Below are 144,179 nucleotides of genomic sequence, written 5' to 3'. Positions count from 1 at the left end.
GTCATAAATATATAGAATGCACACTAACGACACACACAAAAGACAGAATCTTAGTTTTTTTTAATTCAAACTGCACATGAATACTTAGTTCTAGACAGGAAAATTGAAGCATCTGTCCCAATACGATTTTTGTAAATATGCATATCAACAGCCATAATATATCATTTCTTAACGAAATTGTGTGCATATGTCATCAAATAAACTAAGACATAAATTGGAAACAATACTTTTATGCGTGTTTCCTGCGACATTTCATGCATTTTTGATTTAATTGAATTTCTGTACATTGTATGAGTACCACATTTCTCATTGTTTTCGATATTCAAGGGAGCAATTTCCATACAAGGAATGTTGCTTCCCAAAACATGAATATAACAATAATAATATTTTTTCGATATTCATGTACAACTCCAAAATTTATAAAAGCATTTAAACTTTAATAATGACTTAAATTTGTATCTCTCGACTGAATACATACTAAAATTAGTTCATAGTCGAATACCTGCGTTTCGTTCTATAATCCAGGATCCTCTTGAATCATATGACGTCATGATACCTAAACCATGAACAGGTATTGGGAATGGGTCAGTCCATTTCAATACAATTTTACTGCTTTTCTCCACTTGGATAGTACCATTCAAGAACCATCTTACTGTGAACGGTCGATACTCTTTACAGCTCAGAATTTTTGGTGTAGACCATGTCTTAATGCTGTCATCACCAGACAGACGGGATGTTTTAACGCCATCTGCGCCAGATTTCAATGGTGTATATGTTCTGTCAACGCCACCTGTGCTAGATATCCGGTGGATATAGATTATTTTATTATCCGAACATCCAAAACCTATTTCGTAAAATAACTGGGATCTGAGATAAAAGTTTGCAGACAGTAATATAAAGGCGTCTTTGCAAGCCTTTACTTTGAATGATAAATGCCCGTTCGGTTCAGGAACAATTCCGTACCGTCCAAGCATTGTATAATCATAAATGATATTGTTTCTGTCTATAGAGTTCACATAACCACTGTCTGGTGTTCGTACAAGGAACCTAGCTGCACAGGATATGTAATGGACTGCAAAACAACAACGGTAACAATAGTAATAGTAATAATAACAATGATAAAAATAGATGAAATGAGCTTAAGGATCTTGTTGAGTATAACAGTTCATTGTCTTATATTCTTGAATTTTTTCTTACGATACAGGAAAAAAAATATTTAACTGAACTAGTATATATTTCTTTAGGGGCCAGCTGAAGGACGCCTCCGGGTGCGGGAGTTTCTCACTGTATTGCAGACCTATTGGTGACCTCCTGCTGTTGTCGGTTCTATGGTCGGATTGTTTTCTCTTTGACTCATTTCCTATTTCAATTTTCAATTTTATTTTTACCAACATAATTCACTTTTTTTCATAAAAAAACTTCAATAGCTGTTGAAAGAAATTTTAGCAGATTCTAAATTTTGGTTTTAACTTTCGATTTGAGACCCAAATACTAATGTTATTGCTAAATATAATGTAAAAGTCAACCTTTTCCCAACAATTTTTTTTCAATTGAAGTTCTCAAAAACGATTTCTATAACCGATAAATATTTTAGCAATAGCGATTGCTGGTATTAATTTTAAATTCCAGTTTTTTTTGTGTTTTTTTTTTCATTTCACCTGAGTTCATCCCCAAATAAAAGTGGCTTTTTCAAAACAAGACGAAACATTGAAGTTGAACTGTGTATGATAGAAATTGACCTTTGAACATTCAAATATGAAAAAAAGATGAATGTTTATCTCTTTTGTAAGGATCCTTATACTTTTACTCACGTGCTTTGTCTATATTCCGGGTTTTTTTTTATCACATATATGTTTGTTTTTATAGCGATTGCGATGATATCATAGTGTTGACTTTTTTTTCACTTTAGTGTTCTTATTGTTCGTTTGTTATTGCACCAAACAATAAGCTATAAAGGGCCTCAAAATTACTAGTGTAAAACCATTCAAACGGGAGAACCAACGGTCTAATGTGTTCTTATAAACCTATATGGAGTTATTTTCTTTCAGAACCATAGGTCATTCTTTTTCAGAATCAACCCGGATGATACCATATTTCAATGAAATGTGCTCTAAGGTATAACAGAAAGACCTATGTGAGGACATTATTTTCCGTGCTAAAAATACAATCTATAGTTTACTTCAAAATTATATTCGTCTTATATTCGTTTTTTGTTGCCGATATGGGAATCATTTTTACAGTTCAATCGATGATAGGTGTAAAAGAAATCGTCAGTGCCCGCATTTTAATTTTAGAAACAAATATCGTGGAGTTTTGTTAATTTATCGCTACAATACAGACACATTATCATATATGTGAAATAAATTCAATGTAGACTTTCATAAAAAGCCAGATTTAACATATTCGTGAGCACGATTTTGAAAATCTTATTGAGTCATACTGAATAGGTCGATTGGTTTTTGGTAATTTGCTGAACGTCCAGTGGCAAATGTTTCATGCATAAAGATACATACTGAATAAAAATAATACTGTGACGTACATGTAATAATATTCGTCTTCTTGTCAGTTCTTAACTTTTTTAAATTTATGTATACCCTTTACTCTATCAAATGATAACTAATAAGATATTCCTTTATTTTCTTGACTAACATTCACGTTATTCACAAAAGGTTTGGGTGTGGATGGTATATAATTATATCCTGATTATCTGTTAAAAAATGTATTGCTATTAAAAGAAAATCATTCTGAATATTTCTTCAATTCAATTAAAATTGTTGAAAAAATAACCCATTTTCCGACAGCCATTCCGCGATAGAAATGTCATTACAAATATAAAAAAAAAAGAATTCCCTCCCTCTTTTCTATAAACTAAGTTGGTACAATATATAACTTACAATGTGTCTTATATTTGTCAAACACTGTTATCGGATGGTAACAACTAATTTGTGTCTTTCTTCATACAGTAATAGTTTAATTGTGTATGGATAATAATTTTAAGGTTTATATATCTAGATTAATTAGTGGGTTTTATTTCACATTCTAAATGAGCCGTAAAACCTGAGAGCAAAAACAGTTACCCCTCTTAAGTGTGGTCGGTAAATATTAAATTAAATTTTGCAAATCTTTATAAAAAAAGTTTTGGACGTTCAGTAGTCAAATAACGCATATGTTAAGGTTTTTCTTGTCGTAAAACACATCTCGGGATTTCAGGATTGCTCAAACAAAGACCTCCATACGTGTTCTACGACAAGAAACCCTTAGAATATGCATCCCTAATGAGGTTCCCAGTAAACAAAATCATTCAGACTTACCAAAATATAATTGTTGTAAAATGGACTTGTGCATGGTAACTGATCCTGCTTGTCTCTTTTGTGTCTTTTTTGTGAAGTCCTATTGTATTTGATGAAGTTTGTTGTCCTATGCCTTTACCAATTTACTCCAGTTTTATGTATTTGGTTCTGTAAGTTTGTGAGGGCTAAGTATACCATAATTAATTATTGCAAACATTCGATAAAACTTAAAATCAAACATTGCTAAAACACAATTGTATTTGGCAATCATTTCTTTATTTGTTAAACACTTTTAAATTATAACATTATTTTTTATCAAATAATCGTTTTTTTTTTCTAACTTGGAGAGAAATATAACGAAAACAAAAATGCAATCATAGATATAATTAGTAATTAGTGAATTTAAATTATTTATATGATTATATGAATTTATGACACTTTGAAAATAATTATTGAAATAGATTAATAAGATCTTGTTAAATTTTCATAGTACATTTTCATTGTACAATTCTCATTAAAGTATAAGGAGGTGTTGTATAAGTGTTAACGAACCAACAATACAACAACGACTCAATAATGATGATGACGATAGATGGGCATTAAGGTGGTACCTAACACTACAGGGAGATAACTCTGTAAAGTCAGGTAAACGTTTTAATTATGTTGTGTTGTAAAAAGAACATTAAGCTTCTCAATGATCAAAATTTGTGTTTGTCAAACTGCTATATAACCAGTGTAATTTTTCTGACAAAACGGTTTGTTCAAAATTTTTGAAATTTTGATATTTTTGTTAAAGGGTCAAAGTAAGTACTTTGACAAAATTTTATGAAAATTAAACGAGCATAATTAATTTTAGTGCAAGTGTTGGGTACCACATTAAACGTCCAGTTGCAAATATTACATGAATATAAGAACGAAACATGAGTTTTGCTAAAGAGCAGACGAATGACTTACTATTTCAATTTATCTAAAGTACCCCATCCGGGTAGATATTTATCTAAAGTACCCGTACCGGGTAGATAATTATTGCAAAGTGCTTGACAGAGTGCAAATACCAATTTAAACTATTTAGGTTGAAATGAACGGTTTCCTTCAACACTTTTAACGGTGCTGTTATCAAGGATTAAAAAAACAAAAGTCAAATAAAGTTTAATTAGAAAAAGTCATTAAAAGATACAAGGTTTTCAGTTTAGAACGAGACAAGACTCGAACCCCCCCCCCCCCCCCCAAATCAAAATGGTTAAAAACAAGAAATAAGTACGATGCTCAAGTGCATTGGGATATAGCACATACATGTATTTACAACTTCTTGTCCAATCAAACTGCTTGATTTTGACTTCCAATTATTCATAGTACATAGTTTTCTCGTGTACTAAGTTACTACGCACGAATGGCCATATTGGTAAGTTTTCTTTGTGTCGTAAATTTATTATTACCACTGGCTATTTTAAGATGAAACGCTATGGTCCAAGTTAAATGAAATAGATAGTAAGGGACGACATCAACAGTTCAATGTAGGATAAACAAATCTTAATTCAAAGAGTTTTTTCACTGACCCCCTACACCCCTCTTAACTTAATTTAGGAAAAATTGATTGAACAATAAGGATATATATAGATTCTACCACTGCATCGAGTGTGATACGATATATATCCACTCGATACAGTTAAATTTTCAAATATAAAACGAGAGGGTCGCCGATCGTTTTAAAATTTAAAATTTAACTGTCGAGAGTGGATGAATATCGTATTACACGAGATTTGGTGGTGGAATATGTTTCTTTAATGATTTTAAAACAATACGCAGGCAAAGTTATTCCTTCTTTGCGACTGATCTGCAAAAAGATGTGTTCTTTCTATGTGACGTCATCAGACATGGTCGCCTTTTCTCATACCGTCACAATTGGAAATTCAGAGGAAAGCAAGACAATTCGACGTCATAATCGGATTTTAACCAATGAAGAACTGAGATCAAACAAACCACACGTTGATTAAATTTTTTTTATACAATGGGTGCAGATAGGGATAAATTGACGAATAATTAGAGAAATATATATATATTGTTACAGACTTATTATCGTGACGTTTCGTTACCGTTAGTTAGCATTTTGAAATTTAATTTTTTTACATATATATATATATATTAAAAATTAAATACACAAAAAGAGTTTTAAAAGCAGCATTGTCTAACGCTTTCATCCATCTTGGGACTTTTCAAGACTATGAACGTCGTTATGGGGAACACATTAGTATTATGACGTAACGTCATTGTTCGTAACATATTAGTAGTATGACGCGACGTTATTGTTCATGTAACTACTAAGCATTAAGCTTGGCGTCAAACACTTTTATGAAATTTCTCTCTAGTTCTTTACGGTATTCTTCTGTTGGTTCCGTACATTTGAAGAACGGGAAAATTTTGAATTTTCCTCCCGCACAAATGTCTAAATGTTCGCTCAACGGAATTTGTCTGTACTCGGGTTGCCGTATTTGCTGTTTATGGATCCTGACCCGTTCACACACACTATTTCCTGTTTGACCTATGTAATTTTCTTAACAGTTGACACATGTTATACAATAGAGTAAATTTTCTGATTTGCAAGTCATGTTTGCGTTTACTGTAAATTTCTTACCGTTTTTGAAATATTTCGTACTACCGATTTCTAAGTAATTATAATTGTCTCTGGAACATACTCCACAGCGTGAATCGCCACACATTTGTACGGATGATATGTTTTCAACTATATCAAATCGCGCTTTTGTAAGTTGGCGTTTCAAATTTTTCGGTTGTCTTCTACTATAAATGATCGATTCTTCTTTTACCAAATTTTTCATAATTTCACTTTGATGTAAAATCGGAAAATTCGATTTTATAAACTTGAAGGCATTTGGTAATGACGGATCATGAGTAGTCACAAACGGGAGGACATCATCATCGGTTGTCTGTTCCTTCGGTGTTCTAAGTTGACTTGTAGACATTTTATTTGTCCTCTCAATACTGTCATTTATAAGTTTTAATGGATATTTCTGTTGTAAGAGATACATCTTCAGTTCTTCTAATCTTCTTTTGCGAAGAGTTTTATCCAATACAATTGAGCATACTCGTCTTGCCATACAATATGGAATGTTTCTTTTTGTATGTGATGGGTGGCATGATTCAAAATTTAAATACTGGTGTGTATCTGTCTTCTTGTAATAAATATCCGTAATGATTTTATTGTTGGAGAGTTTAATCAAAATGTCTAGAAATGGGAGTTCCAAGTTACTACTTTCAATAGTGAATTTTATTGACGGATGCAATGAGTTAAGAATTTCATGGAATTTTTCTAAGTCGTCTGTTGATTTATTCCATAATATAAAACAATCGTCTAGAAATCTTTTCCACTGTTCATAAACATAAGTTTTGAATTCCTGTCCAAATATCTGGCCAACTTTTTCGTATAATATTTTTTCTAAGTAAGCCATAACTAAATTGGCATAGGTAGGCGCGACTTTTGTTCCCATTGCAGTTCCTTTAATTTGTTTGTAGTATTCACCATCGAAATAAAAAATATTTCCCTCAAGGATGACTTTCAAAGCTTTTACAATAAATTCCGTATCGAATCTGCCGTCGACAATTTCTCGGTTTATTTCAACCCAATATTTTATTGCCGTTGTTCCTAGATCGTGCGGTATATTTGTATACAAGCTGGTAACATCAAATGTAGTAAGGAGTGTATTTTTCGGAACTGTTTCAGGTATATACCTCAAAAAGTCTATATCATCTCTGACGTAACTTGGTATTAGCGGACATAATTTTCTTAATATTAGATCCAAAAAGTGACTCATTCTTTGAGTTGTTGATTCAGGGCCAGCAACGATTGGACTCAGTTTAAGATCGTTAGGGTTGGGAGATTCAATGTACTTTCTATTCTGATGCTTTACAGCTGTTTGAATTGTATTGCTTTTGTGTATTTTTGGTAATCCATAGAAGTTAGCTTCTTTCGGAGTAAAGTCACACAAATAAGCAATTTCATTATCCGTAAATGATTCTGAGTATTCTTCCACCATAGGTCAAACAGGAAATAGTGTGTGTGAACGGGTCAGGATCCATAAACAGCAAATACGGCAACCCGAGTACAGACAAATTCCGTTGAGCGAACATTTAGACATTTGTGCGGGAGGAAAATTCAAAATTTTCCCGTTCTTCAAATGTACGGAACCAACAGAAGAATACCGTAAAGAACTAGAGAGAAAATTCATAAAAGTGTTTGACGCCAAGCTTAATGCTTAGTAGTTACATGAACAATAACGTCGCGTCATACTACTAATATGTTACAAACAATGACGTTACGTCATAATACTAATGTGTTCCCCATAACGACGTTCATAGTCTTGAAAAGTCCCAAGATGGATGAAAGCGCTAGACAATGCTGCTTTTAAAACTCTTTTTGTGTATTTAATTTTTAATATATAATTCTGTACACTGCTTGAAAAGAAACCTTTTTTGTATATATATATATATATATATATATTACGGATTACAAATGTGTCGAGGTTTGTGATTAGATGACAACACAGAGATGTCAGAATATATTCAGGAAACTGCCGGGGTATATACGACGTTTTTATCATAACACCGTTACTATGTGACGTAGTCAAAATCTATCAGACTGTCAGAGGCTCACAGAGGAGAAATAATGACGTGCTTCAGTCAATAATACACTTTTGATACAAAATCACTCAATTTACACTTTTAATACTTAAATGTAATGTTAAAAGTGTTATTTTAAATTATTACATACACGATAAAATTATGTTCACAGAAAATTAGAAAATCCTTCACGTATGCCGAACATATGGGCTTTTCAACTTATATCTGCACTGGAAAATAACATTAAGTCAGGGGTTATCCTTTATATATGTGTAATTCAGGTCTCATAAAGGGTATATACTGTGACATTCCTGGCGTAGGGCTTTTTTTAAACTCTACGCCGGGAATGCCACAGTATATACCCTGTCTGGGACCTAAATAATATATAATGTACCCTTGCAATGAAAGACGTTCACACAAATCAGCAAAACATTATATACCCTTGCAGTGATGGACGTTCATTAAAATAATCTTAATTATAAAATTGTTTGACAACAATAAAAACATATTCATTCTGACGTTATGTTTTTTTATGTTCAAATATGTGTGTAGGTTGTTGTTGTTAATTCTGTTGCTATAGTGGGAATCGAATACAGGACATTATCTAATGGAAAAGTAGAATAATATGTAACCCAATATAAATACTACCGAGACCAGTGAATCTAAATTGAGACAAGTAACATTTTGACGATACACTTGACCACTGTAGTATTAGCAATGGGAGTGTTATCGTAAAGGATTAGGACATTGGAATTTGTCATTTCGGAATTCACAGGTTTTTACTCTATACATTTGGTATTTGAAACTAAAACGTTTCTGTTTTAACCATGAAAACAATCTACATGTATTTAAAAATATATATCGCATTTACTTATTGTTATTTTGAATATTGAATTTTTATAGTCTGAGGTCATCTATGCATAAGGAATTTACAACTTAGTCTCTATACAATACGCAAATAATTTGCTTCTTTAATAGTACGGGGTCTGTCACATTCTATCACTTGATACAGTTTTATCTTTCTCTGAAACAACCGAAAAAATTTAAAGCTTCATTTGAATGAGACACTATTACTTGTTCCAGTAGTGAACGTTTTTGTGGGAACATTAATATTCCTAGTTCCGATTTGGCAAAAAAAAAAACTTATGACAAAAATGATGACTGAACGACACGAACATTGAAATGAAACAAAACGGCTTGTTAGATGTATGGTTAACAAAAAAAAACATTGACCTTTCATTCAAATTTCAGAAAAATGTTCACATGGATTCTAATTTTCTTCCTTTTTTTCTTTTGACCTATAACACTTCCATTGGTTCAATTTGTGTTTTTGTTTTTGTTATTTTTGTTTTTGTTTTTACCAAAGCTTTAAATTTCACCAGACAGGATTCCTGGTACATAATGGAGATAATGTCATATTAACCCTATTGAACATCATAATTTCCTTTATCAGCACAGTAGAGTGATATAAAAGTTATCGCTAGAAATTAAGGGTGAACGGACCATTGTCAATGAAATTAACAACGTCGTCATAGGTAAAAAGGCGACAAACAAATTATGATTGGTCATCCCAACTCGATTGCTTTTCTCACTTTCGCCGTACCGGCTCAAACGAGACAACCAATCTCGTTGAGATGACCAACGGCCAAAACTGGTCTTTTCTTCAAAGTGTTATAGTCAAATGACTTTGACTACTAACAGAAAACACCATGCACTACATACGTTACATGATTAGTGCAAACTCGTCCTGTTTATATTAAAAGTTATTGATCACGCAAATCAGCAATAAATTATGAACCCTTAAGGTGAACGACGTTCACACAAATCAGCAATACATTATGCACCCTTGCAGTGAAAGACTTTCACACAAATCAGCAATACAGTATGTACCTTGCAATTAAAGACGTTCACGCAAATCAGCAATACATTACGTTCCCTTGCAATGAAAGACGTTCACACAAATCAGCAATACATTATATTACGGATTACAAAAGTTTGTGATTGGATAACAACACAGAGAGTATGTATTCAGGAAACTGCCGGAGTATATACGACGTTTTTATCCCCAATTGGAACCTCAAAAACGTCATCAAAACACCGGTTACTATGTGACGTAGTCAAAAGCTATACAGAACACTAAGGAATGTCAGAGGCTCACAGAGGCAAAATAATGACGTGCTTCAGTCAATAATACATTTTAAATACAAAATCACGCAATTTATACTAAAATCTTATGTTAAAAGTGTTAATATAAATTATTAAATACACGATAAAATTATGTTCACAGCAAATTAAAAAATCCTTCACGTAAGCCGAACATATCAGGTTGGGTTTTTCAATATATTGTGTTGTCAAAATACAGTGCCACACACACATTCAAACACAAAATATGATATCTAAAAACTTTATTGAAACTATTTTTTAACGAAAAAAAATTGTCAAGATAAAAAAGAATGCATTTAAATGGATTAGTAAAAATATTGAAAAAAAAAATAAACCTGTAATGAATATACATGCTGCATTGTGGATGTTCAACAAAAACTTGAACTGGAAAATAACATTAAGTCAGGGGTAATCCGTAATATATGTGTAATTCAAGGCTCATACAGGGTATATACTGTGACATTCCCGGCTTTGGGCTTATATCCCATTAGCCTTCAGCTCAGGGGATATAAACTCTTAGCCGGGAATGTCACAGTATATACCCTGTCTGAGACCTGAATAACATATAATATCGATGTCAATTAAACAAAACTTAAAAGCAAAATTTGAACTAAAATATGGTTTGAACAGTTGCAAGTCTGTTGCATTTTTTAATAAAGAGTAAGACATATGCTTCGTTATATCTTGATTAAAGTCATTAGAAATTATCTGTTGGTAAATTACCGTCAGCTTATCATTTATTTCATGAAATGCAAAATGAATGAAAGTAATTAGTCTCTTGTATATTTGACAATATATATCGATAGGGATGTCGAGTCTACCTGTAAATGAATTTCTTATAAATAAAGGGGCATTAGCTGTCAATATCCTGTTCACAGATTTGACTCAAAGGAGTAGATTCACTAACTATGGAACTCGGCCTCATATTTTCATAAAAAATAAACAGCCTTTTTAAAAAAAAGAAACTGAGTGGTATTTAATCAGGGCCCATCCCACCCTTTCGTTAAATGGTAGTCTTGAATAACTGTCTTGCGTGTGTTTTGTAGAAATCACCCCAATTCAAATCAACATATGATCAAAAACGGCAAATATTATCGATTTTTGCCTGTGTTCCTTCAAATTGCGATATGACCTCACAGTCTCAATAATATTTAATTTAACCCAGCTAATTACCGAGGTTGTCGAGGACTGCGCTCTATCTTTAAAATTAATTAATCTGGCAAGCGATTTTCAATGAATCCCGTAGTGTATGGCAAAATGGCGACGTCTTGAAAATCCTAACTCTTCCACGATTATAATAAATACGTGTTATTAAATTTAGGCCCTTTCAAATTGCTTTGGTGAAAATTCTAAACTATATAGGCGAATGAAAAGTCTAAGGCGTTTCATAATACCCATCTGATTAGTTTTTAATTACGAAATCCGAACTCATCATCACCAGATCAAGGCCGTCTTTTTGTTTGTTTGTTTACATTCGTCATGGAAACTTATGTTGTTGACTGCAGGAGCAGAAGAGTTTAATTATTTGTATCTTAACACAGCAATGTTATGTTATAATCGAGGATAGGAAAGTAAGTATCAATATTTATGTAAACAGATTATATGAACACAGCATAATTAACAATTACAAAAACAACAAGAAAAAAAGCTTCCAAGTCTAAGTCTTCAAGTGGCCATAGCAGACGACGTTTTGCAATTTGTATATTCTTTTCATTTCAGAGAAAATGGCACACATTTTTATAAATAATAAAGCCGCCTTTTCTCTTCGTTTGTCATGGTTAGTCAACACCAATATTGACTATCGTGAGCTTGGCTTTACTTGCTAGTGTATGAAGGACCTACAGGCTCATTGACAAACTAAGGCATCTCAACGCAGAACAACTTGTTATTCTATCAAAGCTATGCTAATGCATTATTTTGAAAACAAAATAAACAATTTAAATATGAATGGCTTATATTGAAACTTTACAGAACGAAAACAAGATATTAAAAGAGCATCGAAATACAAAGCAAACATGATTTTTTCAACCTTTTCCCCCTAAAATGAGGTTTTTTATAGTTCGTTCTTATGTTGTACTGTTATACCACTGTCGCAGGTTAGGGGGAGGGTTGGGATCCCGCTAACATGTTTAACCCCGCCACATTATTTATGTATGTGTCTGTCCCATGTCAGGAGCCTGTAATTCAGTGGTTGTCGTTTGTTTATGTGTTACACATTTGTTTTTCATTCATTTTTTACATAAATAAGGCCGTTCGTTTTCTCGTATGAATTGTTTTACATTGTCTTATCGGGGCCTTTTATAGCTGACTATGCGGTATGGGCTTTGCTCATTGTTGAAGGCCATACGGTGACCTATAGTTGTTAATGTTTGTTTCATTTTGGTCTTTTGTGGATAGTTGTCTCATTGGCAATCATACCCCATCTTATTTTTTTATATTAAATCCCGAAATAAGTCCAAAATTGAGTCTGAAAATTTTGAAATGTTAGTTTGATTTAATTTTAACTAACAACCAATTATCAAAATAAGATATTTAAATAATTAAAATAATTTTCTAGAAATCAGTGATTTTTGAATATTTTCTGTTTTTTCCCCAAAAAATGAAGTTGAATAACACAATATGTATGAAAATTGTGTCTCAATTTTTTGGCAGGTAATTATTTGATAATGTTCACCTGAAAGGAATTCATAGTAGTTAATGTTTAAAGAAAATAAGGATATTTTCCAGAAATCAGCTTTTTTAATGATTTTTTCATTTTTTTTACCCAAAATGAAAATGTATGGATGTATTTGTTAATTTCATGTGTTTTCATGCTTCATACATCACATACAACTATTTAGTCACAATAGAAACATTGTTTAGAATGAAACCATTTTCACTAGTTAGTGAACCGAACCTACTCCTTTACATATTTGATTTATAACACAAATAAGAAACGTCTAGAAGAAAATAAACTCAAGATACTGACATTTGTTATCGATTACATGCATTTTATTTAATTAAGACTTGTTATGATTTAAACAACTTTTTATTGTTATTAATTTTTCTCTTTCTTAGTTTTTACACTTCGGTTTCAAGCGTAGATTTTGAACCAAGACGAATTTGAAGTTTCTTTCTTTTCCCACGTGTTATACATAATACTTCACTTGCTTGAAGTTTTTGGATTTCGTAATAAATGGTTAATTGTTATATCGTATTTTTTTCTTAATTTCTTTTGCACATTTCGGTTTTTTAAACCAACAAGCAGGTTTTAAGAGTCACAAAAACTGCTTATTGCTCATTGTTGAAGGCTGTATGGTGATCCATAATTGTAAACTTTTATTTCGTACGGTCTCTGACGGAGGGTTGTTAAGTTGCCATACATACCATGTTATTTTGTTGATTTTGTATTTACATTGTATCATAGATCAATTTGATTTGTTCAGTGTATGTTTTCGTGTTAATAAGTCTTTTGATAAAGCAATTTCAATTGATATTTTATAGTGTGTTTTTCTATGTTGTTGTGTTACACTATTGTTCCAGATGAGGGTGAAGTGTTGGTACCATCTAAACGTTTAAACCCTCTGCAATTATTGGTATGTGCCATAAGTAACGAATATGTTGTTTAGTAGTTGTCGTTTGTTGATTTGGTTGAAAAGTGCTTTTCTTTCTCTTATCTTATATAGATAAGTGCGTTGTTGTTTCCTGTTTGAATGGTTTTACATCAGTAGTTTTGGAGCCCTACATAGCTTGCTGTTCGGTGTGAACCAAGGCTCCGTGTGGAAGACCGTATTTTGCCCTATAAAGTTTTACTTTTATAAATTTTGACTTAGATGAAGTGCTGTCTCATTGGCACTCATATCACATGTTCTTATATTCATATCAACTTTTATTAATTTCAGCAAACATAAATACACGTTCATTGCCAATATTTGACATCTGAATATAATCAATGATTTATTATATATTGAAACAAACAATGATTGATGTCATACGTATAACTGATGTTCAAATATCTTACTTTTATTTTCAAAAATAGCTGTTACATTGTTTGTGCTCTAGCTCGGATCAATGAAACTGTACCAACCAACGGAGACAAAACAAAAAGAAAAGAACTTTGACTTGTTACATGTGTGTATGGTTTTTTTTTAGTGGTTAGAATTATAGTACAATGTCAACTGCTGTATTATTAACATTTTTGCATGCTGTGTCTGTTTAATTTGTTCACTCATCATTGTCAATATACTCGAATTTGATGCGACTGCCATACAAGTAAGAGATTGAGCTAGCTTGTAAACCAAGTTCAACATAATAAAATGTCAGGAATATGACAGTTGTTACCCATTCGTTTGATGTGCTTGAGCTTTTGATTTTGGAATTTTTTAGGGACTTTCCGTTTTGAATTTTCCTCGGAGTTTATGTGATTTTACTTTTGCTATGTTCTAAACTAATTATTTTACTTTGATTTCTAACACATAAGGATAAGCTTAAGTGTTTTCATTAAAAACCAAATGACAGCGCATAACATTACCTTAGTCATCGTTCACGCTTGGTGCAAATTTGGTATTTACGTGATTCGTGTTGCTTTAATATACTTATATGTAGTGTTATGTAGACTTCGTTCTTTCGCCGATTACAACTTGCTCAATCTACTAGTTTTAAGGTGGTACCTAACACTACAGGGAGATAACTCTGTAAAGTCAGATCAACCTACTAGTTTTAAATGGTAAATTGACTTCATCCGCTTTCTTTTTTTATACAATTGATTTTATTCATTTTAACTTTGATAATAAATATTTCTAAATCATAAAATGAATTTTGAAAAAATGTTCAATACCTATTTCCCCGAGTTCAACTCCAACATGCCCTATTTCACACATCAACAACCGTAAAGGCAAAAAGACAAAGCCATTAAAAATTATTTTCCAACAATGAATACGTACATGTATATAATCTAGTAAATCTAACTAAGTAATAGTACAATTATATTGTTAGTTCATTTATTTTTGTTGGTTTCAAATTTTGTGGTTTTAGAATAGTCTGCATCCACCTTGATTGACCAAATGTGAATCGTTGAACATTTAGATTCGTGCTTCAATTTTACCCGCGAAAAACCACGAGCATCAGTATCCAACTAATTAGATGAATCCACAGTATGTGACGTCATGTCATAGGCGAGTTATGTTGAAACATAAAGGTCAACTGAGGTCATTTTTAAAACTACAAATCAATCTATACCAAATGTTTCAGTCGCATCACAAGTGTCAAAAGGTCGTCAAATATGATAATACATATTTCAACCACGATAACTCCTGCTCCAATAATACCTAAACGTTCTGCTGATGGTCTATAATCAGAGGCACAGGTGCGTTTACGTATCGAACTAGACAGACGTTCTTTGTCAAGCTTTATGTTGTCTTTGATCTGTTCCAGTTGAGATGCTAAGATTTCCCGCCACTCAGTATATGTATAGTTCTGTGTCTGAGTCTGATTGGTACAGATACAAGGATCGCATAACCAAGGATTTTCTAAAACAACAGCATTAAGCAGTGTTTGGTGATACACAAATTTAGATTCCGACATATTGGAGCAGTTGACGTTTCTGTTATATAGTATGACATTAAATATAATTAAAGATTTATCTTTTTAAATTAAAAATTATCAATTATGTTGGGAATTCTTTAGAGTAGATTACAGGTACTGATTTTTAAAGGACAAAAAGTCTGCAAAGTTTGTTTCTCTTTTTTTCATATTATAGTCCAAGCATGTTTTTAACAGATTTGTGCCTCTCTCTTTACCATAAAAAGCTAGTTAATATACATAAAAAAAAGGATGTGATATGATTGCAAATGAGACAACTCTTCACAAAGAGTAAATGAAACAGAAGTTAACAACGATTGTTCAACGTTTGGCCTTCAACAGTGAACAAAGCAAGTACAGCACATAGTCACACATAAAGGCATAGACAACACGACAAATGTAAAACCATTCAAACGAGAAAACTAACGTTCTATTTAGGTACAAAATAATGAATGAAAAACATGTATGTAACATTGCAACAAAGGAGAACTACTGAATAACAGGCACCTGACTTGAGACAGGCACATACATACATAATGTGGCGGGGATAAACAAGTCAGTTTTTGACAAGCTCTGCCGATAATTCCGGGAGAGTGGTGCAACAGAAAAATACAATTACTGTAGAAAACATTAAACAAAAAACGCATATGATATACAGCAACAAACAGCAATCTCTCAGTTACAGGCTCCTGACTTGGTACAGATACATATATAATTTGACGGTGGAAAATTCTCTGGGGCCGTATGGGGATAATAAGAATGACAAACAAAAAGGCAGCGGATTCATTTGTATTCCATATGAATAATGATACAAATAATATATGGGGTTAACATAAATCATATCCAACTGATATAAAAGGGAAATAACTCAACGAACGTAAATCAAAGTACGTAAAGTACTATAAAAGAATAAGTCTTAAGGTTCAAAGCCAATAATAACTTATAGAAAATATGAATCTTACACTGAAAAATCAATCAGTACACATCCAACCTAATGAATTTAGTGTGAAGACGTCATAGATAGTCAGAGAAGAACATTACTTCTGATATGCACATATACAGTATCGTCAGATTGTAGAGCTATTAAAGCAATATTAATACAAAGAAAAACACAATTCAAGGATATATACTGTATTGGATTGCTAACCATTAAGGTAGCACAATACAAAGATTTTATACCTCCTATTCCCTAGTTTTGAAATGCTGTTACTTTCTTTATAATGCTTGCAACTTTATAAAAGTGTTATTTATGGATAGATTTCAAATTATTACAATGTTAGTATCATAAAGCAAGTATGTAATCAATTATAATTTCAACTGTGTCTACAAAATTTTACAAATAATTTCCACTTGTATTTAAAATGAAATTGAAATTAGCTTTTTCATGGATACCCCGAGAGGGTTGATTTCATACTATGTTGGTCTTAGAGCCATTATCTACAAAAGTGTGTCTCAATTTTGGATAGAATGTATATATCAAAATTTACACCTACTCAAACAATCTCTTCTTTATAAGAGTATGGAATACGATAGCGATAATTTGAGACACCATTTTGTAGTTCATGCTGTGTTGGTAAAGATAACGTTAAAATTTTAAATGTAGTTATAAAGATGTGAGTGCTAAATTCATTCAAGTTAACTGACCATGATTTTGCCATTAATTGCCTAATAAGTGATAACATAATGATCTTATTAATTTATATGAAGTCATAAGAAAGTAACAGCATTTTAAGGGTTGGAGATTGAAAGTAAAAAATCTTTTATATTGTGTTACCTTAAGAATAAGTTTATTTTAAGGATCGATAAGTTTACCAGGATCTTTTCTAAATTTACAAACACAGTAAAAAACGTATTCGTACAAATGTGCATTTGTTATCCAGGTTGAAATACGTTTTAGGTACAACAAAATTTCAAAATCAAATCTTTGTTCTATTGCAGAATTCACCTTTAGGTTTTAAGTAGTTTGTGGTTACGTACGAAATCCCTGACTTGATATTTTACCAGTAATACATAGTTCATTAAAATCTTAAACGTCACAACAGACACAGGCATAGCAAACTAGTTTTGAAGTTTATATTGAATATAAAAATATAATCCTCGGTGGTGAAGAACTAACGAAACATTATTCTGCTTTGAAGTTTAAGAGTTTAAAATAGTTTACCTTGTATACCTTTGTTTCCATTCTCCATTTTATCTTTGTCAAGCATAAAACAATAAATACCTTTGATAGTGTTAAAGGTCCAATTTCCGGTAGAACCATGTGACGTCATAATACCTAGTACTAAAACTGATATCTTTGAATCTTCAACCCGGCGCATGAACACTGCTGAGCTATTCTGGACCTCAATTACACCATCAACAGTCCAACGTATTGTAATTTTTCTAAACTTCTGGCAATTGAGTATTTGTGGTGTCTCAACAGTTATTTGACCTATGCCTCGTTTTCGAATCTCACTCCGTCCATTGTTGAATCCACCTAATACAACATCGTAGTGGTCAGTGGAATTCAAGTCAGGTGCATCAGATAAAAGAACTGACACATCAGCGCATGCTCTGACTTTGAATTCCAACTGATCGTTTATACCAGGAGTTATTCCATAAGGAGCAAGGTTGGTATAGTATTTGTATGCATATTTTGTTGTCCAAGTATCTACATTTCCACTGCTTTTGGTGAAAATATCTAAACTGTGAGTCGGAACAACTGCAAGTTAAAATTAAAATTACTGTTACAGATATATTAATTTTCAGATCTGCGTCATGGCTGTATCATAAATATATACATTCGAGTACTGTGCTGATTAGCATAGCGGCTATATTGCCTTATCATCATGACAGCCATTCTTATACCATTTTCTACATAACATTACGAAAACTAATATATATATATTATTTTCTACATAAGCAAATGACTGTGCAAAGTCAGGAATATAACAGTTGTTATCCATTCGTTTGTTGTGTTTCAGCTTCTGAGTTTGTCATTGGATTACGGACTTTCCTTTTTGAAATTTTTTCGGAGTTCAGTATTTTTTGTGATTTAACTTTCTTAATTAAATGCCCTTATGATGAATAAGAAAGTATGCATCAATCATTATTTTGCAGCCAGTTAAAAAATAAAAGAAGTTGGTGCTACAGGAATTTAATCGCAAAAAAGCATATTTCGAATGTAAAACCAATTTTACAGAGAAAACCTCACCTAACCTTCTGTGATCATCGTTTGCTATTTTCAGTGGTAAATGGGACGTTTGTTTTATATGTCAATTTATTGTCAAAGTTATAATTCACCTGAACGTGTTCTTTTGAATTTGTAATAACTAGCATCTTTGATAAAACGGAATAAACATATTTTTTGTGACACATATAGTGTCAAAATATTGTTCAAAGGGCAGGTAATTCATGTATTTTTACACTTGATTTTTACACCTTTTTGAAAAAAGATTTCCAATTGTAACGCTTTATGTTTCAAACTGTTCATATGAAGTTGACAACTAAATTATCATTTAAGCGAAAAATACATTTGCAAGTTGTAAAAAAGGTAGTACTCACCTAAACAGCAACAAATTGAATATATATATACAAGTAACATGGCTTTGCCGGTTTTTCATCGAACAATGCCATAACAAAAATGTGCTACATTTCTATATAGTAAGTTTAAAATGATATAAGATATAAAACTTAGATTAATTTTTATAGATTAGTATGAAGTATTTTTTTTCGTGACAACTGTATTTACTTTTCATATTGATGTATTAATTTTTAATAAGACAATTACTTTAGAAGAACAAAATATTAAATCAACACTTCATTGTAAATATATCGAAAGGCTTTTATGAAACAAACCACAGATTCTTACAAACACCAAGCCAATTTTGTACAAAAATTTTGAATTATAGAAACAGCTTTTCTACCTCAGGAATAGACTACCTTAGCTGTATTTAAAACTTTTAAGAATTTCGGTCCTCAATACTCTTCAACGTCTTACTTTATTTGACTTTTTTTTAACGTTTTTGGATTTTAGCGTCACTGATGAGTCTTTTGTAGACGAAACTGGCGTCTGGCGTAAATACAAAATGTAATCCTGGTATTTATGATGAGTTTATTCTTGAAAGCGATAAACCGTCTCGATCGTGAAACTATTCATTCGATCATATTTGATTGCATTCACAAACATTTGACCAGTTTACGCGTTAGATAGTACCATCTTCCTTTCTATTTCATTAGAACTTTTTTCATGATAACCATTGAATATATTAGCTTTTCAATAAAACCTTTTTGTTGTCTTTTTTCTATCAAAATTATTTATTCATTTCTTTTTTAAATTCATGAAATAAATAGCTCTTTTAGATATATTCCTTTTTTGTATCATGTATTGGTCGTAGTTTTTTTCAGGATGTAGGGAGGGTAAGGGAAGGGGCAATGTTAATATTTTTGAACTGCAGAAGCCTGACGTCATCGCTTATTGACGTCAGGGTATTTCAGGCGACTTTTTTTAATTATTTTCATTGTACTTTTGAAATGTTTTTTTTTTTTTTTTTTTTTGTTGTTTTTTTATTCAATGTTATTGTCAGCCATGGCCTTTTTATAGCCTATATCATACGTATAGTACAGTAACATGTTATTGTCAGCCATGGCCTTTATATAGCCTATATCATACGTATAGTACAGTAACATGTTATTGTCAGCCATGGCCTTTATATAGCCTATATCATACGTATAGTACAGTAACATGTTATTGTCAGCCATGGCCTTTATATAGCCTATATCATACGTATAGTACAGTAACATGTTATTGTCAGCCATGGCCTTTTTATAGCCTATATCATACGTATAGTACAGTAACATGTTATTGTCAGCCATGGCCTTTTTATAGCTTATATCATACGTATAGTACAGTAACATGTTATTGTCAGCCATGGCCTTTATATAGCCTATATCATACGTATAGTACAGTAACATGTTATTGTCAGCCATGGCCTTTATATAGCCTATATCATACGTATAGTACAGTAACATGTTATTGTCAGCCATGGCCTTTTTATAGCTTATATCATACGTATAGTACAGTAACATGTTATTGTCAGCCATGGCCTTTTTATAGCTTATATCATACGTATAGTACAGTAACATGTTATTGTCAGCCATGGCCTTTTTATAGCTTATATCATACGTATAGTACAGTAACATGTTATTGTCAGCCATGGCCTTTATATAGCCTATATCATACGTATAGTACAGTAACATGTTATTGTCAGCCATGGCCTTTATATAGCCTATATCATACGTATAGTACAGTAACATGTTATTGTCAGCCATGGCCTTTTTATAGCTTATATCATACGTATAGTACAGTAACATGTTATTGTCAGCCATGGCCTTTTTATAGCCTATATCATACGTATAGTACAGTAACATGTTATTGTCAGCCATGGCCTTTTTATAGCCTATATCATACGTATAGTACAGTAACATGTTATTGTCAGCCATGGCCTTTTTATAGCTTATATCATACGTATAGTACAGTAACATGTTATTGTCAGCCATGGCCTTTTTATAGCCTATATCATACGTATAGTACAGTAACATGTTATTGTCAGCCATGGCCTTTTTATAGCCTATATCATACGTATAGTACAGTAACATGTTATTGTCAGCCATGGCCTTTTTATAGCTTATATCATACGTATAGTACAGTAACATGTTATTGTCAGCCATGGCCTTTTTATAGCCTATATCATACGTATAGTACAGTAACATGTTATTGTCAGCCATGGCCTTTTTATAGCCTATATCATACGTATAGTACAGTAACATGTTATTGTCAGCCATGGCCTTTTTATAGCCTATATCATACGTATAGTACAGTAACATGTTATTGTCAGCCATGGCCTTTTTATAGCCTATATCATACGTATAGTACAGTAACATGTTATTGTCAGCCATGGCCTTTTTTTAGCCTATATCATACGTATAGTACAGTAACATGTTATTGTCAGCCATGGCCTTTTTTTAGCCTATATCATACGTATAGTACAGTAACATGTTATTGTCAGCCATGGCCTTTTTATAGCCTATATCATACGTATAGTACAGTAACATGTTATTGTCAGCCCTGGCCTTTATATAGCCTATACCATACGTATAGTACAGTAACATGTTATTGTCAGCCATGGCCTTTTTTTAGCCTATATCATACGTATAGTACAGTAACATGTTATTGTCAGCCATGGCCTTTTTTTAGCCTATATCATACGTATAGTACAGTAACATGTTATTGTCAGCCATGGCCTTTTTATAGCCTATATCATACGTATAGTACAGTAACATGTTATTGTCAGCCCTGGCCTTTATATAGCCTATACCATACGTATAGTACAGTAACATGTTATTGTCAGCCATGGCCTTTTTTTAGCCTATATCATACGTATAGTACAGTAACATGTTATTGTCAGCCATGGCCTTTTTATAGCTTATATCATACGTATAGTACAGTAACATGTTATTGTCAGCCATGGCCTTTTTTTAGCCTATATCATACGTATAGTACAGTAACATGTTATTGTCAGCCATGGCCTTTTTATAGCCTATATCATACGTATAGTACAGTAACATGTTATTGTCACCCATGGCCTTTTTGTAGCTTATATCATACGTATAGTACAGTAACATGTTATTGTCAGCCATGGCCTTTTTATAGCCTATATCATACGTATAGTACAGTAACATGTTATTGTCAGCCATGGCCTTTTTATAGCCTATATCATACGTATAGTACAGTAACATGTTATTGTCAGCCATGGCCTTTTTATAGCCTATATCATACGTATAGTACAGTAACATGTTATAGTTACATCATTTCGAAGGATAGTTATATCATCGACAATCAAACCACAATGATATATGTATAAATTATAATATTCAAGTGTGTACGCTAAGGTACAGTCCATAAAAAACGTTGATGACTTCACGGTCACATAACAAAACTATGTGTATGAGCTGATAGACATTTACCGTCTTAAATGCACAATAATTTTGGCCAACTAAACTAGACCCAAGTCATAAATGACAAAAATGTGCGCTTAATTTTAAGACGGAATAAGCGCTAATTGAAAGGACTAAAGGGTTAATCATTCTTTACACTATATATAAATATTTCTCAAAAGTATTAAATTGAAAAAAATAACCGAGTTTTTGAAAATATTCTGACACTCAACTATTACTTATAACACAAATAACTTTATAAAAAAAATCGTTGAACGTTCAAAAAAAAAATAATTTGAAGGACAAAATAAAATGGCTTCGATATAATGATATTTAGTGTAACAATAATAAAATGGCATTTCATGACCAAACAATTTCTGTTTCTCAGTGAAAGTCCAAATATACCTGATTTAAAAAAAACATTATCTTTTAAACAGTTCCAAAATAAAGATGCACAATTTATACAAATTATCGCTATCACAATATGACAATCATAATTTATGAGAAAACAAACATGAGCAGCTAAATGGACTTTCATTATATTCTTTTTACAGAAATATGCACAAGAAATAAATAAAGGCAACAGTAGTAAATCGCTCTTCTGAAGTCTCAAAGTGGTTGAGAGAAACCAATCTGGTTTACAAGCTAAAACTGAGGATAAACAGAAAATAAGAAAAGAGTTCCTGACAGTTTTTGCTTATTTTTTTTAATCTAAATTTCCAGATGACTATTGATGAATACGGATATTTTTAATGATGTTTTATCTGAAAAGTTATTACGGACTCTTCTTCTCTACTAGATTCCTTTTATTTTGACTTCCAATGAACTCTGCTTGTTTTTAGAATTTTAAAAAATTTTAGCCAATATTCATTAACTACTTTCAAAATCACAAAAACACACATCGAAACAACCTTGATTTATTTTTTGTAATGTTTCTTTGTTTGTGAAGAGAGTCGAGCAGCCCAACAATTTTTCCATTGGACAATGCAATACCAGGATAATTACTAAGACTCAAGCAAGGTTGGTCTACTACGGTTTTTAGCTTTTTTTTTTGTATGTTCGTTTTGGTAATATACATAATATAGCTCTTGAATTGTTTCAATTCTTATAAATCCTTGAATTTCAAATATTTGGCTTTGAGCAGTCCTGAAAAAAGCATGAAATTTATATATGAAGTGTTATTTAGATTTTTTAGACATGTAGACTTGTAAAATATATGAATAATGTATAATAATAAAAGATAGCATTGAAAAAATGGACCTTCACAAAAAAAACAGGAATGGAGTAATGTATCAACTTCAGATTCCGTTTCTCTAGGATCTTACTAGCAGGAATGATGATAACACAAAAGGTCAATATTGACTGCTGGTGGACGTTTCGTCCCCGAGGGTATCATCAGCCCAGTAGTCAACACTTCGGTGTTGACATGAATATCAACAATGTCTTATGTAGACGAAACGCACGTCTGGCGTACTAAATTATAATCCTGGTACCTTTGATAACTTTTTACACCACTGGGTCGATGCCACTGCTGGTGGACGTTTCGTCCCCGAGGGTATCACCAGCCCAGTAGTCAACACGTCGGTGTTGACATGAATATCAATAATATGGTAATTTTTATTAATTGCCTGTTTACAAAACTTTAAATTTTCGAAAAACTAAGGATTTTCCTGTCCCAGGCATAGATTACCTTAGCCGTATTTGACACAACTTTTTTGGAATTTTGGATCCTCAATGCTCTTCAACTTTGTACTTGTTTGGCTTCATAGATATTTTGATATGATCGTCACTGATGAGTCTTATGTAGTCGAAACGCGCGTCTGATAACTTTTTGATATGTTTATTGTATCATTCTACGATGTTCACTGTCGACATTAATTTTTATTGTATATGGTAACCACAAGATGAATCAAAAGATTGTATGACTTTTTTTATAAAGCATTGCATATATCATCTTTTTTGTTAATATCATTTGTTTTCCATCTTAGTTTTCGTCTGTGTACTTTTGGAAGAATATAACTGTTCCTAGCCAGTTCAATTATCACTGCGTAAATTATTCGAGGTAAAGATGGTGTAAACATAACATGGACAAATGAAAGTTTGAATAGAGAACCTTTCAATAATCTATTCTTTAATTATTTTACAAGGTCATTATTCTATATTCTATATATATTACCACCCTATTATTCTATATTCTATATTTTTAGCACCTTGGTTGTTCTATTCTTCATACTGTTTGGTCTGTTTCAGTATTGCCTTATTACTCTCTACTAGAACACTACCGCGAAATCGTGGGCATATACAGCTTGTGAACTGTTGTAGAATGATTTTTTGTAAAAGATTTTATGTATGGAGAATTTCATAAAAGGTATCAAAAGCCCTCTCCCTTTTTCAAAAGTCCGATATTTGTTTCTTTTCTGTTAAATTCAATTATTTTCGTGTTTCTGGCCTCAGACTACAATTATTCTTCTCCTTTGCTACAATGCCTCTTTTGGTAAAAGTCAAATCAAATTAAAAATTTGCACCGCTTCAAACATGAAATAAATGTAACTACTTATGTATAGACCATTATTAGTCTAATAAAATATGCTTCTAGGACAATCCATAAGTGCATTTTCTTTTGAGAGCCTTATTAACATACCCATGGTATGATATGAATCATATATAAATGACTAAGACCGACTTAGGCTAATTTGAGGGGTGGTCGGAGGGGTCCTGATCCCGAAATCCCGGGCTTAAAATCATGAAATCCGGAGATGCAGAATTTAAAGAAATTCATATCTTTAAACCCCGAAATCGAAAATATATATTCCAGGATTCCGTAAGGATCGATCCCGAAATCCCGAGCTTAAAAACACCCGATCCCGACGCCCCGAAAAAAGTCCTGCCTCCCTCTGATCTCTACCTTACTTTCATTTTTGCCAAATCACTATTTTCCCTTTCAACCATAAATTTTTATGCCCTATTTATGGGCATTATGTTTTCTAGTCTGTGTATCCGTGCGTTCGTTCGTTCGTTCGGTCGTCCGTCCGTCCCGCTTCAGGTTAAAGTTTTTGGTCGAGGTAGTTTTAGATGAAGTTGAGCATGTTTTACTTATTAATATATATGCAAGTGGTATGACTCCTTAAATAGTAAACATTTTAAAGAAAACAGTAGACAGAATCAGGGACTTTCTATACTAACATAGAAAGTCCCTGATAGAATACAGAGAGTCTCTATATATTAAAGTAGTATAATCGTAGTTTACATGTAGGTAAAAGCCGAAAATAATTCTCCTCTCTAAGGAGGTATAATAATTGTGGTTCTTGCGATCTAAACACCATGATATGGAGAACGCTCTGAATGGCCTATTTATTTTTCATTTTTGTTGTCTATCATACGATTGGTTGTACTTGTGTCACAAGTTTTACTTATTTTAAAATATATGCCACTGGTATGACCCCTTAGATAGTAAACATTTCAAAGAAAACAGTAGACAGAATACAGAGAGTCTCTATATATTGAAGTAGTATAATCGTAGTTTGCATGTAGATAAACGCGAAAAATAATTATCCTCTATAAGGAGGTATAATAGTTGTGGTTCTTGCGATCTAAACACCATGATATTAAGAACGCTCTGATTGGCTTATTTATTTTTCATTTTTGTTATCAATCATACCATGGTTGTATTTGTGCATGTTCTCAAACCGGAAGTCTTATTTATGACTAAAATTCAGTCTGACGACGGAATTATATCCGGACTCCTTTTTGTCGTTTTTCTCCCAAAATAACTCAATCTGAATAATCATAAGAATGGATGACAAATACGACTATGTATGTTACCTATAGGACACAGAGGCATGATGATTGATTTATTGTGGAAGGAAGAGAAGCGACACACAAAATGAGGTCTTCTCGTTTAATAGTATAGATTCTGTAATAAATTCATCATAGATACCAGAATTATTTTTTTAATTACGCCAGACGAGCGTTTACTCTACAAAAGACTCACCAGTGACGCTCGAGTCCAAAAAAAAACATAAAGGCCAAACCAAGTACGAAGTTGGAGAGCATTGAGAACTAAAATTCCTAAACGTTTTGTCAAATACAGCTAAGTCTATCTATTCATTTGGTAGAAAAGCCTTAGTTTTCAAAATTTCAAAAGTTTTGTAAACAGTGATTTATAAATATGACTATATCAATGATAATTTATGTCGGCAACGAAGTGCTGACTACTGGGCAGGTGGTACCATCGCGAAATTCAAACATTCAAACATCCCTAGCAGTGGCATCGACCCCGTGGTCCATACCATCAAGAAAAGTATTATAATTGATGAATGACCTGATGAGTTAACCTTTCTCAACAGATTTGTGTAGTTTGCTCTTATTTTGTATGCTTTTGCGGCGTAAATCAACCAACAATCAATCAATCAATCTTATTTTGCACTGTTATATTAGTGTCAAAGAATAGACACATACATGTTTAACCCTGTTACATTCTTTATATGCTTCCCCTAACGCAGGAGCCTGCTATACAGTGCTTGTCGTTGGTTCATGTCGGTCTTATATTTTTTTTTTCGTAAATTGATTTGTTTTAAGTTATATCGGGGTCTTTAATAGCCGACCATACATGTTTTCTCATTGTCGAAGGTCGTTTGGAAGCTTATTTTGCTTACATTTATTCCATTTGATCTCCTTGGGGTCTGATATTACCATAGATAAACCCTAAGGATCCAGCATTACAACTGTTTTAACCCCCTGACACCCTACTGTTGTAAAAACTTCACGACAAGCTAAAAGCTATCAAAGGTACCAGGCTTATGGTTTGATACACCAGACGTGCTTTCCGTCTGCATAAGACTCATCCGTCACGCTCAGACCACAATAGTTGGAAAGCCAACAGGTATAAAATTGAAGAGTGTTGAGGACCGAAAATTCCAAAAAGTTGTGCCAAATACGTCTAAGGTAATCTATGCCTTGGATAAGAAAATCCTTAATATTCGAATAATTCATACCTCGGCAAACAGTTAATTTATTAAGATATCCTCCTTGTATTTGTGATCATATAGAATTGAGAATGGCAATGGGAAATATGTCAAAGAGACAACAACCCGATCAAATATGATTGATTGATCGATGATTAAGGGTTTGATGTCACGTACTGTAAGCACTTTATGGGGGGGGGTTCGTGACGCCAGTTGTTATTGGTGAAAGAACTCGATGTGCCCGGATAGAACAATCGAGCCGCGGCAGGAGCAGTTTTAGTAAAGAAACGTGCGGTTTCAAACTCTTAACTCAACACCTAACAAAATTTTGACACGGGATGATCTACTTAGACCATTTGGCAACTGATGATGTTATATTCACATTTGAGAACATTTGATTCAGAGTTAGCACTCCACAGTTAGGTGTGTAGTTTCGCATTTTGGCCCTGTGGATTTTTCAAATATGAGAGCTAGTGTGCAATAAAATTCATTTTTTGATAGCTGAGTACTTGAATAGCCTTCGCATTGGGTTTATATACTGTATCTAAACATATGCATATGTTTAGATACTGATTACATACATATGCATATGTTTAGATACTGATTACATACATATGCATATGTTTAGATACTGATTGCATACATAAGCATATGTTTCGATACTGATTACATATATATGCATATGTTTAGATACTGATTACATACATATGCATATGTTTAGATACTGATTACATGCATATACACATGTACAACACAAACAGTTAGGTTCATGTATTGGAAATCCAGTAATAGGAGATGATAAAAACCATTTTGTGGCTCATTTTTAATTTAATTTCTAACTGTGGAGTGCTACCTAATAAGCATTGCGGGTGATCAATGCTTAGTAGGAGACATTTACCCTTTGGTACATCTTTCTTTTAGTACATACGGTTAGTTTTTTGGTTCGGAACATGATTTGTGTCTTCGCAGTCGAGATGTAAACACCAGTAAACTATTGTCGCCTTCGTTTGTTTTTAGAACATTTTTTTCGATTTTTTTTTTTTTTTTTTTTTTTTTTTTTGTATTTCTTATTATTTATAGATGAATTATAGTAAGTTATACACATAATATCTTATTTTAATATTTTCTTGGAACAAAGATCAATGGATCATTACCTTGTTCATACATGTATGTTAGAGCTATGTTCAATAAATCAAATAACTGAACAATGACTAAAAACCTTAATATTACCTACTTATAACAGTATAAATAGATCGTTGTGTATACTATACGTTATAGAGATACTGCTGAAGTACAAAGGAAACTGTGTTATATACTCTTAAATAGAAAGTTACCACGAAGGGTAATGTATGAAAATCAGAATACGTGACAAAACAATCGCAAAAACTGCAACATATAAAAAAACATAGAAAACTAGAGGCTGAATAACATTAACCCCAATAAACACTGGGGTGATCCCAGGTTTCCGAAAGCGTAGGCATATGCTGATTCACGTGTTGCAACTTGCGGGTCGCTCATTATGTAGGTCATATTCGGGGTAACGTTATAAGATTTAACTAGATTTATGGTTTCACAACTACATTTGGCGCTTAAATTTACTGTGTTCATTAAATAAATGAAATATGTTGGGGTTTTTTTCAATATCAATCTTTTAGTTACATAATTTAGTTACATTGACTATTTCATTTATTTGATTAAAAGATGTCAGAATTTTAAATAGGCTAATTTTGTTCTAGAAAGGTCTATTAGTTCAAAATATGTGGCCTTGAATAATCGTTAAATTTATATATCTCACTCTTGGTCTTTATTGTCAGTATTATTTACACCACGCGTCTGGCGTACTAAATTATAATCCTGGTACCTTTGATAAGTAGCTTCGTCCCCGAGGGTATCACCAGCCCAGTAGTCAGTACTTCGGTGTTGACATGAATATCAATCATGTGATCATTTTTATAAATTTCCTGATACAAAACTTCGAACTAAGGATTTTCTTGTCCCAGGCATAGATTACCTTAGCCGTATTTGGCACAACCTTTTGGAAAAATGGATCCTCTATGCTCTTCAACTTTGTACTGTTTGGCTTTATAACTATTTTGATATGAGCGTCACTTATGAGTCTTATGTAGACGAAACGCGCGTCTGGCGTACTAAATTATAATCCTGGTACTTTTGATAACTAATTATGCCTATTAATTTTTTGATATTTTCTAGTAAATATATTGTGAAAACGTATCTCTCTACAATAAGAAAGGATTCTTACACTTGGTAAAAGGCATTTGCGGACTTTAAACTTACTTAAAAAAGAGAGGAGAAAATATGAAAGTAACATTAAAATTCTTAAGTCAAAAATAAACTGACAATGCAAAAAAAGGGTTTTTTGGAGGGGTTTGTTACGCGCAGTCATAATTTTACATGTGTTGTTTAAATAATTGTTGTTTTTCTTTTGGTTAGGTTTTCTCATTTTCAGTTTATTTTCGACTTATGAGTTTGACTGTCCTTTATCATATCTGGCATTCTCTCTTTTTTATAAGTTAAGAGTCCGTTATGACAATTCGTCAAGTATTTTTTAATAATAATTTTGATATAATATGTATAATATGTTTATAGTAGAGTGCGTTGAATGTCATCCATTGCTGAAAACTAGTCGATGCACTTTTTGCAGTTTTATGCATACATTATGAAAAGTTATAATATAATATTCTTCATTTAATCATAAACCATAAACCTCATTTTTGATGCACGTGATTAGCCGTACTTTCTTCAATGGGTTCACTGAAACCACGAGATTGTTGATCCTGGTACGTTTTGCATATTTTATTATGACATGTGGTGCTGTAAAAATATAAGAGGTATAAAATCTTCCAATTGCAAATTACTGGCATAGATGTTCTCATAAGGTTATCAAGACTAGAACACATCTGTACCTGCATTTGATGGATACCCAAAACGTTTTATGCTTCGACATTTGAAAGATAAGACATTCGGTAAGAATAAAGAACTGAAACAGTTGACTTAAATTTGTGGATTATAGATTGTGAAACACAGTTTACCATTCATTTGTGGAGTTATTTTACCATGATTCATACTTGGCAGTAGTATAATTTTCTATTCATGATTGTTAGTTTTTGACGCATACTTTGATATCGTTCAACTAATTGCACACCAATAATAGTTACGAAAGACTACTTTGGATCGATATCATGCAACATGTCTGTAAACAAACATTCAATTCCTGCAAAGATAAAATTATGAATGGAAATGGGGAATGAGACAACAACCCGACCAAAGAGCACACAACAGCCGAAGGCCACAAATGGGTCATCAATGCAATGAGAACCTCCCGCACCAGGAGTATATTTGAAATATTTTTTACTGGAATAAGTTGATACAGTCCAGATATATATGCTAGTGATATATCTGAATTGATATATTTGCATGTAATGCAGGATTCACTGTTTTTTAAAGAATAAGCCACAACTTTCGTAAAGCAATGTTACATAATATACGCATCAAAATATGGAAAAACGCGGGAATCGCATGCATATTGAACGGAGTGTTTTTTTACATTCATCAATCGTCATTGGAATTCAAACTCCTCAGGAAATTCTTTCATTTTAAACTAATGGAAGAAAAACGAGTAACAGGAGTTGGGCAAAAACCAGTTTATCAACCATATGGAACTAATAATAGGAAAACAATTCTCGTGAGAGTTGAGCTACAGAGGCGTGATCAGCCATTAAGATTTGAAATCAGGGAAACAAGTATCGTGAGAGTTGAGCTACAGAGGCGTGATCAGCCATTAAGATTTGAAATCAGGGAAACAAGTATCGTGAGAGTTGAGCTAGAGAGGCGTGATCAACCATTAAGATTTGAAATCAGGAAAACAATTATCGTGAGAGTTGAGCTACAGAGGCGTGATCAACCATTAAGATTTGAAATCAGGAAAACAAGTATCGTGAGAGTTGAGCTACAGAGGCGTGATCAACCATTAAGATTTGAAATCAGGAAAACAAGTATCGTGAGAGTTGAGCTACAGAGGCGTGATCAACCATTAAGATTTGAAATCAGGAAAACAAGTATCGTGAGAGTTGAGCTACAGAGGCGTGATCAACCATTAAGATTTGAAATCAGGAAAACAAGTTTGTTTCGCGCGAGTTGAACGACAGGCACGTGATCAACCATAATGATCTAAAAGGAGACATTCGGCAAGTTTTTGAGAACATTGATTTCCTTTAAACTTTTATGGATATTGGTGTCACTATTAATCATGCTACTTCTTTATTAATAAGGTTTGAATGTCGACATATGATGCGAGTAGTGAGTTATTTAAAATTGTGCATACCAATTTTTATGTTATTTCGAATAGACAGACAAAATCATTTAATTTTGAACTCCATTTTAAATCGTGAAAAAAACGTTGTTGACGCAACGGTCGCATAACAAAATTGTGTATCAAAACTGATAGACAAAAAACTGTCAGCCAATCAGAAGATGCATTACATCGAGATTTAATTAGATTCTCATCAGTAACGCTAAAATAAAAAGAAAATTAGCTAGGCAAAATATAGTTACTGGTTTTATAGTATTTGTGTTCGTAAGTTATAAAATCTAACAACGTGACAGCATGTGAAACAATTTAAAAAAATGAAGAAAAACATTGATTAAGTTGTTAAAACATGTAGAATATGATGCCTTGGTCGACATATGAAGCGCAAAATACAATTTCATTGAATTTATACCTTTTCATGTGGTCATTGATCGAGTTATGTTTTCTTGGCATGATCACAGTGAGCTATGAGACTATAAAAAAATAACGAAAACTAAGGTGTTTTTTGTGAAAAGAATGGTTTAGGAATTAGATTGATAATTTGAAATTAATACTCTACTGAAACATTCAACATCAAAACTGAGAAATGAAGTCGTTTAAATGGATATAATTTAAAGCAACATTGGTGTTAGGAATTGCAATTATGTTGACGACCCATGCGATATATTGTGATGTGCTTGTTATCTCAAACAAGTTTCCACCGTCCCTCTATTCGAACTAATTCCGCATCGTTGTAACAGCGGCGTTTTGTTCAATATATGTTGATTCAGTAGATTAATCTTGAAGTATCAATACAATATGACTAAATCAAAAATGTTTCCCCAACGTCATGAGGATGATTTGAAAGGGAAAAGATGTGGGGAAGAAAGAGTCGACATCGAAGGCTCAAAAGCAACGATTGACTGCCACAAGCCATGTATCCCTGTTGTAACTTTTCTGCCACCACTTAAAACACTACAAGTCAAAAGGATCGATAGGCCACGCTGTCACGGTCTGTTTTTGTAGTGGAAGTAAAAATGAAGTGAGTGTTTGCCCTTTTACTCTATATGTTCTCACTAAGATCACCTTATGACACCTGTGTTTCCTTTTGACAGATGAACCACCGAGTCAAACTACCCACCTGACACTGTCTTTAGAGCGGATTACCCCGACAGACTAAGCCCAGGAACGTTATTCCAGAATCGAGTTGATGATTTGAACCGTGTGTGCCGCAATCTCCGAACCAACTGTATCATTACACTGATAGACTAAGGCTTTGCTCAATGTTGAAGGCCGTACGGTGATCTATAGTTTTTAATTTCTGTGTCATTTGGTCTCTTTTATTTACACTGATGACTTCGTAACATGATAACTCTGTTGACACTTCGAGTTCTTATGCGAAATTAACACCTTAAAAGCGTGCTTTCGCTATAGTATGATTGTGGGTCAAATAATCTCTCACATGAGAGGTGTATTAAGACTATGGTCCAAGTCTCAGATAGGGATGTGAAATAATCAACTTCAAATATAGGCAACAGTAGTATACCGCTGTTCAAAACTCGTAAATCGATGGACAAAAACAAAATCGGGGTAACAAACTAAAACTGAGGGAAACGCGTTAAATAAAAGAGGAGAACAATGACACAACATTAAAATGTAACCTACATAGAAACGGACTTAGCATTAGACAAAATCCGATGAGATTAATAAATATAACATCAAAACTAAATACATGAATTTGGGATAGAAAAGTACCGTGACACGTCTTACAGTAATGTGAATTCACAGTCAAATATAATAGAAAACAAACGACACAACGTTAAAATGTAACACACACAGAAATGAACTATAATATAACAATGGCAATATTCATGACTTGGTACAGGACATTTTTTAAAAAGAAAAAAATGGTGGGTTGAACCTGGTTTTGGCAAAGGGGGATCAATGATTCAGTGTTTCTTAGTACGTATATTTATAGATTGTGGTTAGATCATTTTCAAATTGAAAGAGAGATATATTAAACCATTGCCCACGAGTAGGATGACACTGAACTGTTTAATATAAAAGTAATACCAGTTACGTCTATTGTTTCTTTACGAAAATATCTAATTAAAGAATTTAGAAGCGATCATTTTACATTGATAATGTAGAGTTTGAATACAAGAAAGAATTGGACCATGACCTGTCCACTAATGAAACATTTATATACAATTAGAATCAGACTCAAACCCTGAATCATAATTCAGATTGTATAATCCTATTACCTTTAATAAGACCATGGACCATCAGTCTGATTGTGATAACAATAATTAATTTTTATTGGAGAAAGATGTAAACCATGGTAAATCATCCATGTTGTTTTGATAATTTCAGTGTGTCGAATGGAAAATCTGTAATGAAGTAAGAATCATAAGAGTTATAAACCCAATTATTCATTATTCCATTGCTTTTAGGGTTACATGATGAAATTTCAATCATACCAGTCATTTTGTTTTAAGTTCAAATAAAGTAACAGTCATTTTGTTATAAGACTATACTTTATCCTGAATAGAAGCGAAAAAAACCTATAAGTATACTGGTTTTCGGAATTATTTATATATTATTCCAAAGTAATTTTCCAAAATGGTTCTGCATTGATCCCAGGTCTTTAACCTCTAATTTAGTCAATTTTTATTTTACAAAATTAATTTATTTACAAAGTCAATATTTCATACATTAATTTGCACAATTGAGACGTGTGGCTAGCTTTAAAACCAGGTTACTTTAACCATTTTCTACATCAGAAAATGCTTGTACCAAGTCAGAAATATGATAGTTGTTATCCACTTGTATGATATGTTTGAGCTTTTGGTTTTGCCATTTGATTAGGGACTTTCCTTTTCGAGTTTTCCGTATGGTTCAGTTTGGGTTTTTTATTTTACTTTTTATGTACTTTCTGGTTGAGACCATTTGAGTAGTTGGACACATGTAGATAGTTGATATTTTTTTAATCTTTATTGCATTTTACAATTTCTACCGGAAATATTATTTTAACAAAATGTAGCTAGTTTATTTAACAAAACACAAAATTAAGTCTAGTTTAATGACCATATACCTTAAACGTTTTAGACGAAAATTATATAAAATGCTAGTGTTCAAATTTGCATTTTTTTTTGACAGTACAAGGGTCACTTTCATATGCCATATATCTCACTTTCGTTTGTCAAATGCATCATTTTCCTTTTTTAAATATTAACCACAGGCACTTTGACGCCTTGTTATAAGTAATAGGAGGTTAATGACTACAATGTTTCATAATGATGTATTTCATTTGCATTTCTTTTCTTTTTTTTTTCTTTCGTAATTTATAAAATATAGGATTTATATATAGGATGGGATATGCAGAAAAGAGGAAAAATAGTCTAGACTACAGAAAAATTACCACAAAATAAACTAGAGACTCGTAAGAGCCTGTGACGCGCACTTTGGTTTATGTGCATATTAAACAAAGGACACAGATGGATTCATGACAAAATTGTGTTTTGGTGATGGTGATGTGTTTGTAGATCTTACTTTACTGAACATTCTTGCTTCTTATAATTATCTCAATTTATAATGAACTAGGCCCATTAGTTACAGAAGAAAATATTTTGTTGAAATTTACAAAAATTTACAAAATTTACAAAATTGTTAGAAATTGACTATAAAGGGCAATAACTCCTTAAGGGGTCAACTGACTTTTTTGGTCATGTTGACTTGTTTGTGGATCTTACTTTGCTGAACATTATTGTTGTTTACAGTTTATCTCTATCTATAATAATATTCAAGATAATAACCAAAAAAGCAAAATTTCCTTTAAAATTTCCAATTCAGGGGCAGCAACCCAACAACAAGTTGTCGGATTCATCTGAAAATTTCAGGGTAGATAGATCTTGACTTGCAAAACAATTTAACCCTATGTCTGAATTGCTCTTAATGCTTTGGTTTCAGAGTTATAAGCCAAAATCTACATTTTACCCCTATGTTCTATTTTTAGCCATGGTGGCCATCTTGGTTGGTTGGCAGGGTCACCGCACACATTTTTTAAACTAGATACCTCAATGATAATTATGGCCAAGTATGGTAAAATTTGGATCCGTAGTTTTAGAAGAGGGACGAAAGATACCAAAGGGACAGTCAAACTCATAAATCTAAAACAAACTGACAACGCCATGGCTAAAAATGAAAAAGACAAACAAACAACAGCACACACGACACAACATAGAAAACTAAAGAATAAACAACACGAACCCTACCAAAAAACTAGGGGTGATCTCAGGTGCTCCGGAAGGGTAAGCAGATCCTGCTCCACATGCGGCACCCGTCGTGCTGCTTATGTGATAACAAATCCGGTAAATAGTCTAATTCGGTAGGTCACATTCATGAAAGGGAAGGGGATGTAGTTACGACGTAATGAATATATCCGATATCATTTGTGAAACGGTTATTCCATAACGGTCAACCAACTCGTTATGGCGTCGAGGAGGAGACGATTTTTGTAAAAGATTAGAAAAAATTACGAAAAATTGGTAAAAAATGACTATAAAGGGCAATTACTCCTTAAGGGGTCAATTGACCATTTTAGTCATATTACCTTATTTGTAGATCTTACTTTGCTGAACATTATTGCTGTTAAAGTGTATCTCTATCTATAATGATATTCAATATAATAGCCAAAAAACGGTATAATTTCCTTAAAATTGCCAATTCAGGGGCAGCAACCCAACAACCAGTTGTCCGATTCGTCTGAAAATTTCAGGGCAGATAGATCTTTATCTGATAAACAATATTACCCATGTCAGATTTGCTCTAAATGCTTTGGTTTCAGAGTTATAAACCAAAATCTACATTTTACCCCTATGTTCTATTTTTAGCCATGGCGGCCATCTTGGTTGGTTGACCGGGTCACGCCACACATTTTTTAAACTAGATACCCCAATGATGGTTGTGGCCAAGTAGTTTCAGAGAAGAAGATTTTTGTAAAAGCTCACGACGGACGACGAAGACGACGACGGACGACGGACGACGGACGCAAAGTGATGAGAAAAGCTTACTTGGCCCTTTGGGCCAGGTGAGCTAAAAATAGAGCAAAATAAGGTTCTTATATATAAAACATGAAGAATCAGTTAAAGAAGATAAATAATACATTTTTTGTTTAAATAGGGCAAAATACTACAAGAAAGAAAAATGACAATCCAGACCCTCAGTTACCTGCAGAATCTTTTTTTTTTATTTTTTATTTGTTTTTCAATAGTCAGGATTTTACAATACCCCTACAAACACCCCCTGACTATGGTTTTTGGGGTAAATATCAAAAGTTATATACAAGACTATCCATTTTGTGTTTTTTAAATTTATCTTCGTAATACAAGAATATAGTTATTAAAGAAAAAAAGAATATAGCTGCTCACACTCACACTTTCTCTCACTACTTACACACAGTCGCTGCAATCTTACCATTAGTATGCATGCATGTCTATATATATAGTAAAAATTCAAAATACCACTGGTCACTATAGTATGATTTAAGGTATAAATGATAATAAATCATGCAAAAATTGTTTGTAGTGGGGACCAGAATCTTTCATAAGATGCTGCTCTTTTATTTTTGTTTGCAATATAAAATTCATTAGATTGGTATTGTTTTATTCTGAATTTTAGACCTATAAAACTAGGAAACATACCTGCAAAATCTTACAAAAACGTTAATGGTTGTGTTTAATTTGAAATTAATAAAAGTTTCTAAAATACACACGATAATGATAGTTGCTGAAGTTGCAAAATACATAAATTCTTCAATCTTTAAAAATTTTGGTACTTTTATTGATAAAAGAAAGTTTGATATATCGTGACATTTTACTGTAGAAATATTACTTATGGTGTCAAGTATAATATCATAATTACGATAGTATTGACCTATCGAATCGATAATGGCTATTTTACACCTACATTTTGATACTATAGAAAGATTGAAATATTAGAACTTATAATAATAATAGTAATAATAATAATGAAAATTACTCTAAGGCGCTGTAAATTCAGCATGTGGTAAATAAAACAAATCAAAGACAAAAAACATATAACATACACTGTGTCAGATTCAAATACTTAAATAAAATATAAAACAAAAATGCCTCGCATAAAACAAAAGGTCAATACGAAAATACAATGTAAAACAAAAAATACAAAGACCCAATAACAATCTTATGAGGCAACAACATGCTAAAATATCAAGCGTCTTTCTGACAGACGTTTGCTTTGTGTACATCTGACAAACTGGTGTTAGGTAAATATTTGATATAATTATGCTTTTAATTAGAATCACGTCTACAAAACATCCGGAATCGTAAAATGTCTACTAAATTGAATAGTTTATTTATGATCGTGATCATGCGATCGATTTTCAATCTAATCCCTCGACATAAAATAATTGTCTCGGAATTCAAAAAAACTTTCTCACTGTCAAACACTTAATATTCACAAAAATGTACTGTAAGAGTCTTTCAGTTTCGTTAACATAATTCTGAAAAGTTTGCTCATCATGAGTCTGAAATCGACAATCCAATATTTGTACAGTAACCATCGCGAATTGGTTTTTAGTTTAAAGGTATGTTATTATTCAACTGGATTAAAATTGCGGCTATTTCGCATCTTTTGTAACACGTGAATAAATCTGCATAGTCAATATATATAAGTAAAAATTAAACAAAATTTATATCCATAAATGACAAGCTTTAAGCATGGAAATATAAAGCATATCAGAAAATATTGAAATGAATCGATTTGATTTGTATGCAGTAATTACAACTAATCGATTGTCAGTATAAGACCTATCAACAAACACACTGCGTAATGTTTCGTTGATTAATAACGCGTTAGGTCATTTTTTATGGACTTCTCATTTTTTTAATTAGACTTGGAGTTGAGTATTGTTTTAATAAATTTTATATAATAAATTACGAGAGATGCGAATGTTTTCATGGTACTAGATCATCACAGTCGTTTTCGTCCTCTAACTATTTTGTTTAATTATAACATATATTCGCATGAATAGACACGTATATTTTCTGGCTTAATTTTCCATTCCCTCAATTTTTTCTTTTCTCCTTATATGTATACTATGATTCCAATTGAGAGACCAAAGATACCAAAGGGATATCAAAACTGATATTTTGATGACAAACTGTATGTCATATATTAAAAACGACTAAATACATTTGAATGGTTTTACACAAGTAATTTTGGGGCCCTTTATAACTTGTTGTTCGGTGTGAGCCAAGGCTCCGTGTACATTTACCTATAATGGTTTACTTTTTAAAATTGTTATTTGGATAGAGAGTTGTCTCATTGGCACTCACACCACATCTTTCTATATCTATAAAAGACAAACAACAGTCTTCAAAACATAACATAGAAAACTAAAAACTTGGCAAAACCAACCCATCGAGAACCGGTACAATCTCATCTGCATCGGTAGAGTGAGCAGACCAACCCAATGAAAAACCGGTGCAATCTCATCTGTATCGGTAGAGTGTGCAGATCTAGTTCCACAGGTAGATTTTCCAATCCGATTTTCATTTCATGTGACACAAGATAAATTAACATATTTCAAAAGACGGAAAAAAAGATTTGGCCAATCATCGAACGCTTAAAAAAAGCAATTCGCAAATAATAAAGTTTCGACATAAAATCCATGGACAGAAAATAATGCAGAAGAGTTTCCGAAAAATTCACACTGTATAAACACTGAAATTTAAATAGAATATGATAGTGTTATAGATTCGATTACATAATTTTGGCTGTCATTCAATTGAATCATGTTTAGCTAGCTATAATTTAACTTTGGATTTAATGCGTCTTCTGATAGGCTGACGTTATTTTGTTATGAGCCCAGAGACATAATTTAGTCATGTGACCGTAACGTCATCAACGTTTTTTTCATGGTTTTCTACGGTTTAAAATGGAATTTAGAAATAAATTATAAGAAATGAATGTAATATTTTTTCTGTCTATTCGAAATAAAATTAAAAATGTGGTGCACACTGTTAAATAACACGCTACGCGCGTTATTCGGTTTGCACCAAATTTTTTATGTTATTTCTTCATAGACAGAAAAACATATTACATTCCTTAAATAAAACTATGTTTATCTTAATTGGTTTAACCATGTCCTAGATATAAAATAAATGTCGGTACAAAGAATAGTGACAGTTGTTTTTCATTCGTTTGATTTTGACAGTTGATTAGCTACTTTCCGGGTTTTTTTTAATTTCATTTGGTTATTTTTGTCATTTTCATTTAATCGACATATCGGAATGGTTGTTGTGTTTCAAATAGTTAAGATATATGTTATTGCTCAAACGGATTTAAACTGCAACTTTTTAATGATCTATACAATACTTGAATAAATCTACACACACATTATATTAAATGAACATTACACATATCTGTCTTTAATTTCATCAAGGACATATAAAATACATGTATAACAAAATGATGAATCTAGTCAATTTGGATATTTAGGCAATCATTATAAAAAAAATCGATAGAAAGTATAAGATATATCAAGAAATAAACCTAGTTGTTTTTATCACTTGTTTTCGTTGATTTATGACGTTCTGTAATTTCCTTATGGACTACTTTTTTCAAATTACCTTAGAATTCAGTAATGTTGCTATAATTTTTATACATTAACTTACGAGAGATACATATGTTTTCGTGGTACTTTATCATCTCCGTTGTCTTTATTCTGTATTTATTTTCGTTAAATTATCACTTCTATATACAAATGAAAAGTCACGTACATATTCTAACTCAATTTGATTCATTCATATTTTAATTTTTTTGTTTTGCTTTAATTCTGTATACTTCCATACTATGTTTCCTTTGGATTTCTAATGAGAGACGGAAAATACAAAAGGGATATTTAAACTGATATTTCGATGACAAACTAAGTGTCACGTAAAATATTATTTGTATTATATGTGACTTGTTAGACTCATTAAACTGCAAGCGAATTATTGTTGTTAAAATTCATGTTTGCCTCTTTGTTAAATTCATTGTTTTTGTGGTGATTAAAATTATAACACTATTTTTACATTTTGACATACTGTTTCTGTTTGTTTTGTTCACGCATCGTTGTCAATATAATGGAAATTGATGCGATTGTCATAGAAGTGAGAGGTTAAGTTAGGTATAGAACCAGGTTCAATCCACCATTTGTTATATGAGAAAATGCCTGAACCAAGTTAGGAATATGACAGTTGTTATCAATTCGTCTGATTAGTTCAAGTTCTTGATTGTGACATTTCATTAGGGACTTTCCTTTATGAAATTTCATCTGTGTGTGGTATTTTTGTTAATTTACCTTTGAACAGTAGTGAATTTACAGTAGTGGAAAAAAGTACTTATCAATATATCAATCAGTCTTCAGAGACCTGTTTGGATCAAATTTCCGTTTCAGATTGACATGGGTTTGACCTTATTCAAATGTGAGAAACTGAACATTCTGACTTCATAGATACGCACTAAAATGTTAACACCAGTCGTTTTAAGGCTTTTTGTATGGTAATGAGTGAGACAAAATGAGACAAGAAGAAGATTTGAAGGTGAGTTAAATGATTTCCTGTTTTCTATTTGTAATGAAATACATGTAAGAATAGAAATCAAAATGGCTTGTTTCTTTTGTTACAGACAAGAAAACCGAAAGATATAATCAAAATTGTATTGTTTATTTGTATGTTTCTTAGTTCTATAGGTTCACTCAAGCGATTAAGTGTTGACATGAATATCAATAATGTGGTCATACATAAATTTCCTGTTTACAAAACTTTTTTCGTAAATTTTCTTATCCCAGGCATAGATTACCATAGCCGTATTTGGCACAACTTTTTTGGAATTTTGGATCCTCAATGCTCTTCAACTTTGTACTTGTTTGGCTTTATGAATATTTTGATATGGGTGTCACTAATGAGTCTTATGTAGACCAAACGCACGTCTGGCGTACTAAAATATAATTCTGGTACCTTTGATAACTATTCGTCAGCCTTTTCACCCAAAAACTGTGTTTTAAATGCTAAACATGGATATTCAAACTCATAAGTCGAAAAATAAACTGATATATTTGGTATAAATTAATTTGTTGTCAGTAAACTCGTTTTACACTTATACACTGATAAACACGATGAATAAACTGTCGGTACCTTCTGTATAGCTTAGCATTGCACGACGTAAAGTTTTCTTACACTGCTAATATCGTCTTTACACAATTTCAGTGGATATGGATGCTTACTGATTGATTGTTTAGTCTTAAATATATATTGTTTAGTATCTGTTAGCGGCTTTTAAGTAGCTGTCAGTTACTGCGAGTACTTTCAGATATGTACTTTGTGTCTTTTTGTTTTGTTTTCAGGGATGTAAAAATTCCCTGCCACGTCCGGTATGTCTTTTTGCTTTCTATCGATCTGTTACGCTAATCACTTTTCAACTGACTTTACAGTTTATTCTAATGTTTTACTGTAATGTCTGGCTAAAGTTGGCGCCTTCAAATTTGTAACACCGCAACATTCTTTATGTGCCGGTCCCAAGTCAGTAGTTCAGTGGTTGACGATGGTCCAAGTTGGTCCTTTTGCGTGAATGCTTTCTTCTGAATTTGACCGTTAGTTTTCTCTATTGAATTGTTATACATCGAGCCCTTTGACAACTAACTATTCAAACAATTGGTTCAAAAGAGCTATCTTCAAACGCAGTAAAAAAATTAACGGTACCAATTTTCTTGCACCAGATGCACATTTCGACAATACGTGTCTCTTCAGTGATGCTCGTGGCCAAAATATTTGAAATCCAAAGCAGTAAAACTTTTGATAGTATATGCTTTCCCATATTATATAATCAGCCCATTGCAAAACAATACCAAAGCACAAGAAAACTAAGTAAATAATGTAAAAAACGAACTATTACCCCTTCCTATGAGAATGTTGTTTAGTCTTGAATATTGTCGTGTGTGAGGTTAGGTTATTAAGTTTCAAGAACCCCAGCAATGGCGTTGTCAGTTTATTTTCAATTTATGAGTTTGACTGTCCCTCTGGTATCTTTTGTCCCTCTTTTATTTCACTCTTTTATGATCATTTACCAATTTTTTTTCGCTAAAAGAAAGGAGTATGTCCTGTAAGGGCCAATTTTGGCCTCAAATTTCAGGTGCATCTGATGAAAGATTTTTGACACTTTTATTAAAGTGTACAAATATGCAAGCTTAAATATGAAAAATCTATCAAATATGCCATAAAATGTCACTTTTCATATGTGTTTTGTCAAAAATGAATGTGACCGCATTCGTGTTCATTCTCATCTCATGTATATGTTGTGTTGTCAATGTATATTTGTTCCACCTAACAGAAGTTCTAATGGAAACTTTGTTATAACCAGTGTCATAATATCTGTTCCTGTTGGAACAAATGTTCTTTACCATTTATTCCGTTAGAAACATTTACTGTAATATCTATTCCAGTGGTAGTAATATTCTTTACCATTTATTCCGTTAGAAACATTTACTGTAATATCTATTCCAGTGGAAGTAGTATTCCAGAATATTGTTTCCATTTGGAACTCATATTATGAAGGAACTTCTATTCCTACACAGGCAAATGTCATTCACATCAATTTCACGTGAATCTAAATTCGAGTGAATCTCACGTGTAATTCACGTGAAATTCACCTCAAACGAGGTTATACGTGAAACTCACGTAAAATATGTTTATGTAAGTTCAATTACCATTTTTTTTTTTGTTGAGAAGTTCAAGTGAAATTCCTGTGAAAGTTTTCACATGAAAATCATGTGAATCTCAATTCACGTGAAATTCACATGAAAATTTTCACGTGAATTTCATGTATAACCTCGTTTCAGGTGAATCTCACGTGATTTTTTTCGTGTGAATTTCATGTGAGATTCATGTGAAATTAACGTGATCTACGTGTGTATCATCAAATACAACATACATAACGTTACATCCTCTGACTTTTGAATGTATGAGGGGAGCTCTAAATAACGGAACTTCACAAAAAAAATTGTACACATTTTTTACTAAAACGACAAGAAAACTGAAATAATGTTTTCTTGAATGATGTACTACTTTTCGACAATTTCCTTATAACTGCCGTAACGTTTATATATATATTGTGTTTGAAAAGTTCCAGTTGTATCGTTTTTTTTGCAGACAAAATGTGGTTCATTGTTTGCAGACGGTTTCAAGAGTTTTTGGTTTTTTTTTTTAAATAACCAATATCTTCATCCGTTTTTTGTTATGTTTTGTAACATTGCAAACATCAATTCAATTAAAACCTAATTATTCAACTGCTCCATCTACTAATTATACTGGTATCAAAATACTTTAGTTTGTTTTTCGTTTTATCTCAGCGGCATAACGTTAAAATTAATTCCTTTCCAATAGCACAAATCATGGTACGGAATTTTAAAGTTGCGAATATTATTTATAAATGGTGAACACTTTTTTTCTTGTTAATGAAAGGAAGTTGAACGTATAATAGGAAAACTAAAATTCTAAGCAGAGTTTTCAGTGGCGGAGCAGAGTTTTCAGTGGCGAATCCAGCGGGAGCGTATAGGGCGTACGCCCCCTTTTTTGCTTAGACTTTTTTTAATGATAAATTAGAATGGACTTCGTGAACTTTGCCATTTCCCCTGTATTTAATTTTTATGCAACAATTCTTTACTTATAAAGATATTTTTCGCTGGTATTTATTGATTATGTTGTCAAAGTGATGTGATTCGTTATGGTGGAGTTAACCAGTGCGTCAAAAAAAGCACCGCAGTCATTTTGAAATTCAAATTACAGTAACACATTGCTTAGGCTGAGGATGACAACCATCATACCTTCAAAGTGACACAGGATTGAGCAAGAACATAGTGACTTCTATTTCACAATGCAACCAAACAGAAGGAAATACTCTACTACACTCTCATGAAAAATCTACACAACAATATTATTTACCGAAGAAAAAATGTTTAAACCCAAAAGCCCCATTCTATTGTAAAATAACACGATAGCTGAATAATGATCCCCAGTCAGTTTAAGCTCTAGATAGATTTAAAGTCTAAAGTCCGAACCATGTGATTTGGGGAGACAGTCTAACGTTTTTGAGAGAAAAAAATATGCCTCTGATTTTTGCATTAAATACAAATTCTGACCGTATCTGGATTGTCCGCTTTTTTTGCTATGTGAAACGAAAATTGTCTACAGAATTATTTAGCATTTAATGAACATGATGAATAAAAAATTAGCGTAACTTATTAGGCCGGGGTTTGCATGTCTGACCGGAATGTCTGTTTCACCGAACTGATATATTGAATACTTTTTTCAAGACCAGACTGCAACCTGACTGCTGAGTATCGCCTTTATGTCTCCATTTGTCCACCGTCATTCATAAATTCGTTTCAGACTCATTCGTAGCCTTTGGTTGGTTTGGAACCCCTCACCTCCCTTAATTTTGTTGGGTGAAATATATCAACCAAACATTTGGATAAAAATTGCTTGTTTCACTATTTTAACTCGCGTCGGTCGTATTGTAAATTTCATCGAATAGCCCGGCGTATTTATTGTTTTCAACAAGAAATCTGTGAGGTCATGTTAACCTAACATACAACAAACGAGAATTTTGTTCATGTCTATGTTTTACTGACAAGTCCCACATCAAATATATATCAGTATAGCTTTGAATACATATTATCATTTTATCAATAGGGGAAACAGCATGTCCAACCCTTACACTTGACAGCAACTATAGAATATATATGTTCCACTCCAGGAACCGTTTGAAAAGTACGTTTTACATTTATTTTATGATTTTTATCCCCAAAAAGGTCTCAAATTATTTCGCCTCGCTCCGCTCGCCGATCTTTAAAAATTTCGCCCCCTCTTTTAAAATTCCTGGATCCGCCCCTGATTTTATTGCCATGAGAGGAAAAACTTTAATACAAGAACGAGACTGACGATTGAAACTGTTACGGTGATTGTTGATTGAAAGGCCGACAACCACTTTTTATCTTGTTTTACTAATCGTCACTTGATTTGTTATATTAAATGTTTATTTCACTCGATAGCATGACGAAAAGTTCAAAGAATGTTTGCCTGAAGGGCATACAATACAGTTTTGATCCCGTATTTACAGTTTGATGAAAATTTCCGTAAAGGCTATTTTTTTCTTGATTAAATCAAATTTGTAATAAAAAATATACCTTCATATGCTACTTTTTGAGTTGAATGAGGTCAAATTTTGTATGTTTGCTCAAAATTCGGATTTGAGGCCGTATTTTTCTTTTCTAAAGAAAGACATAACTTTTTTGTTTAAAAAGATAAACACAAATTGTTTCTTGTTGAATAATTTGTAATTTCTGTATTTTATACGTATCTTAAAAATTTAGTTATTTTTTATTCAGAAATAACTCATATTTATCAAATGGTCATGAATGGAGAAAAAAATGTCATTTTTTGCTGTATATTCATCAAAATTAAAAAAATTACACTATTTACAATTTTATAAAATTTGGTCTACATAATCTCCCATCAAAATGAAACAAATGCCTTTTTTTCTATATGCATGTACAATTGATAAATATGAAGAAAATGCATAAATTTTATAGGCCATTTAGATGAAACTGAAATTACAAATAATTTAACAAAAAAGTTCCGTATTTCTGACGAAAGGAAAAATACGTCCATAAATCCTAATTTTGAGTAAATATCTAAATTTCGACCTCAGTTGTTTTGATGAATGAATATGTCAATTCAATGATGCAACGTTCAGTACGACCTCTCGTGTTAATAAACGGCAAAATGCGACATGTGGTTTTCGTCAATCAGTAAAATTGATCAATTGTAAAAACACATATAAGAATATACGATATATATCATGCACTTTATCGTAAAAACAAAGCAATAAAATATGGCATTTGATCAAATACATGTCTTTTCTAATTAATAACAAATTTTGTTCTATCTTTTCTCTTTTTCCTTTTCTGTCGACGTAAATTCCTACATGTTGTGACGTCGTTGTGACATCACAAGTTGCCATACTTAACTAAAGTGTCTACATTATGTATATACCTGCTTATTCCTCGGTCAGATTCGAAATGTGAGAATAAAAGATAAACGAAGATATGGTATGAGTGCAAATGAGACAACTCTCCATCGACTTTAAGTTTACAATTTTTGCATATATTAATTATTCCAAATAATGGCCCTTTTCATACCATCTTTAAAAGAGGCGATCGTGATATCACGTGGTCAGGAGATCATCAGACCACCCAGCTTGTGACTCAATGGTGTGAATATGTTCTGGATTTGTCAGACAATATTTAATCCTATGGGCGTGTTTTATCAAAACTAGACAAAATGCATTAAGCAATACGACTACAGTCTTATTACATCAAAGAATTTCCATTATTTTTTCTTTAAATTGCTGTCATAATTAAATGAAATAGCACATCATTAAAACGTTAAATGTATTGACAAGAGTTTCAATGCCTATTTGACAAGGCGATATAATGTATTTTGTAGTATACCTCATAATTAAATGTGTTAGTTTAGTACTTATATCCCTGCGACAGCAACTACTTGTACCTTTTGCTGATTTTGCAGTCGAAAAATACATTGGCATAGTGCATGTCAGTCAATGCCGACATTATGATATATGGTGTTGTTTTGGGTTTTTTTTTTCTTCATTACATATCTACAAGGATTTGTATAGTACTCTACAAATCCTTGATATCTGTTATCAAGATTGTTTTGCAAATGTTAAATATTATATTGGTTAAATGTATGCATATGTTATATATTAAGACTGCGTTTTTTTTAAAATATTAGACCACTGGTTTAACCGTTTGAATGGTCTTACACTAGTTTTTTTGGGTCCTTTATGGCTTGATGTTTGGTTTGAGTCAAAGTTTTATGTGAAGACCGTACTTTGACTTATATTAGTTTAATTTTACAAATCGTAGCTTGGATGGAGAATTATCTCATTGGTACTCACACAACATCTTATATCTATATATACTCTTGTTTGGCTCTAGTTTGGCGAATTAAACAACACTTTTTTATCGTTTGGTTCATGTTTGGGCCCTCCCCCTTTCCCCTACTCCTCTTATGATTTAGAAAAATATCATGTTTTAGTATAGAATCGTAAGAATAAAATGTTTAAATTGCTCCGCCCGGCAATAAGAATACTATTTTCAGGAATATTGCTTTTAAATTCAAGAGACCCACCTCTGATTCTGTTCTGCAATTCTTCATTTTAACGGAAGCTCATGTACTTTAGAAGGCTGTACGAACATATGTTCGTTTCTTCCTTATTTACATAGTCCTGTTTTTTCATGAACTTTTGCCACTGGACATTGAATTAACAACACCCAATCAGTAGTTTACTTAACCAACAAACAAAAACAAGTTTGAGAAAATTAAAAGGAATTTAAATTCATCTTGTTAACCTAATAAAGAAAATCGTACACTGACGAAACATTGTGGTTTCACAGCAAAGTGTACTGGCTATAGATACTTTTTTCTTAACAGAGATTGTAAGACGAATGATGACAAAAAACATTCCTTGTTTTACCAATTAAATACGTTTTATGAGAAAACATTAACCTCACTCAAGACAGCGTTTCATTATATTATAATCCTAATGTGTAATACAATTGATCAAATTTTTTTAAAACCAAAGTTTTCATTTTAAAAGCCGATTTTTTTTCAATTACAAATATCACGTGATACTACTAATAATGATTTTCATGCTTAAAAACACTCTGGCAGACGACAGTATCATTACTGCCGCGAAATGGGTCGCACGTGGTTAGCTTTGTTTGTCGTTGCGACAACTTTTGCTTTGTCTTGTGCAGACTATAGTAATGTAGGCCAGTACAATTCTTACAAGAAAAAGGATTCTTACGGCAGCTACCCTTTTTATGGAGGACAAAGCCAAGGATACAACAATAACCAATACTACGGATCACAAAGTCAGAGTTATAACAACGACTATGATTATGGTAAAAACAGCTATAACAAAAAAGACTATGGCAAAAAAGATAATGACTATGGAAAAAAAGATTATGGAAAAAAAGACTACGGCAAAAAAGACTACGGGTATGATAAAAAAGACAGCAATCGCGGTGGTCGTAGAGGAGGTCGCACTGACTCGAGTCATTTTGGCCTTGCTCGAGATTTAGTTATCTTGAAAACTGCAATGGATTTATACGGAGATGGCCAAGGATACGGAGGTCGACGCGGATATAGAGGTGGCCGTGACGGATATGGGTCTGGCGGCTACGGCGGGTATGACAATAAAGGCAAGAAGGATTATGGGTACGATGATTATAAATACTATGGAAAAAAGAAAGATAACAAGTATGATGATTATAAAAAGAATGATTATAAATATGATGATGATTATAAAAAGAAAGATAATAAATATAGTGATGATGATTATAAAAAGAAAGATTATAAATATAGTGATGATGATTATAAAAAGAAAGATTATAAATATGATGATGATAAAAAGAAAGATTACAAACATGGAAACAGTCATGCCTTTGGATCTTCAAACATTTTTGGAGTGGATGATCGTTTTGGTGGAATTGGTATTGGACGACAGGGTGGATTTGGTGGATTTGGAGGTAGGCGTTTTGGTGGATTTGGAGGTAGACATACTGGTGGATACTATGGAGGTGGACCTCTTGGTGGAGGAGGAGGTTTTGGTGGTCGTCGGGCAGGAGGTTTTGGAGGTGGACCCCTTGGCGGAAGAGGAGGTTTTGGGGGTCGTGGACCAGGAGGAATTGGAGGTGGTTTTGCTGGTGGAAGACATGTTGGAGGTAAAAATTTATTATGTTTATTTAATGCAAGACAAACTATGTGATAGAAGTTTAGAAGGCAAAAACTGTCATAGACAAGGACACTATTACAAAGAAAATCAATAAATCATATATTTTTTTATATACAAAAATATAAGATATTTGGTTGGTTTTGGGGACAGTTCCTGTTTTTGTGTCACTTTCGTGATATATCAATAGGCCTGTGAACAATAACTAGGGTTAAAAAAATAAGATGTAAGTAAAAAAAAAATTGTATTGTCTGCAATTTCATGGACAAGAAAAAATGTTGGCTTCAAAAGTCTCATTGAAGGAAATGTGTTTGTTTGTTTGAGTAAATAATGATATCAAAAGCACTATTTTTTGTCAGAGGCTACTTTTATGTTCCTAATTACAGTGAGTGAATTGGTGGTGTAACATCTTGACAGTCAACACAGTTTTCTATTTCGAGTACTTGAGTCTATAACATAATTCAAAAACAAAAAACAACATTTAGAGTTTTTATGAATAATCTTGGTGATTTTAGGCAAGACATTTTGAATTTATTGTGTTAATTTAAATGCTATTCCGATATCTAAAAGTCGCATCCAGACAAAGCATACTTAGAAAATTGTGTTTGGTTTATTTTGTGCTGTTGTTTGGTGTTTTTGTGGTGTTCACAGGATGGATTGGACTATTTGTTTTAGTAGGTAAGTACAGGACAGATTTCATATTTATCTATTTCCAGGAAGAAAAGTAGAAGATGGATTTCATTATTTATTTGTTTGCAGGTTGAAAATATACGAAGATGAATTTCATTATATTTTTATTTGTAGGTCAATGGCTTTGTAACTGTAAACCATTTTGTGAATACAATGAAAAATTCGTCAATGTGTGTCCACACTTTAAATGGTGGAAAGTTTGCTGTAAATGGTTGCCTCATCACAAGAAAAAATATGACCACAAACCTAAAAACGAATACAAGCCATATGACGACCATAAACCAAAATATGACGATAAAAAGAAAAACGATTATAAAAAATATGACGACTACAAACCACAATATGGCCACACACAAAATTATGGCCACACACAAAATTATGGCTACACACAAAATTATGGCTACAAGAAAAAGTACGACAACTACAAGCCAAAGTATGACAACTCATATTAATCTAGTTAAGGTAAGTGTTCTCATATATTTAATGATAGTATGATACTAAACCCCTAACGGGAGGGATTGTGTCTGAGATTCATATGATGAAGACATAATCTTTCAATAAGTTTAATTGAGGTCTCGAGCTAGCATGTCAGTTAACTGCTAGTGGTTTGTTATTATTTATGTATTATTGTAATTTTATTTATTTTCTTTTGTTACATCTTCTGACAACGGACTCGGACATCTCTTGAACTGGATTTTAATGTGCGTATTGTTCTGCGTTTACTTTTCTATATTGGCTAGAGGTATAGTGGGAGGGTTGAGATCTCATAAACATGTTTTAACCCCACCGCAATTTTGCGCCTGTCCCGAGTTAGGAGCCTCTGGCCTTTGTTAGTCTTGTATGATTTATAATTTTAGTTCCTTGTGTATAATTCGGAGTTTAGTATGACGTTCATTATCACTGTACTAGTAAACATTTTTTAAGGAGTCAGCTCAAGGACGCCTCCGGGTGCGGAAGTTTCTCGGTACATTGAAGACCCATTGGTGGCCTTCGGCTGTTGTTTGCTTTATGGTCGGTTTGTTGTCGTTTTGACACATTCCCCTTTTACTTTCTCAATTTCATGTTCAAATTACGTTTCGAAACAAAATGTAATATTCATGTAATTAGCTTCCTTGAAATTACTTGCATATCATAAACATGGACGGCTTACGATGTGTCTGACTTTGAAGAGTACATATTTCTTGGATTAGAACAGATAATATGGCAGACGAAGTTCCTGACTTTGAACAGTAAAGTAAATATGGCTGATGTTCTTTCTGACTTTGAAATGCACGTACCTGATACTAGATTCTTGGCTCGGACAAACAAATGACTTTGCGGGTTTTCTTGGCTTAGAACAGCCCACGATTAAGGTAGCACGGGAGTAAAAAAAAACTTTCCAATAATGCAGTTTTTTTTTTCAAAAATAAAATTCAAAATGGTGCTTTCTGATACACGTGTATATAAATCTAAGCATATTGATCATAACCTATATTTTTGTATATTTGTTACATTAGATATAAGCAGTGCTCAGGACGTACTTTGGAATATACAGACAGAAGAATGGTTTTGGATAATTAGATTATTTTTACAATTAGTTAAAATAAAAAGTCCTGAAAAAATGGAATATATTTAGTGCATTATGCCAACTTATAGATTACTGCATTCAGATAGGTTGAAATTGTTTAAGGAAACAAATTTGAAACGTCATCTCTAGATTTACCACCATAAATGATTAGTGTTGAGATGACCTACAAGTTTTTTACTTTGATGAATACTACTACTGTGATATTTCTATTCTATAAACGTTTATTTAAATGATTACCCCCAGTCATAGTATACATTATGTCTGTCCCAAGTCACGAGCCTGTTATACACAAATCTCGAGTTGTTTTTAGTTAGTTAGTAACAAAAAATAAAAGGCATACCAATAGCAAGATGAAACCGTGAGACCTTGCAAATATATAACGAATAAACTAGAAATTTATAAACAAAATAATAAAAGAAAAACAAACATGATACACAGCAATAAACGACGTTCATTGAAATATATGCTCCTTACTTTGGACAGACACATACATAAATCAGGATTAGTAAAATACGGTTGCAGGTGGTGCACCAACCATTCACCTAACCTGGAACAGTCGTTGAACAGCACAACATTAAAACAAAGTATAAACGTCAGTTTTAAGAGGTCGCCACCAAGCACACACAACACAACTAACAATATGACCCCCGTAGTACTGATCTTAGAGTACCTGTTTTAATGAAAACTAATTCAAAATGTTCAAAGCTAGTAATTACTTATAAACAAATAATGTATCCTAGACATAATTATCAGTTAGTAAACATCAAATTGTTCGAAAATAACGCTGAAAAGTGCTGAAAACATGACATTGTTCAAAGCCCAACATATGTATCTCCAGAATGTAACAACAGTCCATTTAAAGGATTGAAAATTTTACACCGATTGTATCTATATTTAACAACATAACCTTAAAAACAAATATGTGGTTTCTCGTTTGTTATAAGATTCTACAGGCATACAGAAAAATTTTCTAAACCAACAGTGTATATCAATATATAATCATTTGACAAAGATTATAATAAGGTTGTATTGTTACACCACTGTTCCACTGACTCAAGTTAGTGGAGAATGTTTTGCCCGCAAACATTTTTATCCCTGCCATCTTCTGTATGTGTGTGCCTGTCCCAAGTTAGGAGCCTGTAATTCAGTGGTTGTCGTTTGTTGCTATGTTACATATTTGTTTTTCTTTCATTATTTTGCACATAAACTAGGCCGTAAGTTTTCATTGATTGAATTGTTTGGCATTTGTCATTTCGAGGACTATTATAGCTGATTACGCAATATGGGCTTTGCTCATATTTAAATGCCGTACTTTTACCTGTAATGGTTTACTTTTTATGCATTGTGACTTAGATGGAGAGTTGTTTCATTGACCTCATACTACATCTCATATCTATATAATCAATATCACCGTAAAAAGTAAGATGCGATTTCACGTTTTTTATACAATTTCATAGGTACAAACATATTTCCGATCACATTTGTGTATCAATATGGTAATTTAGTAACGATTTAAAGTCATTTTTGGTAAAAACAAATCTTTGGCTTAATAATACTTTCACCGGTGGCATACTGAATACACATGCTGAAATGTCTCGCCTTCTTTACTAATCATTGATATTATGTTGATAGTCCAAAATATAAAGCTATATTACAACTGTCACATAAGCTCAACATTAACCAAGAAAACGAAACATTGATCAATGAACCATGAAATGGAGGTCAAGGTAAGATAAACTATGCCAGGCAGACATGTACAGCTTACAACAAATATAGTTGACCTATTGCTTATAAATTAAGAAAAACAGACCAAAACACAAACACTTAACACTAAGCAATGACTCGTGAAAATGAGGTAAAGGTAGAAAAAACTGCTCGACTGACATATAGATCATAAAATATTTCCATACACCAAATATAGTTGACCTATTGCATATAGTATTAGAAAAATAGACCAATACTCAAAAACTTAACTTTTGACCACTGAACCATAAAAATGAGGTCAAGTTCAGATGACACCTGTCAGCTAGACATGTACACCTTACAATCATTCTATACACCAAATATAGTAGACCTATTGCATACAGTATTAGAAAAATAGACCAAAACTCAAAAACTTAACTATAACCACTGAACCATGAAAATGAGGTCATGGTTAGATGACACCTGTCAGTTGGACATGTACACCTTACAGTCCTTCCATACACCGAATATACTAGACCTATTGCTTATAATATCTGAGATATGGACTTGACCACCAAATCTTAACCTTGTTCACTGATCCATGAAATGAGGTCGAGGTCAAGTAAAAACTTACTGACGGGCATGAGGACCTTGCAAGGTACGCACATACCAAATGTAGTTATCCTATTACTTAATTATAAGAGAGAATTTAACATTACAAACAATCTTAACTTTTTTCAAGTAGTCACTGAACCATGAAAATGAGGTCAAGGACATTGGACATGTGACTGACGGAAAGTTCGTAACTTGAGGCATCTTTATACAAAGCATGAAGCATCCAGGTCTTCTACCTTCTAAAATATAAAGCTTTTAAGAAGTTAGCTAACGCCGTCGCCGCCGCCGGATCACTATCCCTATGTCGAGCTTTCTGCAACAAAAGTTGCAGGATCGACAATTATGATGTATAAACACCAAAAAGAACTGTACCGTCCTAAAAAAGGGACTCTCACAAGATTATACTGAAAGCAATTGCTTGTGTCGTAAATCTTTTCTATGGTAAAATAAAATATCTAAATCAGAGAAAGGCCAGTTACTGGTGTTTATGATTGATGTACTAAAATTAAGTTCTTAAAAACTCGGGCAGTTTTTTTTATAAAATTATTATTATATAACAAAATAATATCATTAAGATAACACTTTAAAGGTAATTTGAAAATTTGCACGTAGACAGGTGATACAACTCAAGATATACCTATGTAGTTTAATTTTGGATGTAACGCGTCTTCTGATTGGCTGACGTTATTTTGTTATGAGCCCATAGACATAATTTAGTCATGTGACCGTGACGTCATCAACGTTTTTTCACGATTTTCTACGGTTTAAAATGGAATTTAGAATTAAATTATAAGAAATGACTGTAATATTTTTTCTGTCTATTCGAAATAACATAAAAAATGTGGTGCACACTGTTAAATAACCCGCTATGCGCGTTATTCAGTGTGCACCAAATGTTTTATGTTATTTCTTCATAGACAGAAAAAATATTACAGTCATTCCTAAAGTAGTTTAACTTAAAGTAAAATATTCATAAAGTTGCAAAAATTTCAAAATTTGGTTGAACAGACAGTGATTTTCAATTTGTAGTCTGACACCTAGAACAAAACGCAAACTCGATATTTTTTTACTTTTCCCCTTTTTAAGTTAATTGGTTGTTCCCTAAAAGGGATGGATACCAATGAATAAACTCATCATCGTGATTGAAATTTCGTATGTGTGCCAAACGCTAGTCTAGAAAAGACTTACCAGTGACGAATCAAATAAAGTTAAAAAGACCTTGAATAAAGTCGAAGACCAAAAAAGACCAAATATTCCTTACATTTTTGACAAATACAGCTTAGGTATTGTAATTCCTTAGGTAGAAAACCCGTAGTATTTCACAAATTCAAAGTTTCATAAACAGTATAACTATAAAAATTAGTACAGTTCGTTGGATACGGTTGATGTTAGATGCATAAAGAAGGAGAAAACACTTGGTGTTTTCTACAAAAGAAGTTTTATGGTACTACATGTATATAACGTTTGGCATTTAAATAAACTCATCATACATACCAGGACTAAATTTTGTATATACCCCAGACGCGCGTTTCGTCTACAAAAGACTCATCAGTGATGCTCGAACCCCAAACAATTTAAAAAGCCAAATAAAGTACAAAGTTGAAGAGCATATATAGTATTATTAGTATCGAAGGTGTCCGCAGTTACGTTGAATCGACATTATGTATTACTGCGAGCAACACGAAGTCCCATTATTGTGATTGTCTTGTTTATAGCCAAATAATTACATTAGATGTATGTTTCATTATGATGCTTTATTCTGATTGGCTAACTGTACATCACGTGTTATTCCGTAAGCAATTGCAATGCTCAATAAAACTTTTCGTTCATGATAACATATGGTCCCACAATAAAGTGCACAGGTGAATTAAATAAAACAATAATAAAATTCGTGTTTTCATGATCATTGCTAAAAAAATGTCATTATAAGTATTGAATGCTTCTTTTTGTAACTTCATAGGGTTGTAAAAGCGTTGACCGTGAACACATTTTTAGTATGAAGCGCTTGCTTCCGCGCTTCATACAAAATGTACTTCGGTCAACGCTTTTACACCCCAATGAAGTTACAAAAAGAAGCATTCAATTCTTAAATGAATTTAGAGTAGAAATACTGGATGATCGGTCGATAACGGGCAACATTATGTTGAATGGTACTGAACAGGCATTCAACAATATGTAAAAACCAAACAGTATAATACGCTAAAGTATCATGGCTCCGTAATGACAAAATTCAGAACAATTCATTATAGAAAACCTACGGCCAATTTATGATGCTTTTGTGTAAAATGATGGATTACGAAATATTGATGGATAAAGTGGTCACGTACAAAGCTAACCGAAATGTTTACATTAATTACTTTAGTAAGAATGAAATTGATCACCTTAACATGTATTAATACCACTGTCTCATGTTAGCGTGCTAGTCGTGATCGGTTCAAACCAAACACTTAAACTTGACATTTGCTGTTCTACCGTCGCGTATGCTTAAAAAGGACTCAGATATTTAAGATCGCCAAAAATAACGCTAAAATAACACCTTATTTTTTTCACATTGTTTTGTATTTTGTGGATATTTGAATTTGCAATCGTCATTACTTATAGAATGTCTACATTTCAATTATTGAAAAGTTGACCATGATTCGATGTTCATCGATATCAGCGAATAATAATTGGAGTAAACCCTTGGAAATATTTTACGGTATTCAAATTCAAATTTCCTGGAATGAACACATCAACAGACTTTTCGAGAAATTGAAAACTGCTATCATAAGCGAAATGGAAGAGGGCATCTTTGACAAAGGTGAACCTACATGTCTTGCTACAGATTGGTCAAAAACTGGGATTGGCTTCTGGATGTTTTTGAAATAAAAGCAACAGAAAATACCGCAGCCCGAAAGTCATAGATCGATTGAGATAACAAAAATCCGGGTAACAAACTTAAACCGAGGAAAATGCATCAACAATAAGAGGAAAACAACGAAACAACAGAAACACAGAAGTGCAACAAATACAAACAACAATGCAACAGACAGAGAAACGAACTATGAGATAACTGCCATTTGCCTAACTTGGTAAAGGGCATATAAAGAAAAATGGTGGGTTGAACCAGGTTTTGTGGCTAGCCAAACCTCTCGCTTTTATGGCAATAAATATCAATATATAACACTTAAATGACAGCCTTACATGACAGTACAAATAAATGCAAGAACATTCAGGACAGAAAATACACAAATAGACAATGCAATAGTTTATTTCGACATGCTAACCGCAGAATAAAACGAATACATAAAACAACATAGGACAGTACATCAAAACAACACAACAGAACCACGAATTGTCTGTCACACGACAGGTTCAACGCCGCAAAAGTGACGTCACAGGTAAATTTCTAAATATTTGATATAATTCAAGATTAGAAACATTGTTCCTGCATAGGAAGTGACCCATTCAGTTGTAACACAGGATAGGAAATAACGCGTGTTAGAAGTAAATGTATATATCAAGCTGAATCCTGTTATGCGTCAGTAGAAGACGAAGCTCTAGCCACGCTTGGGACAAAGCAGAGTATTTTGTACTGGGGTGCAACGATCTTATTATATAGCTGTTGACAGTTAATCTCTACTGAAAATATTCAGTGACAGATCTTTAGAAGACATCTCAAATTCACGCCTTTGAAATTGAAAGAGAAAACACTCCAATATCGTTTCCAAATGATTAATGTACCAGGCGTCAAACATCATGCCGCTGACGGTTTGTCACGTCATCCAACTTGGGACCCTGAAAATCTTATTCTCTCAGTAAATATAGCAGCCATTAAGAAAAGCACAATGTCGTTTCCACTTGCCTCACCACTTTTATCAAACACTCATGATTCAGTTTATAATTAGATGATACTGAAATTAACCTTCTAATTCGACTGCTCCACCCAGACCTCTCATGTCATCGGACTACCCATTTTAATGCGTCTGTTCTGACTTCTTTCAATACAAGGGGATTTGTTACCTTGTCATAGTTGATCGATACTCAAACTGGCCAATTGTTGAAAGATCATCGAACGGAGCAGCCGGATTAATAACCTGCCTTCGAAGGACACTTGTCACTTTTGGACTTCACGATGAACTAGCATCTGACGGCGGTCCTGAATTTACCTATTTTGCTGCGAGAGAGTTTCTTCAATACTGGAGTTTGCACCATCGCCTATCGTTAGTATCATTCCCTGATAGCAATTGCACCCGGAAGGAAGTTGGAGTTAAAACCGTTAAAGCTTGGTTGCTGATAACACTCGTCTCAAAGGTGATATCGACAGAATGTTTCTGAGGAAGTATGTTCCATTACAAGGGCATCAACACAACATCGACTTTACAGGATGACCTTTGTTGTAAGAATGTACCTGCCCCATCAACATTTGACACCAAACAGGTACCAAAACCGATTTTTAATACATTAATGGAAACCCTAATACCTTCTACTCGGAAAAGCATTATCCACTTCGTCAGACAACTTCAGACTCCAAGAACAAGTCTACATAAGAAATAACCTATTCATCAGACTTGCCTAGCGAGCGCAAAATGCACATTCTAGCAACGCCTAAGACAGGTCTTTCATCATCCTGACTTCCTAGATTAGAAAACACACAAAGCGCCGTCGATTAGAATTCAGCAAAACACTGCTTGAGAAACAACAAAAAAAAACAGCTGACCACCAACACTCCTCCGTTGATTATTTATTCAACAGAACTTACAATACAACGTAAATCTAGTCGTGCTAATAGACTACATGCCTTGCATTCAGATTATAATATGGGTTAACAATCATGACATTGACACTTTGGATTTTTTTCTAGCATTTCGACTAACCGATTATTGTGAATATCATCTTAGTCAGAAGATTATAGTGAACAGCTGTTTTAGCTAGCTATAAAACCAGGTTCAATCCACCATTTTCTACATTTGAAAATGCCTGTACCAAGTCAGGAATATGACAGTTCTTGTCCATTCGTTTTTGATGCGTTTTGTTATTTGATTTTGCCATGTGATTATGGACTTTCCGAATTGATTTTCCTCTGAGTTCAGTATTTTTGTGATTTTACTTTTCACATTTTATTACAGGAGTCTTATAACTATGGACTCATTTGTGCTTACTAATGCTAACAATGTTTAATGTTGTATTACAGATGACCGTAGTCATTTTTCTACAATAAAGACTTGTATGAATAATTAACATAATTTAAGGATGACAACAAATGTGGGCAGCAAACCGATTATAAAAAGACCATAGATCATAACACTGCATATCTGCTTTATTACCCAAATTATTTTTTTTAAACGAAGCATTACGTTTTCTTTATCAAATGCATCATGCAATGAATAAGCGGACAGAAATACAAGCATACAAACTAAATCAAATTCAAGGACATATAATAACAATTAGGGTGTGGATGGGGTTTACTTATAAGAGTATAATGAACAAAAAGTGTAGAATAAAGGACAAACATTATTTGTTAAATAGAGACAAGATAATAATATGCTGCTAAACTATAAAGAATAGGGAATAACAGACAAAACAAATTAAATAAGAATAGAGGCAAATGGTCTTAAAAAGTAAAGAGAAATTAAAGAAAGAACCCCCATCCAGACCATGTATAGGTTCAATAGTATAACATCATTTGCAATATACTTGACTTTTTATGCAATCAATCAGAGAAATCATTTATCATAATTTTTAAAAAGAATATTCAAACTAAAAAACATCAAAAGAAGCAATGCAATGCATCATGGCAATACATAGAATTTTATAAGTAATCCCTTTAAAAGAGTTCTCATGGCGTAACACTTATTCCTGGCTTCACGTACGTAATGGGTTTAATTTGGTTCTCATTACTTCTTAGCGTGACAAATTTTTCTGTCATCTTATGTGACCTTGGTGATACTTATGACAGATATGATAGTACAAGATCGGACAACAGTCAACATGCTGACCATGGTAACAGTCCTTTTTTTGGACCACAGAATAATGGATACCAAGGATATCATGAAAACGCCAAATATAGACACGGAGATCAAATTTTAGACCCATATATAAAAAAGGATGATAACACCCAAAATTATAAAAAAGAAAGACCTAAGACGTATGATAGAAATAACTATGAACGAGCAGACAGTCATAACGATAGTCACTTCGGAACACAAAATACATTAACTTCGAGGGCTTTTGAATTAGTCAAACGATTCGCCGCCCTAAAAAGAGCTACATATTTATATGATTCAGTATTTGGACGAACAGTTCATTCGCATCATCATGATAGGAATCAACAATATAAACGACACTCGAAAGGATCTGATAGGTTTGAAGAACATCCGAAAGGATATGATAAACCAAGAGAACATTCAAAAGAAGCGAATGATAAGAGGAGACATAAAGGACCTGTACATGTTCATGGCGACATTAGCACGGGCGATGACGTAATTGATTATGGTAATGGCGGGAATGATTACAACAAGAACGGTAAGCAAACTCATAGACAAGATCATGATTACGAAGATAACCAGAAATTTGACAGACGTTTTGAAGAACTGAACGGTGAAAGTTATAACCATAGAGACAAGAAGGATAACAACGGACATATTAATGACCATCAAGTTACACATTATGGCGGACATAGTAACGAACATGAAGGTAATGATTATAGTGGACATATTAAAGGAAGTAAAGGTAAAGATAATGCCGGAGGTTAGATTTATTAGTATAAAAATGTTACATCATCAATTATAGAGACAGTCAAATTTACGAGGTCAAGCGAGCTTATTTGAAAGTTTATACTTGATAAATTTAATTTTTTTGGTATATGTAAGTTAACTTGTCTGCACAAAACGTATTCGCTGCTCTGTTTAAAAAAAAAGCAGGCATTTAAAAAGACTGTTTAAAATAGACAGCATTCATATAAGGAAACTAAAAAAGAGGGAAAAAATGAAGGATTCATATGCTTGTTTTCGAGATATAAGACATTGAAAATCTAACAGGAAATTATGATTATCTCTAGATATTTTTCATATATTAGACATTTGCACCATTTTCCTTTAAAAAGCTATAGAAAATAACAAGGATTTGATAAGATTTTTAAAAATGGCTTTTAATGAAATTGAGACTAACGACCCCTGACTACGATAACGGGTTTGTAAATTGTCCGCAAAAATATACGTTATTTGCCTTAATTTATCCTGTGCCGGTGGTTTTCTGAGGCGAGTGTGGACGAGTAAATAGATGATTCGTAAAAACAACTTGTGTAAATATCTATCATATATAGACAGATTATGTTAACCATATATTTCTTTCAGGAAAATTGTTATGCATGTGTAAACTCCACTGTGCATCTAATGAACTGTTTATAAATATATGCCCTCAATTCCATTGGTGGAAAGTCTGCTGCAAATGGTCACGTGGTAGTCATCACTAACCATGACCAACTGCATCAGAATGTGAGCAATGCAGCGTACTAAAAGAGAGTAAAATAGATACTTTGTTACGCCAATGAGTAAATTGGTTTCAAAAATATAGTGTTGCTATTTTTCGTGTGTTTTTCTCTTATCACCATATTCTTTATATGTTACAGTGAATTAGTTTAATCCCTGAAGATTAGAGGTTTACTATTCTAAAGTTTCGGGTTTTTTTACAGATTCAACTTCAAAAAAATCAATCTAGTTGTTTAAATATTTCTTCGGAAAAAATCTCAGATGTGTATCTTTAGTCATACTATCCATAAAGCACGTGAAAGAAAAGACATGAAGGAAATAGAAATGCAATACACTAACAAAAAGATAAGATAAGAACAGCAAAGACTAACAAAAGTCAAATTAACACAACATAAATGAGTGACGAAAGCTACCAAAGGGACAGTCAAACTCAGAAATTTAAAATAAACTGACAACGCCATGGCTAAAAATGAAAAAGACAAACAGACAAACAAAAGCTATATATAGTACACATGACACAACATAGAAAACTAAAGAATAAACAACACGAACCCCACCAAAAACAAGGGGTGGTCTCAGGTGCTCCGGAAGGATAAGCAGATGCTGCTCCACATGTGGCACCATAAATGAGGCATAGGTAGTATATCGCTGTTTGAAAGTAATAAATCGATTGAGGCAAAAACAAATCAGGGTTACCAACTATAACCGAGGGGAAGACGTCAACAATATGAGCATCAACTACTAGAGGAAAACAACGAAACAACAGAAATACTGAAGTGATTAAAAACAATTGACAATGCAATACACACATAACCGAACTATAAGATAACAATTGCCATCTTCCTTACTTGGTACAGGACATTTTATGACAATATAAAAGCGACACTATTCCAGACAAAACCGGAGTGAATGATTGCACTCTTTAAGTAGTGGTCAATCCTCGGATGAATCTGCTACTCTTCTTCGTTAGATGTAGATACGGCATCTGTCGAGTTGTGATTAACTATTCGAACTGCTTGTTGCTCATATCATTTAATTATTATATATTAGAAAGTCGCATTTTGCTATAATCATTAGAAAGGAAAGGGAGACTGGAATGTGGTTAGAGATTGGATAATTAGTTTCTAGCTGAAGGTGATTTTGAAAAATAGATATTCTGTCCTGGTAAGAGCTGTAAAGTACCGTTCTTATATTGCTTGCATTTTAATGTTATAAAATATCAGCAGCGAGTCACATTGAGGTTTTTGTGGAGTTAGCGAAATGAGTTCAGAAGACATAACAAGGACTCACACAATGAACTGTTCAAACAGTCGTGCAAAGAAATCAAATAGAACTAGTCAAATACCCAACTGATCTTATATATTGATAAGGAGAATCAAGATCAAAAATTGACTGCATTGCAGGTCATAACAACTCTGACCATTGTTCTGGCATAAAGCAACAGTAGGATATTGCTGTTCAAATGTCATAAATGGATTGACAGAAAACGAATTCGGTTTACAAACAAAAACCGAAAGAAACGCATCAACCATAAGCGAAAACCTGTGTCTTCCGCTCTTTGAAAGAACTAAGGACTAACCGCAGAAACACCTTATGATATTGATCAATGGACAATGCACTAAAAATATGTTATCTTGTAAAAAAACAAATTATAGCAGGAAGAAACATAATTTGGTCACCAAATTAGGTTAATGACGTCAGTAAATAAAAAAGGGCCCTCTATCTATGGAAAAATGTACCCCCTTTTAAGATATAATATATACAATATACATAGACTTGATTATAAACATATACTAGTAGTGAGATCAATACAAAGACAATAAAAGGGCTGACAAAATTTTAAAAAAAATCTTTTCTTTATATTTATAATAACATTAGATGTATGTTTCATTATGATACTTTATTCTGATTGGCTAACTGCACATCACGTGTTATTCCGTAGGCAATTGCATTGCTCAATAAAACTTTTCATTCATGATAACACATGGTCCCACAATAAAGTGCACAGGTGAATTAAATAAAACAATAATAAAATTCGTGTTTTCATGATCATTGCTAAAAAAATGTAATTATAAGTATTGAATGCTTCTTTTTGTAACTTCATAGGGTTGTAAAAGCGTTGACCGTGCGCACATTTTTAGTATAAAGTGCTTCCACGCTTCATACAAAATGTACTTGGGTCAACGCTTTTACACTCCAATGAAGTTACAAAAAGAAGCATTCAATTCTTAAATAAAAACTCAGTCACACTCAACAAATGGTGAACTAGGAAGCATCCCCCCTTAATTGTATGAATGATCTATTTAAGGAACCTTTAGTTGCTCAAGGTTTTGAAAAGACTGGGTTTATACATTGAATACCAAGATAGCATAATTCGGCGTTTCATAATCTAAGCATTCTGGTAAATATTTCAATAGGCGTACACCAAAGCGTTGTGATTGGTTTAAAATGTTAAAACAACTGAAATTGAACCAATGCTGTGATGTTATTTTCATTTTAATGTACAAACAATGAGATTACCCATAGTTCTTTAGATTCGGATAAGACGAATCATTACAATCATTTTTGACTCTTGGAAACTTATAAGATTCTTTACAAAGCTGGATTCTAGCGGTCAGGAGAATGAAAATAATTTAGAGAGAAATAGTTAATGATAATATCTGAATATTCTATGACACTTAAGCCTACAAATATATAAACTATATAACCCCTGCAATCCCAATCGAGGCAGTTATAGATTACATGATATGTTTCATTGGTTGATGTCCCAATCAGGGCATTAAATCATTCAACAGTTTAATGTAAATATTTTATTGAAAATGAAACAGTTTTGTCACATGAAAAGAAACAGATGTGACATAAATGAATAAATCTTATAAAAACAAGTAAACAAAGAATAACTTAAAACATCTAAAGCAGGACATACAATGTGTTTCTATACAGGGAGTACTTAAATCTTTTATATAAACTGTTAATTCAGAAATTATTGTGTACAATTATAATTGTTATTTATTAACAAAAAACAATACTTATTATTGGAATTTCATGAAAATCTGCATACAGATATATGCATCAGATACCAGATTGCACTTTCTTATTTTAGCAATAAAATAATCTGCCAAGATTTCTGAACTTACAATTTGAACTGTACAGGAACATTGAATTACAGGAATTACAGTGTATTTCTGGACAGGATTCATTTACATTTTTTATATATACTATTTAGACAACTACAATTCATTACAAAAATGTACAGAAGTGAGAAGAATTGAAATGGCAATAATTACATTACTGAATTCTCATTGGATAATCCTCTTACAAGGAAACCAGGATTCATCAACATCTTGCCTATTACAGGCAAGACAAGTATCATTAAATGTATTTGATGTGAACCCTATCCTATACATCAATATAAATATTCAAAAACAATCAACTGCTTTGTCATTTTTCATATAAGGAGAATAATACTTGTTCTGCCCATGTTAAGCATAATGAAATGCAGAAGAAAAACAAATACCACTAGTCTGACATTAACACTAAAATAACAAGTGGTGGGTCCAGGCTTTTGTTAAAAGAGTTCAATTTAAGAAAACAGAATATATGCAAGTTGGAAAATAATGTAGTGATTTGAAGCCAAAACATGTTATTTCTTCCTTTTTAAATGGGGGAGCCATACCCACTCTACACACTCCTAGAATCTTACAATGATATTCAAGGACTATATCTCAAATTTTTTGCTCAACCTTCTAGTACTGAAAATTATTAAGTTGAAGAATTATATTCTACTGTACTGTATATGTCTTTTAAGAGATGAATCCCATGATAATAACATACTCTTTTCCATGTATCATCCTTTGATCCATATGATCTCTCTAGTTTAAATGGGAGTCTCAGCATGATACAACAGCAGACATGAAAATGTAACAATCTATAATTACATGGCCTGACCACAGATGTATTTTCCATTTTCAATGGCACCCAACATGAGGAAAGGTTCTCATAACTAGAGGCTCTAAAGAGCCTGTGTCGCTCACCTTGGTCTATGTGAATATTAAACAATGGACACAGATGGATTCATGACAAAATTGTGTTTTGGTGATGGTGATGTGTTTGTAGATCTTACTTTACCAAACATTCTTGCTGCTTACAATTATCTCTATCTACAACAGTACTTTCTGTGGAAAATGTTATTGAAAATCTTCAAATTTTAAGAAAATTGTTAAAAATTGAATATGAAGGGCAATAACTCCTTAGGGGGTCAATTGACTATTTTGGTCATACTGACTTATTTTTAGTTCTTACTTTGCTGTACATTATTGCTGTTTACAGTTTATCTCTATCTATAATAATATTCAAGATAATAACAAAAAAACAGCAAAATTTCCTCAAAATTACCAATTCAGGGGCAGCAACCTAACAACCGATTATCTGATTCATCTGAAAATTCCAGGGCAGATAGATCGTGACCTGATCAACAATTTTACTTCCCGTCAGATTTGCTCTTAATGCTCTGGTTTTTGAGTTATAAGCCAAAATCTGCATTTTACCCCCATGTTCTATTTTTAGCCATAGCGGCCATCTTGGTTTGTTGGTCGAGAAACCGGACACATTTTTTTAACTAGATACCCCAATAATGATTATGGCTAAGTTTGGTTAAATTTGGCCCAGTAGTTTCAGAGGAGAAGATTTTTCTAAAAGATTACTAAGATTTACGAAAAATGGTTAAAAATTGACTATAAAGGGCAATAACTCCTAAAGTGGTCAACTGACCATTTTGGTCATGTTTTGGTCATGTTGACTTATTTGTAGATCTTACTTTGCTGAACATTATCGCTGTTTACAGTTTATTGCTATCTATAATAGTATTCAAGATAATAACCAAAAACGGCAAAATTTCTTTAAAAATTACCAATTGGAGGGCAGCAACCCAACAACCGGTTGTCCAATTCATTTGAATATTTCAGGGCAGATATATATTGACTTGATTAACAGTTTAACTTCTTGTCATATTTCCTCTAAATGTTTTGGTTTCAGAGTTATAAGCCAAAAACTGCATTTTACCCCTATGTTCTATTTTTAGCCGTGGTGGCCATCTTGGTTGATTGACCCGGTCACGCCACACATCTTTTTAACTAAATACCCCAGTGATGATTGTGGCCAAGTTTGGTTCAATTTGGCCCAGTAGTTTCAGAGGAGAAGATTTTTGTAAAAGATTACTTAGATTTATGAAAAATGGTTAAAAATTGACTATAAAGGGCAATAACTCCTAAAGGGGTCAACTGACCATTTCGGTCATGTTGACTTATTTGTAAATCTAACTTTGCTGAACATTATTGCTGTTTACAGTTTATCTCTATCTATAATAATATTCAAGATAATAACCAAAAACAGCAAAATTTCCTCAAAATTACCAATTCAGGGGCAGCAACCCAACAACGGGTTGACCGATTCATATGAAAATTTCAGGGCAGATAGATCTTGACCTGATAAACATTTTTACCCTGTCAGATTTCCTCTAAATGCTTTCGTTTTTGAGTTATAAGCCAAAAACTGCATTTTACCCCTATGTTCCATTTTTAGCCGTCGTGGCCATCTTGGTTGGTTGACCAGGTCACGCCACACAATTTTTAAACTAGATACCCCAATGATGATTGTGGCCAAGTTTGGTTCAATTTGGCCCAGTAGTTTCAGAGGAGAAGATTTTTGTTAAAGATTACTTAGATTTATGAAAAATGGTTAAAAATTGACTATAAAGGGCAATAACTCCTAAAGGGGTCAACTGACCATTTCGGTCATGTTGACTTATTTGTAAATCTAACTTTGCTGAACATTATTGCTGTTTACAGTTTATCTCTATCTATAATAATATTCAAGATAATAACCAAAAACAGCAAAATTTCCTCAAAATTACCAATTCAGGGGCAGCAACCCAACAACGGGTTGACCGATTCATCTGAAAATTTCAGGGCAGATAGATCTTGACCTGATAAACATTTTTACCACGTCAGATTTCTTCTAAATGCTTTGATTTTTGAGTTATAAGCCAAAAACTGCATTTTACCCCTATATTCTATTTTTAGCCGTGGCGGCCATCTTGGTTGGTTGACCAGGTCACACCACATATTTTTTAAACTAGATGTCCCAATGATGATTGTGGCCAAGTTTGGTTCAATTTGGCCCAGTAGTTTCAGAGGAGAAGATTTTTGTTAAAGATTACTTAGATTTATGAAAAATGGTTAAAAATTGACTATAAAGGGCAATAACTCCTAAAGGGGTCAACTGACCATTTCGGTCATGTTGACTTATTTGTAAATCTAACTTTGCTGAACATTATTGCTGTTTACAGTTTATCTCTATCTATAATAATATTCAAGATAATAACCAAAAACAGCAAAATTTCCTCAAAATTACCAATTCAGGGGCAGCAACCCAACAACGGGTTGACCGATTCATATGAAAATTTCAGGGCAGATAGATCTTGACCTGATAAACATTTTCACCCTGTCAGATTTCCTCTAAATGCTTTCGTTTTTGAGTTATAAGCCAAAAACTGCATTTTACCCCTATGTTCCATTTTTAGCCGTCGTGGCCATCTTGGTTGGTTGACCAGGTCACGCCACACATTTTTTAAACTAGATACCCCAATGATGATTGTGGCCAAGTTTGGTTCAATTTGGCCCAGTAGTTTCAGAGGAGAAGATTTTTGTTAAAGATTACTTAGATTTATGAAAAATGGTTAAAAATTGACTATAAAGGGCAATAACTCCTAAAGGGGTCAACTGACCATTTCGGTCATGTTGACTTATTTGTAAATCTAACTTTGCTGAACATTATTGCTGTTTACAGTTTATCTCTATCTATAATAATATTCAAGATAATAACCAAAAACAGCAAAATTTCCTCAAAATTACCAATTCAGGGGCAGCAACCCAACAACGGGTTGACCGATTCATCTGAAAATTTCAGGGCAGATAGATCTTGACCTGATAAACATTTTTACCCTGTCAGATTTCTTCTAAATGCTTTGGTTTTTGAGTTATAAGCCAAAAACTGCATTTTACCCCTATGTTTTATTTTTAGCCGTGGCGGCCATCTTGGTTGGTTGACCAGGTCACGCCACATATTTTTAAAACTAGATACCCCAATGATGATTGTAGCCAAGTTTGGTTCAATTTGGCCCAGTAGTTTCAGAGGAGAAGATTTTTGTTAAAGATTACTTAGATTTATGAAAAATGGTTAAAAATTGACTATAAAGGGCAATAACTCCTAAAGGGGTCAACTGACATTTCGGTCATGTTGACTTATTTGTAAATCTAACTTTGCTGAACATTATTGCTGTTTACAGTTTATCTCTATCTATAATAATATTCAAGATAATAACCAAAAACAGCAAAATTTCCTCAAAATTACCAATTCAGGGGCAGCAACCCAACAACGGGATGATTGATTCATCTGAAAATTTCAGGGCAGATAGATCTTGACCTGATAAACATTTTTACTACATGTCAGATTTCCTCTAAATGCTTTGGTTTTTGAGTTATAAGCCAAAAACTGCATTTTACCCCTATGTTCCATTTTTAGCCGTGGCGGCCATCTTGGTTGGTTGACCAGGTCACGCCACATATTTTTTAAACTAGATACCCAAATGATGATTGTGGCCAAGTTTGGTTCAATTTGGCCCAGTAGTTTCAGAGGAGAAGATTTTTGTTAAAGATTACTTAGATTTATGAAAAATGGTTAAAAATTGACTATAAAGGGCAATAACTCCTAAAGGTGTCAACTGACCATTTCCGTCAGGTTGACTTATTTTTAAATCTAACTTTGCTGAACATTATTGCTATTTACAGTTTATCTCTATCTATAATAATATTCAAGATAATAACCAAAAACAGCAAAATTTCCTCAAAATTACCAATTCAGGGGCAGCAACCCAACAACGGGTTGACCGATTCATCTGAAAATTTCAGGGCAGATAGATCTTGACCTAATAAACATTTTTACCACTGTCAGATTTCCTCTAAATGCTTTGGTTTTTGAGTTATAAGCCAAAAACTGCATTTTACCCCTATGTTCCATTTTTAGCCGTGGCGGCCATCTTGGTTGGTTGACCATGTCACGCCATACATTTTCTAAACTAGATACCCCAATGATGATTGTGGCCAAGTTTGGATCAATTTGGCCCAGTAGTTTCAGAGGAGAAGACTTTTGTTAAAGATTACTTAGATTTATGAAAAATGGTTAAAAATTGACTATAAAGGGCAATAACTCCTAAAGGGGTCAACTGACCATTTCCGTCATGTTGACTTATTTGTAAATCTAACTTTGCTGAACATTATTGCTATTTACAGTTTATCTCTATCTATAATAATATTCAAGATAATAACCAAAAACAGCAAAATTTCCTCAAAATTACCAATTCAGGGGCAGCAACCCAACAACGGGTTGACCGATTCATCTGAAAATTTCAGGGCAGATAGATCTTGACCTAATAAACATTTTTACCACTGTCAGATTTCCTCTAAATGCTTTGGTTTTTGAGTTATAAGCCAAAAACTGCATTTTACCCCTATGTTCCATTTTTAGCCGTGGCGGCCATCTTGGTTGGTTGACCATGTCACGCCATACATTTTCTAAACTAGATACCCCAATGATGATTGTGGCCAAGTTTGGATCAATTTGGCCCAGTAGTTTCAGAGGAGAAGACTTTTGTTAAAGATTACTTAGATTTATGAAAAATGGTTAAAAATTGACTATAAAGGGCAATAACTCCTAAAGGGGTCAACTGACCATTTCCGTCATGTTGACTTATTTGTAAATCTAACTTTGCTGAACATTATTGCTGTTTACAGTTTATCTCTATCTATAATAATATTCAAGATAATAACCAAAAATAGCAAAATTTCCTCAAAATTACCAATTCAGGGGCAGCAACCCAACAACAGGTTGACCGATTAATCTGAAAATTTCAGGGCAGATAGATCTTGACCTGATAAACATTTTTACTACATGTCAGATTTCCTCTAAATGCTTTGGTTTTTGAGTTATAAGCCAAAAACTGCATTTTACCCCTATGTTCTATTTTTAGCCGAGGCGGCCATCTTGGTTGGTTGACCAGGTCACGCCACATATTTTTTAAACTAGATACCCCAATGATGATTGTGGCCAAGTTTGGTTCAATTTGGCCCAGTAGTTTCAGAGGAGAAGATTTTTGTTAAAGATTACTTAGATTTATGAAAAATGGTTAAAAATTGACTATAAAGGGCAATAACTCCTAAAGGGGTCAACTGACCATTTCCGTCATGTTGACTTATTTGTAAATCTAACTTTGCTGAACATTATTGCTGTTTACAGTTTATCTCTATCTATAATAATATTCAAGATAATAACCAAAAACAGCAAAATTTCCTCAAAATTACCAATTCAGGGGCAGCAACCCAACAACGGGTTGACCGATTCATCTGAAAATTTCAGGGCAGATAGATCTTGACCTGATAAACATTATTTCCCCGTCAGATTTCCTTTAAATGCTTTGGTTTTTGAGTTATAAGCCAAAAACTGCATTTTACCCCTATGTTCTATTTTTAGCCGAGGCGGCCATCTTGGTTGGTTGACCAGGTCACGCCACATATTTTTTAAACTAGATACCCCAATGATGATTGTGGCCAAGTTTGGTTCAATTTGGCCCAGTAGTTTCAGAGGAGAAGATTTTTGTTAAAGATTACTTAGATTTATGAAAAATGGTTAAAAATTGACTATAAAGGGCAATAACTCCTAAAGGGGTCAACTGACCATTTCGGTCATGTTGACTTATTTGTAAATCTAACTTTGCTGAACATTATTGCTGTTTACAGTTTATCTCTATCTATAATAATATTCAAGATAATAACCAAAAACAGTAAAATTTCCTCAAAATTACCAATTCAGGGGCAGCAACCTAACAACGGGTTGACCGATTCATCTGAAAATTTCAGGGCAGATAGATCTTGACCTGATAAACATTTTTATCGCGTCAGATTTCCTCTAAATGCTTTGGTTTTTGAGTTATAAGCCAAAAACTGCATTTTACCCCTATGTTTTATTTTTAGCCGTGGCGGCCATCTTGGTTGGTTGACCTGGTCACGCCACACATTTTTTAAACTAAATACCCCAATGATGATTGTGGACAAGTTTGGTTTAATTTGGCCCAGCAGTTTCAGAGAAGAAGATTTTTGTAAAAGTTAACAACGACGACGGACGACGGGCCAGGTGAGCTAAAAATAAGAAGATGTGGTATGATTGCCAATGAGATAACTCTCCACAAGAGAGCAAATGACATAGAAATAATCAACTATTGGTCACCATACGTACATATATATAAATGATATCATAAACGTGTATCAATAATATCGTTCACAACACTAAAAGTAAATACATGTAAAAATTAAGTAAAAAATGTGACAAAAAAATAAAACATTATTAGTGTAAATGCTACAAATAAAAATAACTAAAAAAATATTAAATAAAAACCCTGCTTTCATCCACGTGGAATGTACAAAAAAGACTTAAATGCAGAATGTGTTATAACAATTAAAATAAAGTTTGTACAAAAGAAATAACTAATTAATCCAAGACAATAAGAAAGGATAAAAAAGTCAATACATGGTACAAATTCAAAAAACATTTCAGGCTGTTATCACTGTACATAATGCTACCAACAAAAATATAATAACAATAAAACCAATAAATACAAATCACTGTTTTCATCCTATGTGGAATGTACACAAAATCTCTTTAAAAATAACACAGAATTTGTGAAAACGTAAAACCAAGAAATTACAAATGCAGTGGTGGATCCAAAAGAGAGAACACCCCCTCTTCCTTTTTTTTAGGACGATCAATGCATTTGAATGGGGACATATGGTTGGAACCCTCCCTCCACTCCTTTATCTTGATTTGAGAGCCCTCGTTTGAAAATGGCTGGATCTGCCCTTGAAATGGATGAATCTACGATACTCATTCAAAAATTTGTTCAGGCTGTTCTAGATATATTAGTACATTAAGGTACATACAATACACAATTTAAATTGTAAATGATCATAGCTATCAATCATGAATGTAAACTCATTAAAGACAAAAACTAGACAAATGCCGTTCAAGGAAAAAAAAAAAATTTTAATAGGGAAATTAGTCAGTGTAAATCTCATTAACATGAAACAAGCAGAAAAGAAAGTAAAACTTGTTTTCTCTGTACAATGTTCATTCTAAGATCAAAGGACTGTTTTTGCTTGTTTAGATAATTAAAGTAAACAAATCGTTTCCTGAAATAGTTTAACCTTGTCAGGTACAGACAGACTTAATTTGACATAAAAATTGACGACTAATTCCTAGGTAAATAATGACATTGTAAGTGTGATCATCACTTTATCAAAGATAATAACATTAAAAATTAGATTGTCACTTCATCATGCCAGTTTTCACTACTTCGAAAAAAAATCGAAATTTAGTTGTAAAAACATTTGTCATCTTTTACATGTCATGCATCAATATTTAATGCTTTTTAAGTACAGATAAATTGTCAAATTTAAAAGTTGTTTGTAAACTTTTTTTTCAAATAAATTCAAATATAAGGAGATGATTGATTGTTGTTTGCTTTGCATTAGCACAAAAAGGTTATATCAAGGCGATATAAGGAGATGTGATGAATCAGTCTATGTCACTTTTCCGATGGTTTTTATCAAAAATGAAAGTGGTTGCATCCGTGTTCATCCTCAACCTTTATATATGTTATGTATTATCATAAAATTCAACTTGCCTTTCAATATTAAGGAAGAACACGAGTGCGGCCACTTTTGTTTTACACGAAAACCGTCTAAAATTCAACTAAAATGCTAGAATTGTGAAGATTTCAGTAATTTAGCATGACTTAATGGTGCTAAAACCCAATATATGTGCATTGTATTGTCAAAAACAGCCCATATTTATGTAGCAGAAGCATTCTACTGTCCAATAAATAACTAAAAATTTACATTTTAACAATTTTGTAAAACTGCTATATTTTGGGGCCAAAAAGGGGTCTTACTGGACCTACTCCTTTCTAAATAGTTGTAAAAACCTCGTACTGTATGAGAAAACTATAAAAAAAAAAACATTTATAGCGTAAAAAAATCTGTGTTTGCAGAAAAATGAAAAATATGACATCATTCCACAACACGAGTGTAAAAAGAATTAAATTACATTTGTGGTACGGTAATAAAATTAGCATTATATCAGTGACAAAGTTACCAACCAAAAAACTTCAAGTGCATGATACTTAAATATTATAACGAGTGTGGACATACTGGTACCATAATTGATCATAAATGAGGGTCAAGGTGGGGGTCCTTCGAATCTATATTCTTCAATTTTTTAAGTCAATTTTGTCTATTGTTTATAGATTGTGTCCCTTATTCTTTGTTTTTTGACCTGCATTTCTCTATTCTTTATTTTTTTTGGGCCCATTTTTATGTAATATCAGGCTGCTATATTCTATTCTGTATACCCCATTCAGACCCTCGGAAATAATTTATGGGAATTCTATAAAAACAGGGTCTTACTTACAGTATCAAAATGACATTATATTGGTTAATGTAAACATACAAAATAAGCTCAGGGTCAAATGTAACTAGTGAGATGTTTATGTAAACTAATAATGATTTATATCAACCAAATATTCCAGTAAAACTATCAAGAAAAAGGGAATTTCGATTAATTGAAAATAAGATATCCAGGTCATCTCCCACCTGTCAGATTGACCATACAATTCACATTGAAACCAACATAGCTGACCTATGACTAATAGTATTTATAGTAAATAATGATTAAATAAATAGGGAATGTGTCCATGGGACCAAGATGATGCCCCTGCTTACATATCATATAAAGTTATAAAGGGGCATAACTTAAAAGGTAAAAGTGACGCTTCCCAAGTTTGTACTTGATCTGAAGTTTGTGGTAATAAGTATTTTGTAAAGGGGCATAATTCTAAATCATAAAGAATGATTAAAGTAACGCCACCAGAATTCTAACTTGATCTGTGTTGTGTGGTAATAAGCATTATGTATATGTTCATAACATTTGGTTGAGGGAAACTAAAGTAAGAGAACAGAAACCAATGTTGGGATGTATGGACAGACAGACAATACTTAATACCACCATGGCTGGGCATAAAAATCTGCTGATTATCTATAAAGTCATTGAAACATGAAAATGAGATCAATTGCAAGAGACAATATGAAATAAATCCTAATACAAGGAGTTGGTGAAGTCTAATTATTTCAATATTATGCATAATTTGTATGTGAGACAGTAACTACCCTGAAGTAAATCTGAAAACAAAATAATACTGGAAATATCTACACTGTTTAGATCTCGTGTTATCACTTTATAAAATTAATCACAGATATATCATATATATAAAGAGAAAAAACATATAATAAATTAAAAATATCACATTCATAGCAAATACATAAAGAGAAAAACATATGATAGATTAAAAATATCACATTCATAGCAAATACATAAAGAAAAAAACATATAATAAATTAAAAATATATCACATGTTAATTAAGTTATTCTAAAAACAACTTAAAATACTTGAGACAACTATTCACCAGCCAACAAGTGTAAGCCATTATGGGTCACTTTATAACCTTCAATAATGAACAAAACACCTACAGAATAGTAAACAATAACAGACCTTCAATAATGAACAAAACACCTACAGAATAGTAAACAATAACAGACCCTGAAAGGACAAAATGTAAAACAGTATTCTAACAAAAAAAAGACCAATGTCCTGACTTTTGTGAGTGTGACAGAGAGCGACCTACAACACAATACTTTAAATAACAACTTATACATTTGATACAAATAAGGAGATGTGATATGATCACCAATACAGTCATCCCATACAACTATCCAATGGACATGGAAGAAAACAAATAGAGGTAAGTAAGTTACTGGTAAAAAAAATCAATGATTTCACCCAGAGGTCAAAGGTCAAGGTTATATGTCACACCCACATGCTAAATGTATTACACTCTGTCAAAAGATATCTAGGTTCTGACCTCAACAGATAAGCCAATTGGAAAAATTGGTTTCTTCCATATTGTATAAAAAAGGTTAAAGGTCAAATGTCAGGGTTATGAACTATCCTTTGCTTGAATAAAATTGCATAACTGGATGAAGCTTAATGTCATGTATCAAGAAGCTATGACTTGCAGCTTCTGAAAAATGCAACAGAAGAACACATGTTACAGGCACATGCAATCATGCAGTCTCAATAAACCGACTTTGGTAAACCAGAATACACCCTCATTTAGAGAAGGGGTATACAAAACATCACACATTCTTAAATACCAAATAAACAATATGTAAAAAAAACATGATCATTAAATTCATTGAAACTCAAAATAAAGAAAAAATTTCTAATGAAGAATAGATAATACATGATAACTTTCTATGAAAAGTATGGAAACACATCTGTCAGAGCCAAACAGATACAGGGAACCAGTCTACATCATCCTCTGTCTGCTTTACTTCCTACCTCAATCTGGACTAATTCATGCTTTCCTCTAACACTACTTCCTGTCAGGGATTAAACCTTTTAAGGATTTAATTGTATTTACAATTGTTGTAAAGCCTCTGTGAATGTCAGAATTTCTACCAAGTTCATTTTCAAGCTTCTTTCTAAACACTGGTAATAAAACTCTGGAGCCTGTAAGTATAAATAATAAAAGCACTATAAATAAAAACTTCTGACACAGAAATATGTCTGGCCTGTATGTTATTTTGAGATAATTAGGCTTTGATGGCAGATCTTTGATTGTTTCTATTAAACGTATTCATGACTTTGATACACACAGGACAATTTAACCCACACCTGTCCGTTGTTGAATAGAAATAAGAAGATGTGGTATTAGTGCAAATAAGACAACTCGCCATCCAGGTCACAATTTGTAAAAGTAAACCATGATAGGTCAAGGTACGGCCTTCAACACGGAGAATTGGCTCACCAAACATGCCTAACAGCAAGCTATAAAGGGCCAAAAAACTTATTAGTGTGAAACCATTTGTATGTTGCCCTAAAGATGTCTTTTAGTTCTTTTTGTTGATGGGTTGTTGAATGACCAATATATAACTTTGATTCGTATGGAAAAGTAAAAGAAATATAATAACCGCAATTTTTCTTATATACTACAAGCATATTAGCACTGCGCAAATCGTTCTCCTTTCGTGGTGGTCCGAAGTTTTGACCTCCAAATTTTGCAAAGAAATGACACAATTTTGACCTTTTGTAGTTGAAATAATACTGAATTAAGAATAGGAGTTACATTCAAGGACAACAAGTGAAAAACAGATTTTGAGAACTCTGACACATCATGCATATTAGCACTTGGTAAGGTTAATTACTTTAATTATTTGAACACAACAATATATTTAATCTTCATTAATTAGATAATGAAGAGTAAAACTGCTTTTGTGACTAATATATGACAGCATGTTTTCATCATTTAGAAGATTTTTTTCTTTCTTTAATGGTAAATAAGAAATAATGAGAAAAACAAGTGTGTTATGAATTTCAATTTCAAGAGAGATCATGAAGAGAAAAACTGCCCGTGTCACTAATGTATTGCAGGATGTTTTCACCATTTATTTTTTCTTTTTTAGAAATGATAAATAAGAAAAGCAAGTATGATATGAATATAAATTCCTTTTTAGGAGAAATAATGAAGGAAAAATTTGCATGCTGGCGTCACTAATATGGCTGCATGTTTTCACCATTTGGAATTTTTTTTTCTTTCTTTAATAATAAATATGAAACAATAAGAAAAACTAGTGTGATATGAATATCAATTGTGTTTCAAGGGCGATTCATATATTTCAAAACAACAATAAATTTAATCTTCATTAATTTGATAATGAAGGGAAAAAACTGCTAGTGTCACTAATATATAGAAGCATGTTTTTACCATTTAGAAGATTTTTCTTTCTTAGAAATGATGAATAAGAAAAGGAAGTGTGATATGAATTTAAATTGTGTTTCAGGGGAGATAATGATTTCTGTAAATACCTTTTCAAACTTTGATTAAAAAATAAATAAAAAATAAATGCATAATATTTAATTCTATATCAGGACAGATTTTTGACATTATGTATTTAAAGAAAATTAAAAACATATCTTGCATTTTTGCATCATACATTTTAATTTTATTTTAGGAAAGACTTTTGACATATTGTATATTTTGAAAAAAATCAAAAACATCTAAAACTATTTTGGGTCTGTACTATTTATCATAGTATTTTAATTCCACAAACAATGAAACAAATTGATATATCAATCTTGTGTTGAAGGCGGTACAGAGACCTACAGTTTTATTCATTCTCGTCCTTTAGTCTTATATGGAAAACTGTCTGATTGGCAATCTGGAAATGAAGAGGGGAGGGGAGGGGGCTTATGTTATGTTAACTAGCTCTATGGTCGGGATGTTGTCACTTTGACACATTCCCCATTTCCATTCTCAATTTTACCCCCTCACTTAAGGGGGAACACAACACTTTGAATCAAATATATTTGACTCATTAAATTGTCAGTGACAAGATGACAAAACTATAAAATTCAAGAAATTTGAACTACACATTTTACAAAAATAATTTCACTGGAATTATAGCAGTTTCACAACTTTGATCATAATTCAAAAGCTTGATTTCTTTTCGCTTATTGTATACAATTAAAGTGGTCAGCTTATTCTTAAAGAGTTAATTCCCTTTATTTGTGTTCTGTAACCCCTCGGTTATACTAATTTTCACTGAACTAGAACATATTTTTATTTAGGGGCCAGCTGAAGCACACCTGTATGTGCATGATTATCTCGCTGTATTGAAGACCCATTGGTGGCCTTTGGCTATTATCTGCTTTTTGGTCAGATTGTTGTCTTTTTGACGTGTTCCCCATTTCTATTCTCATTTTGAATAAATACAAATCAATTCACATCATTCCTCATTTTCCTCATTTTATTTTTAAAGAGTTAACCCCCTTTAATTGTGTTCTGTACCCTCTAAATAAAACAAAAAATATAAAAAAACCAATTAACCTCTTCCTTCATTTTCTTAAGCTGATCCAGTAACTTTCCATTGAACTGTGCAAAGTAGGGAACACAGCCGTCAAGCTTGACTGAGCACAGCCACTCGCTCACATCGTCGTTGTTCATCTTGAGTAATCTGGAGCTAGAGGGCGCTGCATATGTTGTCGTTGTTGATGATGTTGAAGCTATAAGAGCATCTGTTGAATCTGAAATACACGAAATATATATATTAAAAAGTTTATTCTTCACAATTCAATGAATTTAACCTTTTTCCATACACACACCTTATCGCTATTTGGAAATCTGTCCCGCTTGACACGAAAATCTGTCTTACTTGAACTCTTGAAGTTATACAACAATCACTTTTCCATTGTTGCGTCAGATATTTTCTATTATGACATCAAACTTTTGTGATGTTCAGTAAAGGTGGACATATAGCGATAAGGTTTATTGGTTAGTGAAATAGATTCTTTGCTACTCTGTTTTAAAATAGCTTTTTAATAGACAGATCTAAACTTATAGTAATTAAAAAAACTAAAAATTCATAGGGGTGTCTCCCCTACTTTTGCTGTGAATCGCAAGCTGAACAAAAATAAGGGGAAAAAATCAATAAAATATTCCTCTTGATACTATCTTTTGATTGTAAGAAGCTTCTGTCCAAGTTTGGTAGAAATCCAAAATATTTTATGAAAGTTATTAAAATTTCACAAACTTTTAACCACAGAGTGAATATTTGTGGACGCCGCCACCACCGACGACTACCACGAAGATGACTTGAAGGCTTGACAAAATAACCAGATAAAAATTCATAGTTGTTTTCAAGAAGTAAGCCATTGAAAATTTGATGTGAACTGATTCTCTCTAGATTCATGCTTTTAACATTAGCCACTTTTTTTGTTCAAACAATAACAAGGATTTTATAAGACTTTCAAATATAGCTTTTTAAACTGTATGTAATAAACTTATGAAAAGTTAAGAAGGGGTTAGTGGGCAATTTTGTTTACAGGAAAATCAATGATAAAACGAGAGGATTCTGAAAACCTGGTAAAAATTCAAAAAAATGAGGAGCAAACATCAGTGTAAACGGGGAATATAAATTAAAAGGATAAATTTCCAAAATGTAGTTTATATAATATAGTTGTTTTTTAATTAATGAAGGGTATGGGACACAGGTCATCTGTTTGGGTAGTGCAAAAATTGTCAGATTCTGTAAGATAATGCAAGGAACCTCAATTTTGTGTGATAATAAAAATAAAAGATAGAATTTTAAGATAAAATATGAGATTAAAAGCTTTCAGAAAATACATAGAAAAATTGGATTCACTGGACTTTTTTTCTTGCTACACAAAAATTAGGTGAATTCATAACTGTAACAATTTCCCTCATAAGAAGTAACATAATCTGAATTATCTCTTCTTATATGGCAAAGTTAAAATAAAATTGAATCAAACAAAAAATATTCTGTAATTTTCATGTACCCCTAACTTCCAACTCATTTTCAAAAGATTCCCCTAAGGCCAAAAAAAAATATATGTCGTTTAAAGTTACCCGACCAACCCTATTTTGAGCGCCGACCCTAAGCCATTTTGTTTCCGTTGCGAATTGAAAAATAAACTAAACTCGTGTCAAAAGTGAAGATAGTTTGCCTGATTCATCCCAATGTTCATTATCGTGAATATGACAGCTGTATGAAGGAAATTCGTGACTTGTGTGGTGAAATAAACATTTTGCTGCCATTTTTTCTTAACCAATAACAAAGGGAAATAATCTAATAAGTAAGTAAGTAAGTAATGACTTTATTTAAAGAGGGTGACTCAATTAGCGTTCGCTAATCTACCTTGAGGCCCTCACAAAGAACAAACAGTACAAATATTACAAAGCTTACAGTTTCTAACATATTATGTAAATGCACTATTCACACTAACTATAAACTTTCTTTAGAACAAGAGAAAAATAAATTCATATATATATATATATATATATATATATATATATATACATAACATACAAATCATTAGAATATTTAAGTAAGTTGTTATAAATCGAGACATTTTTGTTTAAAAGTGTCCAGGTTTTCACAAAGTTTTATTTCATTTGGGAATATGACATGAATATAATGAATTTAATCATTAAAATTACAGGTAAACTCAGCCCATGATCAACTCAGACCTTGACAAGACGAAACCGCACACTCAAAATCATGTCACAAAAATAAAATGGAAATACCGACCAACATTCCCTATTTTATAAAGCATGTAACCTTAAACAGACATATATTTTTTTTGGCCTAACTTACCGGCTCTTTTCTCCATAGATTCCCCTAATTTTCCCATTCCTTTAAGTTCCTTCATTAGTCCATTCCAAGGTTTCTCAAAAGGGTATTTGCCACTGAAGTCAAAGTATAATTTAGCACCTAAGATAGCTCCCAGCCAACCATCTGGACGATATTGTTTCTGTAACATTAATGGAATGTAATCCTTCCGACATTGGAATGTGTATTCTGCCTCTGCAAAATAAGAAACAAAAATTAAAACACTGTCATGCTAATCTTGCATTAATCATAATTCAATATACCAGATAATAGGAGGAAGTGTCTAACAGATACCAATTATCAGGCATTACAATATGCCACTGACAGTATAGCTGCATTTATACCTACCTAGACCGAGTTTATATTTTTCTGGCATATACAGTACCATTACACATGTGTATCTACCTGAACAACTTTTCAGACTTTATATTTCTCTGACAGAAACAGTAAGATTACAAATATAAAACTAACCAACAGTTTCTACTAAATTTATATTTCTCTAATTTATACAGTAACATTACACATGTGTACCTACCTAGACGACAGTTCGGACTTAGTTTATATTTCTCTGACATACAGATTAAGACCACAGAAGCGTTCTCCACTGCCTCTGCCATGGCTGATAACGTTGATCCTCCCATCCTCTCTACATCAATCCATACCTCCAAACCTTCTTGCTACAAAATAAAACAAACTATGTTGGTCATTAGGGTCAAAGAGGTTAGAAATTATAGTTATTATAACAAGAGTGCACACCCTGAAATGTCTTGTCTTCTTTACTAATCATTCATATTATGTTGATAGTCCTAATCTATAACCACTGAACCATGAAAATAAGGTCAGATGAAATCTGTCAGTTGGACATATATACCTTAGTCCTTCCATAAACCCAATATACTAGACCCATTGCTTCTAGTAACTGAGACATGGACTTGACCACTAAAACTTAACCTTGTTCACTGATCCATCAAACTAGGTCAAGGTCAAGTGGAAACTGTCTGACAGACATGAGGACCTTGCAAGGTACACACATACCAAATATAGTTATACTTTTACCCATAATAAGAGAGAAATTAACATTACAAAAAATCTTTACTTTTTTTAAGTAGTCACTGAACCATGACAATGAGGTCAAGGACGATGGACATGTGACAGACAGAAACTTCATATCATTAGACATCTATAGAAGAGAATGGAATAGAATATTTTTATTTTCCAAATTACAGGGCCCATAAAGGACATAAAATCAGACACTGTGGATTCATTTATTTTCGTTGGTACAAATTTTCGTGGGTTACGAAAAACTTGCTTGTTCGTGGATATCTAATTTCGTGGTTTTGTCGAAGTCTGCATATAAGCCTATAGAACATTTGTTATTCGTTGAACATTTAATTTCGTGGTTCACATGTACCCACGAAAGCCACGAAAATTGGTATCCAACGAATAATAAGGAGTCCACAGTACAAAGTATGAAGCATTCAGGTCTTCCACCTTCTAAAAAATAACGCTTTTAAGAAGTAAGCTAAAGCCTCATCTGATCACTATTCCTATTTCAAGCTTTCTAACACAAAGTCACATAGCTCGACAATTAGTGAATTTAACACATTATTTGCAATAAATTACTTTTAAATATCTTGTTCAAATAAAACTGAATTATCTAACATTTGAAAGTATGTCCATTAATAATGACTGCTTCCTTTTAAGAACAACTAAGTCATAACTGTCAGTACTTTGTTCCTATCATCATCCTCATAAAAATACAGTATTTATAACGGTTTGACTGTCATCCCTTTATCATCAACCTCATAAAAATACAGTATTTATAACGGTTTGACTGTCTACCCTTTATCATCAACCTCATAAAAATACAGTATTTATAACGGTTTGACTGTCATCCCTTTATCATCAACCTCATAAAAATACAGTATTTATAACGGTTTGACTGTCATCCCTTTATCATCAACCTCATAAAAATACAGTATTTATAACGGTTTGACTGTCATCCCTTTATCATCAACCTCATAAAAATACAGCATTTATAACAGTTAATGAGAATGAGAATTACCTTCCGTCTGTCTTTGACTAATGAGAATGAGAATTACCTTCCATCTGTCTTTGACTAATGAAAATGAGAATTACCTTCCGTCTGTCTTTGACTAATGAGAATGAGAATTACCTTATGTCTGTCTTTGACTAATGAGAATGAGAATTACCTTCCGTCTGTCTTTGACTAATGAGAATGAGAATTACCTTCAGTCTGTTTTGACTAATGAGAATGAGAATGACCTTCAGTCTGTCTTTGACTAATGAGAATGAGAATTACCTTGTCTGTCTTTGACTAATGAGAATGAGAATTACCTTATGTCTGTCTTTGACTAATGAGAATGAGAATTACCTTCAGTCTGTCCTTGACTAATGATATTGAGAATTACCTTGTCTGTCTTTGACTAATGAGAATGAGAATTACCTTCAGTCTGTCTTTGACTAATGAGAATGAGAATGACCTTCAGTCTGTCTTTGACTAATGAGATTGAGAATTACCTTCAGTCTGTCTTTGACTAATGAGAATGAGAATTACCTTCAGTCTGTCTTTGACTAATGAGAATGAGAATTACCTTGTCTGTCTTTGACTAATGAGAATGAAAATTACCTTATGTCTGTCTTTGACTAATGAGAATGAGAATTACCTTCAGTCTGTCCTTGACTAATGATATTGAGAATTACCTTCAGTCTGTCTTTGACTAATGAGAATGAGAATTACCTTCAGTCTGTCTTTGACTAATGAGAATGAGAATTACCTTCAGTCTGTCTTTGACTAATGAGATTGAGAATTACCTTCAGTCTGTCTTTGACTAATGAGAATGAGAATTACCTTCAGTCTGTCTTTACAGTATTTATAACAGTTTGACTAATGCGATGGAGAATTACCTTCAGTCTGTCTCTGACTTATAAGAATGAGAATTACCTTCAGTCTGTCTTTGACTAATGAGAAAGAGAATTACCTTCAGTCTGTCCTTCAGTTTATACACCATCTCCTTTTCATTCCAGGCATAACTTATAAATATATGTCTCTTCGATCTTTTTGATGAGGATTTTGGACCTAAAATATTTGAATATTCATCAGTAATTAATTTAAAACTGAGTAAACAGGTTTTTTTTATATATATTGCTGGCACTGTTAAAGGGGCACTAGCTGTCAAATTCATATTCACCGATTTTAATTTAATTCTAATATTTAATTTTTTACCATATAAAACATTTATCCAAACTATTAAAAGTCTATAATAAACAATAAACAGAGCACTGACATGAAAATACTTAGCTTTGTTTCACGTGTATTTTAGTCTAAACGTCATCTAATTAATTTTTGAGTTGACCTCTACAGTCATCCGATGACCATATAAGCGATGTAAACATAAATATAGTTATAAATAGATTAAGCAAACTCGTGCTGCTGGATTATTCTAGGTCTATCTAATTTCATATTATAGATTAAAAATAAGTGTTTATAGTCGTTTTTACCTGAATAAGAACGATTTTTTGTGGATCGAATCAGTCAATCAAATGATTTACCTTTGTTTCACTTTCAATGTTGACATTCTTTACCTTTACACAACTATACATATACAATTCACGTGTTATCCATCTCAAGTTGAGGGGTAAAATTGAAGTTCACATGAATACAGATTCAATGAGGTCGAATGATTATTCACTTGCAAGTGAATAATTCATATTCAATGTTATTTTGCTTATTTTGACAAAATTGATCAATATTGTCTGCTAAAAGCAAATTATTATTTCATTATTTACATTTCATTAATGATTGAGTAAAAAAAAAGAATATATTAGATTTTTTATATATCTCGTAGCTAGTACCTTTTTAATATCAATATACACATGTATGTCTAATGAAAGAAAATGTTGGACAATATTATTAAGTAGAAAAAAAAGAATATATTAGATTTTTTATATATCTCGTAGCTAGTACCTTTTTAATATCAATATACACATGTAAGCCTAATGAAAGAAAATGTTGGACAATATTATTAAGTAGAAAAAAAAGAATATATTAGATTTTTTATATATCTCGTAGCTAGTACCTTTTTAATATCAATATACACATGTAAGCCTAATGAAAGAAAATGTTGGACAATATTATTAAGTAGAAAAAAAAGAATATATTAGATTTTTTATATATCTCGTAGCTAGTACCTTTTTAATATCAATATACACATGTAAGCCTAATGAAAGAAAATGTTGGACAATATTATTAAGTAGAAAAAAAAGAATATATTAGATTTTTTATATATCTCGTAGCTAGTACCTTTTTAATATCAATATACACATGTAAGCCTAATGAAAGAAAATGTTGGACAATATTATTAAGTAGAAAAAAAAGAATATATTAGATTTTTTATATATCTCGTAGCTAGTACCTTTTTAATATCAATATACACATGTAAGCCTAATGAAAGAAAATGTTGGACAATATTATTAAGTAGAAAAAAAAGAATATATTAGATTTTTTATATATCTCGTAGCTAGTACCTTTTTAATATCAATATACACATGTAAGCCTAATGAAAGAAAATGTTGGACAATATTATTAAGTAGAAAAAAAAAGAATATATTAGATTTTTTATATATCTCGTAGCTAGTACCTTTTTAATATCAATATACACATGTAAGCCTAATGAAAGAAAATGTTGGACAATATTATTAAGTAGAAAAAAAAGAATATATTAGATTTTTTATATATCTTGTAGCTAGTACCTTTTTAATATCAATATACACATGTAAGCCTAATGAAAGAAAATGTTGGACAATATTATTAAGTAGAAAAAAAAGAATATATTAGATTTTTTATATATCTCGTAGCTAGTACCTTTTTAATATCAATATACACATGTAAGCCTAATGAAAGAAAATGTTAGACAAAATTATCAAGTAGAAAAAAATTCTGAAACATTTCTTACAATGTTTTTGATTTGATATGAAAAAGATCCTCATTTAAAATATTCTTGTTTGCAAAATTGTCCAGGGTACAGACTTTGTTGACAATAACTAAGACAGGCAGCTGATAATAGACTTTTTCATTATAAATTTTGTCTCTCTAATTTTTGTGCTAATTTCACATTTCATGATTAGTGTGAGAAAAATATTTCTTCTCATAAGGGAAATATGTGTTCTCTGCAGATGATTGGACGAAATTTAATTAACATGTAAAATTTTCTGATGTATCTTTTTTTTCCTATAAAAAAAGTCAACCATGCCCAATACTGTCACATATAAAGAACGCAACTTTCTGCAAATCTTTCATAAGAAAGGATACAAATCATTAGTGTAACAGATTCCATCACTATAATTCATGTATTAAGATATTTCATTCTAAAAATGTGCGCACGGTCAACGCTTTTACAACCCTATAAAGTTACAAAAAAAGGCATTCAATACTTTTAATTACATTTTGTAACTATGATCATGAAAACACGAATTTTATATATTTTTTTATTTAATTCACCTGTGCACTTTATTGTTGGACCACGTGTTATCATGAATGAAAAGTTGTATTGAGCAATGCAACTGCTTACGGAATAACACATGATGTGCAGTTAGCCAATCAAAATAAAGTATTATAATGAAACATACATCTAATGTAATTATATACTGATAAATTAAATGTTTGATTTCCTTATTTGATCTCTTTAGTCATATTTTTGGTTATAAACTCTTCATATTTTAAATAAGTTTTGGATTTTCAGATATTTTAGCCTCAACAATTACTGAAGAGAAATTTATTTTTAACACATTTGATACAGAAAATTGGTACTGTTAATGTTATTATTCATCACCTTTCATGGTTTGTAAAATCATTGCTGGTTCATGGGTTTTAACGTAGAAGTTCGATTATTAACATGTTCAGACAAAATGAAAAATAAAATTGTATTTATGTATGTTACTGTCCCAAGTCAGAAGCTTGTAATTCAGTGGTTGTCATTTATGTGTTACATATTTGTTTTTCGTTCATTTTATTATATAAATAAGGCCGTTAGTTTTCTCGTTTGAATTGTTTTACATTTTCTTATAGGGGCCTTTTATAGCTGACTATGCGGTATGGGCTTTGCTCATTGTTAAAGGCCTACGGTGACCTATAATCGTTAATGTCTGTGTTATTTTGGTTTCTTGTTGACAGTTGTCTCATTGGCAATCATACCACATCTTCTTTTTTAAACATTCAAAAAAATTGATACAACAATAATACCATCACAGTAAATACCTTTCATCACAATGAACTTACGATTTTTGACATCATTCTCTCCTTTAAGTACAAACAAAGCTCCTTTACAATTTTTCTCTACATTTTTATCTTGGCTGCCTGATAATTTTTCTAATGTCGGCATAAGATCTTCAAAGTCTCGTATTTTTTGTGCCACATCTTTATCAAAAGATAACGTCCAAAGAGCTTTGGAAGCGACTGCTTGTTCCTCTATATTGTCTTGTTTTAACATTCTTAGAAGTAAAGGGAGAGCACCTGCATCAACTATCTGTAAAATAAATGTAGATTTTGGATAATTCAAAACATGTTCACTGATAACCTTCAATTGTTATTTAAATTGTCTTCTTGAATCAATTTCTCTTGATAAAGTCATATGAAACTTCAAATAAAAAAAAATATGCTTATGTTTTTTATAACTAAATGGCTTGTTTTTATTATAAAACTTATGTATATAATACTTTTTTCTCAAGAAAATTCTATAATTTGTTCAAATTTAGAAGTTTACTTTTTTTTAATTGCTTGCTTCCAGCAAACAATTAGTTGACATTTAGTTAACATGCAGTTAACTCACCATGACCTTTCTTGTAAAAATCTGGTGATCACAATACGCAAGTGCGAATGGAAAACCAAACGTAAACATCGCTCCAACATCAAAATAAACTATATCTTACTGTACCTGTTATACACGTGCTTACCTGAATATCCATGATTCTTTATTGATTAAAACGGCTTCAAAATGTGACCATTAATTAGCTGCCCTATTTTCACAACAAAACTAGCCGATTGAAATATCTTTTGAAGATTAAATGGAATGTATGCGAAAAATATGATAAAATTGGGCACAGAAGACTAAGTTTATGATATATGAATGCATTGGTTCAACAATTGGATTAACATTATTTTTCACTGGTCACTCGTTTCATATGACTTGAAACATGTTAAACATAAAACCAATATCAGCTTTAACATTTGAATGGTCATTTTTCTGATCAACTCATGCTCCTGGTGAACTCAATATTTTGATGCTGATAAGGCAGTCATTTCAAACAGGAGATTACTAGTTTACCTTGCTTTTATTTTTATCGTTGACGGCCAGTTTACCAAGTCCATCCATGAGTTCAATAGGTGTGAACCCTTTATATCGTCCTCTCTCATTGTTTAACGCTAGCTTGATATAGCTAACTATTCCTTCAACAGCCCCTAAAAAATATAATAATAACTTCAATTCGCCGTTTCAGAATCTAATGCATTCTGGGTAATATTTTCAAAAGCGTACACCAAAATGTTGTGATTGGTTTAAAACGTTCTAAACAATGGAAATTGAGCCAATGACGTTACGTTATTTTAATTTTGGTGTACAAACAATGAGATTTACCATAGTCCTATAGATTCTGAAAAGGCAAATTGTCTTACACTAGCTTGATATAGCTGACTATTCCTTCAACAGCCCCTACAAAATATAACTTAACTCTCATTGTCTAACGCTAGCTTGATATAGCTAACTATTCCTTCAACGGCCCCTACAAAATATAACTTAACTCTCATTGTCTAACGCAAGCTTGATATAGCTGACTATTCCTTCAACAGCCCCTACAAAATATAACTTAACTCTCATTGTCTAACGCTAGCTTGATATAGCTAACTATTCCTTCAACGGCCCCTACAAAATATAACTTAACTCTCATTGTCTAACGCAAGCTTGATATAGCTGACTATTCCTTCAACAGCCCCTACAAAATATAACTTAACTCTCATTGTCTAACGCTAGCTTGATATAGCTAACTATTCCTTCAACAGCCCCTACAAAATATAACTTAACTCTCATTGTCTAACGCAAGCTTGATATAGCTGACTATTCCTTCAACGGCTCCTACAGAATATAATTATAACTTCAATTGTCTAACGCTAGCTTGATATAGCTAACTTTTCCTTCAACAGCCCCTAAAAAAGTATTAAAATAACTTCAATTGTAGGACTCTTTGTTTAACTGCGTTTGTATTGGTCAGTGTACTAGTGTGCACGTGTTGTTCAAACTTTGCATTTACCTGTGTTTGTATCGGTCAGAGTGTGCACCTCTGTTGTTTAAGCTTTGTGTTAATACCTATGTCTACTTAGATCTGTTTATGTTTAATTGCAGTGGTGTGGCTTTTGTCATTATCCTGTTTTTGTGAATGTGTCTGATTTGGTATGATATAAGGTAAAGTTTACATGGTCGTTATCCTGTGGATTGTTTTATCTGTATTATCAGCAGCTGTTTCTTTATTGCATACACCTTATCACTCGCTATTCCTGGCTGACCTGAGAATCTGTCAGGTTTGATCTATTAATGTCATACAACAATCACTTTTCCATTGTGGCGTCAGATATTTTGTATTATTTTATGGGAACCTGTGTGGTGTCCATTTATGTCGGACAAATAGCGATAAGGTGTTTTATACCTGTGTCATCAATTAATTTATCGTTCTCCTCTTCCTCCACGATATGAGCTAACGTCAACATGGCCATTATCTTTAACATCTCATGTTCTTCTTTTGATTGTAAAAACTGGATCATTACCTATAAATAAACCAGATCTATAAATAAACCAGACCTATAAATAAACCAGATCTATAAATAAACCAGACCTATAAATAAACCAGATCTATAAATAAACCAGATCTATAAATAAACCAGATCTATAAATAAACCAGACCTATAAACAAACCAGACCTATAAATAAACCAGACCTATAAATAAACCAGACCTATAAATAAACCTGATTTATAAATAAACCAGATCTATAAATAAACCAGATCTATAAATAAACCAGACCTATAAATAAACCAGACCTATAAATAAATCAGACCTATAAATAAATCAGACCTATAAATAAACCAGACTTTAATGGTACTGTTCAATAACTACATACTCGATATAGAGGTCAAAGGTGACAACATTACAGATATAGAATGGAGCTGCTCAATATTTTTTAAAGATTTGTTAATGTGGTCCATTTTTCTGATAGGGAGGTCAGATCTCAACAAAAAAGAATGTGTCTGAAGACACAAATTTTATTTCTAATATTTCTGTTTTCTTAGTAAATCTATAAAATTGTGATAAGAAATGTTGTTTATCTTCAATTTTCCCATTATTACATATAGGACAGTATCTTTCCTCTGAAGGAATGTTAAATGAACTTATATCTGAGGTAGCATTTTCTTCCCTACTATAACAGACAGGACAGTCTCTTATAATTACCTCTCTAGAAATATTAAATGTAAAAGTACTTACATCTGAGGTAGCATTTTCTTTGAAGTAATGCTGGACATTAGAGTTCCTGGCTATATTATGTAATATACTCATTGAAGACTTGACCACGTAAAATACATTCTGTAATGAAAAAAAGTTGTTTAAAACAATTGCAGATAGACAAAATGCAAAATTCAAAGGAATATTTTTATTTAACCCTTCTTAACAAAAAAAGCCAGATGTGACATACTATATGAACATGAAACAACACCAACCTTTTAATGAGATATTATCCAAATCAAGAGTTCACACATAATAGAATTAACTTCAGCTTGAAAGTTTTCATTCGTATATATGACGTCATGTTTTATCAAGACATTAATGCGCTAAGTAGATCATTTATGAAATTTCAAGGAGTTTTATTTTATTCTGATTTTTGTACATTTTTCATTCCTTTTGTTATGCATTATACTGGGAATAATGGTTCAGAAGTTTCTTTTTCAATTTTGATTTGAAAACAATGAAAGCCATATAGGTTTTACACATAAGTACGGATACAGTGGATTCATGATTATTCATTAGATACAAATTTTTGTGGATTTTGTGGGTACAGGGAAACCTTGAAATTAAATATTCAATGAAAAATTCATTTTCTATAGAATGGTATGCAAACTTGCAAAACCACAAAATTAAATATTCATAAACATGAAAGTTTTTCTTAATCCACTAAAATTGATATCCACGAAAATAAATGAATCCACAGTATTAACATGTGGATTGACCTGAGAGGTAAATAGTAACAGTCATTAATATGTTTTATTATTTATAAGCGTCCATCCTCATTTAAGCTTATACAGTTGTTGAGCACAGAAAATGTAAAAGACATATGTAACCTTTGTAAATTTCTTTTCCATGCATTTAAACGTAGAACAGACATGTTATAAGTTACCAATACTTAATATATGTCATTATTCTTCCCGAATGTATTCATTTATCAGTTATGTATGTTTTATATATTTATTTATGATATATTGTATTTGCATATATATTATATTTGTACTGATGAGCATCATTTGCTCAAAATAATAAAGAATTGAATTGAATTGTACAGATTGCATATCTGTTGTTTATCAAGCTTATGTTTATAATGCTGTTGTTTATAATATGATGTTAATTATAATATGATGTTGTTTATAATATGCTGTTGTTTATAATATGCTGTTGTTTATAATATGCTGTTGTTTATCAAGCTTATGATTATAATATGCTGTTGTTTATTGAGCTTATGTTTATAATATGATGTTGTTTATAATATGATGTTGTTTATAATATGCTGTTGTTTATAATATGCTGTTGTTTATAATATGCTGTTGTTTATAATATGCTGTTGTTTATCAAGCTTATGATTATAATATGCTGTTGTTTATTAAGCTTATGTTTATAATATGCTGTTGTTTATTAAGCTTATGTTTTTAATATGCTGTTGTTTATTAATCTTATGTTTATAATATGCTGTTGTTTATTAAGCTTATGTTTATAATATGCTGTTGTTTATTAAGCTTATGTCAATCAAGCTTCTTTAAATTAAGTTTTTGTTTATCACAATGTTGTCTATAATGCTGTTGTTTACAAAGCGAAATAAACACTTTATATTAGAATTCTAATTATATCAAGATTATGTATACTTATAAATTCAATAAATCTGAAAAAAAATATATATAATTTTATAATAAGCATGTATGAACATGTACCATAGTTTTACCTTTATAAAATAAAACTAGCAATTTGTACTGCTGCATAGAATATATAGTTAATCATGCTGCACCTTTACACACCAAATACTGAAATGTTTAGATCATATATATTGCTTTTAAATTGTTTTTGTAATTACTGTTAATAAGTCACTGTTTCATGGTTTTAAAGGTAAAAATATAATTTTCTATTGTATTCTTTTGTAACATGGCATGTGGCTCCATTCCTAATTGACTACCAAAAAAAATGATGCTCAGAAATATCTCAATAATGCTGAAAATGGATGCTAAACACCAAGCAATCAACCTATCCAAAGTTCTTCCACCTATCATCAGAGATTTCTTTTCTTTCATACAATCAATTAGTTAGAAAACCAATGTAGTGATCGATAGTGATTCAAAATATAACGACTGGATTAGTCAGGTTAGGAAACCAGTAGATTCAGTGATACAGCTAGATCGCTTTCACAGGTGGTCCGCCTGCCCTTTCTGCGAGCTGCCCTGTGCCCTTTTTCTGACACCCTGAGTCCTTCTAAATACTTTACCTTTGAGGACATATTGTCTATATAAGGCTTGTGTTTACAGTTGACGGTGAAATATTTTACTCCTCCATGTTGTGCTACTGACTGAAACAGAAATAAAAATAAGTTTTACAGGAAGCCAAGGGGCCTGTACATCCATACTTGTATGAAAATAGGAATATTGTTTAAAGAAGAATGTGTTCGTAGTACACAGATGACCCACCCTCACTATCATTTTCTATGTTCAGTGGACAGTGAAATTGAGTTCAAAACTCAAATTTAGCATTACAATTAGAAAGATCATAGCATAGGGAACATGTGTACCAAGTTTCAAGTTGTTTGGACTTCAACTTCATCAAAAACTACCTTGACCAAAAACTTTAACCTCAGGTAGGTCAGACAGATGGATGGATGAACAAATGAATGGACAAACCACCACACAGACCAAAAAAAACCTTATGCCTCTAATTTGGGCATAAAAAGGAAGTTTATGTCTGACAGATCTTATTAGGGTGCATCCAGAAAGTAAAAAGAACAGTATTAGAAAGGTTTTGTGCCAGCACTTTTATAGCTGACTAAACCATATTGGTTTTTTCTCGATGACCTTTAATTGCTTACATCATTTGAACTCTGGTGGATAGTCTTCTCATTGGCAATCTAACACGTCTCCTTATGTTTATATAGTATGGTTGTAACATTGGCTGTGTGTCTATTCATATCAATGATAATAAAAGAATGTCTGAGGATACTAAAGTCCTCGCTCAAGCTTTGCAATTCTAAAATGTTTAAAGGAGCATATCTGACTCACTGCCCAAATTCAAATTCTCTCTGCTAGCATTTATTCTTAATATTGTGTATGAGTTTCATATAATTTGGATAAGTAAAATTTAAGTAAGTAGGTGGAGATGAAAATTGATTGACAGAAAGACAGACAGATGAACTGGCAGGAGGCTGGTCAGGGGAAAGATGTATCGCTGTTACTGGCTACAATAGGGGACTAAAAAATCAAGACTCGTTCAAGATACTAGTACTATCTCAAGTCAGGAGCCTGTAATTCAGTGGTTGTCGTTTGTTTATGTTTTCCATATTTATTTTTCATTCAATTTTTGTACATAAGTTAGGTCGTTAGTTTTTTTGTTTGAATTGTATTACATTGTCATTTCAGGGCCTTTGAAAGCTGACTATGCGGTATCAGCTATATTCATTGTTGAAGAACGTACGGTGATCTTTAGTTATTAATTTCTGTGTCATTTGGTCTCTTGTGGAAAGTAACGTCTCATTGGCTATCATACCACATCTTCTTTTTTATAGTATAGTGTGCAGGAGTTTTTAAAAACAAGTTTGTTTGGACTGGTATCTTAAGTGTTCATGGGTAGGGTACCAGTGTACATAACTCTACTGTGGCTTCATTATTATTCGTTGGATACCAGTTTTCATGGTATTCACTGGTAAAGGTGATCCAAGAATTTAAGGTGGTACCTAACACTACAGGGAGATAACTCTGTAAAGTTAGCTAAACGTTTTAATCACGTTGTGTTGTAAAATGAATATAAAGCTTCTCCATGATCAAAATTGGTGTTTGTCAAACTGCTATATAACCAGACTGAGTGTAATTTTTCTGACAAAACAGTTGGTTCAACATTTTTAAAATTTTTATATTTTTGTTCAGGTCAAAGTAAATACTTTGACAAAATTTTATGAAAATTAAAGGAGCCAAATTAATTTTAGTGAAAGTGTTGGGTACCACCTTAAATATTCAACAAGTTACATATTTTCTATCAGGTTGTACTTATCCTTTGGTAAAAACACAAAACAAAATATACACGAAAATGTAAGTTTTCTGGAATCCATGAAAATTAGTACCCACGACAATAAATGACTTCACAGTATTTGATACTAACTTTGGCAAGTTCTAGACTGGCATCAGAATAGTTCCACAGCGTATTCAGTGTATAGTAAGTTGGAAACCAGATTCCATCATTTTTAAAAATTCCTTTCTTGTTTAATGATGTCAACATCTTCATGGCTATTTCTGTAAAAAAAACCAAAAAAATGCAGTTTTAAATCATGAATTAGAATGCTTGTGAGCACTGAGAGAAAAAGATTACATTCATTTTATAATGAGAACCAAGAGTTGAACTTTGTATCAAGCATGGGAAGGCATTACAATGAAATTAATGGCGCAACTACAAAAATGGATAAAGGAAGACAACTCAAATTTTACAAAAACAATGTCATGATATTTTTTAGAACAGATATAATTTTGATTAATGCACTGCATGCACACACTTACATTGCAAATATGATCAAAAATGGGGAAAAAAAAATCTGTTTATGTAGTCTATAGCAATTGTTTCCTATATAGCTATCTATAAATTGTTAGCTACGACTTATAAAGACCCAACAGTAAGTGGCAAAACATAAAGATCAGAATAAAGAATTCCCTTGCAGTAATCCAGGATGAGGTTGTCTTTTTATAGTTTTAATTTTCTACCGAGGTTTTAAGACAAATGCAGCAGACTTTTGTATCCACCCTGATTATTATTGTACTGTTAGAAGGTGTTGGTTTACTTGCGTAGATGTTTAATTTATTTATCAGAGATTATTTTTTTTAATGGTTGCTGTTGTAATACATATAATGATTTATACTACATCTAATTTTGTTATGGTATGCAGAATGGGTTGTTTAAGGCTGTAAGGTGACCTATATATTGTTAACTTTCATTTAATTTGGCCTCTGGTGGACGGCAATTATAATACATCTTCTTATTACCATACTTTTTTTTCAAATTGTTACACTGTAAAAGATATGTTGTTCTAATGTTCATCTAACACTTTTTTCTCATTGTCAACACTCCATTTCTATGTAAACAGTTATAAAGCTGACTGCTTTTTGACATTTCACCATTTTTAATGTGTTCTTTGAAGAATTTTTACACTTTTACTTATAAGTAAAATGGTTTTATTCAACATGCCTATAGAGATAATTACTTGAATGATTTCTGCAAAATTATAATTCATTTTGATCCTTATCATTTACCTGCAAAGTCCTGCTCCTTAAGAACATGGCCTATCTTATGTCTAACACCTTTATGACTCCAGTAGGTATCCCCAATACTTTTCACTAGTTTCATCCCTTCCCCTCGATCGTAATCCTCTAGTGCCTTTAATGCCATAACTATTTCTTTAATTCTTGGTAAAAGTTCTTCTTCTTTTAAGTTTTTAACATTACACAGCAGATCAAAGTTAACATCTCCGTTCGGTTGTCCATCAGCCAGTCTGTCATTTGATTGGTTAGACTGTGAGGACTTCATACCATCTGACCTTTGACCTGTATCTACATCCATTTTACAATTGTATGTTGTCTCTAGTAGGCTAATTGGTCCATCTGAAATCAAACAGAAAATAGAGATAGACATAATGCTTTACTTTTTACAAATTGTGACTTTGAAGGTCAAGAGTTGTCTCAACAGAACACATACCACATCTTCTTATATTTATGAGGGTCCTAAATAAGACTCCTAAAAGGGGTACCTTCATGACCAAAAATGGTAATAAATTTTGCGAGATGACGATAATGGTATATTTTGGTGCATGATGATAAATTTTAAATGTACAATTTCTTGGAGACAATTAAAACATTGATTGATTTGACAAATAACATTATTTTTTTCTTAAAAACTAGTGAGGCTAGTGAGGGAGTTACCATTTGATTTTAAAGGGGGTTAAGAGGGCGCAGAACAGGAGTTTAATTTAGGAAAAAAACAAGAATATGTCCATAGTACACGAATGCCCCATCCACACTATTGAATATGTCCATAGTACATGAATGCACCATTCACACTATTATTTTTGATGTTCAGTTGACCATGCAAATGGGGTCAAAACTCTAATTTGGCATATAAATTAGAAAGATCATATCATAGGGGACATGTGTACTAAGTTTCAAGTTGATTGGATTTTAACTTCATCAAAAACTACCTCAACAAAAAGCTTTAACCTGAAAAAAAGGCAGGATGCATGAGCAGATTTGTAAAAAAAAGACAGGATGACAATTTGTGTAAAAAAAGTCAGGATAAACCAGTAAAGAGAGGAAAGAACAGAGTAAAAAATAAAAAGACAGGGCAGAGATTACAACTAAATACAGGACAACATTTTTCATTCTAGCACAAACTTATGGTAATCAATTTAAATCAGAATATTTGACCTAATTACTGGACAAATGAACAGATGATAAACTCTAAGAATAACATATCACAATGTACATGCAGACTAGAAAAACATAATGCCTGCCCATCTATCATTGTATAAGTCAAATGAAATGTCAATTGCGTTCTCTAAATTTCTGCCATGAAGTGTATCGATTCCCCCCCTTTTTGCCCCTCCTTCCACAACATTTTCTCCCCACTTTATGTTGAAAACCTTGCTAGGTAGATTGTTATAAGTAAAATATAAAACCTTTACCTTCTATCTGTTCCTCACACGTCAGTTTTTTTACATGTCATGGTGATAATTATATTGGACAAATATTTACATATGCAGACAAAATTGAGATCCTATTTGTGTTGTGTAAACAATCAAGCTAATTCCTTATAACATTTAACTAGAGGCTCTAAAGAGCCTGTGTCGCTCACCTTGGTCTATGTGACTATTAAACAAAGGAAGCAGATGGATTCATGACAAAATTGTATTTTGGTGATGGTGATGTGTTTGTACATCTTACTTATGAACTTGGCCCAGTAGTTTCAGTGGAAAATGTTAGTAAAAATTTACAAATTTTATAAAAATTGTTGAAAATTGACTATAAAGGACAATAACTCCTTAGGGGTCAATTGACCATTTCGGTCATGTTGACTTATTTGTAAATCTTACTTTGCTGAACATTATTGCTGTTTACAGTTTATCTCTATCTATAATAATATTCAAGACAATAACCAAAAACAGCAAAATTTCCTTAAAATTACCAATTCAGGGGCAGCAACCCAACAACGGATTGTCTGATTTGTCTGAAAATTTGAGGGCTTATAGATCTTGACCGGATAATCAATTTAACCATGTACACATTTGCTCTAAACGCTTTGGTTTTTGAGTTATAAGCCAAAAACTGCATTTTACCCCTATGTTCTATTTTTAGCCATGGCGGCCATCTTGGTTGGATGGCCGGGTCATCAGACACATTTTTTAAACTAGATACCCCAAAGATGATTGTGGATAAGTTTGGATTAATTTGGCCCAGTAGTTTCAGAGGAGAAGATTTTTGTAAAAGATTACTAAGATTTACGAAAAATGGTTAAAAATTGACTATAAAGGGCAATAACTCCTAAAGGGGTCAACTGACCATTTTGGTCATGTTGACTTATTTGTAAATCTTACTTTGCTGAACATAATGGCTGTTTACAGTTTATCTCTATCTATAATAATATACAAGATAATAACCAAAAACAGCAAAATTTCCTTAAAATTACCAATTCAGGGGCAGCAACCCAACCACAGGTTGTCAGATTCATCTGAAAATTTCAGGGTAGATAGATCTTGACCTGATAAACAATTTTACCCCATGTCAGATTTGCTCTAAATGCTTTGGTTTTCAAGTTATAAGCCAAAAACTGCATTTTACCCCTATGTTCTATTTTTAGCCGTGCAACACATTTTTTAAACTAGATACCCCAAAGATAATTGTGGCCAAGTTTGGATAAATTTGGCCCAGTAGTTTCAGAGGAGAAGATTTTTGTAAAAGATTACTAAGATTTACGAAAAATGGTTAAAAATTGACTATAAAGAGCAATAACTCCTATATGGGTCAACTGACCATTTCGGTCATGTTGACTTATTTGTAAATCTTACTTTGCTGAACATTATTGCTGTTTACAGTTTATTTCTATCTATAATAATTTTCAAGATAATAACCAAAAACAGTAAAATTTCCTTAAAATTACCAATTCAGGGGCAGGAACCCAACAACGGGTTGTCCGATTTATCTGAAAATTTCAGGGCAGATAGATCTTGACCTGATAAACAATTTAATCCCCATTTCAGATTTGCTCTAAACGCTTTGGTTTTTGAGTTATAAGCCAAAAACTGCATTTTACCCCTATGTTCTATTTTTAGCCATGGCGGCCATCTTGGTTGGATGGCCGGATCATTGGACACATTTTTTAAACTAGATACCCCAAAGATGATTGTGGATAAGTTTGGATTAATTTGGCCCAGTAGTTTCAGAGGAGAAGATTTTTGTAAAAGATTACTAAGATTTACGAAAAATGGTTAAAAATTGACTATAAAGGGCAATTACTCCTATATGGGTCAACTGACCATTTCGGTCATGTTGACTTATTTGTAAATCTTACTTTGCTGAACATTATTGCTGTTTACAGTTTATTTCTATCTATAATAATTTTCAAGATAATAACCAAAAACAGTAAAATTTCCTTAAAATTACCAATTCAGGGGCAGGAACCCAACAACGGGTTGTCCGATTTATTTGAAAATTTCAGGGCAGATAGATCTTGACCTGATAAACAATTTAACCCCGTCATATTTGCTCTAAATGCTTTGGTTTTTGAGTTATAAGCCAAAAACTGCATTTTACCCCTATGTTCTATTTTTAGCCATGGCGGCCATTTTGGTTGGTTGGCCGGGTCACTGGACACATTTTTTAAACTAGATACCCCAATGATGATTGTGGCCAAGTTTGGTTTAATTTGGCCCAGTAGTTTCAGAGGAGAAGATTTTTGTAAAAGTTAACGCAGGACGACGACGGACGACGACGCCGGACGCCGGACGCCAAACGCCAAGTGATGGGAAAAGCTCACTTGGCCCTTCGGGCCCGGTGAGCTAAAAATAAAATTATATATATATAAAAAAAATCTTTTTAAGACAAATATGATATCAGGCATTAATCATCGTATGAGAATTTGTGACTTGGAATTTAAATAAGAAAATCTTACAGAATAAATACCAAACTCACAGTAAGATTTTCTTATTTAATTTCAAGCCAAATTTGCATGCAAAGGTAAATGTTGATACAATATGAAACCAGTCTTCACAATAAACTTTTTAAACTTCAGGCCCCTAGCTAATTTTTTTGAAAATTTTAGCAAAATTCTGTTCTCCTGTAGATTTGATTTTTACAGGCCTGCAAGCTATTTCACATGCCTGGGGTGCTGAGCCTGCGGTGCTGAGCCTGTGGTTACATGAGTGTGAAGACTGTGACTTCTACTGTTATATAAAAAAGATGTGGTAGGATTTCCAATGAGACAACTATCCACAAAAGACCAAAATGACACAGACATTAACAACTATAGGTCACCGTACAGCCTTCAGCAATGAGCAAAGCCCATACCGCATAGTGAGCTATAAAAGGCCCACGATAAGACAATGTAAAACAATTCAAATGAGAAAACTAACAGCCTTATTTATGTAAAACTAGAGGCTCTTAAGAACCTGTGTCGCTCACCTTGGTCTATGTGCATACATGTATTAAACAAGGGACACAGATGGATTCATGACAAAATTGTGTTTTGATGATGGTGATGTGTTTGTAGATCTTACTTTACTGAACATTCTTGCTACTTGCAATTTTCTCTATCTATAATAAGCTTGGCCCTTTAGATACACAGAGAAAAATATTTTGTAAAAATTTACAAAACTTTATAAAATTAATGAATATTGTTAAAAATTGACTATAAAGGGCAATAACTCTTTGAGGGGTCAACTGACCATTTAGGTCATGTTGAATTATTTGTAGATCTTACTTTGCTGAACATTATTGCTGTTGACAGTTTATCTCTATCTATAGTAATATTCAAGATAATAACCAAAAACAGAAAAAAATCTTTAAAAATTACCAATTGTGGGGCAGCAACCCAACAACCCATTGTCCAATTCATCTGAAAATTTTAGAGCAGATAAATATTGACTAGATAAACAATTTAACCCTTTCAGATTTGCTCTAAATGCTTTGGTTTCAGAGTTATAAGCCAAAATCTATATTTTAACCCTATGTTCTCTTATGTTTAGCCATGGCGGCCATTTTGGTTGGTTGGCCTGGTTACCGGACACATTTTTCAAACTTAATACTCCGATGATGATTGTGGCTAAGTTTGATGAAATTTGGCCTGGTAGTTTCAGAGAAAAAATTTTTGTAAAAGACTACAAAATTTATGAAAAATTGGTAAAAAATGACTATAAAGGGCAATAACTCTTTAAGGGGGTCAACTGACCATTTTGATCATGTTGACTTATTTGTAGATCTTACTTTGCTGAACATTATTGCTATTTACAGTTTATCTCTATCTATAATAGTATTTAAAGATAATAACCAACTAGAGGCTCTAAAGAGCCTGTGTCGCTCACCTTGGTCTATGTGACTATTAAACAAAGGAAGCAGATGGATTCATGACAAAATTGTATTTTGGTGATGGTGATGTGTTTGTACATCTTACTTTACTGAACATCCTTGCTGCTTACAATTATCTCTATCTATAATGAACTTGGCCCAGTAGTTTCAGTGGAAAATGTTAGTAAAAATTTACAAATTTTATAAAAATTGTTGAAAATTGACTATAAAGGACAATAACTCCTTAGGGGGTCAACTGACCATTTCGTTCATGTTGACTTATTTGTAAATCTTACTTTGCTGAACATTATTGCTGTTTACAGTTTATCTCTATCTATAATAATATTCAAGACAATAACCAAAAACAGCAAAATTTCCTTAAAATTACCAATTCAGGGGCAGCAACCCAACAACGGGTTGTTCGATTCATCTGAAAATTTCGGGGCAGATAGATCTTGACCTGATAAATAGTTTAACCCCATGTCAGATTTGCTCTTAATGCTTTGGTTCTTGAGTTATAAGCCAAAAACTGCATTTTACCCCTATGTTCTATTTTTAGCCATGGTGGCCATCTTGGTTGAATGGCCAGGTCATCGGACACATTTTTTAAACTAGATACCCCAAAGATGATTGTGGATAAGTTTGGATTAATTTGGCCCAGTAGTTTCAGAGGAGAAGATTTTTGTAAAAGATTACTAAGATTTACGAAAAATGGTTAAAAATTGACTATAAAGGGCAATAACTCCTAAAGGGGTCAATTGACCATTTCGGTCATGTTGACTTATTTGTAAATCTTACTTTGCTAAACATTATTGCTGTTTACAGTTTATCTCTATCTATAATAATATTCAAGATAATAAGCAAAAACTGCAAAATTTCCATAAAATAACTAATTCAGGGGCAGCAACCCAACAACGGGTTGTCCGATTTGTCTGAAAATTTCAGGGCAGATAGATCTTGACCTGATAAACAGTTTTACCCCATGTCAGATTTGCTCTAGATGCTTTGGTTTTTGAGTTATAAGCCAAAAACTGCATTTTACCCCTATGTTCTATTTTTAGCCATGGCGGCCATCTTGGTTGGTTGGCCGGGTCACCGGACACAATTTTTAAACTAGATACCCTAATGATGATTGTAACCAAGTTTGGTTGAAATTAGCCCAGTAGTTTCAGAGGAGAAGATTTTTGTAAAAGTTAACGACGGACGACGACGACGGACGACGGACGACGGACGCCGGACGCCGGACGCCGGACGCCAAGTGATGAGAAAAGCTCACTTGGCCCTTCGGGCCAGGTGAGCTAAAAACGGCAAAAATTCCTTAAAATTACCAATTTATGGGCTTCAACCCAACAACGGATTGTCCGATTCATCTGAAAATTTCAGAGCAGATACATCTTGACCTGATGAACAATTTTACCCATGTCAGATTTGCTTTAAATGCTTTGGTTTCAGAGTTATAAGCCAAAATCTACATTTTACCCCTATGTTCTATTTTTAGCCATGGCGGCCATCTTGGTTGGATGGCCGGGTCACCGGACACAATTTTAAAACTAGATACTCCAATGATGATTGTGGCTAAGCATACCTGCCAAGTTTTGAAAGTGCCCATGGGGGTTTTAGTGCGCGACAACAATTTCAAAGGTTACAATTCTTTGCGACGACTATTTTGCGTGTGCTGTTTTGTGGACTAGAAAAAGTGTCATATTTGTAAGATGAGCTTACATGCCTTTTTCTAAAGTTTATTTGCATGATTCTAGTTATTATATATCAGTAGAAAAGATGAAAATGTAGCTGCAAGACCAGGAATTAATTTCATGTGTAAGGATATTAAATAATTGTTGACTTTTCCAATTTAAAATTATGCACAAAGATAGACCTTTATCAGGTTGGGAACAACACCTAGGGGTATCCCCTCAATGTAAGGACATTAAAAACCACTTTTTAAGTAAAAATTAACACATATTCTTATATTCATATTATTTGAAGAAACTTTTCCCAAAGAATTATACATCATATGATCTATCTGGTATAATATGGTCAACACATGTCCAAGAATTTTGGTATGTTCTTGGCCTAATATATGGATATCTTCTTTATTTTTCAAAATAATTGGACCCTGCATTTAGAAAGGTAGTTCTATATACAATGTATAATGTCAGAATTCCCAATTTTTAAGTTAAATAAAAATCTACATTTTTCCTTTTTATTTTTCACAGAAGTAAAATGACCCCTTGACCATGTTGACTAAGGGAAGTCCCTCATTTAAGGGATTCCTCAAGTGGGTTTTTTTTGTTTTGTCCATGTGAAAAATAAAGAATAGTACAGTAAATGATTTGGTATTTTAATTAAATACATATCATTTATTATAGCAAGTGTAATATCAATAAATTAGTGAATAAACTACTATTTATTATCTTTATGTTAGTACTGCATCATTGAAGTTTGTCAATCAGCCATGCTTTTATTCTTATTCTGTGTAAGATCCTCCTTGCAGGTGAAAAACCATTTGCCATGTTCACGATTTTAAAAAACAGAGGAAATCAACACAAGTTCAAAATCTAGGATGTTAGAATTATCTTGAGAGAAAACGTTTTTGATTGGCTGATTAATTTGATCATGAGAAACATAGAATTTGATTGGCTGAATACAAATGTCTTCCTTGGACACAGTTCAAAATCGGGAACCATCATATTTTTCGTGTAGACCGACCGTGCGAGGGCTGAAAGGCCAGTCAAGGTCGTTAAACACCACCACATATTTTCGTGTAGATTTTCACAAAATCGTGTTTTAGAGGGTATTTCACGATCACGATCGTGCAATCGTGATAAAGGGTCAAAATCGTGTAATACACGCCTTAATCGTGAAAGTTGGCAGGTATGGCTAAGTTTGGTAAAATTTGGCCTAGTAGTTTCAGAGAAGAAGATTTTTGTAAAAGTTAACAGACAACGACGACGACGCAACAACGGACAAAGGACACAAAGTTATGAGAAAAGCTCACTCACTCAATGGCCCTTCGGCCCAGGTGAGCTAAAAATGAACAAAAAACAAATATGTAACACATAAACAAATGACAACCACTGAATTACAGGCTCCTGACTTGGGACAGGCACATACATAAATAATGTGGCGGGGTTAAACATGTTAGCGGGATCCCAACCCTCCCCGGCCCCTAACCTGGGACAGTGGTATAACAGTACAATTATAGTTCATTTATATTGATAAAGCTATCCTTCTCTGTCCTTCAAAGTATGGAATTGACAACAAGTTTATACTTTTTTATCATGATAAGTTTTGAGTAAACAAATTCACACTAATTAGTCCAAAAGTCATAATTTTAATTCTATCATCAAATAAAATTCATTCTTACCATACTGTCCAAATTATTAAAGTACACATAATTAACTCAACTTGAACTTGTCACATGATGATAACACCAAAATAATTTCCATATCAGGGGTTGGAACCCCCTTCTTTTTTTTTTTGGTTGATCAATGCATTTGAATACCCCTCCCCCACTATGACTTGGGTTGGGAAGACCAACCCCCCCCCCCCCCCCCTACTTATGCTAGAAATGACTGGATCTGACCCTGAACTGTAAACTTTATGAATGAACCATCATTGAACTTACCACTGCCTATGACAGGTTTACAGGTGTGATCTATAGAATCCCAATGTGATAGGGTCAGTGCTAACGGTACTCTTTTAAACGGAGATCGTTGTGTATTAATCTGGGTTTGTGAAGACCCTTTGGATGACTTATTACTACTACCACTGATACTTCTCTGTCGGACGAATGTTTTAACCTCCTCCCCTAAGATGTTATATTCATCTGCCATCTTATGACTTGGTGTTATCCTGCTGGTTTGCTTTTTCAAGTTTTGAAATAATCTTGTCCAGATAACATCTCCACAAGTACAGGAAGTCATTAAGAAAATCACACAAACTTTTAAATAGGTCACGTCACACAAACTGTTAAATAGGTTTTAAGTCACAAAAGCTGTCGATTATGTTACCTCACACAAACTGTCAAATATGTTATGTTCCCTTTTTAGTTATTAGGTCAATCACACTTTAAATAGGTTACAGTAACTTTTTGTAACATTATCACACACAATAAACTGTTAAATAGGTTACGTTTACTTTTAAGTTATGTCACGTCTTTTAAAGTTCGTTATTGTTCTTCCACAACACAACTTTTCTCCAGACATGTAAGTTTTTTATTAATTTCAAATCAGTTAATTACAAATATACAAATATCAACTGGTCAGAAATGTATTCAATCTAACAGAGTGTATTTCTTACTCTACAATTAATTATTATAGATCTTTACCGACATAACAGAAAGATAAATTATTATTGATAAAGTTAATATTTCTAATACACCCAATTCCTAGAAGACCTCTACCTCCAATATTTAGAAATATATTAGACCTAAACGATCGCTTTTTCAAACTTATACTTATAAATATATATATTAGTCCAAAAATACTGCTTTATAATTTCTTCCTGTTTTATATATATATATATATACATATATCTGAAACTTATTCTACATTCTAAAGAAATTCAACTACAGACTAGTCGATAAAATCTAAATCACTTTTTTGCTGCAGAATTTTTCTTCTGGAAACAACTTTCAAGTATGAATAAAAGTAGACCATAGACAGCAATCCAACAACACAAAAAAGTCAATGTTATCGTTTGGTCTGATTAGTTTTCCTAAACAAATAGTTCACTGTGTGTCTATTAATTTATTATCATCGTCCATTCCAATCTCACTATTATTTATATATTATAACTTAATAAGGTGCCATCCATGATCATATCTCAACGTATATGATGTATGTATACTGCTAAAATATAACTCCAGTCTGATATAAAGTTATAAAATATCTCTATCATTAATTGTGAGTTTATAGATGTACAGGAGAGAAATATTATTACTGTTATATGATAGCAGCTAATTTTATATTTCGACAAAAATCGGTAACTTTTTTCGTGAATATCAATATGATATCAAGGGGCATGTTAACCTTTAAGGAGTGATAAAGATTATATTAGTAGGACCTGTTCTAGCGTTTTATATCCAATAATTCTGTTATACTTAGGGAATACAACTAAGAGGGATAAATAGGGAACTTCTTCTGTTATTATACAAATGATAAACTAATAAGTTTGATGATTTTTACTTAAAGTTTTGCCAATTTTGCTAATTCAGTTACTGATATTTTTGTAGATACAATTTTCATAGATTGAGGAAATATTGCACATTCTTTTATATTTGATATCATAGTTTTTCCAAAATATCCAGATAAGCCTATACATAATAAATACCTCATTGAACACTTAAACTAATGGTACAATGTACACCCATACCCATGACATTGATGTAAAATTGGTATTCCATAACTTATAACAAATCTACAATAAGTTATTTGTGACTAATTCAAAACAGCCATTAGTTCACTCACCCAGGGTTCTAGATGTACATAATAGTTTTAAATTGTAACAAAAAAGAGGCAACAGATACCAGTTGAACAATTTGATTTAATAAATTGCAATTTGGTCAGAATTTTGAATAAGTTGCAATTGGTGGAGAGCAACACTGACAGTCAAGTCACTGTAAAATTAGTTCTCATCACTTGCTCCTTGATTTTTTATATGTTGCCGCGTAAAGATGGGAAAATGGTGTACAAAGTAGATATTAAATATTTTCCGTCCTGCTCTTAAATATGTACCCAGAAATACCAGCAGGAATTAAAATGTCCAGATCAGAGTAGACCCTCCTTGAAAAAAAACATTCTACAACTACAATGTTAATCAAGTCATGAACATTTGGGCATGTTTAGTATTTACATTGTTATCACTTAGTAATCAATAGTTTTTAAATTGATTTCATGAAATCAACAATCTTTTACTTTACATCATTTTTAAGTAATTAAGCATTTTTACATTGTTTTCATTTTAAAGTAATCTAGAATTTTTACATCATTCTCACGTGCTCAAAAACTTATAAGAAATCTATGAATTCTTGTTACCCCCATTGGAAGCCCCTGTATCTCCTTCCCAATGTTCACCAAAAACAGAAGAACAGATCACTTAACAAATTAGTAATCCTTTCCCAATGGTACATATATCACCTAACAATTATAAAGGTCACTGCATCCATATTAATACATTTTGTAATATGTACAGAACAAGTAATCACATGTCTCCCCCAGTTTACATATAAACATGCATAAAACAGTCTGACTCATAGACATGTGTCATAAAAAAAGACTTGTCCAGACACATGGTTAAAAAATAATTTCTGGCAATTAGATGTGGACTACTAAGGATTGAACTTTTATTGCTAATATATCTGTAGGTTTTTTCTGTTTCTTCTATATGTTATATATGTGTTTTGCCAAAAACACCAAAAATCGTAAAAATTCTTTCTTAAAAAGCAAATTTACACCAATAGGGTTGTAGTTTGTTGCTGTATATCATATTTGTTTTTCTTTTATTGTTTTATAAATAAATCAAGTCCTTTTAGCTTTCTAGTTTTACATTTGTCATATTTCAGGGCCTTTGATAGCTGACTATGCAGTATGGGTTTTACTCATTGCTGAAGACTGTATGCGACATATAGTTGTTAATTTCTGTGTTATTTGGTCTCTTGTTGAGAGTTCTCTCGTTCACAAGTATATTACATCTCATTATCTTTATAATAATTTGTAGATGGTCTTGCTAATAATTTTATTGTTTTGTTCATCCATTATTTTTTTCATGATTTTCAAGATAAAAGGCAATATATATGTAAGCTTCAAATCTATGTCCGGCCTCAAATCTATGTCCTTTCCGCAAATCTATGTCCTTTCCGCAAATCTATGTCCTTTTAAATATTGCGTCATAGACGTTCCAAATCTATGTCCTTTATTGTCTCAAATCTATGTCCTGTATTGTCTCACATCTATGTCCTTTATTTACTCAAATCTATGGCCATTTTTTGCTCTAATCTATGTCCTTTCATCGACGTAAAACATAACAAAATGTCATCAAGTAAACAATGAAAAGTTAACAATTACAGGTGTAACTACGGCCTTCAACACGGAGCATTAACTTACAACGAACAAACATTGTACAAGTGGTTTATATGACAAAAGCAAGGTAAACATTTTAACTATTAATACACATGGTTTAAAATTGCTTTATGTTTTGTCTTTAAAACTGGAGGGAAATCTGTTATGAATAGTGGACTGATGGAATATTTTCAAAAACGTCAACTATAGAGATTTATCCTCTTGAAATGTTTTCTGACAATTAATTATCAGGATATCTTTATTCCTACTATTGATTTGTGTAATATTTACAATTCAAACCGAATCCAGCCATGAGCAAAGGGACTGCGGTGTTGACATCTAGTTTTCTGGAGAGAAGGGATATGCCAAAACATAAAGAATGGTTCTTCTCGGGAAAATATTTTCGCTATTAAAGACATTATTTCAAGTTTTACATTTGAACTAAATAGATATCAGCTAAGACCAAACAATTGAAATATGTTCTTTTGAGATTCACAAATATTTCAATTAAAAATATAAAAAAACGTTTTATTTTTAGCAATTTAGAATGATTTTTTTATACTGGTTTCAAGGAAAAACATTAGATAAAGTGGTATAAATGTCAATAAAACAGCGATATGAACAAATTCAAAGACAAAACGAAGTAAGATGAAGTTGCAAACAAATATTCATTCTTTACTGTCTTTTTTAGTAAAATAAATATGGTTTTGTGGTTTCATTCTTAAAGACGGCATACAATAATAACACACGCATGTAAAGATTTTAACCACACACATGAAAAAAGACTTAATAAAACAAAAAGCATATAAGACCGTACTTGAAACAATATCATAAATACAAGCTAAATAATTTAGCCGGATTTTCTTAAACGTATACTATACTTTGGCTCTTGCACATACATGGAGAACACATACCAACTTAATATTGAATTATAGGAAATTACTTAATAAAATTTAAAATAAAAACTATAAGGCCGAACTTATTAGACGGGCATAAATTTGCACATTACACAGATTTGAGACCTTATCTTTTTTATAACGGACACAGATTTGCTAATGACGATGCGATTGAAAATCGGACACAGATTTGAGGCCGAAGCATTTTTTACGGACATAGATTAGTGATTGACGTCACGATGGGGCATAAATTTGAAAAACGGACACAGATTTGAGGTCGTACACAGATCTGAGGTTTACATATATAATAGAACAAAATGGTAAAATACACAATTAAGGCAGTGTCATTCATTGTACACATTTTAAAAACTAGATAATACAATGTAGTACAATGTACCAAAATGTTGACTGTGGTTGAGTTAAATTTGACTCAGTAATTTCAAAGGAGATAATCTTTGAAAAAGTTAAAGGTCTGCTGAATTTAATTATTGAATGCTATATGATTGCAAATAGTTATCAAAAGTACTAAGCTTATAATTTGATAAGCTAGACGCGTGTTTGGTCTACATAAGACTCATCAGTGAGGATCAGATCAAAATAATTTCAAAGCCAAACAAGATACAAAGATGAAAAGCATTGAGGACTCAAATTTCAAAAAGATGTGCCAAATACAACTATAAGGTAATCTATGCCTCGGATAAAAAAAACCTCAGTAATTGAATAATTCATACTTTTGAAAACAATAAATTTATAAAAATGAAAATATAAAGCTCACAATGGCAGTATGTATGTGTCAAGTGAGGTAAAAAAAAAAATGGAAAAAAAATTTGGTTGTAGAACAAAATTCAACTCTCTTTCTACATTCTAGCCTCCTCACTCAGACTTGAAAAAAAAAATGTCTATAGCTACACTAGTCAACATACCTAGTTGCATCTTTGCCAGACTATCCATACTAGACATGATTGAGTTAGAACGTCTCCCTCGTAATTGTTCAGACATTTTTACATTTTCGGTACTATACATCAAAGAATTAGATCGTCTATATTTTCCTGCTAGTGATTTATGATTGTCGTTTTCCATTTTATCAACTTATATAAATCCAAATTTTGTAATAAATGTACTAATTAAGTATTATAGCACTGCAGTTGAAAATGTCTGAATAAAGATGTTCATACAAATTATTAATTCCATCCACTGTTACGAATCCTAAACGTAAATCTAAACGATTTCTATAATTAACAAATGAAACTTTCAAATTGTTTTTACTGCAGATATTTTGCAATATAATTGATTTTTTTGGATTTATTAAATCAACAAATTACATTTAAAGTTGTAATTTGTCAAGAAAATTTGTTTTTCTGAGTAACATATTTAAGTGCCCATGTTTTTCTACTCTATTCTATTAATTCTAATACTAAATTCCCATCTTTAAGTAAAAAAGATAATCAAATTGTGCTTTTTCTTCACAGTTCAACACTGATAAATCTCAATATAGAGCATTTTATCAGACCTTTTGTGGAATTGATAGAGTTTTTCCAAATATTAACCATCAATCAATAGCAAACAGTTAACTTTTCAAATCTCTGTTGAATAATTAAGGACTTCTGGTCTTCATATATATATTTTTCCAACGTAACAATCTGTCATCATTAAACGTTAGTGTCTAATTCTTTGATATCTGAACAAAAACACACAAATTTCCTAAACACCCACAAAAATCTCATTCCAATTTTCTCATCTCGATATTATTAGCTAATACAGTCATTCAAATAGAATATAACTTGCAAGTTTTACAAATCCAATAAGCATAAGAAAATCCAAAGTAAACCTTCATCACAGATTCCATCTAAGACTACCAAACTTTCCTCTTTAGGATTTCTTAATACAACTTGCAATAATTTGCAGTTACTGATTATTCACACTGACTGAGGATAGTAAGTCTGTAAGTGATTAAATGATCAGGTAATAGAGGACATTAATGAGATTCCGCATAGATCTTAGAGTCTAAAATTCAAACAATTAGAAAATGCATATCACCTACCTTTTTTCTCATTTATTTTTAAAAGAATAAGTAACTTTAAACATTTTAGAATCCCTTTGTATGGCCCTTTCTAAATTAACATCAATCATTTTCTGACAGTAGATCTATAAGTTGTTATTTTCTGTAATTTTCTTTATATTGACTTTTTATGTTTGTATATTGGACATTGTAATTAAATCTTACAGCTGATTTCAATGTTCTGGTTGTAATACAGACTTCCAGTAATTACATTGTATAGTCTTTTTGTACTAGTAATGACCCATTACAACTAATCATAGAAATTTGATATCAATTTATAATTAAGTGTTCTGAAATAACAACTACTAGATATGCATTTTAGTTAAGTAAAAATGTCTCTGTTCACTATAATGTCACAAAATCATCCCATTCAAAATGAAAAGAAAACAGTCAATCTATTGTTCGCTGTTAGAATGAAACAATATTTGCACATGGAAAAATTCTATATGAAACTGCAGCAGTCTTAACCTAAAAGATTCAGTGATTAAATAAACTCATCATACATGTAGATACAAGGATTTAAATTTTGTATGCTATTAAATACATGATTTAAGTATAAAAGAATCATCAGGAATGGTGGAATCAAATAATTAAATAAGGCAACATAAAGAATGATGTGAAAGAGCATTGAGGACTCCAAATTCTGAAAGGTTTTGTGAAATCGGTTAAGGTAACATTTTCATTGGGTAGAAAAGCATTAGAATTTTGCAAAATTATAATTTCTTGTAAACAGTTAATTCATAATTATAACCATTTCAATGATAGTTTATGTCAAATCGGAGGTACTGACAACTTGACTGGTGATACCAGCAGTTAGGGTTAAAAAAAAAATCTTGAATTTTAATCAGCCAAAAAGAGTCTCCCAAAATACACAGAATTACCTGATATTAACACTGAATCAACTAAAATACAAACTTAATATGTAATGAAAGCAGTATAGTAAACTTATAACAGATCTATAACAACTACCTTGTACAAGTCTGTCATTATCTGTACCTTCTGCTGAGATGTGTACAACAGCCCTCGTTACTACCAACTGTCGACCTGTCATTGGTTCAAGGTCACTTAGAAATCAACTATATGAACTGTCCTTGTTTCAAGGTCAGTTAAAACTAAACTACATGCACTGTCTTTGTTTCAAGGTCAGTCATTAATTGACTATAAACATGGAAATAATATGTCACTAGTTCAAGGTCATTTATCAGAGATTAATTATTCTGCACATGTTCACATTTTAAGACAGAAAATGCTATGAGAAAGTCATTCGAAGTGTAGAACTATGAAAATGTTGGTTGTTTTTTGCTCTTTAATGTGATCCAGTTAGACTACACTGAAGTCTTTAATGTGATCCAGTTAGACTACACTGAAGTCAAACACTATTCCTATTACTGCATGTGTCACCAACAAAGGCACTTAATTTCAAGATATACACTTGCTTATGACATGAATGATGAATGAAGTTTTATGCAGAATTCACTTATAATAAACATATAACTCCATCTAAACAAATTGTTGTTAAATGAAGCATCCAGACTACAGAAGATGTAGAATCCATAAAAATACAGATAACCGATGGTTCTCCACACTTCAGTACAATCTATGAAAAATATGTAACCAGATGGTTTTGTCTCAAGGTGAATTATAAGATCATTTCCATAATGAGTTTTTTAATCTCTTGTATATCAAAGGTCAGCAGTCACTTAATATTTACAGCAGTAATCATAGAGCTATATTCAAGGCACTGGTTTGTTCCCATTGGATATCCATAAAACCTTTCAAATAATTAAGAATCCTGAGTTTTCTGTATTGCAAAACTACACAGGTTATCAACTGTAGTCAAATTCTTTTTTTAAATAAGCATAAATCTGTTCTGTATAATTTTGAACAATATCAATTTTTTTCCAATTACAAATTAACATTTGCAAATTTTTCTCATATGATCATCAAATCTAAAAGTAAAGTCATAAAATTTTTAACGAATAAAAATATTAATTGCAAAACAAATAGAATTTCTCTACTCCATTATAACCTCTACTTAAGTCACAGACAATACTGTATTATAAATTTGTCCTTTTCTATGACAGTTATTTATTTTATTGAGTTTAACATAACCCTTCCCAAAATGCATCTGACAGAATCCCTCTCCCATTATTATTTTATCAAAGTCCCATGTGCTTTTATTAATTAAAGAATTTAATCTAGGTTATCAAAAAGCTTCGACAGCCAACTACTACATAGTACTAGTTACAAACACCCAAGTGATTGTTCAATTAGTAAATTGGAATTACAAACATTGTGCTATTTAATTTCCCCAGTAGTTTGAGATAAATTCATTGTTTGTCGAGACATGACAAAAATTTGACGTTTAGTGGGAAAAATGCAGTTTATTCAAACTAATAAGAAGAGTTCTTAGAGTACATCAGCATGTTATAAATGGTTCATGCAACTTTCCCTTGTTAAAACAAGTGCTGTTCATATTACATTTGACAAGATTTTCCTTTTTCAGTGTGTTGTTAATTTTTTCAAAATATATAAATTGTTCATACAGCTTTCCCTTGTTAAAAGTGCTGTTCATAAAAAAAATATATATCTATACATTTGTACATGATTTCCATTCTAAATGCATTTTTTTCAAAAAAAAAATTTTTTTCCATGTTTTTGAAAAATTAATATCAATGTAAATTAAATTAATTACCTGCATGTGGGTCTAGATAAAGGTTTATATACAATTCTTCTTTATCTTGTGCAGGATAATCAAAATCTATATCTGGTACTGTGTCAGTGAATTCATTATTATTCAATGAATACCAATGTTTATTGATTTTGTTAGTACAGACATGACAGGTGAACCATGAAATTAAATTTTTAAGGAGGTACCCAACACTTTCACTAAAATTAATTTGGCTCAGTCGTTTAATTTTCATAAAATTTCGTCAAAGTATTTACTTTGACCCTTTAACGAAAATATAAAAATTCAAAAAATTTGGAACCAACTGTTTTGTCAGAAAAAATACACTGGTTATATAGCAATTTGACAAACACCAATTTCGATCATTGAGAAGCTTAATATTCCTTTTACAACACAACGTAATTAAAACGTTTAGCTGACTCTACAGAGTTATCTCCCTGTAGTGTTAGGTACCACCTTAAGCAATGAAAAATGTGGTATGCAAACTAAGGCAGAATACCATGAAATTAAATATCTATGAACATGTAAGTTTTCCTTACTCCAAGAATACCCACAGAAATAACTGAATCCACAGTAATATATTTCTCCCCATGTTAAAAAAGCTAAGAAGTTTTATTCATATCTTAAAAATATCAAGAGCACACACTAAATTTTTATGCCTGTTTAATTGATTATAGAGTGATTTTAATTGATACCTCATAAGTTTTCATGAACTACCACAATATTATATTAATCATTAAATTCATCATTTTGATAAAATATTGTCATGAAAGAGATACCCTTGACACAATCTTTATAATTATCTATCAGTAATAGATATGCACCAGATATCATAATTAATGACATATATAAAGCTTCATAATTAACGTACAAAATTAATCAAACCAGAACTAAGTTACAATCCATGGCTTACTATACTATATTAATTTAATCAAACTTATATCATATTTGGTCATAAAATATATGAATAAAATCTCGTAGGAAAATGATGATCATCCAATTTCAACTTTGTAGAGTACTGTTACTAATTTATTGCTTTAATGCTCCAATCAAGACAAGTTCTGCATTCCCTATATCAAGGGCAGTAATCAATCATCAATTAAATAATTCGGTTAATAAACATATTCAATGTTTCTACAGTAATGTTTGCCTTCATTATGACACCCTATTGTGATACACCCTACTAAGAAGAGGTTACTGTTTTACACCTAAACAACATAATGATGCATCTATTATAATACACCCACAAATTGTATATTGATCATCTATCTATTTCCATTCACTAACATCATAAACTAAAATATAAAGTATATTCTAGGTTTAAAGTCTGTTGGGGAAATGAAACTCCTACTATCTGATCAAGTGCAGTGTGACAGTTGACCAGTTTCAGTGTGTCATCAATAGAAAGTTGGCAAGGTGCTGTGTGTCATAAAGAAAGTTGGTCAGGTGGAGTGTGTCATCAAGAAAAAGTTGATCAGGTGGAGTGTGTCAAGAGAAAGTTGGCCAGGTGTAGTGTGTCATCAAGTAAAAATCTGCCAGTTGCAGTGTGTCATCAAGAAAAATGGCCCAGTGCAGTGTAATTAAGAGAAAATCTGCCAGTTTCAGTGTGTCATCAAGAGAAAGTTTGCCAGGTGTAGTGTGTCATTAACAGAAAGTTGTCCAGTTGGAGTGTGTCATAAAGACAAAGTTGGTCAGGTGTAGTGTGTCATCAAGACAAAGATGATCAGGTGTAATGTGTCATCAAGAGATAGTTTGACTGGTGGATTGTGTCATCAAGAGAAAGTTGACCAGATGTAATGTGTCATCAAGGAAAAGTTGACCAGGTGTAGTGTGTCATCAGGAGAAAGTTGGTCAGGTGGAGTGTGTCTTCAAGAGAAAATAAATCAGGTGGAGTATGTCAAGAGAAAATCTGCCAACTGCACTGTGTCATCAAGAGAAAATCTGCCAGTTTCGACGTCATCAAGAGAAAGTTAGTCAGGTGTAGTGTGTCATGAAGAGAAAGTTGGTCAGGTGGATTGTGTCATCAAAAAAAGTTGGCCAGTTGGAGTGTGTCATCAAGACAAAGTTGGTCAGATGCAGTGTATCATCAAGAGAAAGTTGGTCAGGTAGGGTGTGCCATCAAGAGAAAGTTTGTCAAGTGGAGTGTGCCATCAAAAGAAAGTTGGTCCGGTGGAGTGTGTCATCATGAGAAAGTTGGTAAGGTGTATTGTGTCATCAAGAGAAAGTTGGTCCGGTGGAGTGTGTCATCATGAGAAAGTTGGTCAGGTGGAATGAGTCATCAAGAGAAAGTTGGTCAGGTGCAGTGTGTCATCAAGAGAAAGTTTGTCAGGTGCAGTGTGTCATCAAGAGAAAGTTGACCAGGTGCAGTGTGTCCTCAAGGGAAAGTTGGTCAGGTGGAGTGTGCCATCAAAAGAAGTTTGGTCAGTTGTAGTGTGTCATCAAGAGAAAGTTGGTCAGGTACAGTGTGTCATCAAGAGAAAGTTGACCAGATGTAATGTGTCATCAAGAAATAGTTTGTCAGGCAGACCGTGTCATCAAGAGAAAGTTGGCCAGGTGTAGTGTGTCATCAAGGGAAAGTTGGTCAGGTGGAGTGTGTCATCAAGAGAAAGTTGGCCAGGTGTAGTGTGTCATCAAGGGAAAGTTGACCAGGTGGAGTGTGTCATCAAGAGAAAGTTGACCAGGTGTAGTGTGCCATCAAGGGAAAGTTGGCCATGTTGAGTGTGTCATCAAAAGAAAGTTGACCAGGTGGAGTGTGTCAACAAGAGAAAGTTGGCCAGGTGTAGTTTGTCATCAACAGAAAGTTGGCCAGGTGTAGTGTGTCATCAAGGGAAAGTTGACCAGGTGGAGTGTGTCATCAAGAGAAAGTTGGCCAGGTGGAGTGTGTCTTCAAGGGAAAGTTGGTCAGGTGGAGTGTGTCATCAAGAGAAAGTTGACAGGTGTAGTGTGTCATCAAGAGAAAAATGGTCAGGTGGAGTGTGTCGCCAATAGAAAGTTGGTCAGTCGGACTTCATAAGCAAGAGAAAGTTGGCCAGGTTTATAAGTGTGTCATCAATTGATAGTTGGTCAGGTGGAGTGTGTCATCAAGAGAAAGTTGGCCAGGTAGGGTGTGTCATCAAGAGAAAGGTTGACAGGTGGAGTGTGTCATCAAGAGAAAGTTGGCCAGGTGTAGTGTGTCATCAAGAAAAAGTTGGTCAGGTGTAGTGTGTCATCAACAGAAAGTTGGTCAGGTGTAGTGTGTCATCAAGAGAAAGTTGGTCAGGTAGGGTGTGTCATCAAGAGAAAGGTTGACAGGTGGAGTGTGTCATCAAGAGAAAGTTGGCCAGGTGGAGTGTGTCATCAAGAGAAAGTTGGCCAGGTGTAGTGTGTCATCAAGAGAAAGTTGGCCAGGTGTAGTGTGTCATCAAGAGAAAGTTGACCAGTTGTCGTGTGTCATCAAGAGAAAGTTGACAGGTGTAGTGTGTCATCAAGAGAAAAATGGTCAGGTGGAGTGTGTCGCCAATAGAAAGTTGGTCAGTCGGACTTCATAAGCAAGAGAAAGTTGGCCAGGTTTATAAGTGTGTCATCAATTGATAGTTGGTCAGGTGGAGTGTGTCATCAAGAGAAAGTTGATCAGGTGCAGTGTGTCATCAAGAGAAAGTTGACCAGGTAAGTGTGTCATCAAGAGAAAGTTGGCCAGGTGTAGTGTGTCATCAAGAGAAAGTTGGTCAGGTAGGGTGTGTCATCAAGAGAAAGGTTGACAGGTGGAGTGTGTCATCAAGAGAAAGTTGGTCAGGTGTAAAGTGTCATCAAGAGAAAGTTGGCCAGGTGTAAAGTGTCATAAAGAGAAAGTTGGCCAGGTGTAGTGTGTCATCAAGAGAAAGTTGGCCAGGTGTAGTGTGTCATCAAGAGAAAGTTGACCAGTTGTAGTGTGACATCAAGAGAAAGTTGACCAGGTGTAGTGTGTTATCTAGGGAAAGTTGGCCAGGTGTAGTGTGTCATCAAGAGAAAGTTTGTCAGGTGTAATATGTCACCAAGAGAAAGTTGACCAGGTGTAGTGTGTCATCAAGAGAAAGTTGGTCAGGTGGGGTGTTTCATCAAAAGAAAGTTGACCAGGTGCAGTGTGTCATCAAGAGAAAGTTGGCCAGGTGTAGTGTGACATCAAGAGAAAGTTGGCCAGATGCAGTGTGTCATCAAGAGAAAGTTGGCCAGGTGTAGTGTGACATCAAGAGAAAGTTGGCCAGATGCAGTGTGTCATCAAGAGAAAGTTTGTCAGGTGTAATATGTCATCAAGAGAAAGTTGGCTAGGTGTAGTGTGTCATCAAGAAAAACTTGGTCAGATGGAGTGTGTAAACAAGAGAAAGTTGGCCAGGTGTAGTGTGTCATCAAGAGAAAGTCGACTAGGTGTAGTGTGTCATCAAGAGAAAGATGACTAGGTGTAGTTTGTCATCAAGAGAAAGATGACTAGGTGTAGTTTGTCATCAAGAGAAAGATGACTAGGTGTAGTTTGTCATCAAGAGAAAGTTGGTCAGGTGTAGTGTGTCATCAAGAGAAAGTTGGTCAGGTGTAGTGTGTCATCAAGAGAAAGTTGATCAGGTGCAGTGTGTCATCAAGAGAAAGTTGGCCAGGTGTAGTGTGTCATCAAGAGAAAGTTGGCCAGGTGTAGTGTGTCATCAAGAGAAAGTTGGTCAGGTGTAGTGTGTCATCAAGAGAAAGTTGACTAGGTGTAGTGTGTCATCAAGAGAAAGATGACTAGGTGTAGTGTGTCATCAAGAGAAAGATGACTAGGTGTAGTGTGTCATCAAGAGAAAGTTGGTCAGGTGTAGTGTGTCATCAAGAGAAAGATGACTAGGTGTAGTGTGTCATCAAGAGAAAGATGACTAGGTGTAGTTTGTCATCAAGAGAAAGATGACTAGGTGTAGTTTGTCATCAAGAGAAAGTTGGTCAGGTGTAGTGTGTCATCAAGAGAAAGTTGGTCAGGTGTAGTGTGTCATCAAGAGAAAGTTGATCAGGTGCAGTGTGTCATCAAGAGAAAGTTGGCCAGGTGTAGTGTGTCATCAAGAGAAAGTTGGCCAGGTGTAGTGTGTCATCAAGAGAAAGTTGGTCAGGTGTAGTGTGTCATCAAGAGAAAGTTGACTAGGTGTAGTGTGTCATCAAGAGAAAGATGACTAGGTGTAGTGTGTCATCAAGAGAAAGATGACTAGGTGTAGTGTGTCATCAAGAGAAAGTTGGTCAGGTGTAGTGTGTCATCAAGAGAAAGTTGGTCAGGTGTAGTGTGTCATCAAGAGAAAGTTGATCAGGTGCAGTGTGTCATCAAGAGAAAGTTGGCCAGGTGTAGTGTGTCATCAAGAGAAAGTTGGCCAGGTGTAGTGTGTCATCAAGAGAAAGTTGGTCAGGTGTAGTGTGTCATCAAGAGAAAGTTGACTAGGTGTAGTGTGTCATCAAGAGAAAGATGACTAGGTGTAGTGTGTCATCAAGAGAAAGATGACTAGGTGTAGTGTGTCATCAAGAGAAAGTTGGTCAGGTGTAGTGTGTCATCAAGAGAAAGATGACTAGGTGTAGTGTGTCATCAAGAGAAAGATGACTAGGTGTAGTTTGTCATCAAGAGAAAGATGACTAGGTGTAGTTTGTCATCAAGAGAAAGTTGGTCAGGTGTAGTGTGTCATCAAGAGAAAGTTGGTCAGGTGTAGTGTGTCATCAAGAGAAAGTTGATCAGGTGTAGTGTGTCATCAAGAGAAAGTTGGCCAGGTGTAGTGTGTCATCAAGAGAAAGTTGGCCAGGTGTAGTGTGTCATCAAGAGAAAGTTGGTCAGGTGTAGTGTGTCATCAAGAGAAAGTTGACTAGGTGTAGTGTGTCATCAAGAGAAAGATGACTAGGTGTAGTGTGTCATCAAGAGAAAGATGACTAGGTGTAGTGTGTCATCAAGAGAAAGATGACTAGGTGTAGTGTGTCATCAAGAGAAAGTTGGTCAGGTGTAGTGTGTCATCAAGAGAAAGTTGGTCAGGTGTAGTGTGTCATCAAGAGAAAGTTGGCCAGGTGTAGTGTGTCATCAAGAGAAAGTTGGCCAGGTGAAGTGTGTCATCAAGAGAAAGTTGGTCAGGTGTAGTGTGTCATCAAGAGAAAGTTGACTAGGTGTAGTGTGTCATCAAGAGAAAGTTGACTAGGTGTAGTGTGTCATCAAGAGAAAGTTGACCAGGTGTAGTGTGTCATCAAGAGAAATTTGGTCAAGTGGGATGTCATCAAGAGAAAAATGACCAGGTGGAGTGTGTAAGGGACGACATCAAAAGTTCAATGAAGGATAAAAAACTTAATTCACATAGTTTTTTCACTAACCCCAACCCCCACCCCCCTCTTAACTTAATTTGGGAAAAGTTGATTGACCCATATGAAATGTAGAATTTTTATGTCTCCCTTTTGCAACAAAAGTTGCAGGCTCAACAAAACTATGGAAAAAATTTACTTCTGGATTATCATAAACAAACTTCTGTCCAGAAATTCTGGATAGTATAAAAGTTTTAAAATTTCAAAAGAATTAACCACAGAGTGAATATTTGTGGATGCCTGCTGCTGATGATGATGACAACAACATGAACAACAGAATGTAGGGTCGCTATGTCTCACTTTTGCAACAAAAGTTGCAGGCTTGATAAAAATCATTCAAAAATTCATTTTGCCTTCCTCCACTCTGTGATATATATTATATATATATATTAATCTTCCTGCAACAACAGCCCCTTCCCTTCCCCTTTTGGAAAATTCTTGTGTCCACCCCTGGAATTTACAGTATATAAATAGTCATTATTTCATCTTCTATTCAATTTATATATGTTATATACATTTATTTTCACCAATAGAATACCATATTTACATTGCATATTAACTAAATCAATTAAATACAATATAACAGAAATATTGGTATTATTTCATGGTTTTCAATTTGACTAATGAATGTTATAAATAATTTACTTACTAACAAATGAAGGCATGCTAATCTGTGATTATATCTCCGTTAAACCTGCCTTATCTACGCCAAAATTACTCATCACAACCCCCTAATTAGCAGAGACACACAAAAAACTATCTACTTCACAACAATGTTAATTAATTAATTGTGTTAATTAAAATAATGGTTATTGTAACTTAAGGACAAAATAATCAATAAAGCCGTAGTTGTCAACAGATGAAATCAAGTTTACATTCCGATTACACCAGCCAAAATAGAAATTCAATAATTATACACAGATATCTGACAATAAACAGGCTTTCTTCAAAATACGCTTAATGGATTTGAACTGACTTCAACAGGTCATATAGAGGTAAATAACCATGAATGGTCAAATCTGGTCATCATATAGAGGTAAATAAACGTCAATGGTCAAATCTGGTCAGTGCCATTTTACCATGTATGACACCAAATTTCTAACCAGGTATTACTGTTAAAATGTAGTGTACAACATGTACAACATCTATTCAAAAATAATATAGAAGATACAGGGCTTATAATCATGATAATTGTGAATGCCTAATCTCTCATGTGTTTATTAAAAGCAGTATAAAGTTTGGACTTAAATGCCAACAAATAATTGATTTTACACAGAAAATACATCAGATCAAAGTGTTATTTTTTTTTCAAATAATAAACAAATAAAAAAAAATTCTTCAAATGCTGCAAAAACTCAATTCTGATTAAACAAGTGTTATTGTCATAAATTGCTTTTGTAAGTAAACTGTGGTAAATAAATGCAAACTTCAAATATCCTAACAAAATTAATATCATCAAAGACCAAATTCAATTTTAATTACTATATATATATATATATGTTCGACAACTAATCACATAAATTGTGACTACCAACCCTCTTTTATCACTGACATTTTTACTATTAACCAAATTTCAACACATTCTCTATGGGAGTGAAATTTTGACAAAAACAGTGCTTATTGAAAAATGACAAAAAAAACATTGTTAAGTGATAAATCTGAAAATGCATCACACGGTATACAATGGTATAGCTGACTTATATACATGTATAAACCCTGAAACCAAATTTCAGAAATCCTTGTATTATATATAGTTCCTGAGAAAAATGGGACAACCATTTTCAACTTGACTATCATGTGTTCAGTAAACAGGGAGTTGTTGAGTGATGAATCTGAAAACATGATATAGCTGACTAATATAAACCCTGAAAGCAAATTTAAGAAATCCCTATGATGTAGTAGTTTCTGAGAAAGATGCGACAAAAATATTCATGGGATGGACGGATGGATGGACTGATGGATATGGATGAATGGACTGATGGATGGTTTGACTAACAATGACTAAGGGATGGTTGAACTGACAGAGGTAAAACAGTATACCCCACTTTTTTAAAGCAGGGGTACAAATGTATAATGTACCAATTGTTTACACTAAAATGTGTAATGTCATCAAATTTTACTCATTCAAAATATGTATATGGTTAAATGGTTAAATGTCTACATAGTTTATATCAACCAAATGTTTAATCATTTATTTGATTTCAGTACTGGTTCCATTTCTTATGATTTTTCTGTAAAAGTCAAGAATTTTAACTCATATTCTAAAACAAAGAAACAATACATATGGATCAATGTTTTATTTTAAGAATTTTCTGTTAATGGTTAAATAAAAATTCTAGACTAAATATAAAATCGTTCCCTTTCAAACATTAGCATGAAAAACTTTGACCAAAGTGTTCTACTAAATCCTACTTGGCCCGACAAACGGCAATGTCCAAATAAATGACGCTGCAATTGTATAGATGTTTAATCTTGTTTTTTGTAAACAAACTATTTGATGTTATAGTTATATATGCAAATTTCATAAAATTGACTAGGATCATTAGAAATACCTCATCAGGGAAAAGCAAAGGCAACCAGATTTTCAGCTGCGAGAAATCAAAATATTTTCAGTGAATCCCATTTCTACTCTATTCCATGTATTCCCTCTGATTAAACAAAAACAATTCCTAAACAAAACCTAATTTTCTAATCATTAACATGATTAATTGCTATAATCATGATAATCATGATAATCAAAGCTGTGAAAATAATTAAAAAAAATTTCAATGCCTCAAAGCTGGGAAAATAATAAAGAGAATTTCAATGCCAAAAACAGTTTCAAAATTCAAGACACTCAAGTTTTTGATGCACAGTCACAACAAACTTCAGTAAGTCTGTTGGGGACAAATTAGTGGCAACTCACCATGCTCACCAATGATCAACTTACCTAAATATTCTACCAACTCTTCCCACTAATGAAAAGGAGTTAAACCCCTTCAAATTTAGGCCAGCCAACTTGCCCATCAAATGAAATGAATAAAATCCCACTGAATTTAGACCTATCAAATCGCCCTACTAATGAAAGGAGTTAAATCCCTCTGAATTTAGGCCTGCCAACTCCCATGATTATAATCTTTTAAATTATGTGTTGTTTTAAATGTCTTTAAAACAGCAGGTTTGAGTTAAATTTTATGAATGAGTTACACCTGGCCCAATAGCAAATATTGAAACATGTGATTCTTTAGGCAAGAGTGAGAATTTCATCTAATAATCAGTTCTAACTGTGAGGTAATATAAACATATATAGCATAATTTGTGAAATAGGACTCTAAGCAAAAGTGTACGAAAGTTGTCTATTGATTATATACTGATTATATACTGTTAAGGGGGTCTGATTTGGGGGTTCTTATCCCGGATCCCACTTACTTATTTGTAAGATTCCTGTATTCCGCTTACAGTATGTACGTAAGCAATTCTCATTTTTTTGTCATTTCCTGTTTTCACAGCACAATAACTTGACTTTAATGTGTCACGCTTACAAACTTCGGTAAACCTGCTTCACGTTAAGACCCAAATGAGACCCACTTATAATTCATAATTTATAATCTAATAAGCATATGAATAATGAAGCTTTAAAATTAAGACCTACATGTATTCCAGTGGCTCATTCATGTGAATGAATACATAGGAGGTTCCCCTCTTCTTACATGTCTTATCAATCTAGTTCATACAATAAAGTAGTGTCAGATGGAATGAACATGTGAATAACATTTGTCACAAGGTGAATCGAACAATTGGTTTCCTAAAAAGAAATTTAAATATATATAGGATCAACTACAGTAAAGGAGAATGCATATAAAACATTGGTACATCCAATTGTAGAATATGCCAGTCCGGTATGGGATCCATACCTCAAGACAGAGACTGACAGACTTGAGATGGTACAAAGAAGAGGAGCTCGCTACGTATCCAAAAAACATCATAACCACTCCAGCGTTAATCTGATGCTACAACATCTCAAATGGACATCACTTGAACAAAGAAGGAAAGAAGCGAGACTCACAATGCTATTCAAAATAGAAAACAACAAAGTGGCCATATATATGGCTAATACCACCGAAAAGACTGTCACTAAACATGCATGACAAATCCTTCCAAGTACCAGCAGCATCATATTATAGGAAACACTCATTCTTCCCAAGAACCATCCGGGATTGGAACACTCTTCCCCCTGGGGTCGTATCAGCTCCGTCAGTCAAGGCCTTTAAAGCCTCGATGAAAAATCTGAATTAAATTTCAAAATTTTTGGGGGAGGGGGGTGGTCTAATATGCACACCAAACCGTGGCAGTATAATCAGTTCGTTGATTGTGGCCTTTATCTGGCAGAAGCAGAAGAAGTGTCAAGTGTAATTCGATACTAGTTTTTTTTTTTTGCATTTCCCGGCAATTTTGCTTTCGCGTCGATCCGGCCCCACGTCGATCCGGCCAAAGTCGATCCGTCCCACGTCGATCCGGCCCCATGTCGATCCGGCCCAAATGTAAAGTCGATCCGGCCCCAATAAAAAAATATATTTATAAGGAATAAAAATAAAGATATATATGAAAGTAATTCATAAATGTTTATGATTTTTATTATAATGTTAAAGGTGTACGGTAAAAAAAAATTAAAAAATATTTTCTTCAGATGAGTATAAAACAACTAGGTTGATTATGTTTTTATTACAAGTTTTCAAGATGATTGGGTATAATTATATTAAAACAATTCAGACATCAACATTAATCAGCAGTACTAATTAGCGTTTTCTTTCAATTGACTGTGATCCTAACAAGTCTTTCATCTTGTGTTATAACAAATAGTTACATACACAACGGTACAAGCCGATCCCCAAGCTGATACATATACAAACTTTGTTTTTCTTTTAAGTTCTTAAAATTTCTCAATGAGACAAATATGCAACTGAAGTAAATGAAGAACATGGAAGTAAGCAATTATTGAAATGACAGTCTAATACTTCAATAAATTAAAATAAGTTAAAGTTATCATGGAAAATAACTTCATATTTTAAAATATGTTGCAGCTACTATACAACCAACGACACAATAACTTCACTTACCTGTTGTCATCCATCATCGGAGACTTTTTGCAAATTCCATTTATACTGTGTCACAAAGTCCTCCAAGATCAATATAGTTATTTCATATTTTATTATGGGGCCGGATCGACTTGGGGCCGGATCGACGTGGGCCGGATCGACTTGGGCCGGATCGACTTTGGGCCGGATTGACTTGGGGCCGGATCGGTTTGGGGCCGGAACGACCGGATACCGCAATTTTAACCTAGTCTACGACACGAGTGTGCGACCAAATTCGTGGTGTAGTTTTGTGCCTCAAAAAAATCTGTCAGCTAAATATTGGACTTTAAACACTGAAGCAGCACTTACATATTAATCAATCAGTTATTCTGTAAAGTTATGCGACGAAATTAGGCAACTTTCCTGCATCAGTAACTCGTTTGTTGACAACCAAGATCTGTTGATGGAGATTGGCCGCTTATGTCCATTAAAAAGTGGTGACTAATTTAGAAACCGTTATCGGACAGCTCATTCCGAAAACGGAATTTTTATTTTTAACCATATATATATGATAGACATAGTCCACACAAAGCTTTTGAAATATTTCCACATAATCTATATTGAAACCTAAAAAAAAAAAACAATTGTTGTCCTAAAGGTGTCACACTACCAATTACTTCCTCCAAGTAGACCTACTCGGACAAAAAATAGTGCATTTGATGTCATTGTTTACTTAAACCAACCAACAAATTGGCAGAAATGAAACTTTTGGTGAAAGAGAAATATATTTAGACCACTTTGAGCCAAAATTTACATGTCTATGAGTTTGCATTAAAACTGATTGAGGATTAATGCGCTCCATAGTATACCGGTAATTTAAGATTTCCAGAAAACCAGGGGGTCTGACACCTTTATAAATATAATTCTATCAGACTGGGTTTTTTTTTTTTATCATTCTGGTTTGTCATGTTTGTCACGGGATCTTGTAATCCTGGGGTCTGTTAAAGGAAGTAATTGTTCACATCTTTGTTATTTGGTCTTTGTTGATAATTGTCTTATTGGAAATGATGCTACATCTCCTTAAATACATGATGACGGAAAACCGACAACATCATAAAAAAAAAAAAGAAAAACGATGGAAATACAAACAACAGTTTTCTAAACACTACATATAACTTCAAGAGTGAGTAAAACAGTCTCAAGCAAAAACGAGATAATCTAAGGTACTCCTGGAGGTCTCAGTCATATAGATCAACTAATATATATATATAAACTGGGACTATTATGACGTTACGCACGATATTTGACGTTTTATTCCGATTATTCAGGATATTTTTTTATTTCATTGGCAATTTTATTTTTGCACATCAATAGGATATTTCTAAAAGCATGTTTGATTGCACTGACCATGTATGAAATATTTCCCACTGGATGTAGCGCCGGACACAATTTATGTATTTTGGTAAGATAATAGTCTATATAAAATAAGAAGATATGGTATGAGTGCCGCAATGAAACAGCTCTCTACCAGAAACCAAATGGAATAGAAAGTAATTAAATTGTTCCCCATTTAAATCCGAAAAGGAGGAAGATATCAATTTTGCTTTAATAAAAAAAAAGTTTGTTGGGAATTACAAGTTAAATGTACTTATAAAGAATACTTTAATTTTTTAAATAACGGAACAATTGAATTAAGAAATGCAACGATTGACAGACAAAAATAGTAATATTCATCCCATACATGTTTACAAGCTTTGTAACATAGAGTATATATAAAAGACATAAATAGCGTCCAGAATCGACAACGCTGAAAACGTCAGAAAATCGTACTTGCTAGACATTTGATCTGTTTGAAAACGAAGTATTTTTGGCTACGCAACCTACCAAAAAGTATCATGGCAACTGTGTTATAGTGTTAAAGTGCAATTACGGAAAAGCACTATTGTGCATGCAAGAAATCGAAATTTGCAATAAATAACTTCGCAAATGAGAGTTAACTTGTAAAAAACGGCGAAATTCAACATTGGACATTCTTGCAAGACATTTGCCAGAAGCTGCTGCATTTTTATTTTTGGTGAGTCCTGCAAAATTTCGGTTTTAATATGTCCCATGTAAGTACTTTTGTAAGCATAATTTATGAAAACAAAACTTTATATAATCTTATATTTTAAAAGCCTATAAATTTTGATAACTTACCATTTTCCTAAATCTGACCATAGTGAAGACTATCTTTTTTGGTAAAAAAAAATAGCTTTGACAGTTACATCAACGCATATTCAGTAATGTTGTAATACTTTATATATGAAACATATCATTCAAGCGAATGTTTGCGGATTTCTAAATTACACTGTTTTTAGGAGAACAAACACCCCTGTAAAATTTATTATGCATATAGTCCGTTACGTCTGACACGCGTTTTTGACGTTTTGTCAACATGTTTGTCCTCATTTAAGACTTTTGAAAAATATGAAAAAACTAATTTTTGAATTTTTCGGAATAATAATTACCTGTCTATTCTCGATTGTTATAAATTCTATATAGCTTAAATGTTTTGATTTTTACCCCAAAAAGCTGTTTATTAGTGTGGACTGTTTGATTTCATGGAATTGTCGCAATAACGTGCTTAAGGGCATACGATACAGTTACAGGGGAGGTAATGACGTTGCTAACGTAAAATGTTATTTTCGCAACGTCAAACTATGACATATTGGGAAAAGATGCATTTTTCGACTGATTATTATCATTCAAACTGATTTAATTTGAAAACGAGTGCATGGACTCCTATTTTTTAAAACGACATTTTGTTTCATTTTGCAGGGAGATTATGTGGACCAAACTTTATAAAACTGTAAATAGTGCAATTTTTTAATTTTGATAAATATACAGCAAAAAAATATGTTTTTTTCTCAATTCATGACCATTTGATAAATATGAGTTATTTCTGAATAAAAAATGCATAAATTTTTAGGATACTTATAAAATACAGAAACTACAAATTATTTAACAAACAAGAATGTGTCCTCGGTACACGAATGCCCCACTCGCACTATCATTTTCTATGTTCAGTGGACCGTGAAATTCGGGTAAAATCTCTAATTTGGCAATAAAATTAGAAAGATCATATCATAGGGAACATGTGTACCAAGTTTGAAGTCAATTGGACTTCAACTTCATCAAAAACTACCTTGACCAAAAACTTTAACCTGAAGCGGGACAGACAGAAGAACGGACGGACAGACGGACGAACGGACGGACGAACGGACGGACGAACGGACGCACAGACCAGAAAACATAATGCCCCTCTACTATCGTAGGTGGGGCATAAAAACAATTTGTGTTTATCTTTTAAAACAAAAAAAGTTGTGGCTTTCTTCCGAATGGGAAAAAACGGCCACGATTCCGAATTTTGAGCAAATATACAAAATGTTGACCTCATTTAACTCAAAAAGTAGCATATGAAGGTATATTTTTTATTACATATGTGATTTAATCAGGCAAAAAATAGCATTTATGGAAGTTTTCATCAAACTGTAAATGCGGGATAAAAACTGTATCGTATGCCCTTAACGCCATATATACTAACATAGCAGTACCAGATAAAAACCAGAAAACAGAAACAGCCTTTTTTCAACATATCTGAGTTAAGAAATGTCATGTAGATGTAGATGTAAACTGTAGCATATAATTTTTGAATAATTCAGTAAGAGAACATCAACTTTATAGTGGAAAATTTATATATAGTTAATAGATAATGCTAGCCCCCCCCCCCCCCCCCCCCCCTTATGAAAAGTTCTGGATCCGCCACTGTAAAGTTTTATCGGACTTTACTCTAGATAACAGAGAACAAAACCATACGGGTGTTAGTCATCCGTCAGAATTACCCGAAATGCAACATTTTTTAAAGAATTTCCTCTTAGTTGTGTTACAAATTGCGTTCTTATTATAGCACTGACTCATATTTTTAACTGCTGTCAGTAAATTTCATTTTGTGCACTCAAACTTTCTTTGAAATGCAGCTTCGTTTGTTTAAAATATAATAACATTATTCATGTTACTACACAAGAGAAAATTTTAGACAATTAATGACGATTCCGTGGTTTTGTAGTTACAAAAGCTTTTACGTTGATAATGTGCAAACACTCACAAAGCCAAACATAAACGAGGAATCAGAGTTATATATGAGTGAGATGCATTCCTCTATGAAAGTGTTTCAAAAGTTTAATTAACACAGCAAAATATAAACAAAATCAAAATTGGCTACTGAGCTTCAAAGTAACACCCTAGGTCCATCAACAGTGCATGGTATCTACACAGTAGTATAGTTATATATGTTAACTCTACCAATATCACTGCACCAGATACGTATTGTATTGATAATGTGCTAAAACCTAAGAAGAACACAAAAAAAACCAGTCAAACCTAAACGAAGAATCAAAGTTCTACATAAGTTAGATGCATGACTCTATAAAAGGAATTCAAAAACATTTTTAACAGCAAAATATAAACAATATTCATACTGTCATTCCTATACTTAAGTACTGGTTACTGAGCTGCAAGGTAATGCTTTTGGGGACAAACAGTCCACCAGTAGTGGTATTTACACAGTGGTAGAGTAATATTAACATTAATTCTTCCAATATAACTACAGCAAACACACATTACGATCATTTATATCTCAAATGATGCTGTGCTGGATGTCATGAACGCATGTAGTTCAAGGTCTAAACAATCTAAGAGAGCTACCATTTGATTTTTATTGAAAAAGGGGGGACTAGGATAATATTTGAAAAAAAGGCAGTACAAGAGTTTTGAATAAAAAAAAGGGAAGGAAGGATGAGCAATTTAACAAAAAGAAAACGACAGAATGACAATTTATTTAAAACAAGTCAGCACAAATTAATAAAAAAAAAAGGCAGGACCAAATAGAGTGGAAAATAAAAATGCAGGGCACAGATTACAAGTACAAAAACAAAATGCAGGACAAAAATGACATCAAATGGTTGATCCCTAATTTAAATATAGATCTCTATCCTGTTTTTTTTTTTTGTCGTTGGGTTCATGTCTAATTGACGTACAGCCTCATCCCTTGTATAAATATGACAGTAATCATGCAAACTCGGTGTTTTATTGTATAATACAACAAAGAAATACGTACACAGTAAATTATAAATAAGTTAATTTCATTCCATTCTGACAGATCATGTCTTGGTTAGAATATACTTATAACTATACGTACGTCATAATTGCTAATTAAATCATCTTTTTAAATGTCGCTAATTTGCATAAAAATAATTAAATGTTGACATGCATTCCACGTTAAAATGGACTATATCTGGAAATTTGTGATTGTGTGTATTGCGTTACATCAAGTATATTGTAAGTAAAATATCATATTTAACATTTTTTTTTGGTTTTGTTTTTTATGGTTGAAGAAACTAGTGTGTAATACTGGTACTTTATCCATTCCAAACGTTGTTCATTTCCATTTCGGACAATATGTGCCCATACAGTGTAATACTTGATCCGCCATAGACATATATAACCTGCCATAAAAGTTAAAAGCCAGTAAAAAGGGATTTGTCAACGGTCGCCGATGTCACAGGCTAGGGTTGGGTCATTGGAATGAGGTGACCAGGTTAACCTTTAGGCCTTATCACCGACAAACTTTGTGTTTTCTTTTCATCATATTTTGACTGTTCCTTTCAGTAGGCTTGTCTCACTTTACGAAAATCCTATATCTTCCACTGCTTAATGTCTCTTTTTACCCGAAAGTGCTTGAGTACCGGACCCTATTTTGAGCCCCTATAGTCCCTCCCCCCTTTATTTTCATAAATTCCGGATTTCTAATATATATATATATATATTATTTATTTGCACCATATGTATACCAATTTGCCATATTTTACTCTAAATATACATAGATATGTTTACAATCAATGTGCCACTCGATTATCGCTCTCTATATATATACAATAATAAAGGGGAAGGGACTATGGGCGATCAACATAGGGTCCTCTCCTAAAGCACCAATGTAAAACAAAACCTGTTGATTTGTTCTTTAGAAACGTCTCTGTTAAACGGAATAGCAAGTTGATTATTTGATGTAAAAACTTTTTTAACAGAATTCCATATTGATTTATATTTATACAAACGACACTGTTAAATTTGGCTGAAGCATACAGAATATGGCCCGGATTATTTAGAGCTCACCATATGGTGTTCCGAGTTTTTTTCCATATCTATAGGCGAAGACCGTATGTAAGCCATAAATTATTCTGTGGTAAAATTTGTCTGGGCGGATATAAATTGTTATTGTGCAAAGTCCATGATAACATATTTTTTTAGTTTTTTTCAGTCTGAAGTCAGTTATAAAATAAAATTGAGAATGGAAATATGGACATTGCTCTTCAACACAGCGAGAAATTCCCGTTTTTTTTTGTTTTTTTTTTTTGAAAAGGTGTACATCAATTTTTTTTTATCATTTCCAATATATTTGTTAGCGGCAATAAGTGAAATTAGGCATTAAGCTTACATCCTAGGCAATAGACCAACGCCGAGGCAGTAAGTATATTTACTAAATGATGTTAGGCATTAGTCTTAAATGATAGGATTAAGCTAAAATCCTGGAAAATGTATGCAGGTAGGCATAAGGCTTACTGCCTAAAACATAGTCGCGAGTAAATAAAAGACATTTATTCATTTAAATAAAAATAATTTGTTACATAATAGCGTTTTAAGAACTGAAGTTTAAGATATCATCTTCCTGAAATAAAATCACTAGTAAAATACTTAAACTCCTCAAATAATACTTTTAAATATGAAACTTGTGTTAAAATCATTTATTATCACTAGTTGTGGAATTGTGTCATCGACTTTTGTACTGTCTCACGTTTTAATTTGCAGCTGCATTGGTTATTTAAACATTTTGATTTACATGCACATTTGAAAAATTGAAAAATCCTTGACCTCCAGATAATGACTGCATGGCATTGGAACGACCATATTTTGATCAACTTCTGATGTCCCTGGGTTTTTTTTTTTTTTGCTTCTGGCCATCATAGTGTTTGCCTGCTTCCATAGCTCCGGACAGTTTCAAACTTTGAAATAGATATTGATAACTATAGGTCAAACCTAAAAAAACAAATGAGCAAATCCCATACCGGTTATTACTAGGAAACCCATGTTGTATCAAATTATTAAAGGTTTGCCCAGTCTTTTTGTTTAAAATTGGTCTTTTCCTCCAGGTAACTTCTTCGTCCTCCATGCTATAAATTAAATATCGGGAACAAATCCCGGTACTAGTACTTAATTTTTTTTCTGTAAAAATTTGAACATGCAATTTCTTACCTAAATGGACACATTTTACCACATAACCGATCGTTGACGCTGTCCAAGTGTATGAATTATTGTAAAGCTCCATACTTCATTGCAGTTAAATGCACTTGTTTAAAATCATACTAAAAATACAGAGGTTGATCTAACTGGTGATTTGAAATATAACATTTATACCAGCATTCTATTCATTTTTGCATTGTGACAAAAAAGGGACAGGGACTGTCAATTATCCAGTAAGACCAACTCCCTTATTTTCATTATAATTTCAGTAAATGCCTCCTTGAGTAATTAAAAAAAATCTAGTGTTGAGATCTTAAAAGAAATAGTGTTACTCCGCCACATGCTTATCATTTGGAATGGCTTTCTCAGTTGAAAAAGTAAAATGTTTCTAATCAATTTTGCGTTGTTTTCGAATTACACTTAATCCAATTCAAGGACCTCGTCATGCAGGAGTTGTCGCATATCATATATATATTATTTTATTTTTTTTATTTAGAAAAATTAAAGGTCGATATTTTGGTTTGCGGCAATTTTGCACCAATTGTTGTTTTAAAGATGCATCATTTGCACCAAATAGCATTTTTCAAACTAGGTTTGAATTATCTAAAGAAGCATCATTTGCGCCTATTTATTAGCATTTTCAACGGTAGCAATCATTTAAAGATGCATAGTTTTGGAAAAATAGTATTTGTCTATGCTATCAGTTATTTAAAGGCGCATTATATGTGCAACCTGTTATCTGTATCTGTATGATACAATATGCGGATTCAGGGTGTGTGGGTGCCCCCTCATCCTTTGTGGGAAAATTTGGTAGATTATATAGAGAATCATTGAAGCATGACTGGCGGAGGTCAGCTATGATAGAAACCCTCAACCTAATATTGTATATGCGATGTTCTCAGATGGTTAGTCCAACTGTCGGAGGTCAGCTATGATTGAAACCCTCAACCGAGTATTGTCCATGCGGTGTTCTCAGATGGTTCGACTGTGCTATTGTTAGAACAGTTCTAAAATATGTGACCAGATAGTTACTTGAATTAAATTCAATTAAGAATAATTGAGAGAAATTACTCGGTGTCCTGTGTAAAAGGGGGGAGGGGGGGGGGGGCTCTGTTAGTAAGATTTTTTTTTATTTCCATTAAAAGGAATACTTAATATTTCCTTGCATGTCCTAGAGTAGTATAATATCGTCCTTGTCTTTTCTACTGTATAATATATACATCTATCATCTCACTGACAGTTTAAAAAATAACATGTTCACAACATATTCTAGTACACAAATGTTACTGACCAAGATATTGACATTGCTTATCAACAATTTTTTACCGTGACCTATTTCTCTCAATTTATTTTGCCAAAACGTGTCAGTGTATGCCTTCATATGATTTTAACTAAACAGATTAATAAGCTCTAAGCTTTCTCATTCTAAAATATTAACATCATTGTCTATATAAGAATGTGAATATGACAAAGTTTTGTCATCTGCATAATTATATAATGAGCTGCTTGATACAAAAAGAAAAATATCATACAAGAAAGTGTTAAAAAGTTCAGGTCCTAAAACAGACCCTTGTGGCAATTCATATCATCCATGATGCTTCAGTTTTAAAATAAATAAATTACAAGTTTTAGCTTTCTAAAAAGCTATGGACTGCTTCGCTCTACACTAATTTATGGTTATATAAGTGTGCTTGTGGTTATTAAATTAGTATTGGAAATGTGGTATGTTAAGATATTGATTGATATAAATTGGATGTACTTTAATAGTGTGCGTTATACACCCATGCTTTTAAAAAATTAAATAACTTGTTGAAAATTCAAACAATTATAAATTAAGACACGACTTTTGAGGTGTGCCTTTCTGGAGGTGTGCCTATATTGTCAGGAGATAGGAACATTGTTTAGCGAAGCAAATCGTGCAAATTTCAGGGTAACAAAGCAATTAAACACGTATTAATAATTGATATTTCAATATTGAATTTATCTGTGAAATGTATGCCAAATAAAACGAACATGAATTATTGACAGTTGATCGAAACTGAAATACACATAGTTAATTTTCCGGCATTTGATGTCTTATCCTGGACGAGAAAGTCTGTATCTCATTTAAGCCAATAGCTATTGCTGTATCTCAGCCTCATTATAATGCAACCAATCAGAATCTATACGTGATAAGTCATGAATTTATTGAAGATGGCGTGTACTATTTCGACTGAAACTAATAGCGCCGCACCGTGATGCAATTAGCAACAGAGCAGCTATATATTGGTTATCATCATTTGAATAATACATAATGGTGAATATTATATCTTGCAGGTTATCGTAAGCTACTGTGTGAAAATGAAACCGGAAGTATAAGATGTGGAAAGGGGGAAACAATCCGTATAATCCGCGGGAAATATGGTCGTTCAGATGCAGTCACTTGTTGGTCAAAAGAAGACCAATTAGGAAATTGTGTTTCGGAGGATTCCTTGGTGAAGATATACGATCTATGTAATAGGAAAAACAACTGTATATTAACTGCCTCGGGTGGAGTGTTTGGTAGCGCATGCTCCAACTCCAGTAGTTATTTGGAAATTGAATATTTCTGTGAAGGTAGGTGTGACGTATATATATTCCATTCGTCACAACTCGGCCGATTCCGTACCTCATCGGAGGAGAGTAGCGGAGTCACCCGAGGATTGCCGATTGGTATATATCTAACAAATAGCTTAAATAAACTGATAACCAATACATAAATCATATTCTCCAATACTGAAGTACCAATCAGTACACATTCAAACGGATTTAGCGTAAAAGAGGGACAAAAGATACCAAAGGTACAGTCAAACTAAAACAATCGAAAACAAACTGATAACGCCTGGCTAAAAATGAAAAAGACAAACAGACAAACATTAGAACATGCCACAACATAGAAAACTAGACAATAAGCAACACGAACCCCACAAAAAAAACTAGGGGTGATCTCGGGTGCTCCGGAAGGGTAAGCAGATCCTGCTCCACATGTGGCACCCGTCGTGTTGCTTATGTTATAACAAGTCCGGTAAACAGTCTAATTCGGTAGGTCACGTTCATGAAAGGGAAGGGGGTTGTAGTTACGACGTAAGGAACATATCCATTATCATTTGTAAAACGGTTATTCCATAATGGTCAACCAACTCGTGATAGCGTCCGTAAAATTTACGAAAGGATGATTTCAACTTCACCATTTGGAACTCTTGGTTTAATAGCTTCCTTGTGAGCACCATCCCTCTATCAAGAAAATCATAATGACAATAAAAATAATTAAAAAAATAAATAACAATAAAAATCGAAATGTCAATAAAACAGAACAGAGAAAACTAAAGACCCAGTAACACGAATACCACCAAAAACTGTGGGTGATCTCAAAATGGCATGTGCTCCGGAAGGATAAGCAGATCCTGCTCTACATGTGGCACCCGTCTTGATGTTCGTATATGTACAAAAAACGATAACTAATGCGGTATAGGTCACATTCGTGAAAAAAAGAGGACGTGATTATAAGTTTATAAATTGATGTCCCGAAAGAAGAAGTTTTTTCTGTCTATTTCTATAGTTTATTTATATATTTCTCTAGGAACTGTTACTGTGTGTGAAGGTAACGTAACAACGATTGACTGTCCCGACCTCGGAAGGATGTCAATTATAAATGCTAATTATGGGCGGAGGAATACAGTCACGTGTCCACATGGACTCATTAGACATAACTATTGTTTGACAAAGTTCTCGGTTGATGTGTTATTCAACGTGTGTGAAAACAAACCATCCTGTAGATTTGATGCTTCAAGTGTGGTGTTCGGTGATCCATGTCCTCCTACATTTAAATACCTTGAAGCTATTTATAGATGTTTGTAAGAAAAGACTTCCCTTTGAGTCCCTCTATTGACGGAATAAGCATAAAAAAATAGGCATACATGAAGTGGAGTTCAATTTTGATATCTAGCCGTTTTTGAAATCTTTAAATTGAATATACATACAAACATTTATTTACCCTTATATAATAAAAGCTTTTGAATGGATTCGAGTCTATGGTTTCGAGTAAATATGCTACATAAAATATAAAAACGAGTTTATTACTTCATTGTCTTTCACCATATGATCACTAAAACCAAATTGATAAGATATATTTGTGCAGCAGTCCATATTGTTCTACTATCCATACTGATAAAATAAAAATAAGAACAAGTGGTACGGTTGCAAATTAGACAACTTTCCAAGAGAGACCAAATGAAAGAGTTGACAACTATATATAGGTGTTCGTACATTTTCAACAATGAGCAATCATCAAGCATTATAATGAGCAAAGCATTATAACTGATTTATACTTTCTTTAAAGTCCAGTAGGAAATGATTCATGAATTTTCATAAAGAGAACAATTTAACTTCTATTACAAAGTAAATTTGGAAGAAGCTTGGTCAACCTCTGAAAAATAAGGTTCGTTTGGATATAGCCTTGAACACATGTACACAGGTTTTGGTGGTGAGGTTGGTCGCTCATAAACATATTCAACCCTGCTACCCTGCTACAATCTAAATGATCCTGTCCCAGAGCAAGAAACCTTTTATCAAGTGTTCTTTTCGTTGGGTGGTGTATGTCAAACTTTGTTCTTTTACTATTGTAACATGAATAGGGTCTTTGATTGTCTCGCTCAATTTGTTTCTTTTTTTTGTGTACAAGGACTACATGTTCAATTTTGGGGACTTATTACCGATACTTTACTTGCAAGGAGAGTAATCGTGTTGATTTATTTAACGCCGTCACATATCCATGTACCTCTACCTTTACTAATGAAATGCCACTTGATAAACTGCGTGTGCCTCGAAGCGAAAAATATAATGGTCAGGGATGGTATCATATACTAGTAAATAGAACCGTAAGTACCTGTATGACTAAAATGTACTCAATAAGAATAGCTAATTTTTTCTAAGGTCAAGTTTTTCTTGCTGGAGTTCAAACCTTAGATTTTTATTAATTTATCAATTTCATTTAATTTAGTATTAGCCGTATATCAAATATCTTAAGCGATGATTTTCTTACTTTGGTTATTATTATGTAAAGAAATATACATGTAGAGGACAACATAAATATAAATGTTTGATCAATACGCCAAACCAAAAATGGTCCAAGTTTAATGCTTTGTGACACCGTTAAAGGTCACAATTCCCTTAAAGTCCACAACACCGCTAAAGTCCACAACAATTTTCCGCTAAAGTCCACAACGCCGATAAAGTCCACAAAATGACCTCCGCTAAAGTCCACACAAAAACACCGTTCAAGTCCACAATAACAAGTTCCGCTAAAGTCCACAAAAAAGCACCGTGAAAGTCCAAACATTTTTTTTTTATTATCAAAAGATCAATTTGTTGTTTTTTTTTTACTCCCGATAGTGTAAATCTAATAAAAAACATGGACTTTTGTTCTTGGGAAGTATTTCTTATCAGCTTGAATTAAATTTTTGATAAATGAAAAGATTATACAATATAGAATATAGTATCTGCTGTTGATCCCCATAAATTTGATCTTTGTATTGCCGGAGATGTTCTATCAATCAAACAGATAACTTTTCTGAAAAATTATCTATCTATGTTGCTCTTTTTATTTTTAAGTAAACATTTGTTCATCCATAAGAAACTCCAACACAACGTTATCTTTGTGTATATGCTGGATTTGGAGCATATATTTGATATTTAAATTTCCTTTGCAAATATCTTTAAAACATAAAATGATTACGATTCAGTGTCTGTTAGGCTCCACAGCAGCCAAAACGGTCCGTAAATCTCAAAAATAGACTTTGAATCATAATATATTTGTTTGGAATCAAAATAATGAATTTTGAGGTGCTCAGCAGATTTCCATCACTCATTAGTTTGCATGTTTGTTTTGTTTTCAAAAAGGAAAATATATGTGTTTCAGACTGAAAGATGAATTGAATAAATTATACGCGGATGCGGTTCTGTATTGTGTATTACCCACGATGAGTACAAATGTAAAAGATTTTATTTCAACAATGCTACATGTATATATTTTCCAGACAATATGAGTATTTGGACCGTACGCGTACGGTCTGGACCGTATAAGTACAAAAAAAAATCTATACTCGAACGTAATACTATGCTCAGGTCTAGAATGAGCTCGACCTTACACGAGCATTTGTCAAATTTATAAAGACGGTCAAAAAATTAAATAAACTTTAACAAGATATAAAAGTGACGTTACATTGTAACTTTATGAGTATTTTATCTCCTGTATTGGTCATGGAGTTGAGTTCAAATGCTCATTGAAATTGAATTTATTGGAAGTACATACATGTATATTTTGGAAGATAAGTATGAAGATTTGAGCTGGAACTTTTAAGAATTATATACTATCCGTTTGTCCGTCCGTTTGTCTCGCTTGTTCCCTATGATATGATATTTCTAATTGTAATGCCAAATTAAGGTTTATACCCCATTTTACGGTCCACTGAACATAGAAAAACAGTTATTAGCCAATCAAATCGATATATATGGTTTAATCTGCACGGCTCGGGATGACCCTTTAACCCGAACTCCTGCGACCTCCGCACTGACATTTTCTATGTTCAGTGGACCGTAAAATGGGGTATAAACCTTAACACGATACCGAATGGCATATCTCCCGATTCCCAAACTTTTTGGCACACGTGTTCTTTGAATCGAGTTACATCGGAATATGTAATAAAAAATGGGGGTCACCATTTTTGTTTTCTTGGTATTTTCATAGGAAAACGTCAATTTTGGCAACAAATTCACATAGGTAAATAGGAGAAATGCCTATTTTTCGGCTTACCTTTATAGATTTTCCAATGGATTGCTATGTTCTTATATACGGATCACAACAAAAAACTAACGTTATATCCAGGATTGCAACCTGAATCCATACACGTATAGAAAATCATATGTCACCATCCTTGTTTTTTGAGATAAATGGCTTCAAAGTTGATTGATACCCTTAGAATTTGACCGAAAACATGTGACGTTATATTGAATACAGAATGTAACGTTATTCCTACTCAAGAGATATGGAAAACCAAATATGTGTCGGGATCTGAATGGTGATTATTTTATTTTCATTTCCCATGTCGGAAACCCGTAAATTTCCTAGTAATGCAATATAAAATTCTACTGATATTATTTATTTCGTCCTGCACATGGAAATTTCACTCACATGAATTACCATTAATCTCGTCTGATTTTCACACCAAACGATCATATACTTGAAAGTTGCTTGAACTGGATGGTTCCACGTGAATCTTATGATAATTATTCATGAATGAATCACCGGAATTTGGTACACTTTAAATTCAGGTAAACTTTTAAGATTATTCAAATAATATCTTTATTCTAAAAATTTAATTAAAATCATGAAAAATACCTTCATATTTTTGTAAAGTTCACGTGAAAATAACATGAAAAATATCTTCATATTTTTGTAAAGTTCACGTGAAATAACATGATAAATTTTGTGATTCATTTGAATTACTGAGATTTTACCTCCATCATTTAAGACAACGGTGGTATTATTGCTTCATCCACGCAGAAATAAAGTATACTTTAAAAATTTGATTCAGTTAACAGTTGCTCGGTTTATGATGGTCGTTTAATGTTCAGTGGAAAATAGTTCATGCATGTTCGGGACGATACATTACAATTTTGAAAACAGCTGTTTATAAAAGACACATTTGATGCACCAGTCAAAAAAGGTTTAACATTCTGTTAGTTGTGAAACTTATGAGGGAAAATAATGATCCTGAAAAAATACACATTCTAAAAAGTGAAATAACAAACTTAAAGAAAAATTCAAAACTTATATTCTTGACTTGCTACGTACATTAGTATAGTGTACTCTAAGTAGTGTAAATGTGTGAGTTGGTTGCTCAGCAAGTCGGACAAACATTGCAAACTGTATGCAAAATTTCACAAAGTTCAACAGTCTGTAATTTGTGGAAAATTATTTACAAAACAAATCTTGAGATCATATATGCATTCTTTAAAGTAAAAAAAAACTGCGAAATATAAAAGTTCCAGCTTGAAATTCCACATGTTGGAGATGTACTCTGCGTGGCTTTTATATTTTATTACAATTCCTAATCCAGCAACCTGTCATGAACAAAAAAATAAAGAAAATCCAGACGATATGCGAAACTTTAATATGAGTAGTAACACCAGGTACATAATTTAAACCTGAAGCAAAAAGACTACGAAGTGCGGGATTGACGATCGAACGGACATGGGTGAAACTATGTGATGATACGTGCTCTATTAGAATTTTGGTGACAACACATATTTTTGAATATGCATGCAGTTTATATAACGGAAAGGTAATATCAAGATCTAAAATGAAGTAGCAATGTAAGCAAGCTAACATTTCAGTCATTTTGTCTTTGGTGGAAAGTTGATTAATTGGCAATTTTACCGCACCTCCTTATTTCATTATGGTTTGAATTTTCTCCAGAAGAACAAAAGTTTTAAGACTTAAACAAATATGTACTAAGAGACTTTAAGACTTAAACACATATGTACTAAGAGACTGAAATGTTACTGTGATAATTATACTCCACAAACTTATCAAAACTCTCCAATTTATAGCCCAACGTTTACTAAAACTACAAATTAGAAATAAAAGATACACGTCCAATTAGCATTAATCACAATTTGCTTGATGTCTTTGGTGTTGGTGTCGTTAAATGTCCAGATGTTGATTTCTTATTAATTGCATATCCCGTATCTCCATTTATCATTCTAACAGCCAACTGTGTGTAATAACATATTCCATATATTTTTTCTTTGTATTTGTACGTTTACAAATAAAGTCTCATGTTACCCCACTTCCATAATGAGCAAGCGGTAACGTAGATAATTCTTTGTGCGTAAATGTTCGTAAACTTTGTCGATTTCTTTGAACAAATTAGAGTCCATGATCTAAATTTTAACAACTAAAGTTTCAAATGACTGTTGTTAATTGTAGGATTGATTGCTGGTTCAATGCTTAACGTCCAGTGGCAAATATTTTATGCATGACTGTTCAGGACGAGAACAAGTTAACAATAAATAATACATCCCGCACAGCCAAATGGACGCCCCACTTTGAAAGCATTTTACTGCCGGTCGGAATAAGACCAAGTGACCATATTTCTATCTATAGTCACCCTTGGGGTGTAAATTGTAGGATATAAACAAAATATATAAAAATTATGTACATTGTCAGAAATATAAAACGTATTTGTACTCACTACGAAACAAGTGGAAAACTCGGCGAGTCTCACTTTTCATCGTATTTATCCACACAAAGAAATACATACAGTTCTATTTTACATGAATACAAATCTACATGAAAGCTGTATACCTGTTCTCAAAATTCCTCGGGCTTCTCCCGACGCCTAGTATGTGAGTAATATGCCCCTCAAAGGCAACTATGTTAATTCTCTTCCAGTCGTTTTGCCTCCGAACTTGTACATATACATTATATATAATTATTTCCATCTCTAATCACACAAACTGAAAAACACACTACCACCGAATACCCATGCAAGCGTAAATTAACAGGAATATAAAATCTAAATGAGTTCAAGATCTAGCTATTTCAGTCTCTTTCTGTCGTTTGAATAATAATTAGCCAGTCGTTTGCTTGCAAATTTCGAGAGAAAAATTTGTAACGGAACCAGTCTCATTGGAGCCAGTCCCGACTATCAACTTGCGTTTACAGACGCAAGTGGATACTTGAGGTTGGCTTTAATCAGACTGCATGTAACGGGACCTGATTTTTTTTAAACATTTGTTTTTTGCCGAATCAAGTTCTTATGTATTTCTCAGCCTGCGTTAACTTTTTCATGCTTATTCCGATGTTTCTGTCTATCCCGTGTAGCATTGGTCTATAGGATTACAAATCTAGCACTTTATTTTTAAAATGTTTCCGAAACTATATCGGATTTACTCTGTACAAACCAATGAATTTCAGAGACTGTTTATACTGGAACACAGAGAAAGTTATTCGCCAAAATTACCAAGTTAAACCATTTCTTTACATTCCATACTAACAAACTATTTTCTGTATGAGTTTCAAAGTCTGCTTGTATTGTGCTTTTTCGCCTTATTCTATCCGTATTCTCATCAAAATAAATTTCCTTTTTCCATTTTGATCGAGCGGTGTTTTAAACGACCATTTTAACACGAATTAATAGATGTACAATTGCCTGTGTTCATTACACATCATACTAAGTTTCTATAGATTAGATTTCTATTTTCAAAACAAAATATTGATGGGGATACGGCGTGCATCATGAATAAGTATTTATTGCAAAAATTAACCAAGAATAAAATAAAGTGATAAAACTCAGTCTACTATGCATAAGAACATATATAATTAATCGTGCAGATGCTTAAATATTAAAGAAACATAATATTTAAAAGTAAAGTAATACATTTTTAAAGATTAACAATGAGTAGTAGAATTGCCGGAAAACGATAAAGCAAATAAGTTAACCGTTATATATTGCATCAAAACTCTCGGCTCTGCATCTAGAAAAAGTTACAATTAAAAATGTCACATAGTTATCAAAATTTTTTTTTAAATTATTTAATCACTTTGTGATTGCAAAACCTGCTGCATTGGCTTGTCTGTGTGTACGTTATTCGATAATGTCAGGAACGGTAACTCGTGGCGTAACGTCATTCGGTATCGTGTTACCTTAAGGTAACAGGTACGTAAATGGCTTGTACTGCGATTTTTAAAAGAAATTGTATGCACGTAGAACTTATTAAAAGATAATGAAAAATCGAAAAATTTAAGTTGGTCACCGATCTAATTTCCGAGTTCCAGGCATTTGAAAATGGTAATGAAACAACATAAAGTACATAGACATAACGTCAAATTTGAACCAAAAATAAGAAATTTCAACCTTTATTTATTCTGCAGTTTAAACCAATCCTACGATTTTTCTATAAAAATCAAATGTTTTTAAGGTATTATTTTCCTTTCTTTTGATATATAATTTTCTTGGGGTTACCGAACTGCTTTTTCATATATCAGCCGTTGAAAGGGTGTTGTTGACGGGAAAAGAGAGAAAAATCATGACGTCGCCGAAAGGATTACGCAACGTCAAGGCTATTTCAGCAGAATTGTAAAGACAACGACTGCCTCATTATAATTTGTTTGGCTGTTCAAATGCGCTATAGAGCATATTATCCTGCCTGGAAAAAGGATCGATTACCTATTATTGTTTTTTCAGTGATTATACGAGGTCCTAAGTATCATGAGTATTTATAACATATTTCTGGAAATATTAAAAACACAATGTTTAAGGACATATGTTTATAAACTTATTGAACATAAACGATAAAAGATCTATCATTAAAATAGATTCTCCGAATGACGAGATACATTTAATGTTTACATATTCGATTGCTGCTT

The 144,179-nt window shown here is 32.8% G+C and overlaps 2 protein-coding genes and 2 long non-coding RNA genes across 6 annotated transcripts; 3 read left to right on the top strand and 1 right to left on the bottom strand.

Annotated features, from left to right (window-relative positions):
• Positions 1 to 48,731: 48,731 nt before the first annotated feature.
• LOC143052890 (uncharacterized) lies at positions 48,732 to 52,083 on the top strand. The gene is made up of 3 exons (XM_076226050.1): positions 48,732 to 49,779; positions 50,592 to 50,939; positions 51,974 to 52,083. The coding sequence occupies exons 1-2, from the start codon at positions 48,750 to 48,752 to the stop codon at positions 50,927 to 50,929; spliced, it is 1,368 nt and encodes a 455-aa protein (XP_076082165.1). The 5' UTR covers positions 48,732 to 48,749; the 3' UTR covers positions 50,930 to 50,939; positions 51,974 to 52,083.
• An 8,124-nt stretch (positions 52,084 to 60,207) lies between these two features.
• On the top strand, positions 60,208 to 61,907 carry LOC143051431 (uncharacterized). 2 transcript variants are annotated; one of them, XR_012970766.1, is made up of 2 exons: positions 60,208 to 61,017; positions 61,677 to 61,907. It is a non-coding gene; the product is annotated as an uncharacterized LOC143051431 (long non-coding RNA). The 2 variants fall into 2 exon arrangements; XR_012970767.1 differs by having other exon boundaries at positions 60,208 to 61,071.
• A 14,334-nt stretch (positions 61,908 to 76,241) lies between these two features.
• LOC143052889 (uncharacterized) lies at positions 76,242 to 125,886 on the bottom strand. 2 transcript variants are annotated; one of them, XM_076226049.1, is made up of 13 exons: positions 125,765 to 125,886; positions 96,042 to 96,389; positions 94,903 to 95,033; positions 93,026 to 93,106; positions 90,772 to 90,870; positions 89,940 to 90,057; positions 88,568 to 88,701; positions 87,523 to 87,769; positions 84,227 to 84,324; positions 81,760 to 81,901; positions 81,210 to 81,419; positions 78,923 to 79,119; positions 76,242 to 76,545 (listed from the first exon to the last, which is right to left on the bottom strand). In XM_076226049.1, exons 2-13 carry the CDS (start codon positions 96,346 to 96,348, stop codon positions 76,453 to 76,455), a joined length of 1,857 nt encoding a protein of 618 aa, XP_076082164.1. In that variant the 5' UTR covers positions 96,349 to 96,389; positions 125,765 to 125,886; the 3' UTR covers positions 76,242 to 76,452. The 2 variants fall into 2 exon arrangements, with proteins under 2 accessions (XP_076082164.1, XP_076082163.1); XM_076226048.1 differs by lacking the exon at positions 125,765 to 125,886 and adding an exon at positions 123,973 to 124,013.
• Positions 125,887 to 130,645: 4,759 nt separating this feature from the next.
• LOC143052888 (uncharacterized) lies at positions 130,646 to 136,770 on the top strand. Its single transcript, XR_012971280.1, has 3 exons — positions 130,646 to 130,771; positions 135,047 to 135,325; positions 136,329 to 136,770. It is a non-coding gene; the product is annotated as an uncharacterized LOC143052888 (long non-coding RNA).
• The last annotated feature ends 7,409 nt before the right edge of the window (positions 136,771 to 144,179 follow it).

Source organism: Mytilus galloprovincialis, chromosome 11 (genome assembly GCF_965363235.1).
Source record: "Mytilus galloprovincialis chromosome 11, xbMytGall1.hap1.1, whole genome shotgun sequence".
NCBI classification, from domain to species: Eukaryota; Metazoa; Mollusca; class Bivalvia; order Mytilida; family Mytilidae; genus Mytilus; species Mytilus galloprovincialis.
The sequence above is the reverse complement of the archived record's forward strand: the minus strand, read 5'-3'. Positions and strand labels throughout refer to the sequence as shown.

Bases quoted from the DNA above. Each gene is read 5' to 3' on its own strand.
- LOC143052890 (XM_076226050.1), top strand. From the start codon at position 48,750: ATGGGTCGCACGTGGTTAGCTTTGTTTGTCGTTGCGACAACTTTTGCT. The intron at 49,780-50,591 runs GTAAAAATTTAT...TTTTATTTGTAG, and splicing joins TGGTGGAAGACATGTTGGAG to GTCAATGGCTTTGTAACTGT.
- LOC143052889 (XM_076226048.1), bottom strand. The intron at 93,107-94,902 runs GTTAGTATCAAA...TTTCTGTTTCAG, and splicing joins CCAGTCTAGAACTTGCCAAA to TCAGTAGCACAACATGGAGG. The intron at 81,902-84,226 runs GTAATTCTCTTT...TTTATTTTGTAG, and splicing joins AACTGAAGGACAGACTGAAG to CAAGAAGGTTTGGAGGTATG.